The sequence below is a fragment of the Bos grunniens genome, chromosome 21, assembly GCF_055505025.1.
Source record: "Bos grunniens cultivar Pamir isolate PY7600 chromosome 21, Bosgru_T2T1.0, whole genome shotgun sequence".
Classification (NCBI taxonomy): domain Eukaryota; kingdom Metazoa; phylum Chordata; class Mammalia; order Artiodactyla; family Bovidae; genus Bos; species Bos grunniens.
In genome coordinates this window covers 2,489,817-2,611,911 of record NC_141185.1, presented here as the reverse complement: position 1 = coordinate 2,611,911, position 122,095 = coordinate 2,489,817, and the positions used below count along the sequence as shown (strand labels likewise).

The 122,095-nt window shown below is 42.0% G+C and overlaps 1 protein-coding gene across 14 annotated transcripts; it reads left to right on the top strand.

The window, feature by feature from the left end:
• The first annotated feature begins 5,613 nt into the window (after window positions 1-5,613).
• MARK3 (microtubule affinity regulating kinase 3) lies at window positions 5,614-121,762 on the top strand. Of its 14 annotated transcripts, XM_086362788.1 has the most exons (19): window positions 5,614-6,239; window positions 29,926-30,117; window positions 47,687-47,740; window positions 77,689-77,737; window positions 80,401-80,466; window positions 84,123-84,193; window positions 92,173-92,229; window positions 95,724-95,960; window positions 96,119-96,238; window positions 96,490-96,589; window positions 97,114-97,226; window positions 97,741-97,894; window positions 102,178-102,395; window positions 106,024-106,127; window positions 111,946-112,107; window positions 112,810-113,067; window positions 116,992-117,018; window positions 118,278-118,322; window positions 120,804-121,762. In XM_086362788.1, exons 1-19 carry the CDS (start codon window positions 6,189-6,191, stop codon window positions 121,147-121,149), a joined length of 2,424 nt encoding a protein of 807 aa, XP_086218914.1. In that variant the 5' UTR covers window positions 5,614-6,188; the 3' UTR covers window positions 121,150-121,762. The 14 variants fall into 14 exon arrangements, with proteins under 14 accessions (XP_086218914.1, XP_086218903.1, XP_086218900.1 ...); XM_086362777.1 differs by lacking the exon at window positions 111,946-112,107 and having other exon boundaries at window positions 97,789-97,894; XM_086362774.1 differs by lacking the exon at window positions 111,946-112,107.
• Window positions 121,763-122,095: the final 333 nt, after the last annotated feature.

Genomic DNA, 122,095 nt, shown 5'->3' with positions numbered 1-122,095 from the left:
AGGTGGGTCCCCTCTGTGGTGGGAGGTGAACTCCACACATACATGCTGGCTGTTCTCTGGGCATTATCTCCATGGATCCCCACAGCAACCATGGGTAGAATGTTCTATTATTCCCATTTGACTGATTAAAAAAATTGAGCCTCAAAGACATGAAGCGATTTGCTTAAGGTCGCCCAGCATTCAGGGCCACAGCCAGGACTCACATCCAGGGTGGAAACTCCAGAGCCCCTGCTTTTCTGCCACCTCTGTTGTCTCCATAGACCTTTGTCTTTTTAAATTAGTTTTGTTTGGCTGTGTGTGGGTAGATGTGGCAGGTAGGGACTACTCTTGTTGCGGTACGCAGGCTCTAGGCGTGGGGGTTCAGGAGTCATGGAGTTGTGGTGCATGGGATTAGCTGCCCCGAAGCATGTGGGATCTTCCTGGGCCAGGAATTGAACCCGTCCCCTGTATTGTCAGGCAGATTCTTAACCACTGAATCACCAGGGAAGCCCTCTCCATAGACCTTTGGGTACAGTTCTAAACAGTGGGTTTTCCCAGCTCAGAGTTGAGAGGACAGGGAGCTACTGTCAGGATGTAGCAAGGACACCCAACAGAAGGTCACATACATGCACACCTGGACAGATAAGAGAATAGAACATTTCAATAGCCTGGGGCCAGCAAGTACAAGGGAAAATGGCCCTTTCTATCTTCATATCCCCCAAGATCACCCTAATATTGCAGCGCTTCACAGGAACTGACAGGACTATGAGTCCTTGATAAAAGCTGAAATTTTCAGAATAGTGTGTTTAGGAAGGCTGCGAAGTCTATGATCTATCTCAGAAGCAGTCCATCCACAATTATCCTGAAAAGATACAGTACTGTGGAAGACAGAAAGGAGGAAAACCCTCGACAGGTCTATGTTGGGTTTCTAACGGAGCCCTCCACGGAGGTAAGCAACTCGACTAGAATGCCTTCCGTGTACTCAGAACAAAAGGGACCAATCGCCGCTGGACAGTTGGAGGGCAAATCACAGCTTCGGAGTCTGATCATGGCTCTTTTTTGGACTGCGGCAACGCCGGGCAACTTCCAGCCTCTCTCTGAGCCCGGTTGTCAGCTCCCTCAGCAGGCTGGTGCACTTGGTGGTCTTAGCATAGGTGCCTGGTGCACTGCCAATAGAGCTGGAGCTCAGTGAATGTGCTATGTACCCAGACAGCAAACACCAAGGATTCTGCTCACTGGGAGCTAGTCTGAGAAAGCCCCATGCAGGAAGTAACATGACAGGGCTTCACAAGAGGGAAGATCCAGGTAGTCTGGAAGTCATCCTGGCGCAATGACCAGGACGCGAGAATTCCTAAGCTGTCTGCTGGCCCTTGCAGAGGACAACAGCATCTTCATGTGGGTGAAGAAGGAATTTAATTCATCAGAGCAGTGAATTAGAAAAATAGTAGCATGTCTGCTCTGACCCCTGCTCTGCCCCCTGCCTGTGGATGTTGCGGCGGGTGGAGTCTGGAACGGCATCGTGTTTCCCTGGGTGGTGGCCTCTGAGCACCTGTGACCAGTTGAGGACACGCTGTCCCTGCCTCCAGGCATGAGGACCCCAGATGTCCCGCAATCACCACAATTCTGTTTAAAAAAGAAAGCGAATATTTAAAAAGATAATTTTATTTATTCACTTTTATTTACTTTATTCTTTTTTATTTAAATAAAAATATAAAATTACTTTTATTTACTTTATTATTTTATTTATTTGCACATTATTTATTTTATTTATTCATTTTCGGCTGTTCTGGGTTGGCTGCTGCAGGGGTTTTTCTCTAGTGGCAGCAAGCTGGGGCTACTCTAGTTGCGCAGGCTTCATTGTGGTGGCTTTTCTTGTGGCGCACAGGGTCCAGGCATGCAGGCTTCAGCTGTTGCAGCTCTCAGGCTCTGGAGCAGAGGTTCAATAGTTGTGGGACATGGGCGTAGCTGCTTTGCAGCATGTGGAATCTTCCCGAATCAGGGATCAAACCCGTGTCTCCTCCACTGTCAGGCAGATTCTTTACTGTTGAGCCACCATGGAAGCCCCTCCTTCTCTTCTTGACTTTATTTATTGTTAAGTGCTTAGCATTCTGGTCCTTATCAGTTACACAGCAATGACAACAACACACTTGCGCACACTTGCTGAGGAATGGATCCTGGATCCCAGCAGTTCCCACACCCTCTCACATCAGAATTGTGCTTGTGAGTGCTGTGGTGCGATGGGCAGGCAGAAGCGGGTCTCTCCACCTCTGTCCAAACTAGGTGTGGTGCAGAGAACACAGGCCCGGGGGTCAGATCTGACCACTTGACATGATAGTACTGGTTAGGAATGCACTGAGCTGCAAGTAACAGCCAGCCTAAACTCTCCTGGCTTGAACACACAGGGGCTTATTTTTTCTGGCATAAGAAGTCTGGAGGAGAGCAGTTTCAGGACTGATGCAGTTGCTCTTTCTTTCTGGTGCTGGGATGAAGTGGGTGCTAAACAGATTTCCCCACCATGTGCCCTCAGTAGCTGTGGACAAGGACACAAGTCTGGGGCTTCTGAAATCAGGGCCCATTCTGGCCCTACTGCTAATCAGCTGTGCAACTTCAGACAAGTCACTTCCCCTCACTCAGGCTCAGTCTCTCTTCTGTCCTATAGCAGCAAGTGTAGGACGAGATTATCTTACATGAGAGCAGGCACCATCTGTGCACATACACAACTTGGTGTATTTAGTTATATCTTTTCAGTCCAAGGAGCCTGAGATAAAACCTATTTTAATATGAAGACAGGAAGGGCTTCCCTGGTGGCTCAGTGGTAAAGAATCTGCAGCAGACATGGGTCCGATCCCTGATCCAGGAAGTGCCCACATGCGACAACTGAACTTGTGCGCTACAACGACACAGCCTGTGCTCTGGAGCCCGGAGTCACAACCACTGAGCCCACGTGCTGCAACTACTGAAGCCTGAGCATCCTAGAGCCTGTGCTCCACAATAAGAAGAGCCACTGCGATGAGAAGTCCGTGCACTGCACCTGAGAGTAGTCCCCACTCGCCACAACGAGAGAGAAGGCCACGCAGCAGTGAAGACCCAGCACAGCCAAAAATAAATACATAAAATTATTTAAAAAATGAAGACAGGAAATAGGAATGTGAAAAAGGACAGAAGACATTTCAAGATCAATTTTCAGATCCTACTCTTTCATCTCTTCCAGACAGATCCTTAGATGTACATAATTTAGGCTACAGAGGGTCCTTTAGACAGAAAAGTGGGTTGTTTTTCTTTTTTTCTCCTCCTCCATTTTTGCATGTAACATGTACACCTTGCCTCCCATTTCCAGGTCTTTATAGTACAATCACACCATTTGACGCAAGTGCTACGAAAATTTCGAAGTGTTTCTTTAATTCTAGCCTTTATGAAAACCAGAAGCATCTTGTTGAGTACTGTCAGTTTCATTTCCTACCTCTTGGCATTCACTGACTCATTATTTAATGTGTGCCTTCAGTGAAAAAAGCGTTGAGGTGGAAATCTCATCCGCCAGCCACTTCTCTGGCCAATGTGGAATGCTCTGAATCGTCCAAACCCTTTCTCTCAGCTCCTGCCCCAGGCTGAAACCCTTTTGTGGGTCCTCCGGGTGTTTATGCAGCTGACCTAGTTGACATTCCTATCACCAGGAGTGCCATGCTGTGTCCAGACCTGGCCTGGGCCTGGCCTACCCCTCCAGTCTCACCACTCACCTCTTGACCTTTACCTAAACCACCACCTTGCTCCTCGTCTGAACAGGCCATTCTGCTTGGCATCCCTTTTCAGCCACCCTCACCTGGCTAACTCAACTCATGCATTTAGATGTGGCATAACCACCACTCTTTCAGGAAGCTTTCTTGACCAGCTTCCCAGGTTGGGGGCCAAACGTGCCTACAGGGACTCCCACAGTCTTGTGCTCACCCACGTTTCTCAGTTGAACTGTGTGAAACACACATTTAACTAACAAAAATTCAACCATCTCTGCTTGGCCAAAGAGAGAAAGAGAAGGACATTTTAATTCAAACAGGGCAGTCTTTGGCCTGAACACTTTCCTGAGAGGAAGCGATGGAAGCCCTGACTGCATCTTAGTACTCCTATGTCCTAACATTCGGAGAAGGCAATGGCACCCCACTCCAGTACTTTTGCCTAGAAAATCCCATGGACGGAGGAGCCTGGTAGGCTGCAGTCCATGGGGTCGCTAGAGTCGGACCCAACTGAGCGAGTTCACTTTCACTTTTCACTTTCATGCATTGGAGAAGGAAATGGCAACCCACTCCAGTGTTCTTGCCTGGAGAATCCCGGGTACGGGGGAGCCTGGTGGGCTGCCGTCTATGGGGTCCCACAGAGTCGGACACGACTGAAGCGACTTAGCAGCACCAGCAGCAGTCCTAACATTGTGAGCATCTGTCCTTTCTGGGAGTGATTCTGGTGTTTAAAGACATATATGTCTCACAGGGCAGGAAATGTCCCAGACAGAGCAAGAGGAGTCACATCCTGGGGGACCAAAGGAGAAAACATTAAAAATAGAAAAAGAAAAGCAGGACATACCCACTACAAGCTCTTTTCTTTTATGGAAAATTTAGGATATGAGTTCAAATCCCAGCCTTGCAGCTAACCAACTTGAGTACTTCGGTCACGTGACTGTAACCTGTTTAGACTTGGGATCTCTAGGTGTGCCTGCCCATCTTGGAGGGTTACCCCGAGGCTTGAATGAGGTAACAGGTGTCTGGAGCCCACAAGGTAGACTCTCAGTAGCAGTTCAGTTACTCCAGCTCATTCCGCCCTGCCTCCTTAGAACCCCGCACTGAAGCATTCCATCCACCTCCAGCCAGACTCTGGGCAGGTCCACGGGACACATTCAGAGGCTCAGGAGCTAGGAAGGGTTCCAGGGGAGGTTCTATTTCCAACGTCTCAGTCTGCAAGCGTCCACCAAACTCCGCCCCAAGGGATGGAGTCCGGTTATAACCCTCCCCCACGACGGGGGTTCAGGCAGTGGTCCCAGGGGGACTCTAGGACTCCGGGCCCCCTTGGAGCACTCTTCCTTCTGCAAACTGCGTCCGGGTCTATCTCCCTCCCGACCGCGAGTTCCTCGTGGGCGGGACGGGCCTGCTGCCCTCAGGATGCTGAGCTCAGCCCAGGGTTGCTCAGCGTGCCGGGGGCAGGAAAGATGACCGAGTTCACGGTTCCCGGGTCACTGTTAACGATGCTCCTGCCCGCAGCCCTGGCCTCAAAACTACTGTCACGGCTCCATCTAGATGCGGCGCGCTCCCAGCTTTTGAGGGACGCGACCTCGGCTGTTGCACACAGCAGGCGCTCCATCGACGCTACAAACGCCTAGCTCAGGCCGCCGCCCAGGACCATTTGCCGGCTCCTTCCCGAGGGCCGCGTGGTCAGGACGCCGGGAACCCGCCGCCCCAGCCGCCCGCCGGTACCAGCCAGCCCTTCCCAGCAATGGGTGCCGCCCCCTCGGCCCGGGAGTCGCCCCTAGCAACAGCAGTCCGGCCGGCTATCTCGAGCCGCGCTGATTGGCCGAACTCCGGGAGGCGGCGGTGTCGTCACTTCCGGCATCCGGAGGCAGCAAAGGAAGCCGAGAGGCGGCCATCTTGGGTCCGTGAGGCTCGAAGGTGCCGGGAGCGGCGGTGTCGGCAGCCGCCGGGCGGAGGCTGAGGCGGAAATCGAGCCGGAGGGAGAAGAGCAGCCAGGCGCAGGCGCCGCTTCCGCAGTCCCCTCCATGGTCGGCGCCCGCAGCTCGCGGGGACCTGTCTCGCACTCCACATCCTCTACTTCAGGGGCCGCCGGCGGCGCTGTGTGGAGGCTCCGGCGCTGAAATCCGCGGCGCGACGGGCGGGGGCGGAGGAGGAGGCGAGGGGGTCCGGGCCTGCGGGGCGCCCTCAGGCGCGGGGACGCCGGCGGGCCGAGCCGCAGCCCGCCGCCGCCGCCGCCGGCCCGGCCCCGCCACCGCCGACCGCGGGGCTCCTCGGCGCGGCCGCCGGGGCCGGGGGAGCATGAGCCCCGCGACCCTCCGGGAGACGGCCCGGGCCCGGCCCGGGTTCTAGACGGCCGTGGGGGAGGGGAGCCGCCCTCCCGCGGCGCCGCTCCGGAACCGCCGGGCGCTCGACGCCGCGACGCCGGCCCCGGGGCCGCGCTGTTTTGTTTCGCCCTCGCGTTGTGAAGTGAAGTGAAGTAAAATGTCCACTAGGACCCCGTTGCCGACGGTGAATGAACGGGACACTGAGAACGTGAGTAACCTCGGCGGCCGCCCGGGTCGGGTCTCCGCGCGCCGCCCCCGGGAACGCGGCCGCATCCCTCTCTTCGCCCCCCGGGGTCCGGGGGGCGGCCGGTTTCCTGAACGCGCGGGGCGGGAAGCGCCTCCGTGGCGACGCCGGGGGCTCCCTCGGAAGCGACGCGTGGAGGCTGCAGCGTGGCCGCCCGCGGTCCTGAGGCGGTGGCAGCGCAGTGGGCGCTCGGAGCGGGTGTCGGGTCTCCGCTACTGGACTCTTTCAGATGAAGTAGGCGGCTCTTGAGAGGCTCTCGGGCTAGAAACTGGTTCGTGGTGTTGACTCAACGTACTTGATTGGACCAAGTGGACTGTCCTTTTTGCCTCGTTCTGTAAATCGTCTGCAGCTGAGTTTAGTGACAGTCACTAGAAGTAAGCCCCCTCTGAGGGATCTTTTCGGCCCCCTTAGGTGGAACTCCAGAGCTATTCAGAAGTTCTTGGAGAGAGTTTAGACTTACCGAGGAGCAGCCGCGTTTCCAGACGGCTGTTTTGAAGGAGTTGGTTGAGAGTTGGTTGAGCACCTTTCAAAGGAAGGTGTGTATAGTCAGGCTGCCTGCCTCGCAGTGCCTAGCCGAGGGTCACCCACTCCGGGCTTAGCTCTTCTCCTTCCTGAAAAGAACTTGGCTTAGATGAGCTCTCTGGTCCATCCTGGCACTCACATTCTATGATTCTGTAAAAGGAACCTTGGCACTTGTTCGTGTGAACTTTTTAAAAAGGCAAGGAACAGCAGTTTTAGTGACTGACAACTTGTAGTAAAAATTCCATTGGAGCGATGTTGCTTCTGTCCCAGTGCGATTGGAACTCTTTTCTAGCTCTGGCTTCGGGACTGTTCAGTCTAGCTGTGAGTTATCGTCTGTTAAAAACAAAAACATCTAGGTTGGGGGTGGGGAGGGAGGGATGGACATGTACACTCTGCTCTGTGGATAACCAGCAAGGACCTGATATGTAGCGCATGAAACTATTCAGTGTTGTGGGGGGCCTAAATGGGAGGGGAGTTTGGGGGAGAACGGATACACGTATAGATACGACCGAGTCCCTCTCACCTGAAACTTACAGCATTGCTAATCGGCTATACCCCAATACAAAATAAAAAGTTAAAAAAAAAATCTGGAAAATAACTTGTAATGAAACTTCACTGGCCTTTTATTATAAGTGTTATGAGGTAATTTCTGGCAAGAAAATGCTGTCACTTAGGAAAAGCTTCCTTGCTCTGCCTGTTATCATGCTTTCAATAACGTCCTGAAACCTTGTGACGTAGTGGTATCAAATACCTTCATTTTAATCTTCAAAATGCCACTTATTTGCTGGATAACTATTAGGTGATTTAATTTGTTTATGTAAATCTTGGCTTAAAGCATCCTTTTGGTATATTAATGGATGATATTTAATGTTCTTTAACCTTGTAAATCAGTAGCACAGTGATATATGTACCTTTTCATGACATGGATTAGAAAATTACATAAAAAGTAATAGAAAATCTAGACAAGGTGAATTGGTGAGTTCATTTTCTCATAGAACCTAATTCTTCATTGTTTTCTTGTTCTTTGTGTAGAGTGGAGCAAACAAAAATGTGAGTTAACTTACATCATTGACTTTCACTCAGAGAAGCACAGTCTTACATTGAACCAGAGCAGGAGGTCCATACTTCCTATTTTGTTACTACTATTATTTTTCTATTTTTTGACTGCACTGCCTGGCATGTGGGATCTTAGTTCCTTCACCAGGCATGGAACCTGGGCCCCCTGCAGTGGATGTGCAGAGTGTTAACCACTGGACCACCAGGGAAGTCCCAGGAGCTCCATAGTTTCTAAGTAAACTATAATCAGAAACAATGATAGCAGATTTGTGATAATGAAGGGTTTACACCAAATGGGTCTTTACTGGTTCTCTGTTGAATTTGTTGAATTATGGTGTAATCATTTTGTGTGTCATTAGAAATTACTAAGTTTAAAAAAAATGTGGGGTATGGAGTGTGCCTTTATTCTCTTGGAATGTATTTAAATTGAATTTCTGACAGTGGTGAAATAGAGGTTTGTAGCACATCATTTCATTATTGCACCATGCTGTCTTTTTAACTCTGGTATTGACATGTTCTGAAAGTAGTTGTATATTTTTCACAGTGTGATACCTTGTGTGGTGTTTGTCTGGCATATACAATATTATTTACCTGATACTACTGAACTGAGTGTTAGACTTCTTGCCAATTGAATGATGAGGGTTCAAGAATGAATGGGAGTTCTCAGTCTGATGGGCAGCTCTTTTAAGTTGTGTACGTTGAGATAGAACATTCACTCTTCCCAAGTGTGCAGTTTGATGAGTTTTGACAAATGTATAGTTACGTAATCAGTGTCACGGTTAGAGAACGTTGCCATTGCCCGAAAAGGTGCCCTGTGTTTCTTTACAATTCCCTTTCCCTTCCCCCAGCCGTTGGCAACTATGAATCTGTTACCTGTCTCTGTAGTTTCTCCTTTTCTAAAAGTTACTTGAATGGCATCAAAGAGCATATAGTCTTGTGTCTAGCATCTTTAATTTGGCATAACATTTTTGAGATTTATGTGTGTTTGTGTGTGTATCAGTAGTTCATTGCTTTTTATTGCTGAGTAGTAAGTAGTTCATTGTTTGGGTGTGTAACTTTTTTTTTTTTTAATCCGTTCACCAGTTGATGGACAGTTTTGGCTGATATGACAATTAGCTTTGTCTTTATATTTTGTAAAAAGATTCCATTTTTGCTTACCCCAGGAATCTTATTTAAATTTTAAATAATTATATATAAATTGTGTAAAGAATGTTGCTTATAGGTCAAGAATAATAAAAGGCAGATAATTTGCAAAAAGAAAATTCTCTTCATGCTGGTACACGACTCTATTTTCATTTATTTGATTTCCAGATTTGAATATCCACCTTTAGCTGATAGACTGTTACCTTTTAAAACTTAAAAGGATAAAACAAACAAACAAAAAACTCAAAAGGACTAGTCAAACAGTTGGACCTAATGAAGATGTTGAGGCTCAAAAAGGTGACAGGACCTGCTTGCAACTATTGACTTTAGCAGCAGAGCATCTACTAGGCCTCAGATCTCCATCCCAGCCCTCTCTGCTTTTTTGTGTATCAGGCTGTTTCTCTAAATTTTATGTAGTAATTATTCAGCTAGGGAGATGCAGTTGTACCAATACATAGAGTATAATTAAAAGTAGACTTTAAAAAATATTTTTCTATGGAAAGCAAATAGAATTTAATAGGTATTTATCAGTGGTTCTCAAGTGGGGACAAGTTTGACCCCCAGTGGACATTGGACAGTGTTGGTTTTGGTTGTCACAGGGAAGAGGGTTGCTCCTGACCAGGAATGCACCTAAGCATTTTACAATACATAGCACAGTGTCCCCTACCCCCTCAACAAAGAAATAGCCAAAATGGCAATAGAGCCAGAGTTCTCAACCCTGGTATATAGTTAGCCCCCCCATTCCTATGTACTCAGCAGCTCAGTGACCAGACTAATTTTATATGTTCTGTCCCTAAGAATCAAGCTCAGAACATATCATTTCATTTCTAAAGCTTTTAGAAGAGATAAAGCTTCTTTAAAAATGTAATCTTAATCCTCTGTCATAATTTTTTAATATCAAATATCTAGTTAGCAGTGTTCAAGTTTCCTCAGTTGTCTTTTTTTTTTTAAACAGTTTGTTTAAATTAGAATCTATATTGGGTCCACATATTATAGATGGCTAATATGTGAAACAAGATGCTTTTTTTTAAAGGCAGCAAAAAGTTTGCATTTTAGTTTATGTTCCACAGTTGACTTGCATAGAGGTCATGAACAAATTGTGTACTGGTAAATTTGAGATGTATTTTCCACTTACATTTCAAAGCATATGACACTTCGTAAGCAAGCCTGGGTTACTTGCCAGAGTACCAGAGGCCCTGGAGTACTTTGCCAGTTAAACAGCTCCGGGTGTGTGCACGTTGTGTCCTGACTTAGTGCATTATTTGTTAATGCAAACAGTCATCAGAATTTCTTATCTCTGTGAAATAATAAACTGATGTTGTTATTGTCTAGCTAGCCACCTGCTGTTTGACTATTACCTGCTCAGACCTGAGTGCCTACTTTGTGTGTGGCACTGCTCTAGGCTCCATGGAGGATTTACCTAGGAACTATTATCACTCCTCTGCCTTTGGGCTCCCAGTCCCTGCAGAACACAGCACCCCGAGCTCTGTGAAACTAGCCTGCTAACTCTCAAACTGGAGCACACACCGCCTGGAGGGCTTATGGAAGCTCTGATGGCTGGGCTTCACCCCCAGACCTTGATTCTAGCTTTGGGGTCCTAGAGTTTGCATTTCTAACAAGTTCTACCAGATGATGTTAATGCTTCAGATCTAGGGATCACACTTTAAAGAATTGCTGTGTTAGTATTCAGTGAAGGCTTGCTGACTAAATTATGTTCCTTTAGATTGTATTGTGACTAAAGAAGAGATTTCGGTGGTTTCAATAACATTTTCAGGTTCCTTGAGTTTTAAAATCGGTTCTTTGTTGAAAGTGAGGTTATCGAGAATAAAAATAGTTACTGGTTGTTGGTTACTATGTGTCAGGCAACAGTACTAAGTACTTTATATAGTATTTAATTTAAAACATGTAGTGTGGTTTCATTTAATCTGCTTAACTTCTAAGCACAACTGTCTTTTGAATCAAGCTGTTTGGGCCTTAAAAAAAAAGGTTGCTTTCTGAAGAATTAATATTTTTTATTGGGTCAAAGTGTTTGGGAAAAGATCTTATTCAATTTGAGAGTTGTTTTCATTTCTTTTTTTATGTAAATTAGGTGAAGGTGGAAATTTTCAATGAGTAGAATATTTTTCGTTTAGATCGTGTGTGTGTGTGTATGTGTGTGTGTGTGTGTGTATGTATGTGTATGTAGGCTTGGTTGTGTCTGACTGCTTTGCAACCCCATGGGCATGGAGTCTTCCAGGCTCCTCTGTGGAATTCTCCAGGCAAGAACACTGGAGTGGGTTGCCATTTCCTACTCCAGGGGCTCTTCCTGACCCAGGGATAGAACCCCCATCTCCTGTGTCTCCTGCAGTGGCAGGTGGGTTCTTTACCACTGCTCCATCTGGGACGCCCCTTTGATTGTGTAGTGCATGATTGTTTGTATTGTAATTAGTTTTAAGAGATTCATACACAGTTTAATGTGAATTAATAGTACGTGTTACCTTTAATTTCAAAGAGGATTGCTCTGGATTCTAAAACATGGATAGATATTATCCCTGGAATTTGTTTTCAAGCTGAAAGTAAGAGTCAAGGAGTATAGCTATTTCTGATCACCACTGGGAAGATAAAAGTATAAATTCACTTGTCTCCCATCCATTTTAAACTTTCAAAATAATGAAAAAACAGATCTCTTCCTTGGGAATCTCCCAACTTTAGTGTTGTCTTACACAGGAATTTAAAGAATGTGCTTGGAATTGGTCTACAAGTAGTCACAAAGGGTCTGTGCTGACCCACATGCACCTGCCTGTACAGTCATTGAGAGGGCAGCTGGCGGCACTGGAAGAAAATGACTTTTGAGGCGAGTCTAACTTTTTCTTCAAACTAGATTCTTTAGCACTGCCCTTAGGTCACCTGAGCTGCTTGGCGATGGTTGGTTAGTCTTACACAGTGTTGTGTAGACTAGATAAGGCATTGTTTCTACCTTATTGTATCTGGGTTACCTGGGGTCTTGGTGTTCACAGCTGAAGCTTGAACAAAGCTTAAGATGTTTTGTTTGTATTTCTCACTAATAGGCAGTTGCTTGGGAGTGGAGGTTAAATATTGTGGGACTTGTATTGTTCATTCGCCTAGTCATGTCTTTGAGTCTTTGTGACTCCATGGTCTGAGCACACCAGGCCTCCCTATCCCTCACCATCTCCCAGAGTTTGCCCAAGTTCATGTTCGTTGTATTGGTGAAGCCATCCAGCCTTCTCATCCTTTGACGCCCTCTTCTCCTTCTGCCCTCAATTTTCCCCAGCATCAGGGACTTTTCCAGTGAGTCGTCTATTTACATAAGATGACAAAAATACTGGAGCTTCAGGTTCAGCATTAGTCCTTCCAGTGAATATTTAGGGTTGATCTCACTTAAGATTGACTGGTTTGATATTCTTGCTGCCCAAGGGACTTTCAGGAGTCTTCTCCAGCACCACAGTTTAAAGGCATCCATTCTTTGGCGTTCTGCCTTCTTTATGATCCAGCTCTCACAACTGCACGTGACCATTAGGACATTTTATATGAAAATCTATTTTGGGAGAGTTTCATATGAAGTTTGAGTAAGCTGAACTCAAGGGTCTTATTCTAGAATTTTATATAGCCCCATTCTTTTTATAGTCAGTACCTTTATGACTTCACTGACCACAGTAGCAGATTAAAATGAGAATCCCAGAGAGGAGTACACGTAGAACAATTACCTAACATAGCCTTCTGCCCTTTGCATTCTTTGTCCGGAAGCATAATTTAAGCTGGGCAGGCAACTTTTATTGTTGAAGGCACATGAGGTGTTTTTGGTGGCACTCCGTTCACATTCTGTCTCTACCTCTTTCCGTGTCTTCCTTCCTTTGCGTAGCCCTTGCCTGTCCCAGACTTGCCTTGGTATTCATAGGCATGTGTTAGCTTCACTAGTAGAATGGACTAAAGGAACTTCATACTTTTTTTCTTAAAAGAAGGTTGCCTTCTAGACATTAAAGCTTTTCAGTGATAAAGAACCTTCGACATACCATGGTCATGTATTCTAGTTTCTTTTTCTGTTTCTGTTAGGTCAGGTGCTTAACATTTATTTCCTGCTTATTATATAGTTATCCTACTTATTATTCCTGTGGAACTGGCCACTCCACAACTTAGTAGTATAAAACAACTGTTTCATTATACTCACAGATTTTGTGTGAGTAGTGTAATTCAAACGGGAATGACTTATATCTGGGACTTCACTTGGGATATCATGAAAGGCTTGGGGATTTGAACAGCTGGGTTGAAAGATGCATATCCTAAGTGAAAGTGAAAGTCGCTCAGTTGTGTCTGACTCTTTGCGACCCCGTGGACTATATACAGTCCATGGAATTCTCCAGGCCAGAATGCTGGAGTGGGTAGCTCTTCTCTTCTCCAGGAGAATCTTCCCAACCCAGGGATCAAACCCAGGTCTCCTGCATTGCAGGCAGATTTTTTACCAGCTGAGGCACCTAAGACCACTTCTTAATCTGGCACATTGACAGGTATTGTCAAAAGGCTGCTGGGGCTCTTGGTCAGAGCCACTATGTGGGCCTCTCCAGCCTGGAGACCTCAGTGTGATCAGACACGAGGTGGCTTGATATTTTAGCAAACAAGACAGAGCTGCTTGCCTTTTATGGCCTATCCTCAGAGGTCACATAGTATCAGTTCTTAGAATGCTAAAGCAGTCATGGGCACCCAGATTCAAGTGGAAGAGACATAGCCCTTGTAATGGGAGTCAGAGACTTCGGGGTCTTGTTTTCCAGCCACTGTAATAATAACTCTTCGAGTTTATAATCTGACCTAGCATTTTTTGTGTGACCTTGGACAAGTTATTTAACTTCTTCATGTCTCATCTATAGAATGGGATTGGTGGTAGTAATCACCTCACGGGGCTGTTAGAATACCTTCCATGCCGTGCCTCCCTTACCTCTCTGTTCTCATCTCTTGCCTTGCTGTTCTTTGAATACACCAGGGACACTCCAGCCTCAGTGCCTTGGCGTTGGCTCTTCTCTTTGTCCGAACACTTTTGTTCCAGGTACCCACATGGCTAATTCTCTCACCTTCTCCTCTTTTCAGGCATCACCTCAGTGAGGCTTGCTCTAACCATTGATGTCCCTCCCAACTTGCCTAACCCTGATCTAGTTTTTTTTCTTAATCCCCATTGTGTTGTTACCTTTAACATAGTATATAGTTTATATATTTCTTAGGTTTATTGTGTTTTGTCGATCTCCTGTGGCTACTGAATACTCCATGAGAGCAGGAATATTTGTTTTGTTTATTGATACTATTTCAAATACCTAGACAATGCTGGTCATTTATTACAGGTGATCTGTAAATAAATATTGGTTGAATTAGTGATTAAATGGGACAGTATGGGCAAAGCATTTAGAATGGTGCCTGGCACATCATAAGTAATAGATAAATGCTAGCCATCATTAATGCTTGTCACTTGGTCTTTTCATCTCATCTCTGTGTTGTCATTTCTTTCATCTCTCATGTCCTGTGTCTTCAGCCTCTTCTTTCTGTAGTTCCAATGAATTCATCTTCTTTCTCCTTTTTTAAAACCTCAGATAGCTTTCTTTTTTTTTTTTCAGATAGCTTTCTTAAAGGGAGGCTTAATGGAAAGAGTCTGGGCTTGGAAGTCAGAGGTAAAGATGGGAGCCTAAGACTGTGGTTGAGGGAGAGATTCTGAAGACACTTCTGGTGTAGAGTGGACCAGATGTGGAGCCCAAAAGGAGCAGCAAAACATGAGAGAAATTCAGATTTGGAGTTAGAGGCTTGCATTTGAACCTGGTCTTCCAATACTAATACAAGTATTTGACCATGGGCAAGTTAATTACTTGTCTGTGCCTCATTTAAAATTTTTTAATATAATTAAAAACTTATTGATATAATTGACGTGTAGCATCATATTAGTTTCAGGTGTACAACATAATGATTTTATATTTGTATATGTTGTGAAATGATCACCACAATGAGTCTAGTTAATATTCATCACCACATATAATTAAGGTTTTTTTTCTGTTCACGAGAATTTTAAAATCTACTCTCTTAGCTGCTTTCAAATATATAATTTAGTGTTATGTGTTCAATATTATATAATCAGCATGCTACACATTACATCTTTTTATTTAACAGAAGAGAGTAACATCTATTCAGGGTTGTTGTGACTGAGGAAACTGACACCAAGAAGAGCTTGGCCGGGTCTGCTCCACGTGACGAGGGTTCTGCATGTACATGTCAAATTCCCTCTTCAGGTAGCTTTTGTAGTGTGATTCTAGAAAACTGGGTAATCTAAAGTCTGGTTTATTATTCAAATACTGACCCACGCTTTGTTTTTTCTAACTGTTTGCCTGTTCTCCTTGACTGTTCACCTAGCAGTTTCACACCTGCTGGTTGCCAGGTCCTGTGTTCTAAGAATACAGAGAGAATTCTTACCATCAAGGAGCTCTTAGTCAAGTACTTCAGTGCAGAAATTAAAGCAAGGGGATGCAAGACAGAAGTGCCAGCCTAGTCAAGAACAGAAAGAGAAGAAATTTCCAGCAGTCACGATGTCAAGGAATTAAGCCAATTTTTTTTTTTCAGTGTTAGAGGTGTGTGAAAGAATTGTGAGAGGTGAAATTGGCTGGACCTTCAGGTTAAGGGATGTCTCTCCCGGCACCTCCAAGCTTTTTAAGCTTTCCTTGTGCTCATGTCTGGCTTGAAATGGCCTTCATCTTCCTTTAAAACTCTGCTACTTGTCTTTCGAAGACTCCATCCCCTTTTTTTTCCTTCATCTTGGACACCTGTTTTTCCTTCATCTTGCCCGAATGTGGTCATGTTGTCTGAGTGCTTAGAGCTGCATTGTCCAGCACAGTAGCTACCAGCTATGTGTGGCTACTGAGTCCTTGACATGTGACTGGTCTGAGTTAAGATGTCTTGTGAATATAAAGTATATTCCAGATTTTAAAGACAATATGAAAAAAGGAATATAGAATCTTACTTTTTTATATTAGGTGTTGAAATATTTGGGAATATATTTTTAAAAATAAATTAAAAATTGAATAAAATTAACCTATTGCTTTAATAGCAAGATGAAAACACATTTCTCACAAACCTGTTGGGTGGTACTTAGAGTATTCGCACTTTGATTTTCTCATGGGGCAGGGATTGCCCCTCGTTTCAGTAACTGTTCTCCGTTAGCTCCTCAGCTAAACTGTGTGCATATGTTCTATTTGTTTTATTCCGCTGTAGAGCCTGTTATTTAATGAGTACTGGTCCATGGGGTCGCTAAGAGTCAGACACGACTAAGCAACTTCACTTTCATGTATTGGAGAGGGAAATGGCAACCCACTCCAGTGTTCTTGCCTGGAGAATCCCAGGGACGGGGGAGCCTGGTGGGCTGCCGTCTGTGGGGTCGCACCGAGTCGGACACGACTGAAGTGACTTAGACTAGACTAGACCAGCATATAATTAACTGGTCAGAAGCTACTGAGTCAGTTTTCTTTAGCTGCAGTTTGTGCTTTATTCTTCTGAGGGTAAATCAAGTAAATTATTTTTCAGTATGTTTCATTATTACGATGCTTCATCTGCTATACCAGTAATCAGTTCAGTTGAGTCACTCAGTCGTCGTGTTCAACTCTGCGACCCCATGAACTGCAGCACGCCAGGCTTCCCTGTCCATCACCAACTCCTGGAGCTTGCTCAGACTCATGTCCATCTAGTCGGTGATCCCATCCAACCATCTCATCCTCTTGTCGTCTCCTTCTCCTCTTGCCTTTAATCTTTCCCAGCACCAGGGTCTTTTCAAATGAGTCAGTTCTTCACAACAGATGGCCAGAATATTGGAGTTTCAGCATCAGTCCTTCCAATGAATATTCAGGACTGATTTCCTTGAGGATTGACTGGTTTGATCTCCTTGTAGTCCAAGGGAGTCTCAAGAGTCTTCTCCAACACCACAGTTCAAAAGCATCAATTCTTCGGTGCTCAGCTTTCTTTATGGTCCAGCTCTTACATCCATACTTGACTACTGAAAAAACCATAGCTTTGACTAGACAGACCTTTGTTGGCAAAGTAATGTCTCTGCTTTTTAATATGCTTTCTAGGTTTGTCATAGCTTTTCTTCCCAGGAGCAAGTGTCTTTAATTTCAAGGCTGCAGTCATCATCTGCAGTGATTTTGGAGCCCAAGAAAATAAAGTCTTTGTCGCTGTTTCCATTGTTTCCCCATCTATTTGCCTTGAAGTGATGGGACTGGATGCCATGATCTTTGTATTTGAATGTTGAGTTTTCACCCAGCTTTTTCACTCTCCTCTTTCACTTTCATCCAGAGGCTCTTCGGTTCCTCTTCGCTTTCTGCTGTAAGGGTGGTGTCATCTGCGTATTTGAGGTTATTGATATTTCTCCCAGCAATCTTGATTCCAGCTTGTGCTGCATCCAGTCCTGCATTTCCATCATGTACTCTGCATAGAATTTAAATAAGCAGGGTGACGGCGTACAGCCTTGCTGAACTCCTTTCCCAATTTGGAACGAGTCCGTTGTTCCATGTCTGGTTCTAACTGTTGCTTCTTGACCTGCATACAGATTTCTCAGGAGTCAGGTCAGGTGGTCTGGTATTCCCATCTCTTTCAGAATTTTCTACAGTTTGTTGTGATCCACGCAGTCAAAGGCTTTGGCATAGTCAATAAAGCAGAAATATATGTCTTTCTGGAACTCCCTTGCTTTTTCCATGATCCAGCAGATGTTGGCAGTTTGATCTCTGGTTCCTCTGCTGTTTCTAAATCCACCTTGAACATCTGGAACTTCTTGGTTCATGTACTGTTGAAAGCCTCACTTGGAGAATTTTGAGCATTACTTTGCTAGCATGTAAGATGAGTGCAATTGTGCGGTAGTTTGAGCATTCTTTGGCATTGCCTTTCTTTCGGATTGGAATGAAAACTGACCTTTTCCAGTCCTGTGGCCACTGCTGAGTTTTCCAAATTTGTTGGCATATTGAGTATCATCTTTTAGGATTTGAAATAGCTCAGCTGGAATTGTATCACCTCCACTAGCTTTGTTCGCAGTGATGCTTCCTAAGGCCTGCTTGACTTCAGACTCCAGGATGTCTGGCTCTAGGTGAGTGATCACACCATCGTGGTTATCTGGGTCATTTAAGATCTTTTTTGTGTAGTTCTTCTGTGTATTCGTGCCACCTTTTTTAAAAAATATCTTCTGCCTCTGTTAGGTCCTAATACCGATAATAAGCGTTTTGTTACAAATGAAACCAAGTTGGCTGAATTTCTGCAAATGAACAATAATAGTTCCCCTTCCCTATTATTCATATTCTTGGAAAAATTTTCATAAACTCAGCTGCAGAAGTCACATCTTGATGAGTGTGAGGCCGTTCTTTTTATTCCTGTTAATCCCTATATATCATGTCCCTTATCTTTCCAAGATGTTAGTGTTCTCATATGTGTTCTTAAACGTGTGTGTTTTGTGCTTTGTGTAAATAGTTCAGTCTCATCTATGCATCAAACCTTTTGCCTCTAATTGTAGAAGAGCACTTCTGTGGTATGAGTCTGCCACATTTTACCTGCGTGCCAGGGGTAGACTGTCTGCTGCATACACGCATGCACACACAGTGCAACAATGAATATCTTCATACATGTCTCCTTGTGGAGCTGTGTAAGAAAGTCTTGCAGATGTGCAGCTAGGAGTGGATTTCCAGGGTCACAGGAAATGTCACGTACTTCCAGGTTGCTCTTCTGGGTGGCTCTATCAGCCCATACTCCCACTAGTAGTGCACAGGGGTTTTTGTAACACTGGTTCCTCCATCATTAGAATTCTCCAGTTTTCTAATTTTTTTTTTTTTTGCCAGCCCTAAGTATAATGTGATACTTCATTGTTAACTTGTGTTTCTTCCTGATTTTTCAGTTCAGTCGCTCAGTCGTGTCTGACTCTTTATGACCCCGTGAATTGCAGCACGCCAGGCCTCCCTGTCCATCACCAACTCCCAGAGTTCACTCAAACTCACGTCCATCAAGTCAGTGATGCCATCCAGCCATCTCATCCTCTGTCATCCCCTTCTCCTCCTGCCCCCAATCCCTCCCAGCATCAGATTCTTTTTCCAGTGAGTGAACTCTTCACATGAGATGACCAAAGTACTGGAGTTTCAGCTTCAGCATCATTCCTTCCAAAGAAATCCCAGGGCTGATCTCCTTTAGAATGGACTGGTCGGATCTCCTTGCAGTCCAAGGGACTCTCAAGAGTCTTCTCCAACACCACAGTTCAAAAGCATCAATTCTTTGGCGCTCAGCTTTCTTCACAGTTCAACTCTCACATCCATACATGACTACTGGAAAAACCATAGCCTTGACTAGACGGACCTTTGTAGTACATCTATATATTTCTTGGCTTTGGGGGCCTTTTATAAATTGCTGTTTTTTCTCTGTCCCTTTTCTACTTGATGATTTTTTTCTTGTTGATTCTTAGATACTCTTTGATTTTCTAGGTATTAATCCAATGTAGGTTTAAGACATTGCACGTATCTTCTATCATCTTCGTAGAAGTCCCTTTGGACAGAAGCTCTTAATTTTGGTGTAACTCAGATGAATGTTTGCCTTAAGTTTGTGCATTTGAGGTTTTGCTTAAATATCTGGCTCACAAGGATATTTTCTTAAATTTCATTTTATATTTCACATGTGGGTTTTTTAGTCCCTTTAGATTAAAAGGGAACGTCCCTTCTGCACAGGGACTTAGATAGGGGTCTAGTTTTATTTTTCTCTGTAGACTGATCCAGTGAATCAGTTTTCCTCCTGCTGTCCACTCAATAGTCCGTCCTTTCCCCAGTGGTTTATAGGATTGCTTTCATTGTATCTTATGGTCCCGTACATTCAGTGGCTTTTATCTTGGTGTTTTGTTGCATTGTCTATTTTACTGTTGTGCCAATACCCTATAGGTTTTCTTTTCTTTAAAAATTAGTATGGCTTTATAGAATATTGTAATCTTTGTATCTTTATATGTATTTGCTTATCAAACTTTTCATGTTAAAATCAATTCAGACTTAAAATTGTGAGATTAGTACAGAGTATGTGTGTACTTTTCACTTAGTCTCCCCTGATGTTGACCACTTAGATACCAGTGAACCAGTGAAGTCGCTCAGTCGTGTCCGACTCTTTGCAGTCCCATGGACTGTAGCCTACCAGGCTCCTCCATCCATGGAATTTTCCAGGCTAGAGTACTGGAGTGGGTTGCCATTTCCTTCTCCAGGGATTGAACCCAGGTCTCCTGCATTCCAGGCAGATGGTTTACCGTCTGAGCCACCAGGGAAGCCCAAACCAAAACTAGAAAATTAATACTGGCCCAATACCGTTAACAAGGGCTGCAGAACTTACTTGAATTGTCACCTGCTTTTCTCCAGGGTTCTTTTCTGTGTTTCAAGATCCAGTCAAAGATCCCACAGTTTAAGTTTGTCTAATGTTTTCTCAGAATTAGATTAAGGTTATATCCTTTTGGCAAGAAAGCCACAGAAAAGATGTTGGGTCGCTCTTAGTACATGCTTTTGAGGGTACAGTGTGATGCGGGTATGTCTTGTTACTGGTTTTAACCTTGATCACTTTTTATTTCTGAGCTTTATTTAACTCTTTTTTAAGGCTAACCTGGTAGCCATGAAATATTTGTCCATGTACACTTTGGAGTAAGTTTAAAATTACTCAAACTACTGGCTGGAAATGTTAATTGAGATTGCCTTGAACTTATAGATAAATTTGGGTAGAATGTATAATATTATCTGTCCAAGAGTGTGGAATTCCCATTTTACAGTATTTAGAGTATCTTTTATGTCTTTTATTGAAAATTTAAGGCTTTGTCCAGGGAGCTCTTGCTTCAGTTAGTCTTCAGTTAATTTCTACCTACTTTTTATTGCTATTATGAAGGTTATTTTTTGCTTAAATTTTGTGGTAGGTTACTACTAGTGTAGGGAACTTTTGTTATAGGTTGATCTTGCACCTTGCTAAGCTCTCTCTTGAGTTCCAGTGGTACTTCCAGTTCTTTTGGTTTGCAGGTAGTTTATATCATCTACAAATAATGACATTTTCTCTCTCTTTTTAAGATTCTTATAAGTTTTTCCTAAAAGTATTAGCCATGAGCTCCAGTTTTTTGTTAAATAATGGTAGTGATAATAGGCAGCTTTGTCTTGTTTCTGATTTTAAGAAAATGATTCTAAGTTTCTCTGTTTAGGATTTCCCTGGTGGTCCAATGGTTAAGAATCTGCCTGCCAATGCAGGGAACACGGGTTTGATCCCTGGTCTGGGAAGATTCCACATGCCATGGGGCGGCTAAGCCCATGCACTACAACTGCTGAGCTGTCATGCTGTAGAGTCCGTGCTCTGCAACGAGAGAAGCCACCACAGTGAGAAGAAGCCCACGCACCACAGCTGGAGGGTAGCCCCAGCTCTCTGCAGTTAGAGAAAGCCCATACGCAGCAGTGAAGACCCAGTGCCGCCAAAAAATAAAAATAAAATAAAGTCTCTATTTAGTGTAATATTTGTTAAAGGGTTTTTGGTCTGTGATTTTTGTCAGATTGAGAAAGTTCCATTCTATTCCCAGTTTGCTAAATTTTTAAAAACACAAGTGATTCAGTCCTAACAGGTATGTTTCCTTCAGTGAATGAAATAACTGCTCAGTTGTTTTCAAAAGTAAATTTTGGCTTTGTGAATATCTCTAAAGTATAAAATACTTGTAGAACAGCTTTTTACTGTCATAGTTTGGCTTTGTAGACCCCCCCCAACTTTTGTAAATTCCCCCCCCCCCACTTTTGAAAATCCTGCTCATGTGTTAATGAGGTGGCTTGTTATTTGAAGGATTAGAAAGGATGTGTGGGCACACATTTTATAGACAAGGCCGAGCTCTGTTCAGGAAGAGTTCAGATATGGCATAAAGTTGTTGTTGTAGACATTTAAACCTGATTTCTTAAGTAGGCCTCTCAAATTTCAGGTTGGTGCTTTAGCACATAGATCCAAGGGCAAACCTGGAATCATACAGTTTAAAAAATCATACAGTTAAAAAAATTTTTTTCCGTGTGCATGTGTCTAAGGTATGTTCTCATTTGTGTCACCATAAGCACAATAGTTTATGTTCTGTGGCTCTGTTTCCCTCTAGGTTTTCTTTTTTTTTTATTGGAGTATGGTTGTTTTACAGTGTTGTTAGTTTCTCCTGTACAGCAGAGTGAGCCAGTTAAACCTACATCCACTCTTAGACCTCATTCCCATGTTGAGCATTACAGAGTTGGGAATAGTTCCCCGTGCTGTACCGTAGGCTGTTCGTTACCTGTTACACTGTGGTTATATGTACATGCCACTCCCAGCCCCCTCGTTTGTCCCCCACCCACTTGCTCCCTCTGGTAACCATGTTCGTTTTCTACATGTGTGACTCTGCTTCTTTTTGGTAAATAGGTTCATTTTTACCATTTTTTTTAGATTCCACATACAAGTGATAACACATGATGCTTGTCATTCCGTCTGACCTACTTTACTCAGTATGACAATCTCTGAGTCCATCCATGTTGCTGCATATGGCATTGTTTCTTTTTTTTTTTTTTTTTTTAATGGCTGAGTAATACTGCATCATGGGGCTTCCCAGTTGGTGATAAAGAACCAACCTGCCAATGCAGGAGACGCAAGAGACATAGGTTTGATGCCTGAGTTCCATAGGGTAGGAAATGGCAACCTGCTCCAGTATTTTTTTTTCTTTGTATTTTATATTGGTGTATAGCTGATAACAATGTTGTGATAGTTTCAGGTGCACAGCACAGGGACTCAGCCATTAATATACATGTATCCATTGTCCCTCCAAACTCCCCTCCCATCTAAGCTGCCACATCACATTGAGCAGAGTTCCCTGTGCTATTCAGTAGGTCCTTGTTGGTTACCTTTTTTTTTTAAATTAAATGTTCACTTTTAAATGATGGGTGTATCTAAGAAGCCATAACAAGGACAATTAGAAAATATTTGTAACAAAATAAAAATGAGAAGAGAATTGGCCAGAATTTGTTGCATGCAGCTGAAACTGCTTGATGCAGTTTAAGTACAATGGGGAATCTTGAATAAGGTATGAACACAAATAGTGGACAGTAGCATAAAATTTTGTGAAATTTGAACAAAATCTATACTTTCATTAATATGGTATCATGTTAATTTCCTGTTTTGTTTCTTTTTAACAACATGGTATTTCTTTATATTCTCAGAATTGGATTAATTTTTAAACCTCATTCAAAATTTTTTTAAGTCATAAGATAATAAACTTTCTAGACTTTTAGTAGTAGCCGCTTCAGTATTCCTGCTTAGAAAATTCCATGGATAGAGGAACCTGTCAGGCTACAGTCCATGGGGTTGGAAAGAGTCAGACAGATTGAGTGACTGAACACACACACTATTCCATTTTATATATATGTTTCACTGATGGACATTTAGGTGGCTTCCGTGCTGCAGTGAACATTGGGGTTTTTGATGATGACCATTCTGATTGGTGTGAGGTGATACCTCTTTGTAGTTTCTAGAGCTCTTCTACATGTAGACACATTTTAAAAGAAGAACTAATATGTATAACGAAATGGAGTGCACTTCTCATTCACTCTTTATTGCTTCTTTCTTCAGTATTGATATGGCACCTGGGACAGTTTAGTAGTGCTTTGGCTAAAAGTAACTAACTTATACCATGGCTTAACCAAATAAGGGTTTATTTGTCTCACAAAACAAATCTAGACGGCCTCTAGCTTTGGTTCAGCAATTCAATATTGTTGGAGTTGGTGGTTTTTAAAAATATTTTTGTCTTTTCTCTCCTGTTTGAGACCTACAACTACAGGGTAACTTACAGAGCTGTAGCTCTTGTGGTTGCATTCAACGCAGCAGAAGGGAGGAAGAGGCCGTATTAGTTAGTGTACCTGTCTGCCTTTATGAGAAACAAAATTTTTCCAGGACCACCCAGTAGACTTTCACTAATGAGAACTGACCAGAACCAAGCCATGTGCTACCTCCAGCTACAGAGAAGTTTGGGAAAACAAGAATTTCACTGGCCATGTTTCCTCCCCAGATTCACGTCTGGCTTCTGTTAGATAAGAAGGGAGGTATGGATGTTGAGTAGATACCTACAGTTTTGCTCCACTCCTTAATAACATTACCTAGCAGCTTAAATATTTTGCATTAAACAGAAACTTTAGTTTGAAAATGAACACTTTATGAATTTGTTAATACTTTTTTATTTTTGCCTTGATTCTGCAAAATTTTTAGTAGCACTGCCCATGTTCTAGTGTTCTTGGTGGATAAAATGGTTCAGCTCAATTCCCTGAGAGAGAGAAAGATCTGGACTCTTTTACTCTTTTCTTTTTCTTTTAATATAAATGTACTTATTTTAATTGGAGGCTAATTACTTTACAGTATTTTATTGGTTTTGCCATACATCAACATGAATCCGCCATGGGTGTACACATGGTTCCCCATCCTGAACCCCCCCCCTCACCTCCCTGCCCATACTGTCCCTCTGCATCATCCCAGTGCACCAGCCCTGAGCACCCTGTATCATGCATCAAACCGGGACTGGCGATCCATTTCATATATGATATTATTCATGTTTCAGTGCCATTTTCCCAAATCATCCCACCCTTCTTTTACTCTTTAATAAAGATTAAATTAAACAGCTTTGAGTGCCTGTTGGGTTTTTAGTGCTTCCACAAAAAGTGGCTACTATTATATCACTTTTTGTCACCTTAGGGAGAAAAAAGTTTATGGATAAATTGGCTATTAGTACAAGAATTTATTTATTTGCTAAAACGCTAGGAAATTTTTTCTTCTTTGGGCCTACTCATGGATGCATGGGGAAGATGGAAGCCAAGTAGAATCAAAATGCAGTTTAATTTGCTTCTGTTCTGAGAGAATTTTTTAGTTAAAAACCTTAGATTTTAAAATTTAGGGAGTTTATCAAACTAAATATTCTGAGTTTAACTCTATTGGAATTTAGCAAACATCAGCTATTTCAATCTGTTATATGAGTTTATATTCTTGTGGGAAAATACAGGTTTCTTTTTGGGTTTGTATTAGTGTTTATTTGCATGAGGGTGTATTACGTAGGCTAGGTTATGCTGTGGTGACATAGATGACCAGAATCTTAGTGGCTTAACATTGACTCTATGAAGCCTGATCTCCATTTCCAGGCCGTTTGGTCCTCTGACCTTCACTCTTTGGACAGGATTCTAAATTCAGGAGAACAGAAGAACACAGGGCTTGAGTCAAGCACTGTCAGTAAAGACTTCAGCATGAAAATGACATATTCACTTTCACTCGTATCTCATCGGCCATACTTGGACAAATGACTGTGTGGAACCTCAAGTTGAGTGAGTTTCTGTAGGAAGTCAGTGTAGTGTGGTGGATAAGTGTCTATGACAAAGTAGCAAGATAGAGACAGATACAAGCGAAGTACATTGGGAGTCCAAAGAAAAAGCAGTTCTGCTGGGACGCAGGGAGAGTCAGGGAAGATTGCTTAAAGATGGCGACAAATGATTCAAGCATACGGGAAAGAGTAGGATGTCTTTAGGTTTGAATGGAAGAAAGGGCACTCAGACTGAGGAGAGAATCACGCTAGAAAATAGTGGGTGATGGAGCGGCCGAGGAGTAATGGCTTAGATCAGAGAGGACCTTGACTTCATCTGGTATTCGTGCAGTAGGAGTCCATAGTAGGCACTGTTACAGTTTCTGGGAATATCTGATAATAAACAAAACAGACATCTCTGTTCTCCTAACATACCAGTGGATGTAGTGCTAAGGAGTTAGTTTGGGGGGGCAGTTGTTTGTGTTTTGTTTTTTTAATGTTTTGGCCTTACTTCGCACAGCATGTGGGGTCTGAGTTCTCTGACCAGGGATGGATCTGGGCCCCCTGCCATGGAAGCGCAGTGTCTTAACCACTGGACCGCCTGAGAAGTCTCAGGAGTTATTTTTTTATTATAAATAGATTGGAGAGTAAGCAAAGGTATAAACTTCATGCCTATGAATTTTAAGCTAAGCTAAGTCACTTCAGTTGTGTCCGACTCTGTGCGACCCCATAGACGGCAGCCTACCAGGCTCCCCCGTCCCTGGGATTCTCCAGGCAAGAACACTGGAGTAGGTTGCCATTTCCTTCTCCAGTGTGTGAAAGTGAAAAGTGAAAGTGAAGTTGCTCAGTTGTGTCTGACTCTTCGCGACCCCATGGACTGCAGCTCACCAGGCTCCTCCATCCATGGGATTTTCCAGGCAAGAGTACTGGAGTGGGGTGCCATTGCCTTCTCTGCTATGAATTTTAAGGTTCTTCTAATATTTCTATTTTACATGTAGTAGAAGACAGTTGATTTGTGCAAAAGTTAATATTTTGTCTACTTAACTGTGCCACACTCCAGAAAACTAATTTTCTGTAAACTAATTAATACATGAAGGGTTGAATTTATGAACATATAAATTAAAAGTCTATGTTTGCATTTAAAAAGCTTTTATAACCAAAATTTTGAATAGTAGTTTAATTTTAATAACTGTGTTTTCATTGTATAAATAGCAAAACCGCTTGACATACACCTCATGGTTACAGGGACTTTATGTTCTGCTGGGTTTCTGACACTCAGAACAGTGCCTAGCTCATAATTATATAAAATCTATTATACATTATCATTCAATAAATATTTGAATAGAAGAAAGAAATTTGGGAAATAAAAATTTCTTGTAATTTAACCATCTGAATGCTACAGTGATTAGTGTTTTGATATCATTTATTTAGTCGTTCCAATATTTATTAAGGCTTCCCTGTGGCTCAGTTGGTAAAGAATCTGCCTGCAGTGCAGGAGACCCAGGTTTGATCCCTGGATCAGGAAGATCCCTGGAGAAGGAGATGGCAAACCTCTCTAGTATCCTTGCCTGGAAAATCCCATGGACAGAGAAGCCTTGTGGGCTGCTTTCCATGGAGTCCCAGAGAGTTGGGCACGACTGAGCAACTAACACTTTTCACTTTGCAGTGTTCATTAAGTACCTGTTATATATGTCTACTATTCTAAGATACAAGGGATAGTAAATTACTGTCCTTGTTTTTAGGAAACATGTCTAGTTTGGAAATAAGCATATATGAAACACGTTTACCAAAATTATTTTAAAACAGTACTTTGTTGCTGTTTGGACTGCAGCATGCCAGGCTTTCCTGTCCTTCACTATATCCCAGAGTTTTCTTTAAACTCGTGTCCATTCAATCGGTGATGCCATCCAACCATCTCATCCTCTCCTGCCCCCTTCTTCTGCTCTCAGTCTTTCCCAGAATCAGGGTCTTTTTTACTAATGAGTCGGCTCTTCGCATCAGGTGGCCAAAGCATTGGAGCTTCAGCATCAGGTCCCTCCAATGAATATTCAAGGTTGATTTCCTTCTAAAAAAAAAACCATAGCTTTGACTAGATGGACCTTTGTCAGCAAAGTGATGTCTCTGCTTTTTAATATGCCGTCTAGGTTTGTCATAGCTTTCCTTCCAAGAAGCAGACGTCTTTTAATTTCATGGTTGCAGTCACCATCTGTGGTGATTTTTGGAGCCCAGGAAAGAAAATCTGTTACTGCTTCCACTTTTTCCCCTTCTGTTTGCCATAAAATGACTGGATGCCGTGATCTTTGTTTTTTGAATGTTGAGTTTTAAACCAGCTTTTTCACTCCTCTTTCACCCTCATAAAGAGGCTCTTTAGTTCCTCTTCGCTTTCTGCCATTAGAGTGATATCATCTGCATATCTGAGGTTGTTGTTTCTCCCTGCAATCTTGATTCCAACTTGTGATTCATCCAGCCTGGCATTTTGCATGATGTACTCTGCATATAAGTTAAATAAGCAGGGTGACAATATATAGCCTTGACATACTCCTTGTCGTATTCCTTTCCCAATTTTGAACCAGTCAGTTGTTCCATGTAAGGTTTTAAATAGCTGTTGCTTCTTGATCTGCGTACAGATAGCTTTCTCAGGAGGCAGGTAATATTCCCAGCTCTTTAAGAACTTTCCACAGTTTATTGTGATTCACACAGTCAGAAGCTTTAGCCTAGTCAATGAAGCATAATAGGCGTTTTTCTGGGATTCTCTTGCTTTTTCTATGATTCAGCAGATGCTGGCATTTGATCTCCGGTTCCTCTGCCTTTTCTAAAACCAGCTTGTACACCTGGGATGTCTCAGTTTACGTACTGTTGAAGCCTAGCTTGAAGGGTTTTGAGCATTACCTTGCTAGTGTGTGAGATGAGTGCAGTTGTACACAGTGTACATTCTTTGGCACTGCCCTTCTTTGGGATTGGAATGAAAACTGACCTTTTCCAGTCCTGTGGCCACTGCTGAGTTTTTCAAATTTGCCAACATATTGAGTGCAGCACTTTAACAGCATCATCTTTGAGGATCTTTCCGTAGCTCAGCTAGAATTCCATCACCTCCACTAGCTTTGTTTGTCGTAATGCTTCCTAAGGCCCATTTAACGTCACACTCCAGGATGTCTGGCTCTAGGTGAGTGATCACACCATCGTGGTTATCCTGGTCATTAAGACCTTTTTTGTACAGTTCTGTGTATTTTTGCTACCTCTTCTAAGTCTCCTGCTTCTGTTAGGTCCTTGCCATTCTGTCCTTTATTGTGCCCATCCTTGCATGAAATGTTCTCTTGATATCTCCAGTTTTCTTGAAGAGAACTCTAGTCTTTCCCATTCTGTTGTTTTCCACTACTTCTTTACATTGTTCACTGAAGGCCTTATCTCTCCTTGCTATTCCTTGTTTGTAATGGGCTATTTTCCCAAAATTCTCATTTGAAAATTAGAATCTTTTTGCTACAGGAATAAAGTTGTTTAGATTTGTAACCAGTTTGTAAAAGTCTTTTTAACTTAAAATAGAAGAAAACCTATCTCAAAACTTGGTACAGGAATGACAGAGATTTACTTAGAGGAATATAAAAATGTAGATGGAAATTAATGTGGACATTCTGAAAAGGATATCTTTTGAGGAATTCAGAGGTTGATGGCACAAATTCTTAAGCTCTCACTGTAAAATACTAGTTGTTTTTTTTTTTTTTTTTCCATTTTTCCTTGATAAGAATGTGTTACAAAGTGTAGTTTCTTACGTTTATCACCTAGAATCAGGCTTGTTTGACCTACAGGTAGAGAATGAACATGAGAAACAAGGGGTGTTTTCCTGGACAAGAGGAGAAAGGGATGAAGGTGCTTGACAGTGTCCCGAGAGGAGACAAAGCAGTTAGCGCTCAGTGAGGTATGGAGAGAGGAAGCGCTAGGCAGCTAGTTGCTCACGCATGCAGCGCTGTCCTCATCAGGCACTTTGTCACTCGAGCACCTTTCTGTTTAATGTGGTTAGAGGTGTTTATGATTTGTTTTACCTTTTTGGAGTATGTTGAATACTGTATTCATCTGTTCAACAAATGTTTATCAAGGGCTTTAGAGTCTGGCACACACTGTCTTAAAAATCATTGTTAGCAGCATAGTTTAGAAAGAAGTTGGGAATCCATATTCTTTTTGAATTTCTCACTAGTGATTTGGTGGTGAATAAATCTCAAGGTATCCTCATCTGGTTAATGGTGATGTTACCTGTTCTACCTATATCATAAGGTGTGTTGACTATAATATGTGCTGGTGTATTTAATAGCATGTGGGAAAGTTAAGTTCTTTATGACTGTAAGGCAGTCTTCTTTCTCCTATTTTATGGTATAGCCACATTACAGAAAATAATCTTCATCTATCTGAACACCCAGTTGAAGTTCAAGACTGGTATTTCTCTTCTCAGCATTTTATTTTCCTCATGAGTTTATATCACATGGGCAAGTCCCCATAAAGTGCCATATGTAGTGGGATTAAATTAAAGCAGAGATGTTTTGTTTCTTCAACTGGAGACTCTTTAACCTTGTCAACTACTGTGGGTTCCTCATTCCCTGCCCTTTGTTGTCTATTTTACTGCAGCACACGTCACATGGAGATGGGCGGCAAGAAGTTACCTCTCGCTCTGGGCGCTCTGGAGCACGGTGTAGAAACTCTATAGCTTCCTGTGCAGATGAACAGCCTCACATTGGAAACTACAGGCTGTTAAAAACTATCGGCAAGGGGAATTTTGCAAAAGTGAAGTTGGCAAGACACATCCTTACAGGCAGAGAGGTAAGTAACGAATTATGCTTGGGTTTCTGTTAATACACTTTCCCGTTTATTTCCATGTGAGACAAAGAGGAACACAATGTATATATTTGGGCTTTCTGTAAGCTAGTTAAACCTTTTTTAAGAATAGGAAGCTTATATATTAATTATCCTGGGAGTTGTTTTACTTTCTCATTTCTTTACTTTTCATTTACTTTCTCATTTCTTTCTCTGTTGTAAAGATTACATATTGAGTGTTTGAATGATTTTGCCTTTATAAAGAGATAGCGTTCTTTTTCAGTGGTAAATATGTACCACCACAGTAAAAATGTTTTAACTTCATTATAAGCTCACGGTACTTGCAAAAATTGTGTTGACTGTTTTTATAGATTTATCAAGAAGCTTCTTCATCTCCCCAAACATTTATCTCATAGCTTATGTTCGATAGGTTATTATATAGAAAGGCACATGCTTTCCTAATTTTTGTCATATTTGCTTTCTGCTCAACCACATTCCATGTTTATAAAAAACACTTCCATTAAAATTGCTCCTTAATTAACTCCCTCCTCACATTCTTTTTGTGCAGCACAGAACTGTTCTGGTGTGTTTGGTTTTTGGCTGCGCTGGGTCTTCATTGAGACACACGGGCCATTTGCTGGTGTGCAGGCTTTTCTCTAGTTGTGGCGCACAGGCTGAGTCGCTCTGCAGCACGTGGGGTCTTGGTTTCCCAACCAGGGATCAAACTTGTGACCTCTGCACTGAACCGTGGATTCTTAACCACTGGACCACCAGGAAAGTCTCTGTTCTGCTTTTTTTTACATAGTTTCTTGGATCTTTGTTACCTGCTGTTTCTTGCCTAAAATACACTTCATCCTTTTGTGTTGGAGTCACTTCTTGGGGAAAGTAGTGATTAACAGACTCCCTTTCCCCAGGCATGGCACTCATGTTAAAAATCACGGTACTTTTTCCCTAGCTAGCATTTTTACCATTACAGTTAAATAAATAGTATGTTTTACTATTATAATTACAATTATATTGCAAATTGCTTATTTATCTGTCTTTCCACTCTAATCTATGGGGAAGATATCAGCACTTAGCCATATTTGGCACATACTAGGTGCTCGTTGTTTAGTCGATAAGTTGTGTCTGACTCTTTTTCGACTCCATGGACTGTAACTCCCGGGCTCCTCTGTCCATGGGATTTTCCAGGCAGTGGATTTTCTGGAGTGGATTGCTTTTTCCTTCTCCAGGGAATCTTCCCAGACCAGGGATTGAACCCACATCACCTGTGTTGACAGATGGATTCTTTACCACTGAGCCACCAGGGAAGCCGTATTAAGTACTTAATAAATTTTTTAAAAAACTTTATTTTATATTGGGATATAGCCGATTAACATAGTGCTGTGATAGTTTCAGGTGAACAGCGAAGGGGCTCGGCCATGTGTCCATTCTCCCCCTGTACTTGATAAATATTTATTGGATGAACTTAATGCTACTTTTGAAGGAAACTGTAAAGAAATAATTCCCATGTAATGGAGCCTCCTGATATGTGTGCCAAGGCAGTGTTAAGATGTGCTGAGGCCTGCAGTCCACTGTGCAAGGGCCTGCTGGAGTGAGACCCACCCTGGGTTTGCTACAGTTTGCCCTACAAATATTCTAACTTCCTCTGTGTTCTGGGACCTGAAGAAGATTGTGCATCATTGGTCTATTCTAACTGGAGTCTTAAGTAAAGACTGTAACTAAAAATTTGCCTCCTCACGTTTCATCTCAATTTTAGTGGCAGTTCCCTAGTTAAGACTCCATAGAGATGCCGGGACTGCTTTTGGAATCAGTAAATAGCATGAGTTAGTGGAGCTTTCTTTGCTGCCCTAGATCCAAACTTTTTGAAATAAGGAACAGAACCTCTGAGTTTATTTCCCCCAACCAGTTTCAGGTGGTTACTTGGCCAGTTTCCTTATATAGATAGAGATGGTGGGTTAAAAGAGGAGTGAGACAGACAGACCCTCTCGCCTTTTACATAACTTACTTGTGCTGGAGTGAGACTTGCCATGTTTACATCTAGTGTGTTCTCTCCAGAAATGCTTGAATTTGACTATGTAGTGGCTAACTTAAAACACTTTTTTTTTTGAGGTCTGAAAAAATTGATTTTACTTTTTTTCCCCCCTATTGTAGGTCTTACCCAGAATCATGTAAAATATAAACATTATAGAAACTCATTATGTAGAAAATAAAATTCCTTAAACTTTCTCTCTTCTCAGAGGATCACTTTCAGCAGTTTGGTATACATTACCACAGTTCTTTATAGACACAGTAATTTTTGTTTATTTTAACAAGAAAGGACATAATGGTTTTTCTTACCAAGTGCTCAGTCACATCTTCATCACGTCTGGATTTCAGTGCTTCTGCACCTGACATACTCTCTTTAGGGGCGTTGCCTTCTAGTGTGTGCTGGCACCATAGTTTACCTATATTGATGGGCATTGGGTGGTTTCTGATTTTTTTGCTATTACGAACATCTGCACTGAATATCCTTAAACATAACTTTCTGTCCTTTATTAAGAGTGTTTCTGTAGGATAAATTCCTAGATGTCTGGAAGTCCTGGTTCAGAGGGAATGTGAGACTGTAGTTTGTTGCTGTTCAGGCGATAAGTTGTGTCTGACTCTGCGACCCCACGGAATGCAGCACACCAGGCTTCTCTGTCCTCCACTAACTCGCAGAGTTTGCTCAAATTCATGTCCATTGAATTAGTGATGCTGTCTAACCATCTCATCCTCTGCCACCCCCTTCTCCTTTTGCCTTCAATCTTTGACAGCATCAGGGTCTTTTCCAGTGAGTCAGCTCTTGGCATCAAGTGGCCAAAGTATTGAAACTTCACCATCACCGTCAGTCCTTCCAATGAATATTCAGGGTTGATTTCCTTTAGGAGTGATTGATTTGATCTCCTTACAGTCCAAGGGACTCTCGAGTCTCCTCCAACACCACAGTTCAGAAGCATCAATTCTTTGGCATGCAGCCTTTATGGTCCAGCTGTCACATCTGTACATGACTACTGGAAAAATCATAGCTTTAACTATATGGACCTTTTGTTAGCAAAGTGATGTTTCTGTATTTTAATACCGTAATGTTGCTGATGCTGCATCGCTTCAGTCATGTCCGGACTCTGTGCGACCCCATAGACGGCTTCCCACCAGGCTCCCCCGTCCCTGGGATTCTCCAGGCAAGAACACTGGAGTGGGTTGCCATTTCCGTCTCCAGTGCATGAAAATGAAAAGTGAAAGTGAAGTCGCTCAGTCGTGTCTGACTCTTAGCGACCCCATGGACTGCAGCCCACCAGGCTCCTCCGTCCATGGGATTTTCCAGGCAAGAGTACTAGGTACTGCTAAATTGGTTTTGAGAGAATGTCGTACTGCTTTATTAGCCTACCAAAATGAATGAGAGTGCCTGTTTTTCTACACCCTTGCTAACACTGTAGATAATTTTTGTCTATCGAATAAACAAAAAAATGATATTTTTTAAAAAAGATTGCTTTTTTGATAGCTGCTTACATTGATGATATTTTCATATATTTGTGTCATTTATATTTTCTTTTTAAAATAAGCTTCCTGCTGTATATCCTTTATCTGTGTCTCTTTTCTCTTTTCCTCTTAGTGATTTAAACCTTTTATGTGTTTTTAGACATCAGTCTGATCTGTCTGGGTTTCATGTCTTGGTGAGAACAGTTTACTTTTTTTCCCAGATTGTAAAAATGATTCTGTTTTTTTCTTTAAATACTGCTGTGACTGGCATTTGAATGTTTAATTGACTTACTGTGTATTTTGGAGGATTAGTATGAGGTGTAGAGTCTTAACTTTTTCCCCCTACATGCATTACTGCTTTCCCTGGATCATTGGTTCTTTCCCCCGATTGTTAAATTCCCTTTTGTCTCTCTGATTTAATTTATTTAGTTTTATGCCCAGTCATGGTGTTTTTATTACTGCAGCTTTTGATTGTACATTTTGATTTTTTGAAGTAGGTTAAAGTTCCCTGATGATTATTCTTATAAGAATTTCCTTGATCTTCTTGCCATTTAGTCTATCAGATGAATTTTTATTATATTCCACTTTTTTTGGGTGGGGGGCACACCATGTGGCATAAGGGATCTTAGTTCTCCACCAGGGATTGAATCTGCACCCTGCATTGGGAATGTGGTGGAGTCTTAACCACTAGCCCACCAAAGAAGTCCCTGTACAGGTCTTTATGTGAGCACAAATTTTAATTTCTTTAGGATAATTAATCCAGGAGTGGGATTGCTGGGTCCTATGATAAAAAAACTGAAGTTTTTTTAGACAGTTGATTTTATTATAGGTTTATTATAGTATATATTTTATTACAGGTTTATTATAATATTCCCAATAGATTAAAAGAAACCTAAAAACTATAGTTATTGTATTTTTATCACTTGGTACTGTTCTCCAGTCAGCCCATTGAAAATGAAAGTTTTTCCATCAGCATTCTCTTGCCCTTTTATAGGAATAGGATGTGTCTTTCCTATTGAGGTACTAAGACCTCTAAAGAAAACCCAGAGTGCTTCAGGAGGTGATTTTGGTAATTCAGAGACTTAATTCATTCAGTCAGTAGAAGATAAAGAGTTATTATATGGTATGTTAAGAGACATCAAACCAGTCAATCCTAAAGGAAATCAGTCCTGAATATTCTCTGGAAAGACTGAAGCTGAAGCTCCAATACTTTGGCCACCTGATGCAAAGAGCTGACTCATTAGAAAAGACCCTGATGCTGGGAAAAGATTGAAGACAGGAGGAGAAGGGGACAGCAGAGGATGAGATGGTTGGATGGCATCGCCAACTCAATGGACATGAGTTTGAGCAAGTCTGGGAGATGGTGAAGGACAGGGGACCCTGGCATACTGCAGTCCATGGGGTCTTTAGTTCCCTGACTTGGGGTTGAACCAGTGCCCCCTGCAGTGAAAGTGTGGATTCCTAACCACTGGACTACCAGGGAATTCCTTGGAGTTCCAATTAATCAGAGATTGGAAGCCTTGCAAAGGGCCTTGATTTATATGACTTTTGATTGTGCCATACGGCTTGTAGGATCTTAGTTCTGTGACCAGGGATTGAACCTGGGTCCTGGGAGTGAAAGTGCTGAGGCCTAACCATTGGACCACCAGTGAATTCTCAAGAGGCCTGATTTTTTAGTTTTTGGGTTTTTGTTTTGTTTTCTCTCTGTTCTGCTTTCTGGGACATGTCTGTATCTTCCAGTCTTTCTCTTAAATGTGTGTATGCTCCTGTGGGTGTCCTCCTCCCCCCGGTGCTTTCTTGTTCTCTGATTATTTGTCTTTATAGCGTCCAGTTCTGGTATCAGTGCTGTTTCTTCTGTTAACTCCCTGAGGATAGTAAAAAGCATGATTCTTTTTGTTGTTCTTGTTCCCTACATTGTTTCTCTTGTCGCTGGGATTCTTTCTTGGTGTCTTCCTTAGAGACTTCATTTGGAATCTGGTAAGTCTTGGTTGTCTGTCTGTCTTAGGTGGAACCCTAAGAAGCTGATCGGAAGCTGGGTTTGCGTGCATAGAATATGTTTGACCACTTTCATTTGGGAGTTGTCCAGTGCTTTTATTGGAGGACCCAGGTATCTCTGCCATCTCTTCTCTGGGACCCTTCTGTTCTCTAGATTAAGAATCCTCTGTTCTGCTTGGGAAGCTCTGTGGTCCCACCCCTCCTCAGTGGCAGTCTGACACTTAATCCCCCCCTTTTCCTCTCATGCCTCACTCCTGCCCTCTCCTGGCTTGTTGACTTGGAGTCCAGAGCCTCTTTAACTTCTGGAATCGGTAGTCATTGGTTGGGCTGAGGAGCAGCAGCATTCTTTATGCAGACTTTTGACTTGGGAATTAGCCCAGCAGCTCCTGCCACCTGGAAGCTCCGGGTCCGGAGCCCTTTCAAGCCTGCACCCTGTCTCCTTCAGAAGGCCCCTGAAGTGCGTGCCCACCGTTGTCCTCGCAGCCTGCTCTGCGCTTTTGTGGCTGCCCATGTTCACTGGCAGTCCGTGTCCTGCGGTAGAGGAGAGGCCAGAGGGGAGCGGGAAGAAAACAGATTTCAGTCTCGAACCTCATTTGTCCTCGGCCTCTGAGTACTCAATTAGCATTAGTTGTTGGTTGTAAGAATGATAAAACCTCAGCTTTTCATCTTTGAATGTGCTAAACTTCTTGAGATTTTAGTTTACAACATTTTGTGTGTGTCAAGACTGTGTTAACAGCTTTACAGAAAGTTTGGAGACCAGAAAGGAAAAAAATTCCCCCAATCAAAATATGCATAATACCATTATTTTGGTATATCATATCCTATATATATTTTTCAGCATACTTTTGGCCCTGATTTTGTATGCTGGTTTTTTCCCTTCAGAATTTTATCCTTAACAGTTTTCCCCAATGCTGCATAATCATAAATTGTAGGTTTCAGTGGTTATATGCAGTTTCATTGATTTGAACAGTAGTTTTCGATTTTTTTAATCTCACAATTCCATTAAACTTTTTAAATTGAGGACTCAAAACAAGCTTTTGTTTATATGAGTTACATCTATTGCTGTTTACTGTTTTAGAAGTTAGCACTAAGAAACTTAAAATATGTATTAATTTATTAAAAATAATAGACCTTTTACTTGTTAATATAAATAACATATTTTTATGAAAAATGACTTATTTTCCAAAACAAATTACAAAAAAGAATGACATTGTTTAAATTTTTTGCAATTCACTTTAATATCTCTTTTAATAGAAGGTAGCTGTATTTTAAGTCTGCTCTGCATTCAGACAATTTTGGTATGTGATTCTGGTTGAAGTGTATGAAGAAAATCTGGCCCCACTCAGATAAGTAGCGAACAAAGAAAAGAAGACCTCATTATCTCTCTCAGGTGGTTCCAGGTATTGCCCTTTGCTGCTCTGTTAAAACTCAGTAAGTAGTCATTGCTGGGATTTGGGCAGTGATTAATAGAATGTTTTCTTCAAAACAACTGTTGACACACAAAAAGAATATTTTGAACAGTTTGCTTTTATTGGAAATAATAGTAGCAGATTTGGAAGTAAGCCAGCAGAATGGTAAAAGATAGCCTTAGTAGTCTAATAACATATAACTGAAAAGGCCACCTGATCTGCCTCTTGAGAAACCTGTATGCACGTCAGGAAGCAACAGTTAGAATGGACATGGAACAACAGACTGGTTCCAAATAGGGAAAGGAGAACATCAAGGCTGTATATTGTCTCCCTGCTTATTTAACTTATATGCAGAGTGCATCATGAGAAACGCTGGGCTGGAAGAAACACAAGCTGGAATCAAGATTGCCGGGAGAAATATCAATAACTTCAGATATGCAGATGACACCACCCTTATGGCAGAAAGTGAAGAGGAACTAAAAAGCCTCTTGAAGAAAGTGAAAGTAGAGAGTGAAAAAGTTGGCTTAAAGCTCAACATTCAGAAAACCAAGATCATGGCATCTGGTCCCATCATTTCATGGGAAATAGATGGGGAAACAGTGTCAGACTTTATTTTTGGGGGCTCCAAAATCACTGCAGATGGTGACTGCAGCCATGAAATTAAAAGACGCTTACTCCTTGGAAGGAAAGTTATGACCAACCTAGATAGCATATTGAAAAGCAGAGACATTACTTTGCCAACAAAGGTTCGTCTAGTCAAGGCTATGGTTTTTCCTGTGGTCATGTATGGATATGAGAGTTGGACTGTGAAGAAAGCCGAGCGCCGAAGAATTGATGCTTTTGAACTGAGAAGACTCTTGAGAGTCCCTTGGACTACAAGGAGATCCAACCAGTCCATTCTGAAGGAGATCAGCCCTGGGATTTCTTTGGAAGGAATGATGCTAAAGCTGAAACTCCAGTACTTCGGCCACCTCATGTGAAGAGTTGACTCATTGGAAAAGACTCTGATGCTGGGAGGGATCGGGGGCAGGAGGAGAAGGGGATGACAGAGGATGAGATGGCTGGATGGCATCACTGACTCGATGGATGTGAGTCTGAGTGAACTCTGGGAGTTGGTGATGAACAGGGAGGCCTGGTGTGCTGCGATTCATGGGGTCGCAAAGAGTCGGACACAACTGAGCGACTATTTACAGTTAGTGTGCAGAGAAAGAAACGAACTTGACATAAACCTACTTTCTACAAATTAAAAAGCACTTAATTACATAATTGTAACACTTTTTTATTGTGATAAAATATACATAACATAAAATTTACTATTTTAGCCATTTTTAAGTATGCAGCTCAGTGGCATTAAGTGCGTTTATGTTGTTTGCAACCATCACCACTGTCCATCTTCAGAATAGACCCACTAGTCAATCTCATTATTCACAAATTCCAGATTTGCAAATTTACATACTCTCCAAAATTTGTTTACAATCCAGAAATCAATACCAGCAGTGCATTTGCAGTCTTTTTTGGCCGTGCACAGAGCAGTGAGAAGTTTGAATTGCTTTATGTGTGTTTGCTCTGCTGAGGTCCAACGAGGTAACACTTGGCATTCTTTCAGCTTTCATACTATTAACAGATGCCTGTTTTGTGGTTATTTAGTCCATATTTTCCACATTTTTTGGTGCATTTTGATAGTGATTTTGCTATTTAAAATGACCCCCAACTGTAGGGCTGAGGTAACTAGCCAGTGTTTCTAAGGGCAAAGGCTGTGAGCGCCTTATAGAGAAAATATATTTGTGAGATAAGCTTCATTCAGGCATGAGGTTGGATAGTGCTGCTGCTGCTGCTAAGTCGCTTCAGTCGTGTCCGACTCTGTGCGACCCCATAGACGGCTTCCCACCAGGCTCCCCCGTCCCTGGGATTCTCCAGGCAAGAACTCTGGAGTGGGTTGCCATTTCCTTCTCCAATGCATGAAAGTGAAAAGTGAAAGTGAAGTCGCTCAGTCCTGTCCGACTCTTAGCGACCCCATGGACTGCAGCCTTCCAGGCTCCTCTGCCCATGGGATTTTCCAGGCAAGAGTACTGGAGTGGGATGCCATTGCCTTCTCTGTAGATAGTGCTAGTCAGTGTTAATAAATCAATAACGTATAGTAAATGAGATGTCCTTAAGCAGAAACATAAAACAAGGTTATGTATTGGTCAGTTGATGAAAATGTTATGACCAGGGGCTCACAGGAACCTCTTCTAGAAACAGTGGTTCAGTATCCACCAATTCCGTGTTCACAGTGAATTTATAGAATGGAATTACCATGAGTAATGTGAATCAGCTGTCTTTTTTTTGAAATAGGAGGAGGCTTAATTGTTACCGATGTTTTCTTGTGACAGCAGATACATGGGAAGGAATATTAGGAAAGATTGTAGGCTTTGGGAAAGATTGAAGGCAGGAGAAGGGGGCGACAGAGGATGAGATGGTTGGATGGCATCATCGACTCCATGGACGAGTTTGAGTAAACTCTGGGAGTTGGTGATGGACAGGGAGGCCTGGAGTGCTGCAGTTCAATGGGGTCGCAAAGAGTTGGACACGACTGAGCGACTGAACTGAACTGAACTCAGGTGTCTTGAAAACATTTTCAAGAGCGGAGGAATCAGAAGCACCCTGAGAGCTCTTTACATGAGGTGTGTGGAGTTGGCTGGCTTAGCTCCACAGTGGCTTGGATGAAAGTTGGCCTTTCACTTGGACCTTCATGTACACAGCATTGAATTGTTTTCTGTGGTCAGTGAAGTTTTTCCTGGGTTGTATCCTTCCTTGAGCATACTCTAGGCTTGTGTGTGCCCTGTTGTGTGTACCTCTGATTTTTGTCTCCCAGAAATTGTTTCAGATCTCTTGTTCGCTGGTGCTACCTCTCCCATTCTCTTTGCCATTTTTTTTTTTTTTGGTCATTTAATCTTTATTGTTTAATGGGACTGTCAGATGGGAGAAGAGCGAACGCACATGATTAGTGTGCCATCTTTAACTGAAAGTACTCACTATGGGTACGAAAGAGCTTCTTAATCAAACGAGAGTCTCCTGCATTGCAGGTGGGTTCTTTACCAACTGAGCTATCAGGGAAGCCCTTTAGTTATTTTTATTCAAGTTAATGATCTATTACACAGTTTAAAGAATCGATGCTGGTTTTTTTAAGTGTTCCCTGGCCCCACCCCAGTTTCCTAATCACTTTCAGCCTTTTAAACTGTTCTTTAGGTTTTTTTCTTATTTTTGAATTTTAGGCATCATTAGCTATTGACTTTTGAACTGTAGTTTTTTAAAAGTCATCACTGACTTTAAAAAAATTAACTCCATATTGAAATATAGTGCACACATTGAGAAAAAAATATAAGTATTTGCAAAACCATGACCCAGAGCAAAAACACACCATGACTTAAACCCCAGAAGTCCTCCCTTCTACCTCCTTCTAATCACTTCACTTTCCTCCCCCTGAGATAACCACTATAATGACTTCTAAAACACTGCAGGTTATTCTGTGTGTTCTCCTCTTAAAATCATGGAGCCGCACAGCGTTCATTAACTTGTGTGCCTCTGTGACTCTGCCTTGTGCTCGTGACAGGCACTCATCTTGCTTTGCATTGTTAGGTTTAATTTGAAGTTGGTAGGCTTGTTCTCCATTGCTGTGGACTGAATTGTGTCCCCCAGAATTCAGATGTAAAAGCTTATTTGGAGATAGAGCCTTTGTGGAAATATTTAGGTTAAATTAGGTCATAAGGGTAGGCACCCGATCTGATAGGATTAGTGTGCATATAGGAGACACCAGAGAGCTTGCTTGCTTTTTCCACCTCATAAGGACACGGTGAGAAGCTGAGCGTCTGCTCGCCACGAGGAGCTGCCTGTGCTGGTGCCCCGATCCCTGACGCCCAGCTTCCCAAACCGTGAGAAAATACATTTCTGCTCTTTAAGCCACCCTGTCTCTGGTATTTTTGCTGTGACAGCCTGAGCTGACCAATATGCCATTCTTCTGGATCACTGTGTACTTCTATAGGACTTGGTAGTCTTTCTTGCCCCTGCTCTTCTGTAAAAGCTGTAATGCTTTAACACCCGCCAGGAGCAGGATATAAGGGTCTTTTGACCAGTAGTTAATTGACGGGAACTGGAAGATAAAGATTTTTCTCCATTGGGTGTTTGCCGCAGGTTTGTTGGACTCTTTGATTTGAGGAATGTTGAGGGAAGCCTTTCTTACATGTGAGCTCTCTTTTATTCCTATTTTGTAATTTTCCACTTTGCTTTAGGCATCAGGGGGAACAAATGGAATTTCCCGGAACTTTACACAGTGGCAGGGACACTTCTGTTTCCTTGCCTAGTGAACCCCCGTGGCATTTGTTGTGCAGGTGTGAGCTCACTTGAGAGCACCCCCATACACACACACCCTCTACAACCTTGGGCGTGGCTGAGTGGTCTGTCAGGTCTCTGTCTTTCTCAGGCAGCTAGTGATGCCCCACAGTTGCCTCGAGGTCGGAGCTCTTCTCCTGGCTCCAGCTCTGACCCTGGGTTATTTTGGTAGTTGAGTCATCCCAGCAGGGAGCTGGAAGGAAGAAGGGATTAGGAGCTTCCCCTTCAGCTTTCATTGCCACACATACACGCATTGTGTTAAATGAGGACTCTTGCTTTTGATAAAGCCTCTCGTCCACAGTGAGATTTAGCTGAATGCAACATGTTTTGAACTGATCTTGCTTTAGATACTATTTGAACAGCTGCTGCTGCTAAGTCACTTCAGTTGTGTCTGACTCTGTGCGACGCCATAGACGGCAGCCCACCAGGCTGCTCTGTCCCTGGGATTCTCCGTGGAGTGGGTTGCCATTTCCTTCTCCCATTTGAACAGCAGTACTTGAAAGTGAATATGTGTACTAACAGAATCAGAATGGAATCTCTAGAAGGTGGATACTGAGCAGAAGAAATGAGTGAACAAGGGGCCTCTGAGGAGAATAGAAATTGAACTGGAAAGGCAGCATTTATGGTGGATTTGGATATGAGAGGAAGAAAGAAAGCAGGATTGTGGCCAGAACAGTGTTATCAAAGGGGTTTCTTTGGGAATGGGCAGATCCAAGTATACCACATAAAATTACTTATGAGAGTAAAGTTTGTGGGGGTTTTTTGGCCACACCGCATGGCCATGTGGGATGTTATTTCCCCGACCAGGAATTGAACCCATGTCGCCTGCAGTGGACCACTAGACTGTTGAGGAAGTCCCTTGACTTTGAAATAGTGTAATTTTAAAACCACACTGATGTTTGCTAAAACATCAGAAACCCTGTTCTTCACTGTTCTGTCTCCATCTCTGATGTGTCTGTGGTTACTGATGCGAGTGTTCAAGGCCTCGGGTCACTGCAGTAAGCGTTCACTGACTGCTTCCTGTGTACAGGCTGTATGCTGGGGCTATAATAGGAGTCCTCTCGTCAACCAAGGTACGCAAAAGGTGGTCATCATTTGCATACGTGAGAAGCCAGTATTTCCTTTTGCTTTATTTAGTTTCCATCAAGTAGTTTCCATCAAGACTTAAATTTTCTGAATATAAGAATTTCGACTTTGCTTTTTCAGACATGTACACTCATTAACTCTCCCCTCCTCCACCAGTTCTGATTTTTTTCCTCCCAGGCAGGGGTGAAGGGGTGGTGGGTTTCTTCCACTCCAGGGTCAGACTCACTGGATGCCTTTCTTTAGCTCATTAGGAGGCTAGTAGAGTCCTAGGAAGTAATCAAATATATGGGCAGATGAAGGCTTTAAACCATGTTAAGCAGTTTTTTAAAACATTAATATGAGTAGTACAGGGTTCTTGAAGTAGGAATGTGGACCCCTGTATGTGTTCTGAGATCCTTTTAATGGGGGTCTGCAAAATCAAAACTGTTTTGGTAATACCATTAAGACATTATTTGCTTCTTTGATTCTTTTCCACAACTGTAAAGTAGAATTTTCCAGAAGCGGTGTGACATGTGATACAATAACCTATTGACTACAGGAGGACATGTGAGAATTTTATTAAAATGTTATTTATATTAACATGCAGTGGACTTCTCCCATTTTTTATTGTGATAACATGTACATAGTATAAAATGTATTAACTATTTTAAAATGTGTATTTCAGTCATATTAAATACATCCATAATGTTGTGCAGCCATCACCACCATTCATCTCCTGAACTCTTCGTCTTCTAAAACTGAAACTATATCCATTAAATTCGCCATTCCCTCTTCTCCCCAGGCCCTGGCAACCAATGTTCTGCTTTCTGTATCTATGCCTTTGAATATTCTAGGAACCTCATATAAGTGCAAGTACACAGTATATGTCTTTTTGCTGTTGATGTTGTTTAGTCGCTAAGTTGTGTCTGATTCTTTGCTACCCCATGGACTGTAGCCCACCAGGCGCCTCTGTCCATGGAATTTCCAAAGCAAGAATACTGGAGTGGATTGCTGATTCTTTCTCCAGGGACTCTTTCTGATCCAGGGATGGAACACACATCTCCTGCGGCTCCTGCATTGCAGGTGGATTCTTTACTGCTGAGCCAGCGAGGAAGCCCAAATATTGATAGATATAACCTGTATTTGGTTCAGCATAATCTTTAAGAATATAAAAGGGACCAAAAAGTGCAAGAACTGTTGATAAAGAATCTTTGAATCTGTGTTCTGAGGGACACGTGGTAGGAACACAGCCTTGTCAGTTTGGGGTGAGATCATTTGTTGTTCTGGACCTCAGGTGTAAAGCTGGGTTAATTATGTATGTTCCCTAGTTCCTGGTACAGCCTCTCTATTCACTTACATCCCCTTCTGTCCCCTGTCGTCACCCTATCCCCCCTTCTTGCTGTCTGTAGCCCCTAGTTTTGGATATCTGTTGTTGTTCAGTCACTAAGTCATGTCTTAACTCTTTGCGATCCCGTGGACTTCAACTTGCCAGGCTTCCATGTCACCCGGAGTTTGCTCACTTCATGTCTATAGAGTTGATGATGCCATCTAACCATCTCTTCCTCTGCCACCCCCTTCTCATCTTGCCCTCAGTCTTTCCCAATATGAGGTTCTTTTTGAATGAGTCAGCTCTTTGCCTCAGGTCTGCAAAGTATTGGGAGCTTCAGCATCAGTTGTTCCAATGAATGTTCAGGGTTGATTTCCTGTAGGACTGACTGGTTTGATCTCTTTGCTGTTCAAGGAACTCTCAAGAGTCTTCTCCAGCACCATAGTTCGAAAGCACCAGTTCTTTGGCGCTTAGCCTTCTTTATGTTCCAATTCTCACATCCCTACATGACTACCGGAAAAACCACAGTTTTGACTATGTGGACCTTTGTTGGTAAAGTGATGTCTCTACTTTTTAAAGTACTGTCTAGGTTTGTCATTGCTTTTCTTCCAAGGAGCAAGCGTCTTTTAGTTTCATGACTGCAGTCACCATCCACAGTGATTTTAGATCCCAGGAAAAGAAAATCTGTCACCGTTTCCACTTTTCCCATCTATTTGCAGTGAAGTGATGCCATAATCTTAGCTTTTTGAATATTGAGTTTTAAGCCAGATTTTTCACTCTTTCATCTTCTTCAGGAGGCTCCTCTTCGTTAAGAGGCTCCTCTTCACTTTCTGACATTAAAATGGTATCATCTGAATTTCTGAGGTTGTTGATACTTCCCCTGGCAGTCTTGATTCCCCCTTGTGATTGAGCCATCCCAGCATTTTGCATGGTGTACTCTGCGTATAAGTTAAATAAGCAAGGTGACAGTATATAGGCTGGGCATAATCCTTTCCCAATTTTGAACCAGTTTATTGTTCCATGTTTCATTCTCTTGCCTGTTGACTTGCATTACAGGTTCCTCAGGAGGCAGGTAAGGTGGTCTGGTTTTCCCATCCCTTTAAGAATTTTCCACAGTTTGTTGTGATCCACACAGTCAAAGGCTTTGGTGTAGTCAGTAAAGCAGAAGTAGATGTTTTTCTGGAATTCTCTTGTTTTTTCTATGAGCCAACGGATGTTGGCAATTTAATCTCTGGTTCCTCTGCCTTTTCTAAATCCAGCTTGAACATCTGAAAGTTCTTGGTTCACATAATGTTGAAGCCTCACTTGGACAATTTTGAGCATTACTTTGCTAGCGTGTGTGATGAGTGCAGTTGTGCGACAGTTTGAACATTCTTTGCATTGCCTTTCTTTTGGATTGGAATGAAAACTGACCTTTTCCAGTCCCATGGCCACTGCTGAGTTTTCCAAATGTGCTGGCACATTGAGTGCAGCACTTTAATGGTATAATCTTTTAGGGTTTGAAATAAGTCAGCTGGAATTCGATTTGGATCCCAGATTAGATAAAAATCATGAATAATATTTTCATTATATAATATCTCCCCCTTTTGGTGTGGTTTCTGGGAGTTTTTTTTCCCCCTTGTCTATTTATTTATTTATTTTTTTGGAGAGGACATTTTTTAATACTGAGGGCCAATTACCAGAGAAAAATAATCAATTGATATAAGTTATATAAGAAAAATTTCCTCATAATTTGGCAAGTTTTAAGATAATTATATAATCAGATCAGATCAGTCGCTCAGTCGTGTCCGACTCTTTGCGACCCCATGAATCGCAGCACGCCAGGCCTCCCTGTCCATCAACTCCCGGAGTTCACTGAGACTCACGTCCATCGGGTCAGTGATGCCATCCAGCCATCTCATCCTCTGTCGTCCCCTTCTCCTCCTGCCCCCAATCCCTCCCAGCATCAGAGTCTTTTCCAATGAGTCAACTCTTCGCATAAGGTGGCCAAAGTACTGGAGTTTCAGCTTTAGCATCATTCCTTCTGTCACACTAGTGTATGTTCCTTGGTTCTCTGTCTCGTCACAACAAAGATTTGGAGCGACGGACATTAAAGCCCTCGGCGCGTCACAGCTCTTGGGTCTTGGACAAACCGTGCTACAGCTCTTAGGCAAATCAGTGTTACAGCTCTATTTTATTTAGAAGATAGCAGGAGAATCCAAGACTTGAAGTGAAGAGAGTGGAGGAGTGCGTTGGGAGGGGTGGAGAGAGAGAGAGAGAGAGAGCGCGCGCATGCCCGCAGGAGAGAGAGTTCGAGAGAAAGCGCTTTGGCTCCTCCTTTTATGTTTTTTTCCTCCACCTGGGCCTGCCCTATGCAAATTGGGCTTAGCCAGGAGTGCTGTTTGTTCTGTTTGTTCTGCCTGAAGTCTTCACTCTGGTCCTCGGACCTTCCTTGTCTTTTAGCCACCGCCATTTTGGACTCCTTTTCCCTATTCTGCCTACCTAACATTCCCCCCTCAAGAGATGGGAGGCCCAATTCTTTGGGAATAGGGGCGTCAAGGTCTTTCTGGCTACTTTCTGCTGAACTGGGATGGCGAGGGGTATTGGGCCTCCCCCTCTTGCTAGTCTCAATCCTCAGAGTCCTTAGAGCAGTGTCCAAGGGTGTGTGATATCTTCTGTGATCAGCTGTAGTTTTATATCTTTGTTGAACTGGCACTGCATGTTGTAGCTGGTTGACCCGGCTCTTCTTTTTCCATCCAAGACAAAGCTGCTTCCATCAGTGTGCCAGATTTCCTCAGGATTGGTCAGAGGATCTTCTGACAATCCCTCTCGGGGTTTTGTCCAGTGGTCCAAGGTTTCTTAACTGGAGGTCTTCTGGAATCTGAGACTGGGCCGCGTGAGCTTTCTGCTGAGTTTGGTTTTCGTTGTCCTGGTTTCCAGCACGATGGGCCTTCCCCTGCACTGGGTTTCTTCGCCTTCTGCTTCTAGCGTGGGAGCTTTGCTGAGTTGGGCTCCTGTTGTGCTTGGCCTCTTCCACGCAGAGGTTGTTTCAGCCAGGTTATATCCGAGTCACGGCACCATAGGTGTCACACTAGTGTATGTTCCTTGGTTCTTTGTCTCGTCACAACAAAGATTTGGAGCGACGGACATTAAAGCCCTCGGTGGTCACAGCTCTTGGGTCTTGGACAAACCGTGCTACAGCTCTTAGGCAAATCAGTGTTACAGCTCTATTTTATTTAGAAGATAGCAGGAGAATCCAAGACTTGAAGAGAAGAGAGTGGAGGAGTGAGTGGGGAGCTGGGGAGAGAGAGTGAGGGGGAGAGAGAGAGAGAGATAGAGCACATGCACGTGGGAGAGAGAGTCCCCCCCCCTTGTCTATTTAAATGTAAAATGTTGTACCCGTATTTGTATGAAGCCCCTCTTGTCAATTATAAAATATTTATAAAATGTTAAATAATTGTAACTAGTTGAGTTTTAAGTTTTTAAGGTTTGTTTTTAAGTACTTGTTTTTTAACGATGTCTCGTGTCTGGGTGTTTACAAACCTGTTACCAGTTAATCTATGATTACCAAATTCTTGGGCTTCCCTGATAGCTCAGTTGGTGAAGAATCTGCCTGCAATGCTGGAGACCCTGATTAGATTCCTGGGTCAGGAAGATCGGCTGGAGAAGGGATAGGCTACCCATTCCAGTGTTCTTGGGCTTCCCTTGTAGCTCAGCTGGTAAAGAATTTGCCTGCAATGCAGGAGACCTGGATTTGATCCCTGGGTTGGGAAGATCCCCTGGAGAAGGGAAAGGCTACCCACTCCAGTATTCTGGCCTGGAGAATTCCGTGGACTGTATAGTCCATGGGGTTGCAAAGAGTTGGTCATGAATGAGTGACTTTCACACCAAATTCTTAAAATCCTTAAAATTTATTAATTTATTTTTTTTCTAGGTTGCAATAAAAATAATTGACAAAACTCAGTTGAATCCAACAAGTCTACAAAAGGTAAGATTGGTCCAACAGCCGGTATTTTTTTAAAAAATGATTTTCAGTGCTAATTGTCATCTAATTTGTGCATTAATTACCTGTACTGTTATTTTTATTGTGTTTAGCACACAGTAAAGCTTCCTCTTCCTCAGATGACTACTACTTTAATGTAATATTGTTTAAATGCAGTATTGTTCAATTTTTTTCCTTCCTTTCCAGTTGAAGATAATGATTTTTAAATGTTCTTAATAGCACAAACTGAAGGCTGTACTTTCAAATTGAATTTTCTAAATATTGACTAGAATAGAATTATAAAAAAACAAAAACGTATTTTCATGTAATTAGTGTAATGCAGAGTTATACATATTTTACAGCTAATACTGTGATCTCTTTTCAAGTCAGCACTTTAGCTTTATTAAGCTATCACTATATGTCTAATTAAGGAGTGATGATTAATTCATGTGAAAGGAAAAAAGTAAACCTGAATTGATAGTTGAAAATGTGTTTGTAATACACTGCTGCCATTTGTATCATCTGATGTAGCTCAGAAGTTCTCAACGTGCTTCATGTTAAAATCACCTGGGCCTCTTTTCAAGCTCCTCATGGCCCATGGGAAGACGTACTTGCTGAGGCAGGGCCTGGTCATAGGTATTTCACTGGTGCATCAGTGAATGATTAGCACTCTTCATAAAAAGATCCTTTTAGTTCTTTTTAGTTTTGCAAAGCCTTTTTGCATTCTTTATTAGATTTCTAGACTTGGCCTGTGGTAGCTGGAAGGTATGGAGACCTAGAAATAAGAACAGGAAGTCCTCTGTCACTGAACTGAATGTCTAACTTCACCTGGAGCAAGTCACTTAACTTTCTGACATTGGGTTTCTCATCTTTAAAAACAGAGATAATTTCACTAAGTGAAATAAGTCAGACAAAGACAAGTACCATATGATCTCACTTATATGTAGAATCTACAAAACAAAACAAACAGACAAAACAGAAATAGACTTACAGAGAGCAAAACTGTTGGTTGCCAGAGGGGAATTGAGTGAAATAGGTAAGGAAGACTTAAGTGGTAAAAACTTCTAGTTACGAAGTAAGCAAGTCATGGGGGTGTAACATACAGCATAAGGAACGAAGTCAATAATGTTATAATAGTTTTATATGGTGGTAATTGGACTTACCATGGTGATCATTTCATAATGTATTTGATTGTCAGATCACTATGTTGTACACCTGAAGCAAAGGTAATATTGTATGTCAACTAAACTTCAATTGAAAATAATAAAAAATAACTAAATGGAGATTTAATCTTTTCATGATGGGTTATATCAGTGAAATAACGCATATAAAAGAGTTTTGTAAATTGCAAAGCAATGTATAAGGTATTTTAAGTATAATGCCTTATGTACATTTCTAATGTAGTTCCAATGGTTATTTCCCATTTACATCATGATTTTGAAATCTTATCATTGAGGGGTGGGGTAGAGGTTGAGGTGGGAAAAGAGGTAGATTTTATCTTGTACTGAAAATGTTATTTAAATGAGTGGTTCTGCAGGGCATAGTGGGCCTTAAGGATTTTCAGGGTGGCCCTGGAAGTATCCAGAAATTCTAGCTAGTCCTTTGTTCTGAAGATGAAATTATATCCCTTTCCTTAAACTTTGATTTCTTCATGTACCTAGGGACTTGGTGCTAATTAATAGGTAAGGGGTTATAAAATTTGGTATTCGGAACTAAAATTAGTGTGTAAAGAGGTTTGCTGAGGGTTCTGATGATGGTACAGATCTTCCATTGTTCACGTGTACTTGTAAATAGCTGGAATTGTGGCATTTTTCTAGGAAGAATTTTGTCATAGTATTGAGTTGATTGCAATTTTTGTTTCAAGCTTGATTGCTTTTTTCATTATTTTTGGTCATAATTTTTAACTGCCACTCTTCTTTTTTATTATTATTACAAATTACAGTTTGTTATATCACTATCAATTCAGTACGTGATAGGTTGTCTGGTTAGCTTGATTATGCAGATATGTTTAGCATTAATTTTGGCACATGAACAATAGGTATGACTTTTAAGATTTGTTTGGCATAGTACAAGTATGAACCATTCACAGAAGATTTATACTAAAAGGAAGATCCATCCAAGTTAAATAATCTGAGAAGTGTAATGTTTTCAGTTTTAGGGCATTGTTTTAAGCTGTAAATCATGTGTTCATATTCTTTTCTTATAAATTAAAAGCGTTCTATAAATATTTCCTTTAAAATTATTTTTTGCTGAGTTCCTTTTCCATTGAAAAGTGGCAGCAGAGTGGTATGTATACCTGGCATCTTACGCCCCTGGAGTAGTGGTTCTTGCACCTGGTTTTCTTCCTCAGCGTCACTTACAGTTGTTATCACACCTGCGTCAGCAGCAGAGCTCTTTATATTGTGATCTTAAACTCCGGAGCTTGGTGTACAGCCTTAGGAGCCAGCATTCACATTCAGGAGCGTTCTGTCCGCAGTGTGTAATCTTTCTGTACTGCCACTGCCACAACTGTGCGCACTGCTCATTCAGGCAGCGTTTGATCACTGATGTTACGATAGTTTAAAAGTGTTCTCAGTGTCCTGGCTCACACACGATCGTGTCTGATAAACACAGATAAGCAAACCTGAGGTGACTGCATATTTGTAAACTGATGTTATTTTCACTGCCAAGTTCCCTCATTTTTCCTTTTAATTTTTCCAGCCACTGAGTGAATACATGTTAGATTCTAGTAAGATATATCTTTCTCCTGTTTTTTTTTTGTACTTCTTAATTTCTAAGTACTATCCCTGAGACATTTTGCTGTTTATAAATGTCTTTTAGGTCAGCTTTTAAAGAAATGTGTAACATTGTGTACTTATAATGCTGTTGAAAACAACAGGAGCTTAAAAAATGTAGTTTTCTTCCTGGTTTTATAGAATCATTTTTAGCTGTGATTTGGTTACATGCAGATGATCTTGCGATCTTGTTTTGTTTTGTGTGTCATTAAGAAGCAAGTTATGACTTTATTAAGACATGCCAGTACACTGAGTGTAACCCACCTGAAGTTATTTTCTTTTCTAATCTTGGAGTAGTACTAACAAGAAGAGAGGGAGTATAGAGTCATGGATGGGAAAATGGTGAAGCCAGGCTACATAGATTCGAGTTTAGGCTTCAACCTAGCCTAGCTTTGTGACACGTCACCTCCCTGGATCTTCATTTCCCTGTTTTTAAAATGGAAATAATAACCTTATCTCTAGGGCTGTGGTGAGAATTAAATAAGTTAACATTTTAAAGCCCTTAGAAGAGCTGAGTGTAGTTCCTAGCATATGCTAAGGACTGAGTGTTATTATTGTGTATCCTGTTTAATATTGATTTTGAGGGGGAGTAGGAGATTTTCTTTTTTTTTTTGGAGTGTAGTTGATTTACAGTATTGTTTTAGTTGCGGTGTACAGCAAAGTGAATCATTTATATATATATATATATAAATATATATATATATATATTCTCTCTCTCTCTCTCTCTTTTAAATTCTTTTCCCAGAGATATTTTTGTTTGTTTGTTTAATTTTACCCTCACAAGAAGTAGGTAAAGCTTAAGAATTGAATTGTGGGTTCTGACTTGGGTCTCATAGGACCTATGTGCTGTAGACTACTTCTGATAATGGCTTAAATTTGCGTGTTTCGTATAACGTACTGGAGTAGTTTGCTCAAGCTGCTATAATAAAATACTGTAGACGGGGTGGCTTTTGCAAATTGTTTATTTCACACTGTTCTGGAGGCTGGGAAGTCCAAAATCAGGGTTGCCGGCACGGCTGGGTTCTGGTGAGAGCTTGCTTTTTGGATTGCAGAGAGCTGCCATCTCACTGTGTCTTCACAGCAAAGTGGGGGGAAGGTGTGTGAGCCCGTGTGCATGCTCTCTGATGTCTCTGCTTAAAAGGGCACTAATCCCATCATAAGGAAACACCCTCATGACCTCATCTAAACCAACGTAATTCCTGGATGCCCCGTCTCCGCATATCACACTGTGGAGCAGTTTCATGAGGTAGGCTCTGTTATTCAGGAGAGAGAGGCCAGGAGGTAAAGTGACCTGCCCAGAGTCCCCTCGCTGATAGATGTGCGAGCAGTCATTTGATGGTGGATGTAGTCAGCGTGGAGTTGAACTCTCGTGAACTCTAAGTGAAAGCGTGTTTAGCACAGTTTAGATAACAGCACTTGCTGTAGGCAGTGTCCTTGGGTCCTTCACTGGATAGGATTGCATTGTCGGTAGATGCTAGAGGGGCTTCCTGTGTCCTCACATGCAGAGGCTTTTTCACACTCACTAGCCTGATGGGCATCTTCCTCTTCATACTCTGTTAGGTGAGTATTACTGCCCTCTTGATTTTCCATTGAGGAGACAGACTAAAAAGTTATTCTAGTCAAGCTGTCCAGTTCGTAGGTGATAGAGCAAAGATGTAGATCTTAGTCCAGCTCCAGAGGATGGACTCATTGCATTTCCTTACGCTGCTGCTAAGTCACTTCAGTCGTGTCCGACTCTGTGTGACCCCATAGATGGCAGCCCACCAGGCTCCCCCGTCCCTGGGATTCTCCAGGCAAGGACACTGGAGTGGGTTGCCATTTCCTTCTCCAGTGCAGGAAAGTGAAAAGTGAAAGTGAAGTCACTCAGTCGTGTCTGACTCTCAGGGATGCCATGGACTGCAGCCTTCCAGGCACCTCTGTTCATGGGATTTTCCAGGCAAGAGTACTGGAGTGGGTTGCCACTGCCTTCTCCTTACGCTACCCTCCTGTGATTAAATCTCGCTTGTTGAGGTGGGAATTAACTTGAGACTTCTCTGTAGTGGTGGTGAAGAAGTTAGTTAATAATTTCAAGTTTGAAGAAATATTTCAAGTACGTAAGAAAAGAAAGCCTTGTTCCCCACCTCCCCGTCTGAACTTTGCATAAGTCATGTCTTAATGCAAATTTGTTTACTTACTCCTTCACTTAACAAGCACTTATTAGTAAATACCTGCTGTGTGCCAGGCATTATTCAAGTACTGATGATAAACATTGAACCAAATGAAGTTCTGGCTTTCATGGACTTGACATCATAGTGGGGGAGTAGCAGTGAACAGATACATGGTGTCCCGTCATGTCAGTGCCATAAAGAAAAACAGAGCAAGATGTATGAACTGTATTTTCTTATTTTTTATATTCTCGATGCTCTGTCTGATCTGGGAGAGAGTATTCCCAGAATTTGCTAGTTTCTGGAAATAGAAAACTGCTCCCCTGTGAGGACTGTTCAGGTGCAGACCAAGCAGCACAGAGCCTGTGCTCCGACCACGCCTTCTGCTTGCTCTTAAACTCCAGGAGGCAGCTACTTCTCTGCCCTGCAGGTACTGGGCACCTAACAACTATACTTATACCTGAGATCTGCTGAAATTATCCAAAGGAACCAGTCCGCAGCCTGCTCGCCCTGCCTGGACTTGCCTTTCCTGTGGAAACCAGGATAAAAACTTGCCCATGCTTTCCCCTTGCTCTTTCTGCCTCCTGACCCATCTTGGTGCTCCCTCACAAGGCCCTGGATGGCACTGTGTGCCCCCTTTTGGGAACTCTAAGTAACCATCCTTTTAGTGGTAGTCTTCTCGTAGCCTCTTGGCTCACCATACCTGAGTAATAACTTATGCTTTAAAGTGCAGGGTGAGGAGATAGTGTTGCGAGGAATGTGTAGGGGTGTCCTCTTAGCAATTCATTTGAGAAACTTTATTGTTCTTCTGAACCAAGCCTTGCGATAAGAAGTCAGACAAGTGCAGTGGACTCTGGGTGAACCTGTGTGGTTTGCAGTAAAATTTTACCTAGGCCTTGAGGATCTAAATATTTTTCAGTAAGTAAAGAAGCATGGAAAGACATTTTCAGTCCTCATTGCAATGTTGACATGGAGGTCCTCATTGAGCATTCGTGGAGGATTGCACAGACAATTTGAGGAGCAGCAGCAGCAATGGGCGGCAGAGGCCTGCAAGTATGCAGGGCCCTGTAAGGCCCTGAGCCAGAGGATGTGTCAGGGCGAACGGGGAGCCTCAAATGCCCCGGCTCTTTAAGGAACACTCATCTGTGTGTAGTAAACTTTTTGGTGGTTCCCTAACCTTCCCCTGACTTCTTCTGACTGAGATTGTGTTATTTTGGAAATAGTCTTGGGACTTAACTGGTGGTCTAGTGGTTAAGAATCCACCTTGCAATACAGGGGATGCAGGTTTGATCCGTGGTCAGAGAACTAAGATCCCACACGCTGCGGAGCACCTAAACCTACGTCCCACAACTACTGCACCTGGAGTGCCACAGCTAGAGAGTCCACGTGCCGCAACAGAAGATCCCGCAGCCACAACTAAGACTCAACACAGCCAAATACATTGTTTTTAAGAAAATAGTCTTCTTGATCACCATACTGTGACATCAATATAAGCAGTCCGTCGTCTCTTTCTTAAACTGGAACCATTTAGTTAAAAACAAGAACTATGTAAATTAATGAAATAATTGATTTTTTTCCCCTTAGTATATGTTTGTGATAGCTGGTTAGCCAGCTTTAGAGTTTCCGTGGTGGCTCAGTGGTGAAGAATCTGCCTGCAATGCAGGAGACCTGGGTGGGGAAGATCCCTTGGAGCAGGGCATGGCATCCCACTGCAGTATTCTTGCCTGAAGAATCCCATAGACAGAGGACCCTGGCGGGCTACAGTCCATAGGGTTGCAAAGAGTTGGACATGACTGAAGCAAGCGACTTAGCACTTCTCCAGCTTTAAACACATAGAGAGATGGAGGCGATCTTCTTCCTGTGCCTCTCTGCTCCAGTGTTGATGACTCCAGTTAATGACCAGATTTTTTTCTTTTCTAGTTAAACATCTGTCGTCTAGAAACATGTACAACACTGTTCTCCATTCTTTCATATGGAGCTGTGGTGAATATGGCAATCCGAAAAGAAAAAACCCAAACCCTACTAATGCAGTATAACCACCTATTTTGAGTCTTATTGGTCCAATCTACAGAGTATACACTGAGCCTCTTGGGCCAACTACAGGACTTGCCTTCAACACAGGGCTAGTTTATTTCATATCTATATTTGATTCTTTTTCTTATCTGAATTTATCTGATTTTTGCTAAAAACCATTTAATTGGTAATCCCAGTCTGCTGGGGGTATTTCTAAAAAATGAGTGTTTTGTATTACCTGTCACTTCTAGTCTGGTGCTCTGTGCTTTGGACAAGGATGTGTTTGTCTAATTAAAGATCTGACAGGGCAGAGACAGAGCCCTCAATGGAGAATCCATGTTTTAGTTGATCTTGCTGACCCAGGAAAAACATTTTTTCAGTAAGATTCAAGCACCATTCCTTTTTTTTTTTTTTTTTTTACTTTTTATTTATTTTTTTTAAATTTTATTTTATTTTTAAACTTTACATAATTGTATTAGTTTTGCCAAATATCAAAATGAATCCGCCACTTAAATCCAGACTATTAGAAAAGGAAATCCCTGTGTTTAAAAAATATTGATCAAAATTACAGAAGAAAAAGAAGAATGAACCTTAAATTCAAGTATGTGCAAGTTATGAGAATTCCCTGGTGTTCCGTTGGTTAGAACTCTGCCCTTCCACTGCAGGGGGTATGGGTTCAATCCCTGGTCAGGGAACTGACATCCTGAGTGACAGCACAGTTCAGTTCAGTCAGTCAGTCGTGTCTGACTCTTTGTGAACCCATGCAGCACACAAGGCTTCCCTGTCTATCAGCCACCCCTGGACCTTGCTCAATCTCATGTCCATCAAGTCTGTGATGCCATCCAACCATCTCATCCTCTGTCCCCTTCTCTTGCCTTCAGTCTTCTCCAGGATCAGGATCTTTTCCAGTGAGTCAGTTCTTCATATCAGGTGGCCGAAGTATTGGAGCTTCAGCTTCAGCATCAGTCCTTCCAATGAATAATCAGGACTGATTTCCTTTAGGACTGACTGGTTTGATCTTGCAGTCCAAGGGACTCTCAATCTTCAACACCACAGTTCGAAAGCATCAATTCTTCAGCGTTCAGCTTTCTTTATGACAACACAGTGCAACCAAAAAAAAGTATGCGTAAGATACATACCAGTTTACTGAATGATTATTGACATATTGACTATAGATTCCTTTTATCACGGTCTTTCTGGGAAATTCTGCTTACACCCACTCAAGTCTGTTTTCTTAAGTCAGTTTTGTTTTTTTTTTAAAGCTACTGTAATGCTTAGAGGTCTGTAAGTGACTTTTTCTTGGCATCCCAGGAAATCTTAGTTGTGGGACAAACCAAAGAACTGTATATTTGAAAGCAGAACCGGTTCATGCTTTTCGTATGGTCTACAATGTAATTTACTTTTACTGTTAACCACACTAGGTTATTTGGAGTACCTTTGCTTCAGTCTCAGGCCAAACTTTTTTAACCCTTGCTGTGCATTAGAATCATCTCTCATGGAAGCCTCTGGCTCAACGGGTAAAGAATCTGCCTGCCATGCAGGAGACACAGGAGATGTGGTTTCGACCCCTGGGTCGGAAAGATCCCCTGAAGGAGGGCATGGTGACCCACTTCAGTGTTCTTGCCTGGAAAATCCCATGGACAAAGTAGCCTGGCGGGCTACAGTCCATGGGGTCACAACGAGTCTGACATGACTGGGTGACTGAACACACAGTGGAGTTTTAGAGAAAAAAAAAAAAAAGGCCCATGTTTTCTTCAGAATACTCCACCCCCTGGAGGTGCCAACTGGTTGGGTCTGGGGTGAGGCAGAGGGATCCGGGTGCACATCTCAGATGAGAGTGGGTCCCGGACTTCTTTGGTTCCCTGCAGGGTTCTTAATTTCTCTCTTCTTTCTGAGGCTGCCCTTTGTTAAAGGTGACCCCTTCCTCCAGTGGTTTTAAGTCTTGTAGGCTGGTGCCACTACCAGTACTGAATATCTCCTTCTCTCAAACTCTTCCTAACCAGATTTCTGGATTTCTTTACTTTTCCTTGCCCATCTGGTGAAGCCCAGGTCATTTTTGGAATCTTTTTCATCAAGCAGCTCTGTTCATCTTTTCCTTTGTCAGTAGCTTCCTCTTTCCATATTGACTTGTAGAGGCTAAGTAGCTCAGGCCACTAACGAAAAGAGTTGTTAGAGTCCTGGGTTTTTTTAAATTCATTTTTAAAAATTGAAGTATAGTTACTTATGTATATTATATAAGTTAAAGGTGTACAATAAGCAATACACAGGTTTTAAAGTTTATATTCCCTTTACAGTTGTTGTAAAATATTGGTTGTAGTCCCTGTGTTGTACAGTGACCCTTGTAGCTTACTTTATGCCTAATAGTTTGTGCCTCTTACTCCCCTCCCCCTGTACTGCCCCTCCTCACTCCCCTCCCGCCATGGTAACCACTAGTTTGTACAGTGAGTCTGCTTCTGTTATAGTCACACTTTTTTGTATTTTTAAGATTCCACATTTGAGTGATAATACAGTATTTGTCTTTGACTTTTCTTAACTAGCATAATGCCCTCCAGGTCCATTCATGATACTGTGATGGCAAAGTTTCATTCATTTTATGGCTGAGTAGTATTCTATATATACACACACACCACATCGTTATCCATTCATCTGTTGATGGAGATTTGGGTTGCCGCCATATCTTGACAGATGTAAATAATGCTGTTGTCAACATTGGAGTGCATGTATCTTTTTGAATTAATGTTTTGGGGTTTTTTTAAATACGTACCCAGTGATGGAATTGGTTGTATATAGTTCTGTTTTTAGTTTTTTGAGAAACTCTGTAGTTTTCCATAATGGCTGTATCAATTTACATTCCCATCAATAGTGTGTGAAGGTTCTCTTTTTCTCCACATCCTGACCAACACTGATCTTTGTGTTGTTTTTGATAGTAACCATTCTGACAGATATGAGGTAATATTCATTGTGGTTTTGATTTGCATTTCCTTGATGATAAGTGATATTGAGCATCTTTTCATGTGCCTTTTGGCTGTCTGCATTTCCTCTTTGGGAAAATATCTGTTCAGTTCTTCTGCCCACTTTTAAATTGAGTTTGTGTTTTTTGATGTTGTGTAATATGTGCTGTTCATATATGTTGGATATTAGTTCTTGATTGGTCATATCATTAGCAGATATTTTCTCCCATTCAGGAGGTTGCCTTTTCATTTCGTCAGTAGTTGCCTTTGCTGTGTAAAAGCTTTTAGGTTTAATTAGGTCACATTTGTTTATTTTTGCTTTTGTTTCCTTTACTTTAGGAGAAGTTCCAAAAAATATTGCTGTGATTTACATCAGAGTGTTCTGCCTATATTTTTCTCTAGGAGGTTTATAGTATCCAGTCTTACATTTAGGTCTTTAACCCATTTTGAATTTATTTTTGTATATAGTTTTAGAGAATGTTCTGATTTCATTCTTTTACCTGTAGCTGTCCAGTTTTCCCAGTACTAGTTATCAAAGAGACTGCCTTTTCTCTATTGTATATTCTTGCCTTGTTTGTCATACATTAATTGACTATAAGTGTGTGGGTTTATTTTGGGCTCTCTGTCTTGTTCCATTTATCTATGTTTATTTTTGTGCCAGTGCAATACTGCTTTGATGACTATAGCTTTGTAATATAGTCTGAAGTCAAGGAGTGTGATTCCTCCAACTCTGTTCTTTCTCAAGATTGTTTTGGCTATATGAGGTCTTTTGTATTTCCATGCAAATTTTAAAATTATTTTTTCTATTCTTTGAAAAACACCATTGGTATTTTAATAGCGATTTCATTGAATCTGTAGATTGCCTTGGTCATTATGGACATTTTAACAATATTGATTCCTTAGAGCACTCCATCTGAAAGCAGCAGAATACACATTCTCTTCAAGTGTACACAGGACATTTTCTAGAATAGATCACATGCTGGGCAACAAAACAAGCCTTGGCAAATTTAGGAATGCAGATCACATCAAATGCCTTTTCTGACTGCAACACTGTGAGACTAGAAGTCAACTACAAGAACAAAAAAACTACAAAAAACACAAAACACGTGGAGGCTGAACAACGTGGATCACTAACCCAGTGGATCACTGAAGAAATCAGATAGGAAATTTAAAAAAATACCTAGAGCCCTGACTATTATTTACAGTCCAGGATCTGCATTTGGATCAGTGTAACGAATCAGATAGAGGATACTGCTGCTGCTGCTGCTAAGGCACATCAGTCGTGTCCGACTCTCTGTGACCCCATAGATGGCAGCCCACCAGGCTTCCCCATCCCTGGGATTCTCCAGGCAAGAACACTGGAGTGGGTTGCCATTTCCTTCTCCAATGCATGAAAGTGAAAGTGGAGTCACTCAGTTATGTTGGACTCTTAGCGACCCCATGGACTGCAGCCCACCAGGCTCCTCCGCCCATGGGATTTTCCAGGCAAGAGTACTAGAGTGGGGTGCCATTGCCTTCTCCGATAGAGGATACAGACTTTTACACGTAGAATGTGGTAAATGGAATCTAAGACAAACCCTTCTTCATCTTATGTATTTAAAATACTGAGAATTAAAATATATGTATATTGTTAGATTTCAAAAGTGGTGAAATAGAAGTGAAAGAAAATATAGCTTCAGTGTTGCTGGTGCTTTAGAGGGAAAATTTCAGTTTATTGCCTGACTTATTTTCACTTTGGTAGGAGGCTTAGAGTAGATTTTGAATTGAGGATATTAGAATTTATTTTTAATTATACCAGTGGTTCATTGTGCTATTTAGAAAAGTCACTGAAAAACCAAGTATGTTAACACATTATTGATTGGGGATGTACTAATACGTCTTTTGTTACCTGAAGGTTATTGACTGGAGACGTATCAGCGCGTTTTTAGAGAATGGTACAGTTAGCGTCACCGTGAGAATGCTGTTAGAGCTTAAAATTATCAGGGGTTCACTGTACGACTTACAATTGTCGTCGTCGTTCATGTTTTGCTCTGTTAGGTTTTTCAACCAAAGTGTATATTATAAACAGAAAATTTCCAAAAATGATGCATCATGATATTTTGAGCATAGAAGAATTTTTCAGTGAGTTTTATGCAGATACTTTCTCTGATTGTCCGAGCAAAATATATATTAGTGTCTCAGAACATGGTAGTTCTTCAGAATATAGTTCCGATTCAGACAGTGTGAATGTTATACCAACAAAAAGAAAAACCTTAGTGATAGATTCTGATCCAGAAAGTGAAAATGAAACTCATGGTGCTAGAGAATGCTCCTTTGCTTCAGTGAAAGAGGCAGAAGATATTTCACAAAAATTGGAAGACTTAACAGGTGTGTCAGGTATAACTGTTGGATGTAGTGACCTGCAGTGCTGATGAAATAACAGAATTAATTTTTAGCTGACCAAAATAAACATCACCGGCCATATGCATTAGTTTCTACAAAAATCCCCTGGTCAGTAATGAGTTAAAGGGGTCAGACTGGAGCCCAGCATGGAGAAATTCAGTTTGCAAAAAATTGAAAATAGGTTTAAAAACTAGACCTTTGGGAAAGAATCCTGGCAATAACAGCTAGAATCACAGCCGCGTGTTGCTTACTGTGTGCCAGGCACTGTTCCAAGATCTCTGCCTGTCAGATCCTTTATCCTGGGAGTACCAGAGGCCTAGGAGGTCCACCCACCTTGGTTCAGTCAGTCAGTGAGTGGCAGAGGCCTAGGTGGGGCCAGATAGTGTGCTCCAGAGGCCAGATTCTCAATGACTGTGAACGGTCTGCATCATTCATTGCCTGTTGTCACAGCAGCCCTGTGACATCGTTATTTTTATCTGTAGTTTACAAATGAGCAGTTCAAGTAATGTCACATCCTTGTCAAATTTTTGTCTGATTTTTCAGTTCTTGCCCATCTGGTAGATATAAAACTATGTCACTGTGGTTTTAATTTGTATTTCCATGATTACTGATGAGTGTTACATCTTTCATACTTGTATTGGCTTTTGTTTCTTCTGTAAATTGCCTGTTGAAGTCTTCTGTTCAGTTTGTATTGGATTCTTTTTCTTAATCATTTTAGAGACTATATATTCTGGATACTAACATGTAACAGACATGTAGCTTCTTCTGTTTGATGGTATGTATTTTCATTCTCTGGACATTGTCTTTTGATGAACAGCAGAGATTCTTAATTTTAACACACCTGAATTTATCAGTCTTTTCTTTTATGGTTTGTACATTTATGTCTTTAACAAATTCTTCCCTGCCTCGGGCCATAAGGATAGTTTTCTCTCTTGTCTTTAAGTTTTATACTCTTGAATCTACCTTGAAGTTGTGCATATTGTGAAGTAGGAATCTTAATTTCATGTTTTTTTTTTCACGTGTTATATCTTACTGTCTAGGCTCTCCTTTCTCAACTGATCTGCAGCAGTTTTCATTCATACCTGTACACACACACTTTGTTCTTTGAAGTGGTTTTCCTGGTTCATTGCACAATTGCTATTTTAAAGACATTTATTTTACATTTATTTTTGCATTTAAAATTTTTATTGTCAATAGTACAAGGGCAGATGATAAATAGAATCCCAAAATAGGTGACAGGTAAAAAATCTGAGCTAAAAGTAGAAACACAAGAGTAACAAAGGAGGCTTAATCTCTCTCAGGCTATGTATAGCACATTAAGTAGAGAGAAAAAGATACAGATCTTTATATACAGCTCCTCCACTAGCCCATATTGCAGACTTGCACATTTTTAATTTAAATTATTTGGTCACAGCTTGTGGCATGCGGGATCTTAGTTCCCTGACCAGAGATGGAGCTTGTGCCCCATGCAGTGTAAGCAGAGAGCCTTAACCAATTGACCAGGGAAGTCCCACAAATTTGTGAATTTTTTTTTTTTTAAAGCATCCCTTTCTTAGGATACATTACTGCTGTGTGCCAGGAAATTATTGTGATAACTATTCAAAACTGTGATGACTGCAAGCAAAATGATTTCCTCAGGATTGGGCACTTGTGCAGCTGCTGCTGCTAAGTCACTTCAGTCATGTCCAACTCTGTGCAACCCCATAGACGGCAGCCCACTAGGCTCCTCTGTCCCTGGGATTCTCCAAGCAAGAACACTGGAGTGGGTTGCCATTTCCTTCTCCAATGCATGAAAGTGAAAAGTGAAGTCACTCAGTCGTGCCCAACTCTTAGTGACCCCATGGACTGGAGCCTACCAGGCTCCTCCATCCATGGGATTTTCCAAGCAAGAGTACTGGAGTTGGGTGCCATTGCCTTCTCCGACTTGTGCAGCTAGCTATAAGCAATGGTCCAGTTAATACAATTAATAAGCCTAAGTAAGAGATATTTCCAGGCTGCATTTTCTGAACAAGCAGTAAAAACAGAAACAAACAAAAAGTACAAACGAATGGAGCTTAAAGCACTCACAGAACTCCTGGGGTCTAAGAGAAAATGCAAATCAAAATTGCAGTGTATCTAGAAAGTAACACTGTGTATCAGCACCTATAGAATACTGTTTTTGTTGCTCATGAAAATTTGAAACCTTAAACATATTATTAACAAAAAATGACAGTACATTGAATACGTAGTAAGTTAGAAGAAGGAACAGAATAAATCTCAGGAACTAAGAATAATGTAAGGAACTAATAATGGACTTCCCAGGTGGCACAGTGGTTAAGAATCCGCCTGCCAGTACAGGAAGACGCAGAGTCCTGAGTTTGATTCCTGAGTCGGGCAAATCCCCTGGAGAAGGAAATGGCAACCTGCTCCAGTATTCTTGCTTGAAAAATTCAATGGACAGAGGAACCTGGCAGTCTACAGTTCATGGGGTTGCAAAGAGTCAGACACGACTCAATACCTGGAGTTCACTGTGGCTCAGATCGTGAAGTCCTTATTTCAAAATTCAGGCTTAAATTGAAGAAAGTAGGGGAAATCACTAGGCCATTCAGATATGACCTAAATCAAATCCCTTAAGATTATATAGTGGAGGTGATGAATAAATACAAGGGATTAGATCTGGTATCCAGAGTGCCTGAAGAACCATGGACGGAGGATTGAAACATTGTACAGGAGGCGGTCACCAAAACAATCCTGAAGAGAAAGAAATGGGAGAATGCAAAGTGGTTGTGTGAGGAGGCCTTACAAATAGCTGAGAAAAGAAGGGAAGCGGAAGACATAGAAGAAAGGGAAAAATATACCCAACTGAAAGCAGAGTTCCAGAGAACAGCAAGGAGAAGGCCTTCTTCAGTGAACAATGCAAAGAAGTAGAGGGGAAGAGTAGAATGGGAAAGACTTTTTTTCTTCAAGAAAATTGGAGGGACTTCTCTGGTGGTCCAGGGGTTAAGAATCTGCCTTGCAATGCAGGGGATGCGAGTTCAGTCCCTGGCTAGGGATTGAACTAAGATCCCACACGCCATGGGGCAACTGAGTCCCTGGACCACAACTAGAGATCCTGCATGCTGCAACAAAGACCTGCCACAGCCAAATAAGTAAAATATATAAAAGAAAAGAAAATTGGAGATACCAAGGGAGCATTTCATGCTAGGATGGGCATGATAAAGGACAGAAGCGGTAAAGACCTAACAGAAGCAGAAGATACTGATAAGAGGTGGCGAGAATACACGGAAATACGATACCAAAAAAAGGTCTTAATCACCCAGATAACCGCAACAGCTGTCAAAATGTATCAGAAACAGGGAAGAAAGCTGTAGTTCAATCTCACAACATCCGTTCAAAAATTAGGAATTAACATAGCATATAGGCCATCCAGTTAAACATTTATCTTTGCTTGTTCCTCCCACTCACTAAATAGTAGTAAAAAAATTAAAAAGGAATGTCAAAAATAGAGAAGACTAGCAGACAAAGAATTAAACCAACTTTGCCAGACGGAAAACAGATGGGTGAATGGTGCATGTGTGTGTGTATACACATTATTGTATGTTGTTTTTCACATAATAGATTTTGTATATCATAGTGAGCTGAAACCAAGTCCCCAGAGGAAGCAGCTAGGGGTAGGAATAGGTAGGCTGGTCCAGCAAGAATCATGCTGAACCATGCTACAGAATTCAGGAAGTTTAAGAGTGAGTTCTCTTGGGTCCTTTTGTGGGTGGAGGTACAAGTAGAACTGAAAACAGGATTGGCTGAAAATCTGTAATTGGACCTTATATCACCTTAAGGCAGCCCACCCTTCTCTCCCCCAGTAGAAATTGGGCAGATTGTTTTCTGAAGAGGTTCAGTCAAAGAGCATTTAGACTTGGGGTCCCCCATACTAAAAACCGGAGAAGGCAATGGCACCCCACTCCAGTACTCTTGCCTGGAAAATCCCATGGACGGAGGAGCCTGGTGGGCTGCCGTCTATGGGGTCGAACAGAGTCCGTGGGGTTGCGAAGAGTCGGATACGACTGAGCGAGTTCACTTTCACTTTTCACTTTCATGCATTGGAGAAGGAAATGGCAACCCACTCCAGTGTTCTTGCCTGGAGAATCCCAGGGACGGGGGAGCCTGGTGGGCTGCCGTCTATGGGGTCGCACAGAGTTGGACACGACTGAAGTGACTTAGCATAGCATACTAAAAACAGGGGCCCGCTGAGTGATGGACGTCTCCCGTCTCTTTGCTTGCTCCCCAGAACTCTCTTAGCCCTTCATGCTGCCTAATAGGAGAGTGGAGGATTCTTCTCCAGGAGAATTGAGCTAAATGAAAATACAGCTAGAGACATTTAATGTCTTTCAGTGAATCTACTTAATCTCTGCCTGGTCATCCTCTGGTCCAGCTCTTATATAACATTCAGTCCAGTGTTTTAGTGCCTCTCTTAAATATCGGCAGACAGCCAAGGATTTCCAGATATTTGAGGATAACCTGAAGCAAACAGGAATAAGAGAAAGGAACACTGAAGAGGAAACTCAACTACTTTAGAAACACACACACACACTGCAATTGGTGTTTTCAAAGAGCTTAAAAAGAGGGAGACAGTGCAACAACCACCATTGCATTCATGAGAGAAGAACGTGGCACACTGAGGACGCACTCTTGGGGAGAGGCGAGTTCATGGTATTGGAAAGAAATTCAGTAAAGGGGTTACAAAATAAAGTCAACAAAGGCTCTCAGTTCATAGAGATGAAAATTAAGATACCACATAAAACTGAAGTGCCTATCTAGGAGGTCTAGTTTCTGATGAAGAGGAGTTGTAAGAAGAACTGGGGATAGGAGGGAAGATTATCAAAGACTAACATGTGACTTCCCAGAACTGTAGGACCTGAATTTCCAGATTGAAAGGCTTGGTGCCAATGCAGTAAAGGACAAAAGATCTACAGTGCGTCTGGACTGAATGCTAATGTACCACAGAGACTGAGTCTGTGGTACATTAAAACATATATACATCAAAATTAGAAGAAAGAGGGGGAAGATAGGTCATAAAGAATTGTAACAGAATGTCATCATACCAGTCCATATCACTGTAAACGGGAAGAAAATGGATCAAAGCCTTTAAAATTCTGAGAGAACTGAATATTCCTGTGTAAAAGAATGAAACTGGACCCCTGTTTTACACCACTCACAAAAATTAACTCAAAATGGATTAAAGATTTAAGTGGAAGATCTGAAAACAAAGTTCATGGAAGAAAGCAGAGGGGAAAAGCTCCTTGACATTGTTCTTAGCAGTGATTTTTTTATGTGACACTAAAAGCACAAGCACAAAAAGTGGGTCTACAGAACTTGCGCACAGCCAAAAAAAAGCGATCAGCAAAGTGAAAAGGCAGCCTGCAAAAGGGAAGAAGAGGAACGCTTAAAACCCAACAGCAGATAAGACCCTAAAGAATCCAAGTTAAAAAACAACAAAGAATCTAAATAGGAATTTTTCCAAAGAAGACATTCGGATAACCAACAAGTACATGAAGAGGTGTTTAACATCACTAACTATCAGGGGAATGCAAACTGAAACCACAGTGAGATACATCACCTCACACCTGTTAGAATGGCTATCAAAAGAGTGTAGAGAAATGGGAAATGTGTACTGTTGGTCAGAATCTAAACAACTACTGTGGAAAACAGTGTGGAGGTTCCTCAAAAAATTAAAAACAGCTATCATACAACTCAGCAGTCCGTTTCTGAATGTGTATCCATAGGAAACACAGTTACTATCTCGAAGAGGTGTCTGACCTCCGTGTTTGTTGCAGTGTTGCTCTCAATAGCCAAGTCAGGGCCACAGCCTAAGTGTTCATTGACAGATGAGTGGACAAAAAAAGTGTGAGGGGTATTATTATATATTCCATAATTGTCTCTGCTATATAATAATAGGAATATTGTTCAGCTGTAAAAATGGAAATCCTGCCCTTTGTGACAACATGGATGGACCTTAAGTGCATTATGCTGAGTTAAATCAGACAAAGACAAACACTTGTTGTTCAGTCACTCAGTTGTGTCCGACTCTTTGCGACCCCATGGACTGCAGCAGGCCAGGCTTCCCTGTCCTGCACCGTCTCCTAGAGTTTGCTCAAACTCATGTCCATTGGGCTGGTGATGCCGTCCAACTATCTCATTCTCTGTTGTTCCTTTTCCTCCTGCCTTCAGTCTTTCCCAGCATCAAGGTCTTTTCTAATGAGTTGGCCCTTTGCATCAGGTGGCCAAAGTATTGGAGCTATGATATCAATTATGTGGAATCTTAAAAAAAGGAAAAAAAGCTGAACTTATATAAACAGTGTTCATTGTGGCTGCCAGGGTGTGGGAGGTTGAGGGACATGGGGAGCGACTGGTCAGAGGGTACAGGCTTCCAGCTGTGAGATGGGAAGTTCCAGGTGTCTAATGTACAGCATGGGGACTGTGGTTAACAAGTGTTGGGGACTTGACAGTTGCTCTGAGAATGGGTCTTAAATATTCTCACCATAACAACAACAAAAAAATGGTAATCATGTGAGGTGAAGGATATGTTAACTAGCTTTATTGTGGTAAAGCTATCACAATATCTGTGTGTATCAAATCATCACATTGTACACCTTAGACTTAAACACAATATATATTATATGTCAAGTATATCTCTCTAAATTGGGGGTGGGGCACTTTCAGAGAAAACTTGACCGTTACCAACTTTTTGGTACCAAAAAGTTACCAGAGAAAACTTTAGAATTCTTTACCCAGCCAAATGTCAATCAAAGGTGAAGGTGGAATCAGAACATTCTGGGCCATGTAAGGTCTTGAATTTAGACATCTGCTTACCCTTGCTCAGGAATATTGGTGGGGCTAGCAAGGGAGGATACTCACAAGTGGGAAAGCATAGGATCCAGAACAGGAAATCCAACACAGCGGGTCTTAAGAACAGAACAAAGGCCTCCAGAATATTAATATCTTCAGAGAGGGGAAAAAGAATACTTGACTATTTGAAAGTATTTGAGAGGAGATATATACTTCCATTACAAAGCTTAAGGATACACCAGTAAAGTGAGAGATAGACAGAAAACCTAAGTTAACAGAATAACTAAAACAATTATTAGCTCAAAGGAAATCAAAACATTTTTGATAAATAAGAAAGAATGGAAATGCATTCCTACTGTGGCTGTAAAGAATATTTATAGTGCAAACTGAATAGTTTAGCCAAATATTATGGTGACTGATCAGAGGAAGGAGGGAAGGGATGTAGGGTGGGGGGGCAGGATGTCAGAGCAGTCTTCATTGCTGGTGTTACCAAGTCAATATCAAGAGGGAGGAGCTACGAAAGAAAGACTAGGGGCACTTCTGTTTTGAAGTAAGGCAGCTCAGATACTCGAGATAAGAGGGCTTGTTGCTGTGAACAAGGGTTGAGGGTGGAGAGAGAGACTACATTACACAGTTTGACTTTCAAAGCTACATATATGTACTACTTTGAGCAATAAAAATTAAACTATTTATTTAGCCAAAACTATAATAGAACCTCATGAAGAGGTTGGAGAGGGAAAGCATAAGTCTGTTTGGAAGGGCTTTAGGAAAGCTAAATCCACAGTGGGAAATCAAGGAAGCTGTATAATCTGACATTTTAGAAATATGTAGGTGAACAATAGATGACATAGCTAAAGAAGCTGAAAGGATTGTTTCTGAAAAGCCAGCAAAGAAAGAGTCAGGATGAATTTGGATAAGTACCCAACGTTGTCTGCTATTGCAGACAAAGATCCTATTTCCTTACTATGGAAAAAGTCTTGCTAATTGAGGAGAAACAGGAGTATATAACCCAATAGAAAATAGTCAAAAGATATACCCAGGCAATTAATAGGACAGATGGTCAGTGTTCAAGTAAAACTGTTCAACATCCACATCCGAAAAGATAACGTGTTTTTCACATCAGATTTGCAAAACTGATAATTCATATTGTTGGCAAGAGTGTGGAGAATCAGGAACTCTCTTATTGGCAGTAATGTAAGTACGGACAAAATTTTAGAAGCATGTATGCTGTTGGCTTCTATTCAGTTTCTAGGAATCTGCTCTGCCAATATAGTTTCAGAAATGTATGAGGATGTATATATACAAGGATGCTCACTATAATAGTTCAACGGCCAAAAGTTAGCAATAAACCTACGTGATATCAGTAATCTATTTCTCACTTCCACTGTATAATCATAAGGGATTTGATTTAGGTCATACATGAATGGTCTAGTGGTTTCCCCTACTTTCTTCAATTTAAAGTCTCAATTTGGCAATAAGGAATTCATGATCTGAGCCACAGTCAGCTCCTGGTCTTGTTTTTGTTGACTGTATAGAGCTTTTCCATCTTTGGCTGCAAAGAATATAATCAGTCTGATTTCGGTGTTGACCATCTGGTGATGTCCATGTGTACAGTCTTCTCTTGTGTTGTTGGAAGAGGGTGTTTGTTATGACCAGTGCATTTTCTTGGCAAAACTCTTTTAGGCTTTGCCCTGCCTCATTCCGTATTCCAGGGCCAAATTTGCCTGTTACTCCAGGTGTTTCTTGACTTCCTACTTTTGCATTCCAGTCCCCTATAATGAAAAGGACATCTTTTTGGGTGTTAGTTCTAAAAGGTCTTGTAGGTCTTCATAGAACTGTTCAACTTCAGCTTCTTCAGCGTTACTGGTTGGGGCATAGATTTGGATTACTGTGATATTGAATGGTTTTCCTTGGAAACGAACAGAGATCATTCTGTCGTTTTTGAGATTGCATCCAAGTACTGCATTTCAGACTCTTTTGTTGACCATGATGGCTACTCCATTTCTTCTGTGTGGATCACAATAAACTGTGGGAAATTCTGAAAGAGATGGGAATACCAGACCACCTGACCTGCCTCTTGAGAAATCTGTATGCAGGTCAGGAAGCAACAGTTAGAACTGGACATGGAACAACAGACTGGTTCCAAATAGGAAAAGGAGTACGTCAAGGCTGTATATTGTCACCCTGCTTATTTAACTTATACGCAGAGTACATCATGAGAAATGCTGGACTGGAAGAAGCACAAGCTGGAATCAAGATTGCCGGGAGAAATATCAATAACCTCAGATATGCAGATGATACGACCCTTATGGCAGAAAGTGAAGAGGAACTCAAAAGCCTCTTGATGAAAGTGAAAGTGGAGAGTGAAAAAGTTGGCTTAAAGCTCAACATTCAGAAAACGAAGATCATGGCATCCGGTCCCACCACTTCATGGGAAATAGACGGGGAAACAGTGTCAGACTTTATTTTTGGGGGCTCCAAAATCACTGCAGATGGTGACTGTAGCCATGAAATTAAAAGATGCTTACTCCTTGGAAGGAAAGTTATGACCAACCTAGATAGCATATTGAAAAGCACAGACATTACTTTGCCAACAAAGGTCCGTCTAGTCGGGGCTATGGTTTTTCCTGTGGTCATGTATGGATGTGACAGTTGGACTGTGAAGAAGGCTGAGCGCCGAAGAATTGATGCTTTTGAACTGTGGTGTTGGAGAAGACTCTTGAGAGTCCCTTGGACTGCAAGGAGATCCAACCAGTGCATTCTGAAGGAGATCAGCCCTGGGTGTTCTTTGGAAGGAATGATGCTAAAGCTGAAACTCCAACACTTTGGCCACCTCATGCGAAGAGTTGACTCATTGGAAAAGACTCTGATGCTGGGAGGGATCGGGGGCAGGAGGAGAAGGGGACAACAGAGGATGAGATGGCTGGATGGCATCACTGACTCGATGGATGTGAGTCTGAGTGAACTCCGGGAGTTGGTGATGGACAGGGAGGCCTGGTGTGCTGCAATTCATGGGGTCGCGAAGAGTCGGACACGACTGAGCGACTGAACTGAACTGATATCAGTAAAATACTGGTTAATTACATGCAGTACATCTACACATGGGCTTCCCTGGTGACTCAATAGAAAGAATCTGCCTGCCAAGCAGGAGACTCTAATTTGATCCCTGGGTTGGGAAGATTTCCCTGGAGAAATATATGGCAACCCACTCCAGTGTTCTTGCCTGAGAAATCCCATGGACAGAGAAGCGTGATAGGCTGTGGTCCATGGGGTCACAGAAGACAGCGACTGAAACACAACAACATCCACACGTTTATGTTCCCCTATCTGTAGGCAGCTCTTCCTGGGTAGGAGACAGGTCATGCTTTTGCCTAGTGTTAGACAAACAGATTTTAATAATGCTTTTAATTAATTTCTCTGTCATTTGTTAGCTTTCCTATTCTGTTGTTTATTTTCATGTTAGGGTGGTTCTGAGAGTAATTGAACTCTCTTTAAGCTCCTTAGGTTTTGCCTTACTATGCTGGCTCTCATATTTGCTGGTCTTTAAAGACATTCCCTGGAAAACTTGCTTGCCTTCCACCCACCAGCAGCTTTGGCCCACACCATGAAAAGAATAGTAAACTCTTGTTAACAGTCCTCAGAATACAGCAACTTTCAGCTACCTTTTCTTTTTCAGAAATTCCCCTTTTATAAAAAAAAAAAAAAGAAAACTTTATTTTCAACCTTTTTCTTAAAATTAATAGTAGAAAAGGAGATAGATAATTAGATATTTAGATAAATAGATAATTAGATAGATAATTCAGTTGTGCTTCCGAGTTCACAGGACAGATAAAAGTCAAAGTCTTTACCTGCCCAGATGCCTGCCCAGAGACAGCCAGTGGCATCAGTTTCTTTGGTCCTTCCAGAAATACCCTGTTTATAGAGAGGCGAAAATATGTGTATTTTTTTCTTGTTCACACCAGCCTTTCTTGGCAATTCCTTCTCCATGAACTCGGGCGTTTGCCAGGCTCTCCCCCTCAGGACTGTCTGAGGGTCTTTGATCTGTTCTTTTGTTCAGCAGAGGTTCTGTGGTCAGTGTGGTGAGTGAGACAGAGGGACATACTGAGGAGAAGTAGGTGGCCGTCCTCCCCTCCTTCCTTCATGAAGTACCCCGGAGGTGTTAGGGTTGGGGAGGCTGGGCATAAATCGAGGTTTGTGACCCCCCCCTTGTCAGTCTGAGGGAGGCACTGGACTCTGGTGTCTGGGTTTCGTTCTGTCGCTCCAGCTGCGTTTTCCTCTGTCTCTGTTGTGACCCCCATCTCATTCTCGCACTGAAATGCTTGTTTGTTGATGTTTCTGTCTTTCCATTTTTCAGTTAGGCAGTTGTCATTTCCTTCCAAGCATACTATGCCTATGCTGATAATTCTCCAGAATAGCCCAGATTTCTTCCTGAGCTTCAAACCAAAATACCAGCTACTGAGCTTTGTTCTCACTGTCCTCACTTAATTGCCCTTCACGGGGTGTGTCCTAAAGCAGACTCAGCCTGCCACCCTTCCTCACTGCAGCTTGAGTCTTCTCTGTCTCACAGTGGCACCCAAATTCACAAACATGGGTGTCTGCTTCAACTCTGCCTCCTCTCCCTTACCCACTCAGTGTTTCCTTACAACCTTGAGTTTACAGTACAGCTCTTTCCTAGTAAAGAAGAGGTTGTTGATTGTATACCTGTTCATTATTTTTAACAGATAAGTTGTCATCCAGTCAGTTGCCCAGCTGACAGGCTCTCAGCCTTTGGCCTGTCTCATACCTGTATATCCGGAGAAGCCAGTCGGGTCACCTTTGCCATGATGACTTATGTCGCAGTTTGATGGCTATGACAATACCTCACCCCATGCCCTCTCTGATATGCTTATTTTTTTTATTTTATTTCTTTATTTTTGGCAGTGCTGGGTCTTTGTTGCTGCATGGGCTTTCTGTCTAGCTGCCAAGCACGGGCTGCTCATTGTAGTGGCTTCTCTTGTTGCAGAGCACAGGCCCTAGGCACACGGGCTTCAGGAGTTGCAGCTCCTGGGCTATAGAGCACAGCTCAGTAGTTGTGACACACAGGTTTGGTTGCTCTCTGGCATATGTGATCTTCCTGGATGAGGGATTGAACCTGTGTCTCCTGCGTTGGCAGGCAAATTCCTCACCACTGAACCCCCAGTAAAGACCCTGCTCATTTTATTTTTAGGTCAATTGATAAAATTGTTTTTTCCCAAGGATAATTTCTGTATGTCCTTGGTCCTGGCTTTGGGGACATTTGTTTTTTCTGTGGTACTGTAGGCTTAGTGTCTCTTCAGTATTCTCATCACCAGGATCCAGGTCTTTGCCTTCAGAAATGTTTGTTCTCCTCCTATCTGCCAGTTTCTAAAGGACATAAAAACGGGAAGATGTGTAGAGCAGGGGTCCCCAAACTCAGAGATCTCGTGCCTGATGATCTGAGGTGGAGCTGAGGTAGTAATAGAAATAAAGTGCATGATGAATGTACTGTGTTCGAATCGTCCTGAAACCACCCCCCCACCATCCGTGGAGAGCTCGTCTTCCACAGAACTGGGCCTGGGGCCAAAAAGGCTGGGGGCTGCTAGTGTAGAAGATGGAGATTAATAAAGAGAGGAGAATTTTTTCACTTTACACATTTCTGTGTTATTTCAGTTTATTTTTTACAACTAGCATCTGGATAAGGTTGAAAGGGAATGCAGAGAAGTAAGATAGTAGAAATTGGTGAGCTTCATATTTAAATGTCCTTTTATATAGCAAAACTTAAAAAAATATGTATTGTACTATCCTAGTGAGGCCTTTCCTTAATGTGCATTTTTTTTTTTTTTGATAGGTGAGTAGTGGATTTATTTAGAAAGATACACAGTCCATAGACAGAATGTGATCCACCTCAACAGGTGAGAGCAGCCCGGAAATATGGGCTGGTTAGATTTTATAGGTTGGGTAATTTCATAGGCTAATGAGTAGGAGGATTATTCAGCTGTTTTAGAGAAGTTGTGAAGCTTGGAATTGGGCCATTGCCCACTTACTGCCCTTTTATGGTTGGCCTTAGAACTGTCATGGCACCTGTGGGTGAGTTATTTAACATGCTAATGTGTTACAATAAGTGTATAATGAGATACAAGGTCTCAGTTCAGTTCAGTTGCTCAGTCGTGTCCGACTCTTTGCAACCCCATGAATCGCAGCACACCAGGCCTCCCTGACCATCACCAACTCCCGGAGTTCACTCAAACTCATGTCCATCGAGTCGGTGATCCCATCCAGCCATCTCATCCTCTGTCATCCCCTTTTCCTCCTGCCCCCAATCCCTCCCAGCATCAGAATCTTTTCCAATGAGTCAACTCTTCACACGAGGTGGCCAAAGTACTGGAGTTTCAAATGTGCATGTTTTCAGCAAATTATTGCTACCCAAATTTATCTTCAGCCATCAGGTTCACAGTTGATGGCAATGAGATCTCTGGCATGTTAATCACATACGTAAATTGTCAACGTTAAAAAAAATTCTGTGCCAGTACCCACCTGTTGCTCTGGAGTTTTCTGTCTTGCCAACTTGAAATGTATCCATCGCTTTACTTGTACATTTCAAAGGTGGCTGTTTGGAATCATGAGATGAGTTAGGACTTTGGAGTCAGACAACTCAGACTCTGAGCTCTGGCATGGGTTAGCTGGGCAAACTTGGGCTGGTTTCTTAACTTTCTCAGTCCTCCTTTCCTGTGCACTGGAGATGATCATAGTCACCTGACAGAGCTGTGAACATTCAGTTAGGTAGGATCATAGCCGTGGAGCATCTGGTGCTGAACTTCAGACACAGGTGACACTTGACAGCTGCTGGCTTCATGCCTCCTCTCCCCACCCCCTGCGATTAAGTTGGTATAGAGTTGATTCTAGCTTCTGCCTGATATGTAATTCTGACCGAGGTAAATACATAAAGTTATTTGTATAACTTTGGATGCTGTCCAGCTGGGAGACCTTCAGCTACTCTGTTTGCCTATGGAAAGAAACTTGTACTATTCATCCCTCTGTCTGGTCCCACTCACCTGTCCTGTGTGTTTTCACAACATTTCCCTTGGTGTGGCCTCTGCTGTGTGTGACCCAGTTCAGTCGCTTAGTCGTGTCCGACTCTTTGCAACCCCATGGAAGGCAGCACACCAGGCTTCCCTGTCTATCACCAACACCCGGAGCTTGCTCAAATCCATGTCCATTGAGTTGGTGATGCCATCCAACCATCTCATCCTCTGTCGTCCCCTTCTCCTCATGCCGCCAATCCCTCCCAGCATCAGAGTCTTTTCCAATGAGTCAGTTCTTCACATCAGGTGTCTAAGTACTAGAGCTTCAGTTTCAGCATCAGTCCTTCCAGTGAACATTCAGGACTGATTTCCTTTAGGACTCACTAATTGGATCTCCTTGCAGTCCAAAGGACACTCGAGTCTTCTCCAACACCACAGTTCAAAAGCATCAGTTCTTCGGCCCTCAGCTTTCTTTATAGCATGGCTAGAGGAAAAACCATAGCTTTGACTAGACGGACCTTTGTTGCCAAAGTAATGTCTCTGCTTTTTAATATGCTGTCTAGGTTGGTCATGGCTTTTCTTCCAAGGAGCAAGCATCTTTTAATTTCATGGCTGCAGTTACCATCTGCAGTGATTTTTGGAGCCCAAAAAGATAAAGTCTGTCACTGTTTGCTTTGTTTCCCCATCTGTTTGCCTTGAAGTGATAGGACCAGATGCCGTGATCTTAGTTTTTTGAATGTTGAGTTTTAAGCCAACTTTTTCACTCTTCTCTCTCACCTTCATCAAGAGGCTTTTTAGTTCCTCTTCACTTTCAGCCATAAGGGTCGTATCATATGCGTATCTGAGGTTATTGATATTTTTCCTGGCAATCTTGACTCCAGCTTGTGTTTCATCCAACCCAGCATTTCGCGTGATGTACTCTGCATGTAAGTTACGTAAGCAGGGCAACAACAATACAGCCTGATATACTCTTTTCCCAATTTGGAACCAGTCTGTTGTTCCATGTCCGGTTTTATCTGTTGCTTCTTGACCTGCACACAGATTTGGTTTTCAAACTTCATTGTGTTTCCTCTAGTGTATTACCTACTACTAGTCTCTAAAAATTACTCTAAAACTTAGCAACTTAGAACCTGTGGTAATTCAGTTTCTTTGAGTCATCTGTTTGAGGGTAACTTAGTTGGATGGTTCTGGCTCAGATGCTCTCAAGATACTTTGGGGAAGAGCCACAGTTGCAGGCGCCCACAGGTTTGACTGGGGCTGGTGCATCCGCTTCTAGGAGGCCCTTTCACCTGGCTCTTGTCTAGGGCCCACGGTTCCTCAGCAGCCGCAGGTGTGAGTCCTCAGTTCCTTGCCACCTGGGCCTGTCCACTGAAGTACTTACTGTCCTTACGACGTGCATGTCAGTGATCTGTGAGAGCAAGGAGGAGCCCCAGTGCCTTTACAGCTTAGTCTCTGATGTCCCCTCCCTATCGCTCTGCTTTCCTCGCTTCATGAGAAGCAAGTCTCTAAGTGCAGTCCACACTGAAAGGGAGGAATATTAAGTTCTACCTTTTGAGAGGAGGATTGACAAAGTATTTGTGGACCTGTTTTAAAAGCACCACACCAGGGGTGCTAGTTGAAATGTAAAATTCTCAAAGCTCATTTCAGATCTCGTGATTGGTAGAACCCAGGAACCTACAGTTTGCACAGATACCCTAATGTTCTGATGCTGGTGGTGTAAAGTCCACACTTGGAAACCCATGCTCTGGCAGGTGGAGCACCTGGTCTTCTTGAAATAGTCTTCATTGGTTGCGCCTCCCTGTCTTGCTCACATCACCAGCCCATTTGGAACTGCATAAATCCAGTTACCTCCATGGTGCCCAGCACCGCAGGCAGAGGTGAGCTCTCTGTCCCTTGGGTCCCTGCAGGACTCTGTCTTTCTCTTGCTCTTTGGTTCTGATGTTGTGGTGATGTGCTGCTAGTAGGATGTAAGGTGTTTTTGTTGGGCCCCTTTTGCCAGCAGAACTGTGACAACCCTGTCTTAGGCATTCTGCTACTCAGGATCTAAAAGCAGTGTGGTCATTAGAATGCTAAGGAGACTGGCTCAAACCACACTTCTTGGTACCCAGTACTTTCTTGCAGGCTTTTATCAGACAGATGAGTTCCTGTTGTGTGCCAGGCTGGGTTTCGAGGTTCCACTGGTGACAGGAGGCAGACACACTCCCTGTAGATGAGGCGGCAAAAATGCACTGATAAACACAATGTATTATCACAACGTGAAGGACATTCTGGGAAAGAAGTGCTATGATGTAAAACGAAGGAAACCTACTTAAGTAAGGTTTTCAGAGAATCTGCCTGAGACTTGAAGGATGAAAAGGAGAAAAAATTTTAAGGAAAGAAAGAGTATGTTCTGGGAGAAATCAGAGTGCCTGGAGTTGAGGCTGAAAGTGTAAGCAGTCTGCCATGGCCATGCTCAGGGTTTCATTCTAAAACAGTGTCCTGAGCTGAGTTAGTATGACAGCCAACTTGTCACTCTTCTAATTTAACAGCCATAGAAATAACTGGGAGGTTCAAATTATAGGTACAAGTCCAGCTGTAATGAATTGGGAAAACAAGGTTCCTGTGTTTGCGTAACAGAAGGAAATGAAGAAGGAGCCCAAGCCTTTAGTGGATGGTCCAGTATCATAGGTGGTCGTGGTTTAGTCGTTTCAGTCATGTCCGATTCTTTGCGACCCTATGGACTGTATAGCCCGCCAGGCTCCTGTGTTCATGGGATTTCCCAGGCAAGCATACTGCAGTGGGTTGTCATTTCCTTATCCAGGGGAATCTTCCCAACCCAGGGATCGAACCTGCATCTCTTGTGTCTCCTGTGTGGCAGGCAGATTCCTCACCACCGCACCACCTGGAAGCCCGGTATTGTAGACAGAAAGGCCGTTCATCTGGATTCCATGTTTCTAAGCTCTGAGCTGTTTGTAGGTCAGATGCTGTGCCTCCCTGCCTTTCAGCTGCCTCCATGCCTGTTAGTTGCTGATTCATTTCTAGATTAGACCTGGTGGACAAAGACAAGGGCAGGGAGAGTCCCAACTTCCTCATCCCATAGGCAGCTGCTCCTCGTTTCCCAGACCACTTTCTAGCCTTGCCTCCTACAGGCTGTGATACCCTGGGTGCTAGGAGACTAGTTCTAACCACATTCCCCATAGAAAGATAGGAGAACCTTGGAAGATCTTTCCTCTCTTTTTCTGGTTTCCACTCATTTGCAGGAGGGTTGTCTAAGATGACCTCTAAAATTCTGTTATTTTATGAGATATCATATTAGCCCAGACCATGATGCTCTGAATTCACAGCATGTTTGTACAGCAACAGTTTAATATTCTGCTTTATTCTGTGTGATGGCTAGGCAGCTTGAAGTGGTTTTATTTAAAGCCTTATAGAATTACTTGAAATTATCAATCCATTACACTCATGATGCAGTTCATTGGGACTGTACAAGTTTTGATTTGCAGAATTAGAATTCCTCGATAGATACTGAATTGGACTAAGTCTAATAACAAACTATTCTGCTTAAATCTGATTTCTGTGTTCAAGATAGCAAAATATAATTCAAAATAGCAAAATATCATCCTCTGGGAACTCTGCTTTTTCATACGATAAAACTGATGCATTAGTATTGGAGCATTAAAATGGACTCATTTAGTATTAGACAACAAAATTACGTCATAATTACTCTGGATTTCCATGTCTTAGATGTGGACTACTAAACATTATCAGTGAATCAGTTATCTAAGAGAACAATTTAATTGATATTGCCACTGTGGAATATAATGTTTAATAACCTGTGTTGGGGGGATTGTGTGTGTGTTTGTTTTTTAGCTCTTCAGAGAAGTGAGAATAATGAAGATTTTAAATCATCCAAACATAGGTACTTTCTGCTTTCTTAAATACTTTTGGGTCTAAATGCATTCTTGAAAGTTTTTCATAAAGCTAAACATATATTCCAGAAGTGACAGGAGATTTCTTCCCTTCTCCCATTCCAGGTACACTTTTAGAATATATGTATGTATGTGTATGTGTGTGTGTGTGTGTGTGTGTGTGTAGTTGATCATTTCTGTTAACTTTTTGAAATTGCTAAAGATAGGTTAAAAGATTCAGTATTAAACATTCAAATGTAAAGAAATGTAGAAACATCTGTAATCAGATTGTAATTTTCTAAATTTTAATATATCAAAATGTCATAATTGCACCTAAATTTTAGATAGAGGGAATTACAGTAAGCTAAAGTTTTCAAAGGTGTTTTTTGCTCTAGCTGTATTCCTGAGAAAATAATGGTGCATTGAAACATATTTTAAAAAATAAAGGGAATTTCCTGTCAGTCCAGTGGTTAGGACTCCGTGCTTCCAGTGCAGGGGGCACAGGTTCGATCCCAGGTCAGAGAACTAAGATCCTACATGCTGCTCAGCACGGCCAAAAAAAACAGATACAGGGTACTTGCTATCTAATAGAATTTTTTGGTATGAATTGTTTTACACTGTACAGACCTGCTTTCTGTGTCCTCTGTGCTTTATGCAGTGAGGTGTGTCTAAAGGTTAGGGTGGGTCATGGTACTGCCCTCATCATAGTTGTAGGAACAACATGAAAGCTGACCCTGTGTACACACCTCAGTGAAAATTTTTGATTCCATGCATAATGCAGATCTTTTAAAATAATACAACTGCTTTCTTATATAGTAATAAGTCCTACAATCTAAAAATATTTGAGTGAAATAGCTCCTAAGAGAACCAGTTGTATCAGCTTAATATCAAAATCAGTTCTAGGAAGTGGGAGTGTGATAACTTTGGTGTTAGGGAAATCTTATCAAGACTTCTTGAAGCACAAGAATAGAAAAATAAAATGGAACCACAGAATGGAAAAAACTTACACCCTATTTCATCTAATCTGAGCCACCATCATGTAAAAGGCATTATTGTGTTCATGTGCTATTAAGAAAATGCTACCAAGCCGTTATCCCCTTATCGGTGATGTTAGTTAAGATGTGAAATGATCCGTATCATGGGCTGTGACAGGGCTGGGGAGAATAGCGAGGGGTGTGGCAGGATATATAGCAACGCAGAGAGGCCTCCATATTGCACTGCAGCTGTGTGAGGGCAGCCAACCAGCGCTAGACTTCAAACTCCAACTCCCTGCTGCAAATGCACTGCCAAGAGCCCGCTCACGGAAACCTGTTGTGTTTTTTCTTAAGTTGTACCCTGATTGAAGTTCTCTATACTTACCACTAAATGACATATCTTTGAAAATATAAATTTCTAAAAATTTAAGTTCCCATTGGATTAAAGTAGTTTTCCTAGAAGAGCCAATATTTGCATTGGAATTTTATTTTTTAATTTATTTTTGGCTTGCCAGGTCTGAGTTTCCCAACCAGGGATCAAACCCAGGCCCCCTGCAGTGAAAGCACAGAGTCCTGACCACTGCACTGCCAGGGATTCCCCCTGCATTGGAATTATAGAATTTACTAATATGTTGATGGCTTACCAGCATATGTCTTACATTTATTTAAATAATTTTTCTTAACAACCTGAACATATGCCATCTTAGAAATGATATGATAGTTTTAACTCACCAGTTTGACAAACACATCAAATACTGTACAAGCTACTGATTTGATTTAATACTCTGTATTAAAGCATCAGAAAATAACCCACAATAGAAGAGACTAGCATTCTCGCTCGCCGCTCTCCTTTTTGCTGAATTTAATTGTAACATATGTATTAACAAAATAGATACAGGACATAGTGATTTGATAGTTTTGGAAATCAACTTCAGTTTTATTTAAAAATTATATATTTCTGATTGATTTGTTATGGTTTTATGAATTAGCAGTAATAGAAATTTTAGTTTTATCTGTAATAAGAGACTGCTATAGCAGTCACACTGACCCATTGAAAATAATTAAAAAGTTCTTTTCAGTATAACCTGTTCTATTTTTTGGTCTCTGGCTTTAGAATAGAAACAAAGGAATCTTAGGAATTCCCTGGTGGTCCAGTGGTTAGGACCCTGCACACTCGCTGACAGGGCCCAGGTTGGATCCCTGGATCCCTGGTCAGATCCCTGGTGAGGGAACTAAGATTCTGCATGCTGCATGGCTCGGACAAACAAAAATAAAATATACATCATTAAAAAAGAAAGGAATCTTTTTCTCTGAGAATTGTGATAAATTTCTTAAGCAACAAAAGTCTCAAGTGGAATTCTATGTATCCTTAAACCCACAATGACAGGTGAATGGACATGAACATACAGGAGTAGGCTAGATACAGACATACTACAGGGGCATGAAATGAGAGCCGAGAAACTGCTGATGCATCCTGAAGTTACAGTGTTTGAGAACCCAGAAATCATTTGTATGGAATTCCATGTTTTTATAAAATCTTTTCTGCTTTTGTAATATAAAGTTTCCTAAAATCATTTTTTTTTAAGAGGGCCAGGTATTAACAGGGAAAAAGTTAACTTTTTGTAGTTAGTTTATATGTATATGGTATGTACATACAGACATTTGTTTCTTTTTCTCCTGTATCTTCTCTCCTCTCGTAGTGAAGTTATTCGAAGTCATTGAAACTGACAAAACACTCTACCTAATCATGGAGTATGCAAGTGGAGGTAAGGCATTTATAAATTGTTTTTCTTTCGTCCCTCCCTTTTAGAAGAATATGCAACTGCACTGCCCATGTAGATAAAGATAGAGTTTCATGTAACCTTCAGAATCATAATACACTAGGACGAGAATCAGAAGAGCCGATTCCTAGCAGTTCAGTGGTTTGCTGTTAAGTGTTTCATTGTTATCATCATTAATCGATAATATGCAAATAGTTGGATTTTTTTTATGGTATAACATAAAGTTTACCATTTTAACCATTTCAGGTGTACGGTGCTATGGCATTAAGTACGTTCACATTGTTAACCAATACCATCATCCATCTCCAGAACCTTTTCATTTTCCCAAAATGAAACTCTGTCCCTATTAAACAATAATTCCCCGTCCTCCCTCCTTGTAGCCCCTGGCAACCACCATTCTGCTGTCTGTATGACTTTGACTGCTCTAGGGACCTCATATGACTGGAATCGTACAGTATTTGTCTTTTTTGTGACTTCCTACGTCACAGTGTCCTTCAGGTTTATCCATGTTGTAGCATGTGTCAGAATTTCCTTCCCTATTAAAGCAGAGTAATATTCCATTGTTTATAGCACATTTTTTTTATTCCAGTACTTGAATTTTCAAAAGCATCAATGCATTAGCCTGTTTGAAATAAATGTGTACTGCATGTTGGATGGATTTCTTTATCAGATTTTTACATCAGTTGTGCCCCTTGTTTCCCAAGGCCAGAAATGGTGGTCACAGTGTATAGGATTAGATTTCCTTAAAGATTAAAGACTAGTAATTACTTGCCTATAAGGATATATAAAGGTAGACATTTTTATGAAATGAATGTATATAGCTGTTCTCTTTCACAGAGATTCTTATTTTAAGGTTTTGGCTAGGCTATGCTTGTAGGTTGTGGACCACGCATGAACTTTCATTGTGAAAGGCAGAAGCTTTGTTGCTTGTGTTTTCCCTGCCTCTAATACAGTGCCTGGCACATAGCAGGCTCTAAGCAAATAAGAATTGAGTTGAATTAATGAAATTTTAATCTACTAGCGATATGTTCTGTTTAACTCCACAGTATAGATTTAATTGTTTTGATTATAGTAGAGTTTTATTAAACAAACCCTTTGATCCAGAATGTAAAACCTGGAGACAGAAAGTTGAATCACAGCCTCATTGTGATGAGTTGACCACTAAATAAAAGATTGTAAATCTGTTGTGGGCAGAGCAAGCGCACCCCCTACACCACTTTTTCATACTCCTGATTCATTATTTGGAGAAGGAAATGGCAACCCACGCCAGTATTCTTGCCTAGAGAATCCTGTGGACAGAGGAGCCTGGTGGGCTGCTGTCCATAGGGTCGTACAGAGTCAGGCACGACTGAAGTGACTTAGCAGCAGCAGCAGAAGCAGTTCATTATTAGTTGTGTGCTTCGTATTTTAAATGTGTGGTTTGAGATTTTAGTTGGGATTTTCACAGTTGAGGAGTAGTAGGAAGAGTTGAATTCAGTTCATGAATTGTAGAACCATGAATCTGTATGGAGTTCCCGTGCTTTCTACTCCTCTTACAGTTCATAATCTTCTCCTTTATGGAGCCTCTACAGTGCACAAGTGCTTTTTTCTCTTACTTGATCTCCTCTGACTTTAACAATGGGTCCATGATGTGGCCAGGCAGTGAGTGAGGAGATGGAGGCTAGGAAATACCCCTGTGGTCATGTTACCAGGCCTGGAGCCCGAGCCTTCCAATACCACATAGCCTCTCCCGATTGGTCAGTCAGTCATGGCTTTCTGTTTCATCTATTTTAGGTCACAGGGTCATAGCAGTTGCTCTGTATTGGAGAAGTGTCCATCCCGAAAGGATCGGCTCTGGAAAGGACAAACATGGAGTCAGTCTAGCCAGTGCCCCTCATTGGCAGTGTGACCTTATAAGTTGCATGTCTCTGAACTACTCAGTGGACATGGCCGCACCGTCCTCCTTCGAGGCCTCAGTGCCATTGCTTAACATGATAACAGCACTGATCAGTGGTGGTTTATTGGCTTGGACCATTTGTTTTAATCAGCTCAACAAAGCACCTTCTGTCTCCAAGGCAGCTGTTTATTGTTGATATGTTTGCCAATTTGAACAACAAAAGTTTCATTAAATTGGCTACCTACTCCTCCCTAGCCTCATATTCTTCAGTTTTATAGAATCATAGAATTTTAGAATTGGAAAGAATCTCAGAAAGTCATCCAGGGCAACTGCCTAGTTTTTACAGATGAACATCTGAAAAGTTGGTCTGGTGCCCATGGTTTCATCACTGGTTATAGTGACAGGACCTGAACCAAGGGCTTTCTGAACTGTCTTGACATGGGTGGGGAGAGCTACTGTTTGCTGTTTTTTCTACTAGTAAATAATATCATGCAGAGATTTTTAATTTAGTTGCTTACCCTGAGTGCTAATGCATTTTTAATGGAGCGGGGGGAGTCTGGGTTGTATGCCTGGTTTATAACAGTGATTGTGAGTATGACTTTATGGTTCCAAAATCTCTTAACAGGTTTATATCGCATTGGAATCCTAAAATATTTTAAAATTACATTGACATTATCTGTGTGACTGTACAACTACTGGGTTTAATCCATAATTTTTTTTTTAAGTCAAAACTGTTCCATGTGGTATGCACACATCTTTGTTTTTTCACTTTTTAACCACTTGTTTTGACATATTTTTTTATTCTGCAGATAGAATGGCATTCTTGGAGAAAATACTGACATTTAATTTTATAATTCACCATAGTTAAATGTATTGCATAGTGTAAATTAACAGTATGTAATTCCTTTCAAAAGATCATTATGCAATCAGTAATAACTTGAAAATATTTATGCCCATTTATTATTTTAAAATTTATTCAGAGTTAGGGCCGAAAGTTCAAAAGTCAGAGATACTAATGTACAGTTCAGAATAAGGTTTTCCTCAGAAATACTTAAGTTCTGAAACTAAGCTTTTTAAGTATCAAAATGTTTCATTTGACAGTTGACTACAGTATGCACTCCCTCACAGCAGTCGGCACAGTGCTTACGCGTGCACACGCGCACACACCCTGTTCCTTTCCCCTGAGTTTTCTCCACAGTACGTTTTATCATCTGATACACTGTATATTCATTTATTTGCTTATTATCTGTCTACCCCCTCCTGAAATGTAAACTCCGTGAGGAGAAAGACTTTGCTCTGTTCACTTCTGTATTTCCCCAGAGCCAAGAACAGTTCTCAGCAGTTAGTATACTCTCAGTAATTATTTGTTGCATGAATGAATTTAGGAAATGCTTTTCTGTCATAATCCTATAGTGAAAACACCTTCTTTGAACACAAATAACATTTCCATTTTAACTTTCAATTTTCATTGCCAAGTTTTTACTAAAGCATACTGGAAACAAAACCTTTAAAGTAAAAGTGTCACAATTGAAATATATGAGAATTTAATGTTAAGGCTTTTCTATAACTTAAAAGATTTTATCAATAAACTTCTCCTATAGTTAAGGCTGGGTTAGTTCAAATTCCACATATTTCTGTTTATCTTCATAACTGCATTTTAAAAATTAAAATTACAGCATTGCTAAAAGTGAAGCATTTTTAATTTATGGGAAAGTTAATGCTCAGAAATAGGCCTTCTGCTTACTTTTATTTTTCTCAATTATAGGTGAAGTGTTTGACTATTTGGTTGCACATGGAAGAATGAAGGAAAAAGAAGCAAGAGCTAAATTTAGACAGGTATGGATTATTGCACGTTTAGTTTATTGATTAAATAACATTATCTGGCTTAAACCCTGAAGCAAACAAGTGTTTGCCTCTATAAATGTCATAAGGTGCATTGGATGAAGCAGGGGTTGGCCATTCAGTTCAATGCAACAAAATATTAATTTATTAAGTGCTTTCATGCCTAAAGCACTGTGCTAGAGGCAGCTATGAGTTCTGTTTCTAGCTTTGTAATTGGAATTATAGTCCCACTCTTAATCTTAGTTGTTTGACAGTTGAGCCTTAAAAAATGAGTCTTTGAGCACTTGGTGATTGCATTAATTAAAACTGTTTCCAATTTTTAGCAAAAGTGTTATAATCTCAAAATTCATTATCGGTTTTGTCTTACATAAGCCAAAACCAAACAGAACTTAACCTGTGAATTAATGACTTGTCTTCTTGCTTTGTCTCTGCCCATTGCCTTAAAGAGACTCATTTTAATACGTAGGTTTTGAGCATAAATGTGATATAAGTCTCTAATAAAGGTAACTATTGATTGATCCTTACCCGTGAGTATTGGATTAAGTCCTTTACCTCCATTAATGTAAATCTTGCAGCAGCTTTGTCAGTAAAGATCATCATAAGTAAGTGAAGTCACTCAGTTATGTCCGACTCTTTTTGCAACCCCATGGACTGTGGCCCACTAGGCTTCTCTACAAGTCCATGGGATTCTCCTGGCAAGAATACTGGAGTGGGTTGCCATTTCTTTCGGATCTTCCCAACACAGGGATTGAACCCAGGTCTCCCGCATTGCAGGCAGATGCTTTAACCTCTGAGCCAGCAGGGAAGCCCAAAAGATCATTGTGCTCATTTGTTAAAGATAAGGAAGCTGAGGCACAGGAAGATTACATAATTTGCCCAAAATTTGATGCCTGGCAAATAGCAGACCTTCCATTGATTCAGAGCCAGGACCTGTGATTCCAAACTAAAATTCTTAATCGTTATGGTGTGGTCTTACTTAGAGTAGGCATCAGCAAACTCTTTCTGTAAAGTGCCAGATAGTAAATTTTAGGCTTTGTAGGCCATACAGTCTTTTGCAACTATTTAATTCTGCTATTGTAGCGTAGAAGCAGCTTAGACAATATCTGGATGAATACACTCATATGATTGTGTTCCCAACAATACTTTCTTGGCAGAAACGAGTGGTGGGCCATATTCAGCCTACAGGCCATAATTTGCCCACCTCAGATTCAGGTAAAAGGAAGGGCAGGTACTTTATTATCTAACTATCCTCCCATAGTTTGAAGTTCTGTATGTAAATGGCAGTATAGCCTCATTTCTTTTAGAAACTTAACATTTTTGTTTTATTCACATGTAAGGTTGTTAAGGTGGAAGTATAGGTAGGAGTCTTTAAGGGTTTCACAATATTTATAAAGGCAGGTTTAACTGATTTTCAAGATTTTGATCTGCTTAGTCTAGTGTTTACAGATAAGGACTTATAAATAAGTGTCTTAACTTTTGCTGTTGCTTAAATTTACTTTTAAAATCTTAAGACATCCTAATGGTACTTTGAATTAAAACCTGTTACATATCAGACTTTAACCATCATTTAACTTTTCTGATCCTCAGTTTTTCTAGCTCTAAAAAGAGGAAGTTCTCTTTGATTAATTCTGAAGTCCTTTCCAGTTTTGATACCACTTTATTCTGTGGTCTATGGAAGGAAGCTCAAATTTCTCTTTGTTACAGAACAAGTCTGTTTGGCCCTTTCCGTATCTGTACTCTTAATTTTTATAAATTGGCCACCTGAAAATCAAGATTTTTTTTGCCTCATAAAACTGGAATTCCTTCCCACTCAGATGAGTGTGACTTGCAAGTGTTTATGTGAGTGTGATTTATTGACTGTGAGGGAAGGGCTCCTGCCAGCCCTCGTATCAGATGTGAGTCTGGACCTTCTCCAGGGAAGCAGTGTGGTGCTCCGATCTCTGGCTCCTCTCTTCTTTCTTCACCCATTTTCTAGGTAGGATCTGACTTGTCAAAGGGACTTGGACATTTATCACTTTTTATTTGTATTTTTTGACCATGCTGGGTCTTCATTGCTTAGCTCGGGCTTTCTTTCTCTAGTTGTGGTGAATGGGGGCTACTCTTCCTCGTGGTGCTCGGGCTTCTGTTATTGCAGAGCACGGGCTGCAGGCTTGCCAGCTCAGTAGTTGTGGCTCAGGAGCTTAATTGCTCCACAGCATATGGGATTTTCCCAGACCAGTGATCGAACCTGTGTCTTCTATATTGGCAGGCAGATTCCCACCCACTGTGCCAGGGAAGTCCTGTCACACAGCTTTTTATCTTAAAAATTTCCAGCACAGATTCTGAAGTATGTAGTTGAGGAATCTATTAGTTGGTCTAGGAAAGATAGTTTATGTGCTTTCACAGTTAATGCCTTGATTTACAGTGCTTATAATTAATGTCGGCTTTTCTCCTTGCCACCGTGTTTCCTTAAGTCCGCTTGTGTAAACCTGGAAAGGTCAGGCATGATATTGGTACCTCCACTTTTCTGTTTCTAATTGCCATGCTTTCCAAAAGGTTTTGTTGTTGTTTTATTGGAGGATCCAAAAACTTAAGTCCTCATTACTTTGACTAAATAGAAAGTTTTCCTGTTTACAGCGAAGACAAAGGTATGCCACACACACAGAGTACACTGTGCTTCATCTGTTTTCTGCCAGAAATAAGCCCTTCTTTCCATATTCATCAGCAGATGGTCTTTCCTCTTCCCACCTCCTTCACCACTCTCATCCTAATCACTGTTTATGCTGCTTTAGTTTTTTCTTTCCAAAGAAGAATAGATTCCTGGCTCCATCTTCTTTCCTCGCTCTTCCTTGATGGGTTGCTTGTGTTGCTACGTCTACTTTTTCATGTGTGACTAGAAGTGAATTAGGCTTGCATTCTTATTTTAACCTGAGACTCAACCTAGGTTCTCAGCCTTCCATAGAAATAACTACTTTTACATTAAAAGCAGAATGTGAAAAAGCAATCATTTAAAGTTGAGTACTTCCAAGTTGTTGTGGCATTTGCACTGTTTGGAGGTAAAAGAAGAGAAATTCTCTTTGAGAAATGGTACGAAAGTGTCACATCTGGTTCAAAAGTAGAATTTGAAAATAACCTATGAGAGAAATCTGACTATGGGGGCAAGGGGGTGGGGGCGAAGAGACAGGGAAAATTGGATCAGGCAGAAGAAGTAAGATAAAATTGTGTCCTCGGCAATAAACCTGTTCCTTTGGGGAAACAAATCTATTTCACTTTCCCAGTTCTCATGCTGCCAGAATGGAGCAGCGTCGTTGCTAACAGATGCTCTAGAGCTGGTGTCTTGGCCACAGGATTTGTGGGCCTCTAGATGACTGTGGGAGAAGGCAATGGCACCGCACTCCAGTACTCTTGCCTGGAAAATCCCATGAACGGAGAAGCCTGGTAGGCTGCAGTCCATCGGGTCGCTAAGAGTTGGGCACGACTGAGCGACTTCACTTTCAGTTTTCACTTTCATGCATCGGAGAAGGAAATGGCAACCCACTCCAGTATTCTTGCCTGGAGAATCCAAGGGACAGAGGAGCCTAGTGGGCTGCCGTCTGTGGGGTCGCACAGAGTCGGACACGACTGAAGCGACTTAGCAGCAGCAGCAGGTGACTGTGAGTGGGTCTAATCTTCGTATTCACTTTATAAAGTAGGAAGCTGCTTAGTGAAGCCTTGACTCTGGCATCCTTCCCAAACCCAGCCCAGCGTATCCTTGCTGCTTATTTTGAACCAATATCAACCAGGAGATCAGCCCTCTCTGAGTTTTTGTGTCCAGTATAGTTAGGTGCATGTTGCTTACAACTGAAAGTTGATGATTTGGAGAAACAAGAAGTATTTTCATTATGGCCCCACTTTTGTATGTATATAATCATATATATTTAAGTACACGTACATAATACCAAAGTAAAGACTTGAAGCAAATACACCAAAATAACGGGAAATGTCATCTCTGATGGTTCAGTTCAGCTCAGTTCAGTCGCTCAGTCGTGTTACACTCTTTGCGACCCCAAGAATTGCACCACGCCAGGCCTCCCTGTCCATCACCAACTCTCGGAGTTCACTCAGACTCACATCCATCGAGTCGGTGATGCCATCCAGCCATCTCATCCTCTGTCGTCCCCTTCTCCTCCTGCCCCCAATCCCTCCCAGCATCAGAGTCTTTTCCAATGAGTCAGCTCTTCGCATGAGGTGGCCAAAGTACTGGAGTTTCAGCTTTAGCATCATTCCTTCCAAAGAAATCCCAGGGCTGATCTCCTTCAGAATGGACTGGTTGGATCTCCTTGCAGTCCAAGGGACTCTCTCAAGAGTCTTCTCCAACACCACAGTTCAAAAGCATCAATTCTTTGGTGCTCAGCTTTCTTCACAGTCCAACTGTCACATCCATACATGACCACTGGAAAAACCATAGCCTTGATTAGATGGACCTTTGTTGGCAAAGTAATGTCTCTGCTTTTGAATATGCTATCTAGGTTGGCCGTAACTTTCCTTCCAAGGAGTAAGCGTCTTTTAATTTCATGGCTGCAGTCACCATCTGCAGTGATTTTGGAGCCCCCAAAAATAAAGTCTGACACTGTTTCCACCGTTTCCCCATCTATTTCCCATGAAGTGATGGGACCGGATGCCATGATCTTCGTTTTCTGAATGTTGAGCTTTAAGCCAACATTTTCAATCTCCTCTTTCACTCTCATCAAGAGGCTTTTTAGTTCCTCTTCACTTTCTGCCATAAGGGTGGTGTCATCTGCATATCTGAAGTTATTGATATTTCTCCCGGCAATCTTGATTCCAGCTTGTGCGTCTTCCAGCCCAGCGTTTCTCATGATGTACTCTGCATATAAGTTAAATAAGCAGGGTGACAGTATACAGCCTTGACATACTCCTTTTCCTATTTGGAACCAGTCTGTTGTTCCATGTCCAGTTCTAACTGTTGCTTCCTGGCCTGCATATAGGTTTCTCAAGAGGCAGGTCAGGTGGTCTGGTATTCCCATCTCTTTCAGAATTTTCCACAGTTTATTGTGATCCACACAGTCAAAGGCTTTGGCACAGTCAATAAAGCAGAAATAGATGTTTTTTCTGGAACTCCCTTGCTTTTTCCATGATCCAGCAGATGTTGGCAATTTGATGTCTGGTTCCTCTGCCTTTTCTAAAACCAGCTTGAACATCTGGAAGTTCACGGTTCACGTATTGCTGAAGCCTGGCTTGGAGAATTTTGAGCATTGCTTTACTAGCATGTGAGATGAGTGCAATTGTGCAGTCGTTTGAGCATTCTTTGGCATTGCCTTTCTTTGGGATTGGAATGAAAACTGACCTTTTCCAGTCCTGTGGCCACTGCTGAGTTTTCCAAATTTGCTGGCATATTGAGTGCAGCACTTTCACAGCATCATCTTTCAGGATTTGAAATAGCTCAACTGGAATTCCATCCCCTCAACTAGCTTTGTTCGTAATGATGCTTTCTAAGGCCCACTTGACTTCACATTCCAGGATGTCTGGCTCTTGGTCAGTGATCATACCATCATGATTATCTTGGTCGTGAAGATCTTTTTGTTCAGTTCTTCTGTGTATTCTTGCCACCTCTTCTTAATATCTTCTGCTTCTGTTAGGTCCATACCATTTCTGTCCTTTATCGAGCCCATCTTTGCATGAAATGTTCCCTTGGTGTCTCTGATTTTCTTGAAGAGATCCCTAGTCTTTCCCATTCTGTTGTTTTCCTCTATTTCTTTGCATTGATTGCTGAGGAAGGCTTTCTTATCTCTTCTTGCTATTCTTTGGAACTCTGCATTCAGATGCTTCTATCTTTCCTTTTCTCCTTTGCTTTTCACTTCTCGTCTTTTCACAGCTATTTATAAGGCCTCCCCAGACAGCCGTTTTGCTGTTTTGCATTTCTTTTCCATGGGGGTGGTCTTGATCCCTGTCTCCTGTACAGTGTCACAAACCTCAGTCCATAGTTCATCAGGCACTCTATCAGATCTAGTCCCTTAAATCTATTTCTCACTTCCACTGTATAATCATAAGGGATTTGATTTAGGTCATACCTGATTGTCTAGTGGTTTTCCCTACTTTCTTCAATTTAAGTCTGAATTTGGTAATAAGGAGTTCATGATCTGAGCCACAGTCAACTCCTGGTCTTGTTTTTGTTGACTGTATAGAGCTTCTCCATCTTTGGCTGCAAAGAATATAATCAATCTGATTTTGGTGTTTACCATCTGGTGATGTCCATTTGTAGAGTCTTCTCTTGTGTTGTTGGAAGAGGGTGTTTTCTATGACCAGTGCGTTCTCTTGGCAAAACTCTATTAATCTTTGCCCTGCCTCATTCCGTATTCCAAGGTCAAATTTGCCTGTTACTCCAGGTGTTCTTGACTTCCTACTTTTGCATTCCAGTCCCCTATAATGAAAAGGACATCTTTTTTGGGTGTTAGTTCTAAAAGGTCTTGTAGGTCTTCATAGAACTGTTCAACTTCAGCTTCTTCAGCATTACTAGTTGGGGCATAGACTTGGATTACTGTGATATTGAATGGTTTTCCTTGGAAACGAACAGAGATCATTCTGTTGTTTTTGAGATTGCATCCAAGTACTGCATTTTGGACTCTTTTGTTGACCATGATGGCTACTCCATTTCTTCTAAGGGATTCCTGCCCGCAGTAATAGATATAATGGTCTTCTGAGTTAAATTCACCCATTCCAGTCCGTTTTAGTTCGCTGATTCCTAGAACGTTGACGTTCACTCTTGTCATCTCCTGTTTGACCACTTCCAATTTGCCTTGATTCATGGACCTGACATTCCAGGTTCCTATACAATATTGCTCTTTACAGCATCAGACCTTCCTTTTATCACCAGTCACATCCACAACTGGGTATTGTTTTTGCTTTGGCTCCCTTCCTTCATTCTTTCTGGAGTTATTTGTCCATTGATCTCCAATAGCATATTGGGTACCTACCGACCTGGGGAGTTCCTCTTTCAGTATCCTATCATTTTGCCTTTTCATATCATTTTCCTTTCATTTTGCCTTTGATGGTTATAAAAGCATATTCTTGTATGTACTTTCTGTATTTCCTAAAATTTTTATAATCATATAAAACTTTAATAAAGCTTATAAAGTTTTAGGATAAGAGTCTTGAAAGTTGGTAGTAACTGTTAAATTTCTAGAGCAGTTATTTAACAGTGCCAATCAGGGAATTCCCTGGCGGTCCAGTGTTTGGGACTTGGCACTGTCACAGCTGAGGACCCAGGTTCAATCCCTAGGGTTGGGAAACGAAGATCCTGCAAGCTGTGCTGTGCAGCTGAAAATAATAGGAATAATAACAGTGCTAATCCCAGGAGTAATCAAAAGTTGGCTAAATAAAAGGATATCATTTGCTAAGTGTAGAAGAGATTCTTATTGATAAAGCACATAATAGTTTTAATAGTTTGTAGTTCACATGCATTACAACATTCATTCTTCCATTTTAAGAAAGAGGACACTGGTCATTAGAGAGGTGAAGTCATTTTTGCTGCCCTTGAACCTACATTAGCCAAAAGGAGGAGAGTGTTGTCAGGAGCGGATGGCAGAAGAGAGGCAGCCTGATGACACACCTGGTGCGGAGGGTCTGCCGCTGCCGGCTGGGCTGTGAGCTGATAGCGTGGGCGTGGAGAGCCTTCTGATTCTGGGCTCTGGGTCCCAGTGGTTTGCTGGGCCCCAGCACCACACTTAGAAATAACTGGAATGTTGAGGGACAGGGCCTGAGAAGAGACTTTATAGTTAAAACTGGAGAGAACAGCCTCACCTAGCTCTTCTTGCACTTACCCCTCAGTCTCTCCAAATTGAAAGGTATAAAGCATAAGAAAATTATCTGTAGAGATCTACACAGCCGTTGAAGTGCCCACTGAGTGCTTTGCGTATGTGGACATTAGAGGCGTTTTTCTGTCTTGACCGTGAGTCTGCGTCGGTGACGGTTAATGGCCTTGCCTCTCTCCTGTCCAGATTGTGTCTGCAGTGCAGTACTGCCACCAGAAGCGCATCGTTCACAGAGACCTCAAGGTGAGCCACGTGCCCTTACTCGTGTACGCTTTCCTTGTGTGTGTTCAGCTCCTGCTGCTCACGACACAAATGAGGGATACATTAGATTGTGTTAGTAAATTTAGAAGGAATCCTAAGGTTTAGTTTCCATTTTAGTTAAAGCAGCTTATTGTTGGTCTCTGGAGAAAAATCACCCACCACCCAACAGCTGAGCACTCCCAGAAATGCACGCTTTCCCCTGGACAGCATGCTGAGTGCTGCCCTCACCCTTTTCTGTCTCCCTAGTCAGCATTCTCTCCTATTAACAGCAGCGGCTATTTGAGACCGACTGCACGGTTCTCCGCCTTTGCCCACATTCCTGGCATAGGCTCAGGTTTCCTACTGCACAGAGAAAATAGAAACAGCAGGCAGAAACTCCCTGTTTCCCAGCAGGCCCTCAGCTTAGCTGCACCTGCATCCACCCTTGACCTTTCAGAGTTTTCCTCTTGTCACAGGACAGCACAGCACTGCTGCTGACCCCTCTGGTGTTCAGGATCTGTGTCCCTCCCTCCCAGGCTGCTTTGCTGTCTCCTCCCACCCCTCCTTCTTCACCTCCTGTCTCTGCTGGCGCCTCAATAGCAGCATGTGTAAAACATGCTTACATCCACACCCTCTTCTACCTAAGAACCTCCCACCCCAGTTCTTCTTCCCAATATACCCTTTTATTCTCTTCACCTTTACAGCCATTTTTCTCTAAACATTGTCTAGATTCTTTGTTAACTTGGTGATCACTTCTTCTCTCTCCTCACATAACTGTTGTTTACTGATTCGCTTGTTCCTCTGTTCACCCACCCTTGCTGCATTCACATTCACTCCATCACCTCTGGTTTGCTAACCCCCAGATCTGTTCCTGCACCCAGAGCTCTCTTCCAGGACTCAGTGTCCAGCTGACAGAAGGACAGCTCCTCAGCAACCCCCAGGCAGCTTGATTTAGCACGTTAGATACCTAAACTCTCCCTTGCTAAACTTAAATTTGTATTTTTCATTGTGGCGACTGATGCACCCCAGGTGCCTCTGTCTCCTTTGCTCTGACGCCACCTCGGTCCTCAGGTCCCTGCTGCTGCTCCCTGCGTGTTCCTGAGTGTGATTTTCTCCGTCCCCAGTGTGATTTTTCTCCGTCCCCACTTGCACTGTCCAGTTCTAGTCCCCTTGTGTCCAGGGCCGGATCACTGCACTAGCCTCCTGCCTGGTCCTCCCTGCTTCCAATTTTGCCTCTTTCCTACACTGCAACCAGAATGGTCCTTTAAAAACACAAATAAGATTGTTGTGGGACTTCCCTGGAGGTCCACTGGCTAAGACTCTGGGCCTCCTGCATTCGGTGCCCAGGTTTGATCCCTGGTCAGGGAACTAGATCCCACATGCTACAACTAAGACCCAGCACAGCCAAATAAGTAAATAAATGTTTTTTTAAAAAACCACACACACAAATAAAACTTGTCATTTCCCTGCTTGAATGACTTCTCAGTGGCTTCCCATTGCCCTTAGGATAAAAAGCTAAACTTCCTGAATATAAGTCGCTTCAGTTCAGTTCAGTCACATAGTCGTGTCCAACTCGTTGCAACCCCATGAATCGCAGCATGCCAGGCCTCCTGTCCATCACCAACTCCCAGAGTTCACTCAGACTCAGGTCCATCAAGTCAGTGATGCCATCCAGCCATCTCATCCTCTGTCATCCCCTTCTCCTGTTGACTCATTGGAAAAGACTGTGATGCTGGGGGGGATTGGGGGCCGGCCACCTTCGCATGAGGTGGCCAAAGTACTGGAGTTTCAGCTTTAGCATCATTCCTTCCAAAGAAATCCCAGGGCTGATCTCCTTCAGAATGGACTGGTTGGATCTCCTTGCAGTCCAAGGGACTCTCAAAAGTCTTCTCCAACACCACAGTTCAAAAGCATCAATTCTTTGGTGCTCAGCTTTCTTCACAGTCCAACTGTCACATCCATACATGACCACTGGAAAAACCATAGCCTTGACTAGACGGACCTTTGTTGGCAAAGTAATGTCTCTGCTTTTCAACATGCTATCTAGGTTGGTCATAACTTTGCTTCCAAGGAGTAAGCGTCTTTTAATTTCATGGCTGCAGTCACCATCTGTAGTGATTTTGGAGCCCCAAAAAATAAAGTCTGACACTGTTTCCACTGTTTCCCCATCTATTTCCCATGAAGTGATGGGACCAGATGCCATCATTAGAGGGAACTGGAATGCAAAAGTAGGAAGTCAAGAAACACCTGGAGTAAAAGGCAAATTTGGCCTTGGAATACAGAATGAAGCAGGGCAAAGACTAATAGAGTTTTGCCAAGAAAATGCACTGGTCATAGCAAACACCCTCTTCCAACAACACAAGAGAAGACTCTACACATGGACATCACCAGATGGTCAACACCGAAATCAAATTGATTATATTCTTTGCAGCCAAAGATGGAGAAGCTCTATACAGTCAACAAAAATAATACCAGGGGCTGACTGTGGCTCAGATCATGAACTCCTTACTGCCAAATTCAAGTCGCTTAGCCATTTGTAATTCAGCCATAGCCGTGTCCGCAGCCCTCTCTACCGTACTCTGCCTTTCGGTTTCTTGAGCAAACCATGTTCTGTCTCACCCTCTGGGTTTTCAGACCGTTACTGTGCTTGAAATCCCTCACGTTGACACATCCACTGCCATCACCTAATCCTCGCAGTGGTTCAGTCCATCTGGTTAGGAAGCCAGACCGCACCTCTCAGTGCCGGGCCCACCACTCCCCTCTTCTCGGTCACAGCACTGGGGGCCTGGAGTATAGCTGCAGGTTTTTCCTCCCCTCCCTTTGTAAACTGTGAGCTTTCTGAGGGCAGGACCCTGTCTGTCTGTGCATCCAGACACTAATATAACACCTGGTGTATAATTGCCTAAATGTCTCTCAAGACAAGCAGGCATGACTGTGATCTCTGTCTTAAATGAAGTTTAGGATGCCCCTGTTCTCAGTAATAGCCATTATACACCTTATTTAGCAGTGTTTGTAAAATGTGACTGTCCATTTAAAAGGATACTTAGAAGGATCTGTTTTTTAAAAGCCCCTTATTCTTAGCTGAATAAGCTCTTCCAATATTGTTTTGTCATGAACATTTGCTGTTTAAATTGGTGCTGGAATTGATCTATACAGTTGGGCCCCCATACCCCCAGGTTCTGCATCTGTGGCTTAGGAGGGCTGGCTGGCTGGACCGTTTTATATGATGGTGGAGGATGGTGTCCATGGTGCCCGAGCCAGTGCCCTCAGAAGACCGAGGGACCACTGTACCGTGCACCTCTTGTTGGTGGTTAATGCTAGAACATTAGGTATTCTGAATTATCTTTTTTTTTCTCTCTAGAAAGAATGTTTTCTTATTCATTAGGATATATTAAGTTTATATCATTACAGAAAGGTTTTATGAAATGCCTAATTCTCTCACAGTTCACTATATTTTTTTGTTAAATTTCATTTTTGTCTTGATGTTTTCCCTCTAGGCTGAAAATCTATTGTTAGATGCTGATATGAACATTAAAATAGCTGACTTTGGTTTTAGCAATGAATTTACTGTTGGCAGTAAACTGGATACGTTTTGTGGCAGTCCTCCGTATGCGGCCCCAGAGCTCTTCCAGGGCAAGAAATACGATGGGCCGGAAGTGGACGTGTGGAGCCTCGGCGTCATTCTTTACACTCTAGTCAGCGGGTCGCTCCCCTTTGATGGGCAGAACCTAAAGGTATATGAAGCAGTTTCATCCTAGTTCTTCAAAAAGCTTAAAGGATTTTGTCAAATGATAAGAGTTAACGTGTCAGTGTTGTTTCAGTGGGGGAGTTGGGTTCTTTTTTAACCTAAAAGTTGACTTAGTAGTTTTCTTTCCTCTCTACCTCCCCAAAGGAACTGAGAGAGCGAGTATTAAGAGGGAAATACAGAATCCCTTTCTACATGTCCACAGACTGTGAAAACCTTCTCAAACGTTTCCTGGTGCTAAATCCAATAAAACGAGGCACTCTAGAGGTAATCACATAAGTGGAATAAAGAACAACAGTGGAGAGTCTTTAAACGTATTTTTAGAATTTTGCTTAGTTTGTATGCCATATTGAATACTATCCTGGGTTTTTTGTTTTTTTTTTTAAACAAGATTGAGACATTTTTAAAAAGTTATCGTTTGAACCATAATTGATGAAATGTTGAGAATAAATTTCCCTAAATATTGTGATTATCAGAATGCTTCATTTATACTGCTAACGACCCAGTTCACCTTTCAGCAAATCATGAAGGACAGGTGGATCAACGCAGGGCATGAGGATGATGAGCTGAAACCGTTCGTTGAACCAGAACTGGACATCTCAGACCAGAAAAGAATAGGTAATTACTCTGTGCCTGCATGCTGGTGTATGTGCAAGTAACATACTTTTCCCTTCACTTATATGTGTACACCTAAGACAGGGATGGGCTTCCCTGGTAGCTCAGTCAGTAAACAGTCTGCGTGCAATGCAGGAGACCCAGGTTCAATCCCTGGGTCGGGAAGATCCCCTGGAGAAGGAAATGGCAAATTGCTCCACTGTTCCTGCCTGGAATATCCCGTGGACAGAGGAGCCTGGTGGGCTACAGTCCATGGGATCACAAGAGTGGGACACAACCCACCAAAACAGGGATTATAACTGGGATAAATGTAGGTTACATGAAGCAGCTAATATGTTTTGTCATATTTAGGAAGTTATCTGCAGGCCCTGTAATAGTACTCAGTAACTCAGAAATAAGCCAACTGCCCATTTATGTTAGAACAATGTGTGATCTTTTCAGTCAAATGAAGGAAATTAGTTTACCCTGTAATGTAATGATTTCTTAACCAAAGGAAACCCATAAACTGTATTATGCCCTTCTTTTAGATATTATGGTGGGAATGGGATATACACAAGAAGAAATTCAAGAATCTCTTAGTAAGATGAAATATGATGAAATCACAGCTACATATTTATTGTTGGGGAGAAAATCTTCAGAGGTAAGTATAACCAGATAAAAATGTATAATATCCTTTTTGTGAATTATTAGCTCATGTAATAATTAGTTTTGGGTTTTTTTAGTGTGTATAACATTGATGATATTTTTAAATTTACCTTCAAATGACTTCAAATTACCTTCAGATTTACCTCCTGTGACTATTATGAGCTACTATTTTAGCTTTAAGAGAATAAACTTTAATTAACTTAGCTTTTGTTAAGTTAACCTATGTAGTCAGTGATACTTTTAAAATGGTGTAAAGTATCAGATGAAATAGAGCATTTTTAGTTTTTTGAAAAAGCCTAGAAGGACATAAATATCTATCCTTGTGTGAATTTTTCCAGTAGTCAGAAAAATACTATTGCCTGAGTTTAGGGTGTCTCTTTTGTACACTGTGGTTTTTCTCTCTAAATGAACAATTTGTAAGAGGTTTGTGTGTTATGAGAAGTTTAGTTTCATAATAAACCATTTGGGCTCGTGTTGTGGTTTGCTCTGTTTTTCTCATTTTCTCTTAGCTGGATGCTAGTGATTCCAGTTCTAGCAGCAATCTTTCACTTGCTAAGGTTAGGCCAAGCAGTGACCTCAACAACAGTACTGGCCAGTCTCCTCACCACAAAGTGCAGAGAAGCGTCTCTTCAAGCCAGAAGCAGAGGCGTTACAGTGACCACGGTGCGTAAGTTTGAGATCGTTCCAGCGTGTTCCAGGCCTCCCGTTAACCAAGAGGCCTCCTGACATTGCCAAGCATCCTTTTGCTTATGGCCTCCTGGGGTTAAGGTTGCTTGATTGCCCTTCTTAGCATTTCTTGCAAAGCAGTCCTTCGTACACTCAATGTACCAAGGTACACTCAACTTGGTACACTCCTTGGTACACTTAGTCTTGGGTTGACAAGGCCTGGCTGGGTAGAAACCTGAGCCACATGGGAATTTATCAAGCACTTGAATGGAGAAAGTGATTTTCAGTTTTGTCGAAGTTAAATTTATAAAGCCACATGTGGCCAGTGGCTACCACCATGGACAGCACAGCCCTGGAAAATGTATAGTACACCAGTTTTGCCTTAATTGGTTTAAATTTTTGACTCATGTCATTCTCGACCACACTCTTAACTGTCCACGTGTCTAAACACCCTCACTCTTACATTTTCACCATAGAGTCAATCTTTCGTGAGACTTAGGACCCAAAAGGATGCTTACCACACGTGCCAATTATTCTGCCTTCAAGGCAGTCCCGTTTGTTGGAATCCAGAGACTCTAGCAGATGTGCATTTATTCACGTGTTAATTCCTTTAATTCCAGTGCACAAATTTATGTTGGCCTAGTCCTGACTTTTAAAAATACATCCTCACATGGAATCCTCGTTCATTTCTTTGTTCAGTTCACTTCCCTTCCCTGGGCTTTGTCCTCCTGTGTTCTTCCACCTTGAGAGCTGGCACTTAGAACTGTACAGAGTATTCCAGGTGTCTACAGCTTTGGCTTTGTGCCGAAAGTGATGACTGTTTGCTTGGTTTCCATTTCTCTTCCTGCTGCCAGTGCCTCTGTGTGGTTTAGGCTGAAGCAGCACATTGTACTGCTTACTGATGCTGTCAGTAAGCTGTCTGCACGTCTGCTGTTTTCCAGGCTGAAACTGAGAGCTCAGAGCCTGTCTGATGCCAGAATTTTGCAGATGGCATTTGTAAATCAAGTGTTGATCTGGGTCTCAGTCTTTTGTGTTCATATTCGTTGCTAGCAAGGAGGGGTTTTTCTGTGTACTAGGTACAGAGCAATTAGCGAAATGCCTACGTGTTGCTCTGAATTTAAATAAAGAGAATTGTTCCTAAATCCTGGAAGAAACCTGGTATTAGTTTTCTCACGTCCCTAATGACTGTCTTAGTAAGTTCATTCTTCCTTAAGCAGAATCTGTCTGGATTAGTAATGCCCTTTTCCCAGCTCAGAAGATTGTAGAGCTAAAAAGAGATCACCAAACCCCCCCGTACTGGCAATAAAGAAATAGGTCAAGATTGCTCACCAGGTTTTCTGGGGTTAAATGGAAGTGGAGTGCTCGCAACAGGACCCAGCACTCCTGGCCCTGGCTCGGGCTCAGCCCACTAGCCCACCACTGCCGCTGTCGCGCTGCTTGTGTGGTGATGGTCATCCTGCCTTCTTGGAGCCTTTAATACTAAAAAAATTCACAAAGGAACATATCAGGAAGTTCTGTACACAGATCGCAGACCCGATTCCATATTCTTTTTTACTCTCTTTGGGGATGAAGATAGTGGTCAGCAATAAAAGAAGAATTGATTATGCCTCTGGCACTGTTCATATAAGTGCTAAGAATGGGCTAGGTTCCAAGTACTGGGGTCTCGTAAAGCACATCCAGGTGCGGCAGGCAGCCTGGCCAGTCCAGCTCAGCCTCCCACCCTCATCTCTCCTCTTGTCCTCTAGCTCTCAATGCCACTGACTTATATATGCCTGCTTCTGTAAAATGGTAACAAATTTTCTTTGTGTTTTTCGTTTGGGTCCCCTGTGTGAACACCCCCCCCACCCTGCTGCCACGTGTGTATATTTTTTCCTTGGAAGGGAGCTCTTCATCAGATGTGTAAGGGATTCTTTTATTTAAAAAAAAATGCTGAAGACTCACTATTCTATTAATAAATGGTATTGGGGTAGTTGGTAGTGATCAGAAAAAAAAAAACTGCATCCATTTCTCACATCCTACACAAGGTTGGATTCCAATTGAAATGAAGATGTAAATATATATAAACAGAAACCAGAAAAATGTTAAAAAAAAAATGAGATAATTTCTTTGTAATTTGGACTTGTTAAGGTCTTTTCAACTATGGCCCCAAACACTAAAAGCCACAAAAGAAAAGACTTAAAAAATTTGACTACATAAAAGTCATATTTGGGGGAATTCCCTGGTGGTCCAGTGGTTAGTTAAGACTCTAGGCACTTTCATGGCACAGATTCAGTTCCTGGTTAAGGAACTAAGATCTGGAAAGCTGCGCAGTACACCCCCCTTTGCCCCTAAAAAATTAAAAAGGAACGGTTACTTTTTTGTGTGATACGAAACAACATGGGACACTCCTCAGCAATGAAAAGGAGCAAATTGTTGATAAATACAGCAATTTGGAAGGATCTTGGGGGAGTTACGCTGAGTAGGGGGAAGCAATCTCAGAAGGTTGCATTGACTGTATTCATATAACATTCTTGAAATGAGGAAATTACAGAGGTGAGAACAGATTGGCCAGATTTAGGAAAGGGACTTGTGGAATAGAGGTGGCTCTGAAGGGTTGCCCTCAAAATCCTTGAGACAGAACTGTTCTGTGTCGTGGCAGAGGGTGAACACATGAATCTGTATGTGTGATTAAAGTGTGTAGAACTGAATACACTGCACACAATGCAAGTAAAGCTGGAGTGGTTTGAAGGAATGAGGTCAGTGGGCTGTATCAACAGCCATCTCCACGCACAATCCCAAATCCTAAAATGAAAAGAAATTTTTTTTCTTAATCAAAATAATAGATGTTGAAAACAAATTGATATAGTAACCGTAAAGGTTTAGAATGTCATTGGATGTATCATGATAGTGAGAATAAAAATAAGTTTTAAGGGTAGTATCATCTTACATTTGGCTGATTCTTTGTTTTATATGTTAAAATTGCCAAACTGGGAGCTTAATTGTTCTCTTCCCACAAGTGAAATCAAATCTCTGTTCATTTTTAATTCATTTCCAAATAGATTTACTGTTTATATATTTATTATTTCTTGGTCAAACTGAGTGGCTTGTGGAATCTTAGTTCCCCACCCAGGAATAGAACCCGAGTCCTTGGCAGTGAGAGTGCAGTGTCCTAACCACTGGACTGCCCGGGAATTCTCTAGGTTTACCATTTAGATTTTTGTCCAAGAGGTAGCTTTTCTGTACCCCACTTCATCCTATTTTTTTATTGATTTATTTTTCTATTGAAATATAGTTGATTTGCAATGTTGTGTTAATTTCTGCTGTACAGAATGTATTTATGTATACTCAGTTATATATAAATATACACTCTTTTTTATACTCTTTTCCATTATGGTTTATCTCAAGATATTGACTATAGTTCCCTTTGCTGTACAGTAAGGCCTTGTTGTTTGCCCATCCTGTGTGTATAGTCAGAGGACAGTGACGCAAACTCATAGTCCCTCCCTTCCCCTTCCATCCATTAATAGACCTAAGTATATAAAAATCTTTTCTCAACATAAATGTTGAGCATTTGGTGCTGTGTCTTAAGATTACCACTGGACATTATAATGAACATGCAAATTACCTTGTTCATTTCCAAAATCCTTTGAACGCCAGCTCTCCTGTGTCATCACAGTCTCTGGATGATGTCCCTAAGCACCCTCCTGGGAGCAGGCGCGAGCTGCGGCACCCACACCCCATGCCCTCCCAGTCACTTGCATGAGGAACATGCTTTCCTCTGCTTGTGCTGCCTTTCCTCATCGACTCAAATTCCTGTTTATCTAGATGAGCATGAGTGCTTTAAAAAAGATGCAAGATAAAGTGTCAGAAGAAATGGCCTGTAAATCTGTACTGTCCTTTTCCAAAAGGTGAAGGCATCTCTTGTACAAAAAGGATGAGATTCACTCAGATGTACCAGGTGAAGCAGTTATTCTGCATGATGTGTGTGCATACTTATCTGTCCAGGAACACCCTGTGAAGATGTTTCAGGACAACTATATAAGCTTACTAATTAAAAAAAAGAAACAAAACACTTTTAGAAAGTTGGGGACTAGTAAGTAAAATTTTAAAATTGAATTCATTGCATAGGGAAAGCATACATGAATGGGAATCATCTTAGAAGATTTTACTGTTTTATATTAGATGAATATAAATCTTGGATCATCTTATAAAGTTTATTTTCATAAGATAAAATATAAAACTTTAAAAATATTCAGAAGATAAAATACTCTGAATTTTAAAAAGTGAATTCTTTATTTTAGCTGGACCAGCTATTCCTTCAGTTGTGGCATATCCAAAAAGGAGTCAGACCAGCACTGCAGACAGTGACCTCAAAGAAGACGGAGTTCCCTCCCGGAAACCAGGCGCCAGTGCTGTTGGAGGAAAGGGGATTGCTCCAGCCAGTCCCATGCTTGGGAACGCAAGTAATCCTAACAAGGCGGATATCCCTGAACGGAAGAAGAGCTCCACTGTCCCTAGTGTAAGTGTTGCTGGGCTGTATGACCTGCCTGGGAGTGTAGGACTGAAATGACACGACGTTTTGCTCCTCTGTTCTTCTCTGCCTGCAAAGCCCTGCCCCCTGGGCCCCTGTGTACAGTGTCACCATGTGGGGTCACTAGCTTTGTTGCAGATGTTTCTTGTTGCATGCACGCCACCCCACTGGATGAGATCCTTCATGTCAGGGGCTGTTTATAGTTACTCCAAAAATGTCTGAGAGATGGAAAGACCGCACAGTCTGACAGGAAATCAATAAAAGCAATGGTGACAGTGCAGACAGGTGGTCACAGCTGACGGATTCTGTCCAGGACACTGTGAGGTCTAGCTGCAAGGCAGGAACACGGTGTTTGCCCAGCATGTCAAAGGGCTCTATCAATACAGAACATTGACTGAGCCCTAATCTTGTGCCAGGCACCCTGCCGAGTGCTTTTCCATGTGTCAGCTGAATCTTAAGGCAAAGAAATCAAAGAAAAGTTAGGTAATTGTCCAAAATTATACTACTGACCTAAATCCATCTCTTCATTCTTGCACTTAACAAAATCTCCCTAGAGATTAGGTAGTGTTTATTAAATTTAATCTGTTCAGTTTCAGAAACTTTTCATGGATTGAAATGTGTTCTCTGAGCTAAAAAAATAATCACTCTTCTTAGCACTCTACAGAATTTTTTTTACTTGTGATGAGAACTTATGTTTATTCTCTTCAGTTCAGTTCAGTCGCTCAGTCATGTCCGACTCTTTGTGACCCCATGAATCGCAGCACGCCAGGCCTCCCTGTCCATTACTAACTCCCAGAGTTCACTCAGACTCACGTCCATCGAGTCAGTGATGCCATCCAGCCATCTCATCCCCTGTCGTCCCCTTCTCCTCCTGCCCCCTATCCCTCCCAGCATCAGAGTCTTTTCCAATGAGTCACCTCTTCGCATGAGGTGGCCAAAGTACTGGAGTTTCAGCTTTAGCATCATTCCTTCCAAAGAAATCCCAGGGCTGATCTCCTTCAGAATGGACTGGTTGGATCTCCTTGCAGTCCAAGGAACTCTCAAGAGTCTTCTCCAACACCACAGTTCAAAAGCATCAATTCTTTGGCACTCAGCCTTCTTCACAGTCCAACTCTCATATCCATACATGACCACTGGAAAAACCATAGCCTTGACTAGACGGACCTTTGTTGGCAAAGTAATGTCTTTGCTTTTCAGTATGCTATCTGCTGCTGCGTCGCTTCAGTCGTGTCCAACTCTGTGCAACCCCACAGACGGAAGCCCACCAGGCTCCCCCGTCCCTGGGATTCTCCAGGCAAGAACACTGGAATGGGTTGCCATTTCCTTCTCCAATGCATGAAAGTGAAAAGGTGAAAAGTGCATTCCTTCTCCAATGCATGAAAAGTGAAAAAGTCGCTTAGTCGTGTCTGACCCTTAGCGACCCCTTGGACTGCAGCCTACCAGGCTCCTCTGTCCATGGGAGTTTCCAGGCAAGAGAACTGGAGTGGGGTGCCATAGCCTTCTCCTAGGTTGGTCATAAACTTCCAAATATACAATGTAGTATTACTAACTATAGTCACCATGCTGTATATTGCATCCCCATGACTTATTTATTTTAATAGAAGACTCCAAAAGTAATTTTGATAAGAATTTGCAGAGAATGAACAATTTTAAGGATATCCTGTAATCACATTTTCCCTGAAAGTTAACAGTGACACAGCCTTCCTCCAACCCTAAAGAAACCCCAGAGTCAGGATCCCATATTTGTGCAGCTCCCTTGTCCTGTCCTGGGGAGGGGCTCATACAGGAGCCCGGAGAGTCTTGTCTGCTCTGTCCGCTGACCTTGTGCTTCATCGGAATAAACACTGTATGGAAAGGCTTTTTATTTCGACTTCAATCGTCATTCCATAGCCCTGCAGTTTAAATCCAGCCTTAAAGAAACTTGTTCCTTGCCTTCATAACGTCTGTTCCTTTGGCTCTACTCATCAGCACATCCTCTTTTGAAAATATATCCCAAGCATTATTAGCCACTCATATTTATTTATAAAGGAAAAAAGTATGTTGCTTTAATTTTCTCCCATTTGTCTTCAGTTTCCTTATACACGACCTGCTCATGCTGTGGTAAAGGTGGCTCCTTTTAATCTTTTTTTTAAATTATCTAATAAAAGTTGTGCCGTGACTTTTGTTCTCCTTTTTTTTAAAATTTTGAAAGTATTTAACTTTTAAAAATTGATGTGAAGTTCACGTAAAGTTCCCCTACATACAGTTAACCATTTGAAGCATTTATTTGGCACATCTGGTGCACGTTCAGCCTCTGCCTCTCTAGTTCGCAAACACCGCAGAACGCCCTGTGCTCATTGAGGAGTTCCTCCCCAGTCCACCCTCCTCCAGCCCCTGCAGCCACTAACCTCTTTCTCTCCTGGTAGATGTGCCTCTTCTGGACATTTCATATACGTGCACTTACACAAGCCTTTTGTGTCTGACTTCCTTCACTCACCATAATATTGTCAAGTTTCATCCAAGTTGTTGGATGAATTCATTCCTTTTTATATGCCACAGTTTATCTCCTTATCTGTCGATGGACATTGAGTGTGTTCCTACCCTTTGGTTATTATAAATAATGTTGATATAAGCATTTGTGTATAAGTTTGTGTACCACAGCTGCACTTTTTTACGTCCTTACATATTCACGTCCTTGTTTCTCCACATTCTTGCCGTATTTGTTATTTTCTAGTTTGTTTTTTTTTTTTGATTGTACCTCTCCTAGTGCATGTGAAGTGGTATCTCATTGTGGATTTGATTTGCATTTCCTAAATGACCAGTGGTATTCAGCATCTTTTCATATGGTTATTGGCTGTTAGTAGGCCTTCGTTGGAAAAATGTCTATTCTCTCCTTTGCCCTGTGTGACATATCTGAATCTCTTGTCAGATCCAAGATCATGCAGATTTATCTGTTTTATTTATTTATTTTTAAAATTTTTTTTCTAATAGTTTTGCAGTGTTAATTCTTATATTTTTAAATTTTTGTTTCATTTGTATATTTACCTTATAATCTGTGCTTTTTAATGTTTTAATTTGAAATTATTACCTTTTAAAAAGTGAATTTCTCTACCTTCCTTCTTCATTTCTCTACCTTCCTTCTTCATTTTAAATAATCCATGAGTTATTACTCTGTAGATTATTGTAGCCAGCTTTTCAAAGTCACTTTTCCATAGCCATTTTTCATTATTGCAGAAGTACTGGAAGGTAGGAAAGAGGGTAGAGGTTGCTGCCTTTGTCTTCTCTTCTGATCTAGTGCCTAGTGCTGTTAATACTTTGTTGTTGTTTAGTTGCTAAGTCTTGTCTGACTCTTTTGTGACCCCTTGGACTGTAGGCCTTTGGGCTCCTCTGTCCATGGGATTTCCCTAGCAAGAATACTGGAGTGGGTTGCCATTTCCTTCTCCAGGGGACCTTCTCAAACCTGCATCTCCTGCATTGGCATGTGGATTCTTTACCACTGAGCCACCTGGGAAGCCCATTAATAATTCAGGTTTATTTAAAGACTAAGTACTTATGTTTATTTAAATAGGACTTTTTTCCCCTGTTGTATTATACTTAATAAATCGTTTAAAACCAAAATGCCCTTTTTTTTAAATAGAGTAATACGGCATCTGGTGGAATGACGCGACGGAATACTTACGTTTGCAGTGAAAGAACTACAGCTGATAGACATTCAGTAATCCAGAATGGCAAAGAAAACAGGTATGGAATTTGACCTGTTTGCAAGAAAATGTGTTTTTCCCAAGAGAAATGGAAGGATGGTATTTACTTCTTAGTTTTTATAATCAAAATTCAAATAATAGTGGTAAGTATTCTCTAATGGTAAGTTAAATTTAAATGCAGTTCTAGTGAGATCCTAGAATTCCAAATTCCTCTCCTGGTCCAGAGCCTATTCTCGGGGGGCTGGGTATGATGATTGGAAGGGTTGAGTTAAACCAGGGAGCTTTCCCAGGTGAAATAGGTGGTAAGCTGTGCTTTAATTGTAGAACTATGAACAGGGAAATGGAGTTTGCTTTGTGCACGTGAATATCTTGAACCAAGACTGGAAGCGGGGAAGGATGATGACCTGAGACAGGGAGCCACGCCTCAGGGGCATGGAGCACCAGATGGGGTGGGTGAGCCATCTGTTATAGGTCAGCAGTGTGCCAGAAGGGCCGGGTAGACAAGTAACACTGTAAAGGTAGTCTTCACCTTAAAAGAGACACACTTGAATATCCAGAGAAATGGAGAGTTCAGTCTTCTCAATGATTTTAATCTGGTAGAGAGGCAGTCTTAGATTGAATAAGCATGATTTTAAAATACTAACAGTAATATATCAGTAAGGAATCAGATCATACAGACCCCTTTCTAGGGGTTTCAAAATAAGAAAAGTAGGATTAAGTAGATCCAGCAACCATGCAGTAGAGTTCAGTTTGGGTGGAGAGAAAAGAGAGGAGAACGTTGGCTTGGCAGAGCAGCTAAATATATTCGGTATAGAAAAGATTTCTCAAATGGGTATGGTTTTCCTTCTTCTGTTTTGGAAGAGTAGTATAAAACTAAATTCAGAATGATGAGATAAAGTGAGTAGAAAAGTTCTGAAATAGAAATCCATAAAATAAATTCACATCATCGTTCATTGTCCCCTGGCCTCTCAGCTTGAACATTATTTGGTCATAGCACATTCTCATGTGTAGCATCAAAATTGTTTTTCTTCTTTTTCTGACATTTACTTTCTGAAATTGCACTGTAAAGTTTCTGTCCTTAGATCTCACTAGTCAAATGAAATGTTTGATCACTAACTTCTATAACAACCTATCTATCATTTTTATCCTTAAAACCAGACTATTTTGTCATTCCCCTCTTGCACAGACCACTTATGTTTGAATTGACATGAGGGGAAAAGCTTGTTCTGTGAAATTACATTCATTCATTTTTTCAGTGACTTTTTAGAAATATTTACATCTTGGTATTCTGTCTTTGAGTCCTGTCTATGCTTGTTCTCTCCTAATAACTTGAGTAGAGCCACTGGGCTAGATAACTTACAGATTAATGATTGGTATGTTTATTTTTTTAATAGTCTGTTCTTCAGTAAATTTTCTTTTATTACAGTTGCTTTCTCAAATCTATCAAATTGCTTGTAGATTAGGGGACTGAGTAGGGGATACCAATAGAAGACTTAATTAGACAGAAGTTTCTTTCTTTTTCTTTTGGCTCCACAGGAGCCACGATTGATCCTGGGTCCCTGCAGTGAAAGCGCCAAGGCCTAACCCTTGGATCATCGGGGAGTTCCCAGACATTTCTGTTACGGATTTTAATCTGTAGAACTAGAAGAATGTTGTTTCATGACTATTGTTTTTTAAAAATTCTTCTAAATTGTTGAACTGCTCTCTCAGATTCCTCTTGAACTTTAGAATATACAGCTCTCTGAGGTAGAGTCAGACTTTGCTTTAAAAGGCTGTTATGACCGCAATCTCTCTGCTCCCTCGACTTGGGTTTGTGCACATGGCTCCTCTGATTCTCCTCTCGTGCAGCTACACAGTTCACTCCTTGGAGACAGTTTTAAGAATACTCTTGATTTCTTTGGAGTCATTACCTGGTTTCTACCTGCAGATACCTTCCTCAGTGGGGCTGCCCCCTCCTTATCCAAACCTGGGCCTTGTTGCTCTGTTGGCGTCAGTTATTTAAGTGCTCTCCTTCTGAAAGTGTTGTCTTTATCTTAGTAAACAGCCTCCTGCCACACAAAACGGGGCACATAATTTTAATAATACCTGGATTTTGTTTTTGTATCTTATAAATGAATTGAAAAATTAATGGAAAAATATTGGAGGTTTGAGTTCCAAACTAGTGGTCATATTTTTTTTTTACTTTCAGTTAAGGAAGACATTAAGTGTGACAATTTTTCCACCCTTAAAATAGATGCTTGAGTCATAAATTATTCACAGAGCCTTCTCTGTGCACAGATGACTTCTTTGGAAGATTGTTGCTTTTTCCTCTCCTATAGATATACACACACACACACACACACACACACATCTTATTCCTTGACTAAAATACTAGTGAGGTACAGGATGCCTGGATCTATGTTAACTTCTGGAAGAAAGACATGAATTCCTGTTTTAGCCTTTAGTATGTTTGACTTTTTTCTTAAATACGTGAGTGTTGTTACAGAATTCCAACATAAGAATGACCACGGCTAATAAAAAGTAGATGAGCAAAGAAGATTTTATCACAGTTAACACATGTATCTTTGGATTTTATTTTTAATTCTGCTTTTGCCCAATCACTGAGTATGCTTTGCATAAAGCATCCAAAATGTTTCATATTGGAATATTTCAATATGGAATAAAAGTCATATTAGACATATTTAGATATAAAGTCAAAAGATCAATAGGAACTTCACACAATTTGAATTTTAAGAACTAGTGCTATTTCTTTAAATAATGATTTTTTTTTCCTTGGACCCAGAACTGCTAAAAATATGATGCAACTACTGTTTTGTTTGTGTAAATTTTTGTGGGATAGTCTGTGGAACATAACCAGCCTTTTTGCCACATTTCTGAGGAAAAAATTTTGTCCAGCTTTTTCACAACAACCAACTTGATGCAGCCCATTGTGAGTTGGGGTTGTTTGTTGTAAATAGAACTTTTGTGAATTTGTACAAACATGAAATTCCACAAACATTTCTTGAGTTTACTGATTCCTAATTTGAAGTCCTAGGCCTGCTTTGAGAGTTCAAAAAAAAATCTGTTTTGTTGTTTGCTTTGTGGAGCTTGTGATATGACATGATTAAATTTCTAAAGAAATAATTCGTTTCATTGCTTTTAAGATTATGCCAAAAATTGAATAATTTATAGTTGAATATATCAATTTGCACTTCCTTTTTAAGAAGGTCTCTGACTCTAAGGAAGGTCAGTTTTTTGCTGCAGAGTACTTGTTCACGTAATCTTGCCTGCACTCTCCAGCCAGGGGGATAGCTCAGGGCGAATAGACTGAGCCTCTCCCTGTTCGGGATTCTGACTAAAGCCAATTTCCTCGTCTGAGTCTTTGGGACCATTTATATATTCTCCAGAGAACATGCCAGGTAACCCCTACCACCTCTTCTGCTGCTTTTTTTAGTGCACTTACTGATCCTAGGTCCTAATTTGGGCAAGAGAATGTCAGCTGCTGGGCAGGGGAATAAAGCATGTTGACCCTTGAGCTGCTCTGAACAGATAATAGAGCACAAAGGACAGTTGCATTTATCTGTAGGACTTCCTGGTGGCCCAGCTGGTAAAGTTATTTATCTGTAACTTAGTAAAGTAAACGTGTATGTATCTCTGTGTGCGTATGTCTATATGTGCATATTGGAAACAACAAAACATTTCTTCACATAGTTGAATCACTTAAGACTCTTACGTTGAGGTGGCAGAAACTCAGTCCAAATTTAATTTAAATTAAAGGGCATCTATGAATTCTTGTAAGTGAAAAAGTCCAGGGGATAGAGTCAGGGTTTGTCTCCTAGTTTTGCTGCTTCTGCAGGAGTTCCTTGGTGGGCTCAGCAACATCCGCCTTGATGTTGTCCCACACTCAGCTCTGCTCAAGCAGAAGCCCTGGGGCAGTGTTGGTTTGGCTGTGGCCTGCCCATCTCTAAATCTGTCACTGGCCAGGATAGCAGGAAAATCCAGCAGGGAGTCAGCGACATGGGGAGACGGAGACCAAGAACCTATTTCTCCCAAAACAGAATTCAGGTGCCAAAGGGAAAAAAGTGTCAGAGACAAAAAAGCGAATCCGTGTTTATCTTTTATAAGGTGTTTGTACAGTTCTGTGACTGTATTCATGTCACACCCAAGTCAGAGGGCAGGGTTGTCAAAGACACAGGGCAAGCAGATCTTCTTGAGTAGTTTGTTGCACAGACCTGTCTCCTCCATTATTGGGACTGCTGGAATTCCAGTGGCTCACCTCACTAATGTTCCTTCTCAGTTATTGAATATTCTTGAGCACCTGCTCTATCTGAGGCATACTGCTGACTGCAGAGCACCTGTCCACATGGTCTTGCACATACAATGTGGGGTCACACTGAGGCTGCAGGCCGTGTTTCCAGAGCACACAAGAGACGAGTCACTGCAGTGCAGTGGGGTGTGCACAGCAGGTGCTGTCACTGAATACACAGAGGGAAAGGGGTAACTCCTGGTGAGAGAGGGCACTGGTGCAGCCTTCGTGGAGGGATAACTTCGGAGGTGAAATCTGATGAAAAGAGAAAGATGTCAGCTTTCCAGACACAGAGACTAGCTCCTGCAAAAGTTCTTTGACCTGATGCATGACCAAGAGACGGCAGGTCATCTGATGTGCCAGAAAGTCAAATTCTGGGAAGTAACAGTGGAAGGTCAAGCCCAGAGAGGTGGCAGGGTCGCAGCCAGACGGGTGCCTGAGGATGCGGCTCAGGGCCAGGGTGAGGAGTCTGAACTTTATCCTGAAGAGGCCGTGTGCTTTTCCAAGGTTAAAAGCAGATAAGCGACAAGGACGAGGTCAGGTGTGTGTTTTAGGAAGTTCACAGCTGTATGGTGGACAGACGGGAAAGTGTGAGATTGGAGAGCAGTGAAGACAGGTGGCTGAGGTCTGGGCCTGGGAGAGAGACGAAGCTCTGCGCAGGGACCCTCAGGTGGGGAGGCGCGAGCCCAGTGAAGTGCTGTGAGGGGCTGACACCAACAGGAAGATCCAGCTGCTCTGTATGTCGGGTGTGAGGGGAAAACCTGATGTTTTCTAGGTTTCAGGCTTTGAGAGGATTTCTGCAGAGAGGCACTGAAAGAGTATGGTCAGAATTCTAAATCCCTGATTATCCTTAACTGCTCCCTTTGAAATTGCACGGACGTGATGGCTGTGCTGGCGTTAAGAGAGAGAGAAGCCCTGGGTCGCTGTGTCCTGTAGCTGTGCCTGGTGGGACTGCTGGTGTGTGGTCGCTTGTGTCGCTCTTTCTCTGTCTGTAAACAGTTAATTTGCTCTTATTAGTTTTCCCACCTTGAAAAAATGGGGCTTTGTTGACCTCTTAAGAATTGTGAGTGTTTTTTATAAAGAAGTCAGTGTGCTTTGAGTAGGAATGGTTTGATAACATAGGATACTTTGATAAGTACAACTAGTTACTACCATAGCCGTAATTTTTCCAGTCCATTTAATGTATGACAGTGTGCTTGGGAACAGGTTGAGAGCACAGTGTACGTATTACAGATTCGCTTTGATTTGAATGGAGATATCTTTTAAGATAAGCTTTATTTTACGCATAGCTCGGAGATCATCATCACTCACATAAATATTCAGACATGTACAGTGTTACTTTCTTTTCTTTAAAACTAATAAACTTTTAAAAATTACTGGTTTTTAAAAAGCAGATACAGATTAGCAATTGCTCCAGAATCCCCAAAACGAGTTTAAGAGATTTTTGTTCTTTGACAGAAATGAGATGGTTTGGGGAGGAAGGTAATGTGCTTTGAACAACAGGTTGCTCTTTTTGTCACTGGTCCATCATACTGTTGTTTCTGCCTCTGCCTGAACCCAAACCCCCTCCCAGCCTGACAGAAATGTTCGCTTACGCAGCTAGCCCTGCCTCTGTTTGTAAGACATCTTCCACCTGTCGGCTGAGACATCAGAAGTCGATGTCCATGTCAGCCTCTGGGCACCCCAAGATGATGTTACCTCCAATAGACAGTGAAGGAGATAACTTCAAGGCTATGTAAGAAAAATGCACATTCCTTGTGAAACTAATGTGTACCCACTGCTTCTTAATTTTGTGCTGTGGATATTACAGTCTAAGGTTTTGTTCCAGTTGTCCACAAAGTGTCCTTCCTGTGTGTGGTTTTAGTTACGCACATCCTGTCTCATGGTGTCCCTGGTCATCTTTGTATTTTCATGCCTCTTCATACTATAAAGGATGTAAGACATTCCCCTTTTTCTCCAAGTTGCTTTCAGCATGTGGGATTTTACAATACTTACGCCATTTTTGTGCTTCCGAAACTTTTTAGTTGCCTGTTCTTCAGTTTCACCTGCATAGCCTTTGTTTCTTTTGTATTGGCAGGGTTCTCTGCATGTAAGCAATTTGAGAGGGAAGCAAAGGAAAAGAAGCTTGAGTTAGCTGTTCTTTGTTCTAGAATTTCCCTGCATTAATCTTGTCCTTGAAAATATGTACGTATTGTCCCCTTCAACTCCATAAGGTGTTGTTTCACTGTGTACTATTCCTTTGGTACCCTTGGCCATTTAACTTACCTTTTGCTCTTAAGTCCTATAAAATACCCGTTGGATCTGGATTTATATACTGGTTATTTCTACTCTATATCAAAGGTATATTATGACTATAAATGTTTGTGTGCCCTGTTTGCTACGAAGCCAGGATTTTGTGAACAGGGATCTAAGAATCTGTCATTTGCTGGTCTTCTAGCACTATTCCTGACCAGAGAGCTCCGGTCGCTTCAACACACAGTATTAGCAGCAGCACCACCCCAGATCGAACCCGGTTCCCAAGAGGCACTGCCAGTCGTAGCACTTTCCACGGTCAGCCCCGGGAGCGGCGCACAGCCACGTACAATGGCCCACCTGCCTCGCCCAGCCTGTCCCATGAAGCCACACCGTTGTCGCAGACTCGAAGCCGAGGCTCCACTAATCTTTTTAGTAAATTAACTTCCAAACTCACAAGGAGGTAAGTGCCAGGTGGTACTGGTTGGTTGGAGCAAACACAAGGGCAAAAGGAGAAATGTTTTCCCCTCCATTATGTGAAGCCACTGCCCAGATGCTTTTCATTCTGCCTTTAGCTCACATTTTTCTGGTTTGTATATCTAACTCTGTACTTCTAAAACCTTTTAAAAGAGAAATTATAGAGCCCCGAGTCCTTTCACAACACTGAAAGTTCTCTAGCGCTTGGGAAATTGTTGTTCCTTAATTACCATTTCTGTTAATCATACACCTCTCCACATGGCGCGTGCACTGCAATTTAGCAAAACCCCAGATCTGCTGTCGTCCAGCGGCTGGTGCCCTGCAAGCTGCCACTGAGGAAAACTGTGTGGTCTGACCCCCTGTAGACACAGAGGGGAGACACAGTGCCTCTTTTCTCATTTCATCCCAGTGTCATGGAGGAGCACTAAGTTCCTGGGAGCTTAGATCTGGACATTGCTCTCTGTTGGCCTCAGGCATAACGAGAACAAAGCCGCATTCTTCTGTTGTGTAGTTTTGGAGATAAAATCCCTGCTTTATCCCCAGGAAGAACTATTATCTGGTCATGTATGAAATCTTTTGTTTGTCCAGTTGACTGTCAGCTGGGGCCTTGGGAGACCTCTAAGGCGCTTTCCTTGCAGAAGCTAGTCTAGAGGTTGCTAAGCCTGGAAACATTGGCCGCTACGAGAGGACAGAGAGAAGACAGCATGGCGCACTGCGCTCAAGAAAGCGAGGGCACCTTAAGCCAGGGCCACTCGCAGGGAGCCTCCACCCCCTGCAGTTCCCGTATACCTGGAGGAAATCCTTTGTACTGGAGCCTCTCTGTGCAGTAGTCTCTTCTCCAGGTGTTCTGCAGATTTGCCTGTTAGAGACCCTCACAGGACAGTGGTGGGGCCTTCCCAGCGTCTGGAATGATAGATGCCCTCCTCATTCCGCACTTCTCTGCATTCCCTGTGGTGCATTATCCTGCTGATGTGTTCCATTCCATCTTTGTTACTTAACTGTAAGCTGGATATCACTTGGCAGTCTCCTTAATGCCTCCAGTAATGTTATTTTAAATCAGCCATCTAAAACTTAGACAAAATGGGACTTTCCTGGCAGTCTAGTGATTAACACTTCACCTTCCAATGCAGGGGGTGAGGATTCAATCCCTGGTTGGGGACCTAAGACCCCACATGCTCAGGGCCAAAAAGACAAATTGTGAGACAAAAACATAGTAACAAATTCAGTAAAGACTTTAAAAATGGTCCACATCAAAAATAAAAAATAATTCAGACAAATCACATTAAGCTGTCTTTCCCTAGATTATCTGTTCATTGTCAGGATGTTGAATACCAGATTAAGGAGGACTTCAGATACCCACTGGCAACTGACTAGAGGTCAGAGGAATAAAAAGTTTCTGGCCTACTCTCTCATTCTCTTCGTAGCCCTTTTGCTGAGACCTCCCATTCCAGGATGGGCTAAAGAGCAGAGTGGTCCAAGGGGCCTTGCCAGATTCGAGGCACCCATTTGTGAGCAGCAGGAGAGACAATGAGTTCAACCCAAGGAGAGTCTGATGGCCCCAGAATAATGCATTGCTTCCTTTCAGGGTCATTCCAGGGGCTCTCCCAAGCCTCCCTGTGCCTTAGCTCCTTCCTCAGAGACTAGGCTGCTTAGTATCAACTGGTATTTTGCCTTCTGGTGCCCCAGCGCAAAGAGGGGGTGTGGCAGTCAGGTACACTGTCTAAGCTCCGGTCGCAGGATGATCAGCTTTGTGTCCTTAGGTTTTGGTCTCAGATGGGCTCTTTAAATAAAGCCTTGCACATCATTAAAATCCTTGTATTTATTTGTCTCCTTTGTGTTCTTTTTCTTTTGTCTTGAATTCTATCATTGATAAAAGCAATATCAGCCACAGTACATCAAATAACTTATTATGTGCTAACAAATAGATGTCTGTACATTTATCGATATGGAGATACTTGTTTTATATACCTGTGTATGTGCGTATACACACATACATTCTCTCGCACACATTTAATCTCCACAGTCTACCCCGTGGAGTACACATTACTCCAGTTTTATAGAAGAAACTGGAGGTAAGATTCAGAGAGACTAAGGCACGTGTTCAAGATCCCACGGTAGAAGAATGCTGAGTCAGGTCCATGCTTCCAGGAGAGGCCCTTGATCCCCACCACATAGTGTCCCTGGGAGGGAACAGTGAAGGGCTGTTGTGGATGTGAGTCCTTTTCCCTCATTTTCTAATTGTTTATTTTATGTATTTGAATTGAAATTGAAGGCTGGGGCCCCTTGTTAAAAATATTCTAGAGAGGGTCATCTAACTATGATTTCCACCCCCAAGTTTTTTCAGAAAGTCTTGTTCATTAGTTTGCAGGCAGACTTGGAGCCTCCCGCGGTGCTGTACTTCTGTTGTAGTCAGTTAATTCTTAAAAGCAGCCAGCGTCCTTGCTGCTGCAGCAGCATCTTATCCGCCCCTAATAATTGAGCTGATCAAAGTGCTAATGCCTGAAAGGCTCAGGTGTGGGCACACGAATGCCTCAGGGGAGACCTGCCGGGATGTGGCAGAACAGGGCCTGGTGTCCGAGCTCGCCCTCTGCCCCCGGCTGCGCACTGGACAGTGTGAGTGCTTTAGAGAGTCCGTTCCCTGCAGGCGGGACAGCCCGGGTGCACGCGCGGGGCCCTGTGCCCCCGAGACTTCCTCCTCTTTAATCCCTCAAGGGTTTGTGAGAGGACAAGTTAAAATAAGTCCTATGACTCCTGAGCAGTCCCCTTGACTTTTCTCAGGTAGAAAAATTGGAAATGAAAATAGGTCTTAAAGACCTTTTAATCAGTTTTCACAGGCATCTTTCCTACTGTGTGTAATCCAAAGTGTACTACTGTTGATGTGAGCATGGAGTAGATGCTGGTTATCTCCAGTGGTTACGTACTTTTCAAATTGGTAGGTATCTGAAGCAGCGCCAAAGTCATCCCAAATTAGAGAAAAATAAAACAACAAAAAGAAAACTATTAATTCAGTCACAGCAAAATACTTATGGGTACTTCCTGTGCTGCCACAGATCTGAGATTTAGAAATATCAGTAGTTTTACAAGCCCAGGACGCATTCACCCAGGAATGCTTATCGTGTGATCATACAGGCCTGAGCCACAGCTGGAAGTTTTCCTTGGTCAAATTCAGTTCAGTACAACCTAAACATCTCCTTAAATTTTTTAACAAGCAGAGTCAGTTCTTTTAAATACAGCTCTTTCAGTTGTATTACTTAAAAATGAAACTCCCAATGTTGTCATTTAATTTTCTATCATTTTGGTATAAAAGCTTTAAAAAGTCTACTTCATTTTAAACTCCCAGAAGCTTATTACAGTGCTGTATGTCAATTATATCAAAACTGGAAGGGAAAAAAAAAAATCTCCGATGACTTTTTTTTTCCTCTCCTTAAAAAGTGATTTATATCGAGTCACTGTGATACGTATTGATTCTCTTCATGAATAAACATTTTATAATGACATTTTTAATGTTTCTGAATAAGGTGATATTTTTTGTTCAAAGATATTTTGAAGAAAATTGAGAAATGTTATTTTATTTCTAGTACATTGAAAATAGCTTTTCTTTAATACAAGATGTTGAATTTTATTATCTTAAGGTGTACCCATCTGAAGAACCTTAAGAAATGTTAATTGTAGATACTGTCAATATTTACTGCTAGGTTTTTTCTTATTATTTTTTTGTATTTTTTTATATTTAAAAGACAGTTGTTTGTGATAATTTTACTTTTTCATCAGATGTCATTGTTTTCATTGTTCATTGGGCAAGAGAGGAGCCCTGTTTTACTTGCTGGTTTTATTCTATCTGTAATTAACTATTTAACTTGTGCAAGTCATTTTTGTTAATTTTTTTTTTTTTTGGCTTAATTTCTTTTAGAAACATGTCATTCAGGTTTATCAAAAGGTAGGATTTATATATACACATTTTTTTTTCAATCCTCACCCCAAAATGGCTCCTGCAATTAACATCAGGTTTGGCTTTGTAGCCCTGTTTTTTTCCTTGAAAACTAAACTTTCTGCTGAGAACTAAATACTTATTTCTTTGAAAGGAAATTGGAGAGAAAGAGATTAACTCTGTCAGGCATCTTAAAAGGGACTGTTGCACCCATGTAACAAGAGGCCTACGCATGCTCTGTGCATTTTCTTCCTTTGGTAGAATTGTTTAGCACCCAAATAATTCTGTCTTCATACTAATAACACTTAGCATGCTTCTGTTGGAAGAATGAGATGTTCAGTAACAATATGCAATTAATGATTAGCCCCAGGCATGCAAAAGGTAAGTGGTAATTGTGTTGATTTTTTAATTTTTTTTTAATTTCATGGAGGATTGCATTAGGGAAAAGCTAAGAGTTGTAAATAGTTTTGTATCTAAAAGGCACTTTCCACCAACCTCTGAAGAAAGTATGTCTTATTCTAGTAAATGTTACTCTTATTAGGTGGATATTTTGTGATGTGACAGTCAAGAGACCAGGGGCATTGCTCACACTCTCAGGACACACGCCCTTCAGGGGAAAGTGGCCATTGCAGCCTTGTTGTGCCCGCGCCTCTCAGCTCCCCAGAGGCCAGGCCATGGGTTTACCTGAGATGCCACAAGTGGGTCACAGAGAGGCTTTATTCACGGGAGTTCTTTGTCAGAAACCACAGGAAGAGTGCTTTCTTCCTTCCTTCTTTCCACTCTGATGATGTAATTGGAAACGCACTGTACTTTGGGGCTGGAGATGGAAATGGCAACCCACTCCAGTATTCTTGCCTGGAGAATCCCATGGACAGAGGAGCCTGGTGGGCTCCTGTTCATAGGGTCACAAAGAGTCGGACACGACTGAGTGACTAAGCACATACTTTGGGGAGTGATTAAAAAGTCAGAATAACTCCACTAGAAAGCCATGCATGTGCAGAGATTCCAGAACTGGGCAGGAATACCTGTTGTGTATATGAAGCAGATGTGCAGCCTGCCTCCTGCACAGCCTTTGTGGGCACACAGATGGTTTTTGGCTCAGTCACACCTACGAGAGTAAGAATTGTAATGAGCTCAGCAGGTGACCAAAAAGTACTTCGGGTTCGTTTTATAATGTCTGTGTTTATATTGGGGTTGGTCGTGTTCTGGTGTGTAAGATTTCTTTTCTCTTTCCCACTTCTCTGTGCTTCTGCCTTCTATTCATTGAGGCTTCCAACTGAATATGAGAGGAACGGGAGATATGAGGGCTCCAGGTGAGGGAAATGATTTTTACTTAAAATATTTTATAGGTATTTACTTCATTTCTGTGGTGGAGGCAACACTTTTCGAACGTTCTGCGTCATATCCTTGCTCCACGTGGGGTTGCTTAGGGCGGGCAGCAGTCTGTGGTCAGGAAGCGTGTGTGCTGGTGCCTGGCGGCCACGCGAGGGCGCTGCGGTGCCGCCGCCTGCACGCCGCCCAGCCCCGTCGGGTTCACGCTAGTGTTTAGGTGTTAAGGTGCCATTCCTCCTGCCTGCGCGCCCCTGAGGCCCGGGAGTCTGTGGCAGCACTGTCGACATGTGAATACTCCTGGCCTAGTTCTGGTCTCGAGGAAGGAAAGCAGAATATTCAGGAGAATGTTCTTCTTTTTTTTTTTTTTTGGCCTTGCAACGTGGCTTGTGGGATCTTAGTTCCCAGAACAGGGATTGAACTCCAACCGTGGCCCCAGCAGTAAAAACACTGAGTCCTAACCACTCGAATATGTATATATATAATAACTATGTGGGGCATTCCCAGGAGGTCCAGTGGTTAGGACCCTGAACTTTCACTGCCAACAGCCTGAATTCATTCCCTGTTCGGGGAACTAAGATCCCACAAGCCATGCAGTACAGCCAAAAAAATGAAAAAAGAATGATTATGTGGTTGAGTGGGTTTTGCTTTTAAGTTTTGTTTAGCTGTCAGTGCATGGATTTGGCTGCAGAGAGAGTGACCAGATGGACTCAGGACTCTAGATTTCTTCCACTTGGGCCCTTTTTTATACCGGTCACCACCGTGCTGTTTGAGGTCCTTGTTAGCTTTCTTCCTGAGGCACAACTCTGGTCATATGACTTCCCTGAATGGAAGCCTGCGGTGGCCCCATCGCCTGATCGAGCGTGTCCACACGAGGCCCTGTGTGGCCTCAGCAGCTTCAGTTTCCCCCACACACAACCTCCTCAGCTGAGCAGAAGTCTGGGGCGAGAGCCAGGCAGCACCCCCAGCCTGCCCTGGAGCAGGTCTAGCTGCCTTGAGTTTGTTTCTAGCCCCGGGGTAGGGGCAGGACAGACCCTTGTTCCTGATGTGCTGAGGATCAGGGGCTCGGGACGCATTCTGTGCCTCCATACCTCCTTGCCTGCCTTAGATTGCCTCTGCTCAGCAGGCAGGCTTAAACCACCTCCATCTTGTTGTTGAAAGTCCCCAGGCTCTTCATAGCTCTCCTCAGACGCTGCTCCCCACCCCTGCCCTTCCTGTCCCTTTTCTCAGTCCTCCCGCGAGGCGGGCTCTGCCTCTCTGCGACTCTAGCAGACTGCCCGCTCCTCACCTGTGCTGCGGCTGTGTCCCTGACCCCAGCTCTGAGTGCTTTTGCTTTTTTTTTTATAACCTATGTCATATTTAACAGCACTTTATACTTAAGAAGCTTTCAAACAGTTTTGGTAGATGTGAACCAAACTGCATATTCTCCTAGCAGGTGGATGACAGGGAGGGCTACGTACACAGTAAAACCCATAGCCCACCCTTAGCGCTGATGAATTTGCCAAAGGATTGAGTGTATTAACACATACACTGGGAGGTTTTAATGATCGAGAGTGATAGGTATTCACCATCCTAATTGAGACCTCCAGAAACACACAGGAGAACGTAAGTAGCGGTTCCCGGCAGTAATGATTAAATGCTGCGGAGCAGACCTGGTAGGCGCCTGTTGGAGTTCCTCAGAGAGCCGTGCCTGGGGCCGCAGCCTGCACTTTGTGAGTCTGTAGGGTTTGCATTTAGACCAGTCATTTTAGTGCTCAGCAGCAAATTAGTCTCAACATGTCACTTTCCTGTTTCAGTAGTAAGAATTATTTAACTGTGATGTATTAGAAGTTTAAATGAACAGAATAGAAGGAAAAATGCTGAGGTTTTCGTAGGGGTCTGAGAGAATGGCCCACCTGCCACCCAGCTCTGTTTAGCAACTGGGGCCATTTACAGGGAAAGTGATTTTAAACTCTCTTGTCACTGATTGTCCTGAATAACAGTGACAGTGGAGGTTATGATGAGTTGAATTTTTAAAAACTGGTGGGAAAAGCAGCCAGGCGGGGCAGAACTGGAGGCTGGCCTGCTAACGCCACCTCCCTGAGCTGGGCCTGTGACGGGCTGTGATGGGCCTTGCCGCCTGCAGCCAGCCCAGATGACAAGGGCTGGGCTCTTGGAGATGTGCTCAGATCACTGTCTACCTTGCCTGACTCCCAAGGATTCTGTTTAACAAATTATTTTCTTAATTTTCACCAGATGACTGGTGAAGATTTTTCAGCCAGGTAGATTTTTTGTGTCCTGGCTTATGATGGGATGGGAGAATGGATAGATAGATGAATGCTTCTCAGAGAAGGAACTGATTACCAACGGTGAGCCTCTGCAGGAGCCACCCAGGAATCGTTTATCGTGCTGCATTGAGTGAGCTAGAGTAGAGAAGGCGGGGTTTCCTGTGCCGTTAAGAATAAACCTGCCACTGTGCATTTCAGTCGCAACGTGTCTGCCGAGCAAAAGGAGGAAAACAAAGAAGCGAAACCTCGTTCCCTGCGCTTCACCTGGAGCATGAAAACCACTAGTTCCATGGATCCCAATGACATGATGCGGGAAATCCGCAAAGTGCTGGACGCCAATAACTGCGACTATGAGCAGAGAGAGCGCTTCTTACTCTTCTGTGTCCACGGCGATGGGCACGCGGAGAACCTCGTGCAGTGGGAGATGGAGGTGTGCAAGCTGCCAAGACTGTCTCTGAACGGGGTCCGGTTTAAGCGGATATCAGGGACGTCCATAGCTTTCAAAAATATCGCTTCCAAAATTGCCAATGAGCTAAAGCTGTAACCCAGTAATTATGGTGTAAATTAAGTAGCAATTTAAAGTGTTTTCCTGAACACTGATGGAAATGTATAGAATAATATTTAGGCAATAACGTCTGCATCTTCTAAATCATGATATTAAAGTCTAAGGACGAGCGCACGCCTGGGAGCGAAAGCTGGCCTTTTTTCTACGAATGCACTACATTAAAGACGTGTGACACGCGTGCCCTCTGTCTCCTTTCCATTGCCTGAAGTCAGCGTGTGACACCCGTCTCCACGGGCCTCCTGTCTGTGCGGGTGTGAGAGTGGACGGTGTGCGTGTGTGTAGTGCTACAGAAGCATCTCCTTACACTGGCAACCAGAGTTTTTATGAGTACCTCTGTGGGAGATTATTTGGTGCTAAAACATTAAAATTGCCAAGGAGGAAAATATTGAGTTACTACTAAGAATTAACTTTAAGACTAGTTGATAATTAATACAGGTTTACAGTTCATGCCTGTGGTTTTGTGTTTGATGTTTTGTGTTTTTTTTTTTTTTTTTTAGTGCAAAAGGTTTAAATTTATAGTTGTGAACATTGCTTGTGTGTTTTTCTAAGTAGATTCACAAGATAATTAAAAATTCACTTTTTCTCAGTAAAATCTTGCTTTGTCTCCTGATGCTGTATTTAAGACTCAGATTAAGGCAGTGACTAAAAGTATGTGTTTTTGCCTCCACCACCACCTTGAACAAAAGCAAATGGAAAGCATGTGAAGGCCAGGCCACTTTTTCCTTATTGTGGATCCTAATATTTTGTCATTTCTAGCATCTTCTTTCCCCAAAGGCACTGAAGGGAGAAGACGGCCCACATGGCGACCAGAGCTGGATGGGAGTGGGGCGTGGCTGTCTGCCTCACCCTCGGGAGTCACGTGTGCCCCTGCGTGGAGAAACGCCAGGCCTTGGCTGTTCTGGGTCTGTTCTCCAAGAAGTATGTA

What these genes read in the sequence shown, in the direction of transcription:
- MARK3 (XM_086362788.1), top strand. Translation starts at nt 6,189, where the DNA reads ATGTCCACTAGGACCCCGTTGCCGACGGTGAATGAACGGGACACTGAG. An exon ending in GAGGCGTTACAGTGACCACG is followed by an intron (nt 97,895 to 102,177) that starts GTGCGTAAGTTT and finishes TCTTTATTTTAG; the next exon opens with CTGGACCAGCTATTCCTTCA. An exon ending in ACTTCCAAACTCACAAGGAG is followed by an intron (nt 113,068 to 116,991) that starts GTAAGTGCCAGG and finishes AATTTCTTTTAG; the next exon opens with AAACATGTCATTCAGGTTTA.